This window comes from Hordeum vulgare, chromosome 2H (genome assembly GCF_904849725.1).
Source record: "Hordeum vulgare subsp. vulgare chromosome 2H, MorexV3_pseudomolecules_assembly, whole genome shotgun sequence".
NCBI lineage: Eukaryota > Viridiplantae > Streptophyta > Magnoliopsida > Poales > Poaceae > Hordeum > Hordeum vulgare.
In genome coordinates this window covers 478673888-478818066 of record NC_058519.1, presented here as the reverse complement: position 1 = coordinate 478818066, position 144179 = coordinate 478673888, and the positions used below count along the sequence as shown (strand labels likewise).

General features: G+C 44.5%; 2 protein-coding genes across 6 annotated transcripts; both read left to right on the top strand.

Moving 5' to 3' along the window:
* Nucleotides 1-68659: 68659 nt before the first annotated feature.
* Nucleotides 68660-110750, top strand: LOC123426744 (DExH-box ATP-dependent RNA helicase DExH7, chloroplastic-like). 5 transcript variants are annotated; one of them, XM_045110623.1, is made up of 36 exons: nucleotides 68664-69103; nucleotides 69183-69288; nucleotides 69868-70064; nucleotides 71009-71108; nucleotides 71248-71621; nucleotides 75841-76059; nucleotides 76396-76507; nucleotides 76598-76813; nucleotides 79721-79797; nucleotides 79888-80010; nucleotides 81852-81992; nucleotides 82839-82925; nucleotides 83231-83331; nucleotides 83445-83502; nucleotides 83756-83821; nucleotides 83924-84006; nucleotides 84117-84300; nucleotides 84937-85095; nucleotides 85182-85283; nucleotides 85385-85537; nucleotides 85606-85710; nucleotides 86403-86543; nucleotides 93361-93450; nucleotides 93578-93634; nucleotides 93762-93845; nucleotides 94751-94849; nucleotides 94951-95088; nucleotides 95267-95337; nucleotides 105875-105944; nucleotides 107037-107135; nucleotides 107332-107544; nucleotides 107882-107974; nucleotides 108228-108350; nucleotides 109476-109562; nucleotides 109814-109913; nucleotides 110415-110750. In XM_045110623.1, exons 1-34 carry the CDS (start codon nucleotides 68801-68803, stop codon nucleotides 109554-109556), a joined length of 4425 nt encoding a protein of 1474 aa, XP_044966558.1. In that variant the 5' UTR covers nucleotides 68664-68800; the 3' UTR covers nucleotides 109557-109562; nucleotides 109814-109913; nucleotides 110415-110750. The 5 variants fall into 5 exon arrangements, with proteins under 5 accessions (XP_044966560.1, XP_044966558.1, XP_044966557.1 ...); XM_045110622.1 differs by having other exon boundaries at nucleotides 69862-70064; nucleotides 109814-109884; XM_045110621.1 differs by having other exon boundaries at nucleotides 69862-70064.
* A 1102-nt stretch (nucleotides 110751-111852) lies between these two features.
* On the top strand, nucleotides 111853-113671 carry LOC123426746 (scarecrow-like protein 23). Its single transcript, XM_045110626.1, has one exon. It carries the CDS (start codon nucleotides 112034-112036, stop codon nucleotides 113471-113473), a length of 1440 nt encoding a protein of 479 aa, XP_044966561.1. The 5' UTR covers nucleotides 111853-112033; the 3' UTR covers nucleotides 113474-113671.
* The last annotated feature ends 30508 nt before the right edge of the window (nucleotides 113672-144179 follow it).

The window sequence follows — 144179 nt, the reverse complement described above, 5'->3', positions numbered from 1 at the left end:
CATATCAATGAGCTGTGGAGATGCTCATCAATAGATATCAATGTGAATGAGTAGGGATTGCCATAAAAATGATGCACTAGAGCTAAGAGTATGTGAAATCTCTTAAAGAAAACTAGTGGGTGTGCATCCAACTTGCTTGCTCACGAAGACCTAAGGCAATTTTGAGGAAGCCTATCATTGGAATATACAAGCCAAGTTATATAATGAAAATTTCCCACTAGCTATATGGTGGTGACAAAACGAGAGACTCTCAATCATGAAGATCATGGTGCTTAATAAGCACAAGTGTGGAAGGATAGTAGCATTGTCCCTTCTCTCTTTTTCTCTCATTTTTTTGGTGGGCTCTTTGGCCTCTTTTTTTTGGTGGGCATCTTTGGCCTCAATTTGTATATGGGTTTCGCTGGCCTCTTTTATTTCCTCACATGGGACAATGCTCCATCAATGATGATCATCACACTTACAACTCAAAACTTAGAGCAATGATGACTCTATATGGAATGCCTTCGGTAGTGTACCGTGACAATGATCTAGCATGGCATAGACATCAATGAAAACATCATGCTAGCTATCTTACGATCATGCAATGGAAATGTAGACGTGGTGGCACATGTCATGGTGGTAGTTGCATGGCAATATATCTCGGAATAGCTTTGAAAAAAGCCATAGTAGGTAGGTATGGTGGCTGTTTTGAGGGAGGCTATTAGTGGGTTTTGTGCACCGACGAAAGTTGCACGGCACTAAAGAAGATAATGATGGTGGAAGGTGAAAGTGCATCTAAACCATGGACTCAACATTAGTCATGAAGAACTCATATACTTGTTACAAAAGTTTTAGTAGTAATCGAAACAAAGCATTCAACGCATACTCCTAGGGGAAGGGTTGGTAGGTATAAACCATCGCGCGATCCCGACCGCCACACAAAGGATGACAATCAATAGACTAATCATGCTCAGAATTCATCACATAGCGGTTCACCATACGTGCATGCTACGGGAATCACTAACTTCAACACAAGTATTTCTAGATCCACAACACCTTACTAACATAACTTCAATATTACCACAACCACAACTCAAAACTAATTGAGATGAATCAAACTTCTCTAACTATTCAATGCACATGAAGGTGGAAGTTTTTCATATCCCTTTGGATAACTACCCTTTTTGAGACTACTATCAAAGCATAGACCAACTACCAAGCCACGCACTGCTGTGCTCTAAAAGATATAAGTGAAGCACATAGAGAAAAATCAACTAGCTCAAAAGATATAAGTGAAGCACATATGAGCTGAATTGTCTAACCAAAAGATATAAGTGAAGCTCGACAAAATCACGGTGAGTGCATGTCTCTCTCTGTAGGTGTGCAGCAAGGAAGATTGTGACACAACAAAAATAAAAGACTCCTACGATACAAGACGCTCCAAGCAAAACACATAACATGTGGTGAATAAAAATATAGCCCCGAGTAACGTTACCGATGGATTGAAGACGAAAGAGGGGATGCCTTCCCGGGGCATCCCCAAGCTTAGGCTTTTACAGCATCCTTGAATCACTTGGGGTGCCTTGGGCATCCCCAAGCTTGAGCTCTTGCCACTCTTTATCTCTTTGTCCATAAGAACTTCCCCAAAACTTGAAAACTTCACAACACGAAACTTAAACAGAAACTCGTGATAACATTAGTATAAGAAAGCAAACCACCACTTCCTTAGGTACTGTAGCAAACTTAAATTCTACTTATGCTGATGTTGGGTTACTATATTTTCAATCTTCCATGGCTAATACCCTCCGATACTATCCATAGTTTCATCAAAATAAGCAACCAACTCAACAAAAACAGAATCTGGTAACAGTAGACCAGTCTGTAGCAATCTGTATACTTTGTATACTTCTGGTACTTCAAAAATTCTGAAAAATTACGATAGTCTGAAGAATTTGCGTAGCAATCAGCAGCAAAAAGAATCAACTCAAAAGCTCTTACATAAAAAATGAAAATTCTTTTCGTGAGCAGAAAGTTTCTGTCTTTTCCAGCATGACCAAACGATCATCCCCAAGACTAATCATAACGGTTTTGCTTGGTACAAGCGCAAAAGAAACACAAAAAACACAATCATAACAGAATTATGAAAGTGTGGAAATCAAAAAACAGAAAGAAAAAGGAAAGATTTGTTGGGTTGCCTCCCAACAAGCGCTATTGTTTAACGCCCTTAGCTAGGCAAAAGGTGATGGAATCACGTATAGTCATCTTTGGTGCTCAAACCATAAGTAGCCCTCATCATAGATTCATAAGGCAATCTTATTTTCTTTCTAGGAAAATGCTCCATGCCCTTATTTAAGGGAAATTGAAATCTAATATTCCCTTCCTTCATATCGATGATAGCACCAATAATCCTTAGGAAAGGTCTACCAAGAATAATGGGACATGAAGGATTGCAATCTATGTCAAGTACAATGAAATCCACGGGTACATAGTTCTTATTTGCAACAATAAGAACATCATCGATCATTTCCATGGGTTTCTTGATAGTAGAATCCGCAAGATGCAAATTAAGAGAACACTCTTCAATCTCATGAATACCAAGAATATCACATAAAGACTTTGGAATCGCGAAAACACTAGCACCCGAATCACACAAAGCATTGCATTCATAGGTTTTTATTTTGATTTTGATAGTAGGTTCCCACTGATCATGAAGTTTTCTAGGTATAGAGACTTCTAATTCGAGCTTCTCTTCAAGAGATGTCATCATAGCATCTACGATATGTGCGGTAAAGGCTTTGCTTTGGCTATAAGCATGTGGAGAGTTTGCAATGGATTGCATCAAGGAAATGCATTCAAACAAGGAGCAACTATCAAAATTGAATTCCTTGAAATCCAAAGTGGGAGTTTCATTACTACCCAATATTTTGATTTCTTCTACTCCACTCTCCACACCTTTATCATCAAGATAGGTGGCCTCTGAATCATTGGGGCATTTTTCAACCAAAGTGGATTCATATCCAGCCCCTTCATCAATAGGTTTGACACGAGAAAACAAAGATTAAAGAGGAGTCACACCAAGCACTTTAAGATATTCGTGATTTGCATCACTAGAACGCACCCTTTTAAACCATTCATGCCTAGCGCGAATTTGGGCGGTTCTTTCTTTGCTCTCATTCATGGAGACACGCATAGGTTTTAAAGTTTCATCCAAGTTGACCTTGGGAGGAGCACATCTAACTTTCAAAGCATCAATATCACAAGACATCCTATCAATGCTCTTAGCCAAATCGTCTATTTTGAGTAGTTTTTCCTCTATGGACGCATTGAAAATCTTTTGAGAGTTGATGAACTCTTTGATATTACTCTCTAAATCAGAGGGTAATTTGTTGTGATTTCCATAAATTTTTTTGTAGGAATTGCCATAATTGTTAGAGGAGTTACTAAGAAAAGGCCTAGGAACATAGTATCCTCTAAAAGCATTGTTGTGGCCAAAATTGTTCCTACCAACAAAATTAACGTCCAAACTAGTGTTGCTACTCTCAATCAAAGAAGATAGTGGCATGTCATTAGGATCTAAAGGAGCATTTCTACTAGCAACCAAGTTCATCAACTCGTCCATCTTAGCGCTAAGCGAGTTAATTTCTTCTATAGTGTGTACCTTTTTGCTAGCAGGTGACCTTTCAGTGTGCCACTGAGAGTAGTTGGTCATGATATTGTCTAGGAGTTTTGTAGCGTCTCCTAACGTGATTTCCATGAACGTTCCACCTGAAGCGGAGTCCAAGATATTGCGAGAAGCAAAATTTAAACTAGCGTAAAAGATTTGTATAATCATTCACAAACTCAAGCCATGAGCGGGACAATTTCTAATCATTAACTTCATCCTCTCCCAAGATTGTGCAACGTGTTCATGATCAAGTTGCTTGAAATTCATGATATCGTTACGTAGGGAGATAATCTTAGCCGGCGGAAAATACTTGGATATGTAAGCATCTTTGCACTTATCTCAAGAATCGATACTATTTTTAGGCAAAGAAGAAAACCAAGTTTTTGCGCGATCTCGCAACGAGAAAGGAAAAAAGCTTCAACTTAATCACGTCATTATCCACATCTCTTTTCTTTTGCATATCGCAAAGTTCAATGAAGGTATTGAGATGGGATGCGGCATCTTCACTAGGAAGGCTAGAGAATTGCTCTTTCATAAAAAGATCCAGCAAGGCTGCGTTGATTTCATACGATTCCGCACTAGTGGCGGGAGCAATCGGGGTACTAATAAAATCATTATTATTGGTACTCGAGAAGTCGCAAAGTTTGGTGTTTTCAGCCATGATGACTTCAACAAGCAAGCAAGCACCCAAGCAATCAAGAAAACCGGCAAAGGAAAACGGCAAAAAGGCAAAAGAAACGGCAAAGGAGAAAGGCAAAAAGGCAAATGAAAACGGCAAATGTGAAGTGGGGGAGAGGAAAACGAGAGGCAACTGGCAAAATAGGTAACTGCAAGAGATAAGTTTGTGACACCTACTTGGATAGATCTCTCCTTCCCTGGCAATGGTGCTAGAAATACTTCTGCTACTGCAACAAAAGACCTTCCAATGGCGCCAGAAACAAGCGTGTTGACGGGAGACTATTCTTGTCGTGATACTCCTCAGCAACGACACCGGGAATCCTTGTGGTACCTCTAGGCCTTTAGGGACTTCCTTGGAAAATATTCAAAGGATTCCCCCGTGGCCTTGGAGCCTTGCATTGGTGTTCCCTCAAAGAGGAAAGGGTGATGTAGCACAGCGGCGGTAAGTATTTCCCTCAGTTTTGAGAACCAAGGTATCGAACCAGTGAAGGATTCCGCCAAGTCACAAGTATTTGCACAAACACAAAGAGCTTGCACCCAACGCTATGAAGGGGTTGTCAATCCCTTATAGATTGTTTGCAAAGTGAAAACTGAAAGCAAAAAGGAAACAAAGAAAAGTAAAACTGAAAGTCGAAACGATAGCGGTGAATAGACCCGGGGCCGTAGTGTTCACTAGTGGCTTGTCTCATGAAAGCAACTAGACGGTGGGTGAACGAATTACTGTCGAGCAATTGATAGAACTGCGCAAAGTCGTGACGTTATCTATGGCAATGATTATATATATAGGCATCACGTCCAAAACAAGTAGACCGATACTTTCTGCATCTACTACTATTACTCCACACGTCGACCACTATCCAGCGTGCATCTAGTGTATTAAGTCCAAAAGAACAGAGTAACGCCTTAAGCAAAATGACATGATGTAGATGGACAATCTCATATCTACGATAAAAGCCCATCTTGTTACCCTTGATGGCAACAACATGATGTGTGCCTTGCTGCCCCTTCTGTCACTAGGAAAGGTCACCACACGGTATGAACCCAAAACCAAGCACTTCTCCCATTGCAAGAATCATAGATCTAGTTGGCCAAACAAAACCCAAGACTCGGAGAGACTTACAAGGATATCAAATCATGCATATAAGAAATCAGCAAAGACTCAAATATAATTCATAGATAATCTGATCACAAATCCACAATTCATCGGATCTCGACAAACACACCGCCAAAGAGGATTACATTGGATAGATCTCCATGAAGATCATGGAGAACTTTGTATTGAAGATCCAAGAGAGAGAAGAAGCCATCTAGCTACTAACTACGGACCCGTAGGTCTGAAGTGAACTACTCACGAGTCATTGGAGGGGCGATGATGTTGATGAAGAAGCCCTCCAGCTCCAAAGTCCCCTCCGGCACGGCACCGGGAAGGGTCTCCAGATGAGATCTCGCGGAAACGGAAGCTTGCGGCGGTGGAAAAGTGTTTTCGTGGATGCCCTTATTTTTTTGGGATATTAGGGAATTTATAGGCCAAAGAGCTAGGGCAGGGGAGCGCCAGGGAGGCCACAAGCCTGGTAGCCGCCACCCCCTGGTGGCGGCTACAGGTCTTGTGGGCTCCCTGTGGGCCCCCTGCCTTGGCCCTCAAGCCTCACGGTCTTCTTCCGTTCTGGAAAAATTTATTTCGGGGATTTTATTCCGTTTGGACTCCGTTCCAAAATCTGATCTGAAAAGGGTCAAAAACATAGAAAAACAGGAACTGGCACTTGGCACTTAATTAATAAGTTAGTCCCAAAAAAGATATAAAAGGTATATAAAACATCCAAAGTTGACAAGATAACAGCATGAAACCATCAAAAATTATAGATACGTTTGAGACGTATCACTCCCGCACCACCAATCAATCACACTCCACGGCTAGCCGAATCCTCGGGTACCATCCAAACCAACATCAATCCTGGGGGAGTTTTGTTTGCAATTATCTTTTCGATTTGAGCATGGAACTGGGAATTCCAATTACCGGCCCCTTTCTCGTGAATGATAGTGAATAAACACATATCGAGGATAACACGCCTAGCACGGAAGATACCAATAGCCCCCTGTCACCACATGAGCGGTTCGGGCATGCAAAACAGATTATTTCTTGAAGATTTAGAGAGTGGCACATGCAAATTTACTTGGAACGGCAGGTAGATACCGCACATAGGTAGGTATGGTGGACTCATATGGCACAACTTTGGGTTTATGGAGGTGGATGCACAAGAAGCATTCCCGCTTAGTACAAGTGAAGGCTAGCAAAAGACTAGGAAGCGACCAACTAGAGAGCAACAACAGTCATCAAAATGCATTGGGAGTAACTAACATTGAGTGCAAGCATGAGTAGGACGTAAATCACCAAGAACATGAAGATCATAGAGGCTATGTTGATTTTGTTTCAACTACATGTGTGAACATGCGCCAAGTCAAGCCACTTGAAACATTCAAAGGAGGATACTATCCTATCATACTACATCATAGTCATCTCAACATTCATGTTGGCAACCAAGACAGACCATTATAAGCTCCTAGCTAAATAAGCATGGCATAAGCAACTATGATCTCTAAGTTTTCATTGCAAACATGTTTCTCTCACAACAAAGCTGAATCAGGCATGCTGAGCTAGTCATATTTACAAAAACAAAATAGATCGAGTTCATACCAGCTTTTCCAGGCTCAGTCACTTCATCATATATCGTCATTATTGCCTTTCACTTGCACGACCGAACGATGTGAACAATAATAAGCGTGCACGTGCATTGGACTAAAGTTGGAATCTACAGACAAACACAAAGGAGAAGACAAAGTAATATGGCTCTTTGAAATCTGAACAGGTATGCATGCAAGAGCCACTAAACATTGTAACCAATATCTTCTACCTTGACCCAAAGAAAAAGAGAACTATCTACACGGGAAAGCTCCCAACAAGCAAAAGAAGAAAAGATAATATTTTTGGTTTTTTCTCAAACTAGACAGACACACGAAAAGAAAACGAGAAAAAGAAAATAAAACTAGCATGGATGATACAGTGGCAAAGTGTGAACACCGGCCAACAAAGTGAAAGCATAAGCAAGAATGTAAAGTCGGTGAGAACACGTACTCCCCCAAGCTTAGGCTTTTGGCCTAACTTGGTCTACTCCCAAGGAGGGAAATAACCAGCTCCGGGGTACTCCGAAGTGGACTGAGGATGCCACTGCTGTGTGAGCTCCTCCGGCTCCCACTGATAAACTGGCGTCTGGTACTCGACTAGCGGCTTGGGCACGGGCACCTGTGGTTGGGCCAAGCCCCAATATGCGTAGATGTGCGAGGGCATAATAGTGTACCTGCCTGCATGAAGATTGAACAAAGAAGGAGCAGGCAAAGTAATAGTCTCACGAGTACCCTGACTAAATACCAGGTTATAAATCATCCTACCACATATATCTCTATCAAGAAAGTCATGGCGAACCATGCTATCGTAATCTAGATATCTCTCGGGAAGAAGCATCTCTTCTTCCTCCTCCAGTCTAATGGGTATCTCAAAGTGTGTGGCAAGACGGGTAGCATAGATACCTCCATAGACAACACCTTTAGAACGGTTAAGGTTCAACCGTTGAGCTACTATAGCGCCCAAGCTATAAGTTTTATCGTTATAAAGGGCTTCGCGCAAGACCGCAAGATCCGGGGAACTAAGTGACCCAGCTTTCCCACGACCAATCAAACATTTTCCCACAAATAGTGAGAAGTACCGAAGCACAGGAAAATGAATGCTAGTAGCTCTAGCGCAAGAGACTCCTCTCTCCTCTCCTAAAGCAATTGTACCGATAAAAGCTTCCAAGTCACGTGGACGAGGTTCATGAATATCCCCTACGTAAGGTAATTTGCAAACATTGCAAAAATCCTGGAGTGACATGCGCTGGGGGACATCATAAAGTTTAAACTCAACCATAGGAGGATTCTTCCTCGGATAGAAGTTAAAGCTTTGTATGAAGATATTAGTGAGGAAGAGGTATTGCGAACACTTATCTTCAACGAACCAAGTGATAAAAGTCCTCGTAAATTCCAGCGGCGCGTAAGAACGTGTCGCTTGGCCATTTGCATGCACGAACTTCTGCGACTCGAGGGACCGGATACTTGGCCTTCTTCTCACTCCCATCATCCTTGGGGTCACGGCTTGAAGAGCCTCTCAAGAACCTCCTCATCTTTCCCTTTTCTATCTCTGAAAAATTCTGAAATTTTTAGTGATTCTAAGGAAAAGTGAATAAGGCTCAACGAATCTCGTAGCAACTACTCCCACAAGTGCCTAGAGACCATATTACACATCAAAACTACTTGGGACCAGCTAAAATCAGCATGCAAATCTCAAGAACATGGTCACCAAGGCAACAAAAATGCGTGGAGTATAAGTCACTAGAGCAAAAACTAATTGGACCAATGAAGGAGTCACTTACCAAGGAGTAATTTCCCCAAAACAGTTCGGAGAACGGTGATTTGAGCAAAGAGATCGAAAATCCCAGCAAGAGGAGCAAGAACACTAGTTTGAGCTGCGAAACGATTTTTTCTGGAGGTAGGAGAACCAGATGAGAGCAAGAAAGAGTGGAGGGGGTGCTTGTGGGCCCCACAAGCCTGAGTGGCGCGGCCAGGAGGTGCCCGCGCCCCTTGGGCTTGTGGCCCACTGGTGTGGCCCCCAGACACACTCTTTGTCCCAATATTTTTCAAATATTCCAGAAAAAATCATACTTGATTTTCACAGCATTCGGAGAACTTTGATTTTCTGGGTACTTTCTACCGGACGCTAAAACAGAAAACAGGGAAAACTAAACTAAATCTATCATTTTTCTTCTAAGCAACCTAAATTGAAATCTTGGAACAGAGGTTTGTGACTCCTTGATTCATCCATCTCATGGTCATCAAAAGAAATCCGTCAATGGGGTTGATCAAATACCCTCGACAAAACTTCTCGAATCGCAAAAGAAGACGGAGAATTTTTTAATAGTCACTAGGTCACCTCAATGGGGATATGTATCTCCCCAACAAGCAAATCACACTTCATCTTGACACGAGGAATAGGCATTCAAAGCTCCCAATAAGAATCGTTGAAGTATTTTCGATAACATTGATACAATGTACTCGATATTGTTTCTTCGGAAAGTGCACCGTATGCTCATTACCGTTGACATGGAAAGTGACATTGCATTTGTTGCAATCTATAACAGCCCTGCGGTGTTTGGAAAGGGTCTTCCGAGGATGACAGCCATGGCATCATCCTCGGGAATATCCAAGATAACAAAGTCTGTTAAGATAGTGGTGTTACCAACCACGACAAGCACATCCTCGCAAATGCCGATAGGGAAAGCAGATGATTTGTTGGCCATTTGCACAGAGATTTTAGTGGGTGTCAACTTATCCAGCTCAAGTCTACGATAAAGAGAGAGAGGCATAACACTAACACCGGCTCCAAGGTCGCATAATGCAGTTCTCACGTAGTTGCCTTTAATGGAGCAAGGTATACTGGGCACACCGGGATCACCTAGTTTCTTCGGAGTTCCACCCTTGAAAGTGTAATTAGCGAGCATGGCGGAAATCTCAAGATCAGGTATCCTCCTCTCATTAGTCACAATATCTTTCATGTACTTAGCATACGGAGATATCTTGAGCATATGTGTCAAACGCATCTGTAGAAAGACAAGTGTGATCATTTCAACGAAGCGCTCAAAATCCTCATCATCCTTTTTCTTGGATGGTTTGGGAGGAAAGGGCATAGGTTTCTGAACCCATGGTTCCCTTTCTTTATCGTGCTTCCTAGCATCGAAGTCATTCTTATCGTATATCTTATTCTTAGGCTGTGGGTTATCAAGATCAACACTAGGTTCAATATCCACATCATGTTCATTGCTAGTATGAGCATCTTCATGAACATCACTATTGACATTATCATTAGGCTCATGTTCATCATCAGATTGTGTTTCAGCATCAGAGACAGAGGCATCATTTGTACTCTCAGGGGTAGCAGCAACAGGGTTGCTAGTGCTAACTCCTTGAGACTCTTGTTCAACTCTCTTCTGATGACCCTCAGGATACAAAGGTTCCTGGGTCATTCTACCGCCTCTAGTAACGACTCTGACGGCATTGTCAGTCAACTCATTGAGCAAGTCATTCTAAGCTTTAAGTACTTGTTCTACCTGAGTAGTAACCATGGAAGCATGTTTACTCAGAAGCTTAAGATCATTGACATTTCTGTCCACACAAGCACTTAAATGAATAAGCATACGAGCATTCTTTTCCAATTGTGTGCTAACATAATCATTGAAACTTTGTTGTTTGACAACGAAGTTATCACATTCATCCATGCATAAGCTAGCAGGTTTATCAAAAGGAATATCACTCTCATCAAATCTACACAGAGAATTTACTTCTACTACCTGTATCGGGTTATCGAGACCATGGATCTCTTCGATAGGTGGTAGATTTTTGACATCTTCATATTTAATGCCTTTCTCTCGCATAGATTTCTTGGCTTCTTGCATATCTTCAGGACTGAGGAATAGAATACCTCTTTTCTTTGAAGTTGGCTTAGGAGGTGGTTCGGGAATAGTCCAAGCATTCTCATTGCACAAGATGTTATTCAGTAGAATCTCGGCTTGTTCTACGGTTCGTTCCCTAAAAACACTACCAGCACAACTATCTAAGTGGTCTTTAAGTCCATTATAGAAGATATCAAGTATCTCATTCTTCTCAAGAGGGTGATCAGGCAAAGCATTCAGTAGCTGGATGAGCCTCCCCCGAGCTTGTGGGAGACTCTCTTCTTCAGCTTGAGCAAAGTTGTATATTTCCTGCAAGGCAGCTTGCTTCTTATGGGCAAGGAAATATTTTTCAGAGAAGTAGTAGACCATATCCTGGGGGCTACGCACACAACCAGGAGCAAGAGAAGTGAACCAGGTCTTAGCATCATCCTTTAGCGAGAAAGGAAACAGCTTGACCATGTAGTAGTGGCGGATCTTTTCCTCACTAGTGAATAGGGTGGCTATATCGTGCAGTTTGGTAAGATGGGCTACAACCGTTTCAGACTCATAACCGTGAAAGGGATCAGATTCGACCTGAGTGATTAACTTATGGTCGATAGAGAATTCATAATCCTTATCGGTCACAAAGATAGGCGAAGTGGCAAACTTTGGGTCGTATTTCATCCTAGCGTTCAGAGATTTTTCTTTCCACTTGCGCAGAAGTTTCTCAACATCATAGCTATCCTTACACGCAAGAAAATCCTCAGCTATCTCTCCCTCCATAACATACCGCGTATCAGGCATAGTAGCAGGTTCTACTTCAACAGTATCAGCAGTTTCAGAAGTATCATCACATCTAGCGGCAACTCTAGCAATTTGTGCATCAAGGGCACCAAGTGGCAAAGCAGTATGAGGAATAGCAGGCATAGTATCTAGCATAGCATCATCAGGCATAGTATCAAGCATAGCATCATCAGGCATAGTATCTAGCATAGCATCATCAAGCACAGGCGACATATCAAGATTTCTAGCAGGACGCGAAGTCGCAAACTTACTCAAAACTGGAGTAGAATCAAGTGCAGAGCTAGATGGCAGTTCCTTACCTCTCCTCGTAGTGGAAGGTAGGATTTTAGTTCTTGGATCTTTCGGATTCCTCATAGTGATCAGTAGACGTCAATCCCAAGTGACTCAGAGAATATAGCTGTGCCTCCCTGATGTTTGCTGTGTATCCTTTGCAACGGCGCCAGAAATAGTTGTGTCGACGGCACCAGGAATCCTTCAGCTACGGCTACGCCTTAAGGGACTTCCTAGGCAAGTATGCAAAGGATTTCCCCCATGGCCTTGGAGCCTTGCATTGGTGTTCCCTCGAAGCGGAAAGGGTGATGTAGCACAGCAACGGTAAGTATTTCCCTCAGTTTGAGAACCAAGGTATCAATCCGGCGGAAGAGTATCTCAAGATCCTGCACAAACACAAAAGCTTGCACCCAACGCTATGAAGGGGTTGTCAATCCCTTATAGATTGTTTGCCAAGTGAGAACTGAAAGCAACAAAGTAACAAAGCAAAGTAAAAGCGGAGATGTAAACGATGGAAGTGAATAGACCCGGGGCCGTAGTGTTTACTAATGGCTTCTCTCATGAAAGCAAGTAGACGGTGGGTGAACAAATTACTGTCGAGCAATTGATAGAACTGTGTAGAGTCGTGACGATATCAATGCAATGATTATTTCTATAGGCATCACGTCCGAAACAAGTAGACTGATACTTTTTGCATCTACTACTATTACTCCACAGGTCGACCGCTATCCAGCATGCATCTAGTGTATTAAGTCCATAAGAACAGAGTAACGCCTTAAGCAAGATGACATGATGTAGAGGGATAATCTCAAACCAATGATAAAAAACCCATCTTTTTACCCTTGATGGCAACTGCTTGATGTGTGCCTTGCTGCCCCTACTGTCACTGGGAAAGGTCACCACATGGCAGAACCCAAAACCAAGCACTTCTCCCATTGCAAGAATCATAGATCTAGTTGGCCAAACAAAACCCAAAACTCGGAGAGACTTACAAGGATATCAAATCATGCATATAAGAAATCAGCAAAGACTCAAATATATATCATAGATAATCTGATCACAAGTCCACAATTCATCGGATCTCGACAAACACACCGCCAAAGAAGATTACATCGGATAGATCTCCATGAAGATCATGGAGAACTTTGTTTTGAAGATCCAAGAGAGAGAAGAAGCCATCTAGCTACTAACTACGGACCCTAGGTCTGAAGTGAACTACTCACGAGTCATTGGAGGGGCGATGATGATGATGATGAAGCCCTCCAACGCCAAAGTCCCCTCCGGCAGGGTGCCGGGAAGGGTCTCCAGATGAGATCTCGCGGAAACGGAAGCTTGCGGCGGCGGAAAAGTATTTTCGAGGCTCCCCTGATTTTTTGCGGAATATTTGGGAATTTATAGGCCAAAGACCTAGGTGAGGGGCGGCCAGGGAGGCCACAAGCCTGCCCACCGCCGCCTCCCCCCTGGTGCCGGAGTGGGGGCTTGTGGGCTCCCTCGAGCCCACCTGGGCTGGCCCAAAAGCCCCCTGGACTTCCTCCGTTCGGGAAAAAACCATTTCGGGGTTTTTCTTCCGTTTGGACTCCGTTCCAAAATGAGATCTAAAAAGAGTCAAAAACACGGAAAAAACAGGAACTGGCACTTGGCACTGAATTAATAAGTTAGTCCCAAAAAGATATAAAAAGGTACATAAAACATACAAAGAAGGCAAGATAACAGCGTGAAAACATCAAAAATTATAGATACTTTTGAGAAGTATCACTCCCCGGCAACGGCGCCAAAAAAAAGCCTTGATGTCCCACAAGCGTATGGGATCGCAGCAGTTTTCGAGGGTAGAGTATTCAACCCAAATTTATTGATTTGCTCACAAGGGGAAGCTAAAGGATATTCTCAAGTATTAGCAGCTGAGTCGTCAATTCAACCACACCTGAAAGATTAGTGTCTGCAAGCAAAGTATTAGTAGCAAGGTAGTACGATAGCAACGGCACCAGAAAAAGCTTTGGCAATTCCCAGCAATGGCGCCAGAAAAGGCACGTTGACGGGAGATTAGTTCCAACAAAGTCTTGCAACAAGTAACAGCGGAGTAGCAAGGAACAGTAGTAGCAGCAGCAGCAAAGTAACAAGTAACAGCAGTAGCGACAGCAGCAGCAAAATAACAGCAGTAGTGATAGCAGCAAAGTGGCCCAATCCCTCTTGTAGCAAGGGAGAAGCCTAGGCAAAGTAACGTAGCGAGGACCAGTAGTAAAAGACTCGTAGGCAGTGGATCGGTGATGGATGAGTGTGACAGATGTGATTCATCATGTAAGAGCTATAACACGGAGAGATATGTGACTAGCTCCCGTTCATCAATCTAATGTAGGCATGTATTCCGTATGTAGTCATACGTGCTTAGGAAAGAACTTGCATGACATCTATTGTCCATCCCTCCCATGGCAGCGGGGTCCTAATGGAAACTACGGGATATTAAGGTTCTCCTTTTAATAAAGAACCGGACCAACGGATTAATACGTGGTGAATACATGAACTCCTCATACTATGGTCATCTCCAGGAGTGGTTCCGGCTATTGTCACTCCGGGGTTGCCGGGTCATAACACATAGTAGGTGACTACAACTTGCAAGATAGGATCTAAAACACACATATATTGGCGACAACATAATAGGTTCAGATCTGAAATCATGGCACTTAGGCCCTAGTGAAAAGCATTAAGCATAGCCAAGTAGTAGCAACATCAATCTAGAACATAGTGGATACTAGGGATCAATCCCCGTCAAGAACTAACTCAATTACATGATAGATCTCATCCAACTCATCACCGTCCAGCAAGCCTACGATGAGATTACTCACAAATGGTTAAGAGCATCATGGAATTGTCAATGGAGAAAGGTTGATGATGACAATGGCGACGATTTCCCCTCTCTAGAGCCCAAAACGGACTCCAGATCTGCCCTCCAAATAAAGAACAGGATGTGGCGGCGCCTCCGTATCGCAAAACGCGATGAAACCTTCTCTCTAATTTTTTTCCAGGAAAAACGGAAGATATAGGACTGAGATTGGGGCGGTGGTGCCACGTGGGCCCCACAAGCCTGCATGGCGTGACCTAGGGGGGTGGTCGCGTCGTGTGGGCTTGTGGCCCACTGGCACACCCCCCTCACGTGGATCTTTGCGTAGGTATTTTTCTTTTATTCCAGAAAAAATCTCCGTAAATTTTCAGGATGTTCCGAGAACTTTCATTTCTGCACAAAAACAACACCATGGCAATTCTGCTGAAAACAGCGTCAGTCCAGGTTAGTTCCATTCAAATCATGCAAATTTGAGTCCAACACAAGGGCAAAAGAGTTCAGAAAAGTAGATCACAGAGACGTATCATAGCCCCCAAGGGTCGGGTCATCTTTTGAAAGATGAGCCGGGTCTTGGAATATAAAATTTCTTCGACCTATAACCCCAAGGGCCGGGTCATCCTTTGAAAGATGAGTCGGGTCTTGAATATAAAATTCTTCAACCTGTAGCCCCCAAGGGCCGGGTCATCTTTTGAAAGATGAACCGGGTCTTGAATATAGAATTTCTTCAACCTGTAGCCCCCAAGGGCCGGGTCATCTTTTGAAAGATGAGTCGGGTCTTGAATATAGAATTTCTTCAACATGTAGCCCCCAAGGGCCGGATCATCTTTTAAAAGATGAGTCGGGTCTTGAATATAGAATTTATTCAACCTGTAGCCCCCAAGGGCCGGGTCATCCTTTGAAAAATGAGCCGGGTCTTGAATGAAGGTATGACTTGAAAAGAATCATACATTAGCCCCCAAGTGTCACGGATGTTGCTTGCAATAGTTCTGAAACTTGCTTCCCCAAATTTTGTTTGCAGGAATCCTTGACTCGAGCCGACTCAACCTTGGCCGGTTTACAAGAAAACTTAGCTGAACTGCAGGATGCTCGAGCTAAATCTGAAGAGAAATATCGCGTGGCCCTTGCTGACATGGAGAAGATGAAAGCTGAACGCCAGAAATTTGAAAAGAAAGCTCACGCTCAGCAAGCCGCCATCTTGAAGCGGGCGGAACAAGCCGAAGAGAAGCTAGAAGCCGCTCTTCAAGAACTCTCCGGCTTAAAACATCATATCTCCAACATGACCCAAGCTATCTTCGATAAGGACCAATTCCCTTCATCTGAAAAAGGCAGCAAAGCATATTGCAAATGCTAATTATCTCATTCTGTCCTTCGTAGGTCCGCGAGCCGCCACCCTGCAGAACGACTGCATTCTGAAGCTGAAGGCGATTTATACGTTCACAGAGCAGTTGTACACGGGCGACATGATGACCATGAAGGTTGTGATGGGCAACAAAGAGCCCATAAAATCCATCAAGCATATGCTCGGTTGCTTTTCCACACTGTCGCCGCAAGTGGAAGAATTAAAAAGGTCATACGCCCGGAAAGGAGACTGACCACTTTAAGCCGGTGTCTTGCATACACTCCCAAACTTAAGCCGGAGGAGGTAGCTGCTCGCTTTCCAGAATTGAAATATGATGAGTCGGAATTCACCGAAGAGGACTACCACCATTGTGTGAAAGAGTCTCGCTCCGCGGCGACCCAGCTAGCAGCCACCCTGGACTTAGGTAAATACCAGGCGGCTTATGATGAGAGCAACAAAAAGGTGACTCCTCCTTCATATGAAGTCACCAGCCTGACTCCACGACGCCATAAGAATCCCTTTGACTTTGATGTCGATCTGTCTGCCATCTTGAGCGATGAAGACGAGTTTGTTGCCTTGACCAATTGCAATTGGAAACTGGGCGACTTACGGATCGAAGATGGCGAAAGCTCAAAGCAGGGTGACCCGGAGGTGGCTTGAACTGACTTAGCATGAAGTCGATTCTTCAAGAATATTTTGATCTCTTTCTGACCGGGAGATGATTCCCGGGTGGCCTAGTGAGCCATGTAATAGTCTTAGGTATGAGGAAAACAGTATCACAACCGTACCTTATGTTGGATGTTTTGGAAGTTTCAACCTTCATCAATATGAATCGCCTTTTCCAAACCTGTGTCATATTTTGACAAAAAATTCTTCAACCTGTTTATCAGGGAAAACATAATAAGCTGACCCAATGAGTCGCAGCAAGTAATAAGCCGGCCCAGTGGGTCGCGGCGAGTTATAAAGAAGGAGCCGGCTCAGTGAGTAGCGACGGGTTAGAAAACTTTTTATGAAACCTGGTGGCAATGCCACAAAGATAGTCATAAAATTTGTCGCCTCGATGAGTTGCGACGGGATAGGACGAGTTTGCAAAACTCTAGTGCTACCCCAAGAAGGCTTTTACAACAACCCAGATTATTTAGACCGGTTGATCAGGCGTGAGTCAGGCTTCAGTGAAGCAGGTTCAGTGAACCAATGGTTTGTGTATTTTCCATGTGTTGGCTCTTGCCAGTACCTTTCATGTTTTAACCAAGGCAAGTTCAGGGTCCAAAGGCGGATTGACTTGCCAAGAGTACATGGGACCATAGGGCGATTTGTCCAACACACACTCTAGTATAACCATTTGTAATGCGTTAATTTTTCGCTAGCCAAGAGGGTATTCATGCTGAACTCAGTGAGAGGAAGCCCCCAAGTGACCTATGATTAGGGAAAAACCAGGCATAGGATTGCAGAAGCATATACTCTCTTACCACAAAACGACTTGGGAGCTAGTAGCCCCCAAGTAAGCCGGCTTAATTCTCAAAATCATATAAGGCGCCCATGTTTAAACCGTGCAACATGGAAACTTTGGTCCTCTTTGGCTTACCAGTATACAGTTTTGAAATAAGCGCAGCATGGCGACTTATGCTCTTTGATACTGATAGCGTCCATGCTTGGACAGCTTACAGAACAATAAAGACTCATGCTTTCAAGAAGCTGAAACGGCAAAGGACCCCGAAGTTCGTGGGCGCCGGCTTTATTGCTTTATAAATAAAAGCTTACAAATTCAAAATTGTAAACATAAATAAGGAGCATGTGGCTCTAAGTGTAATATGGCCACAAGTGGGCGATGTTCCATGGGCGAGTTGTCTCAACCTCTGTCGTTGGCTGATACGTCTCCAACGTATCTATAATTTTTTATGGTTCCATGCTATTATCTTGTCAAACTTTGGATGTTTTGTATGCCTTTTATATCTTTTTTGGGACTAACTTATTAACTCCGTGCCAAGTGCCAGTTCCTATTTTTTCCGTGTTTTTGACCATTTTCAGAGGAGGATTTTAAACGGTGTCCAAACGGAATAAAACTTCCAAAAATATTTTTCCGCAACAGAAGATACGCACGAGACGTGACAACCAAGGCAGGGGCCACCAGGGGACACCACAAGCCCCCTAGGCGCGGCCAGGGGGCCGTGCCTAGCAGGCTTGTGGGTCCCCTGTGGCTCGTCTGCCCTACCTCTTCCGCCTATAAATTCCTGAAAAATCCAAAACTGCGCGAGAGATCCACGAAAATACTTTTCCGCCGCCGCAAGCTTCTGTCTCCGCAAGATGCCATCTGGGGCACGTTCTGGTAGCCTGTCGGAGGGGGGATTCGGATATGGAGGGCTTCTTCATCAACACCATGACCTCTCCGATGATGCGTGAGTAGTTCACCATAGACCTTCGGGTCCATAGCTAGTAGCTAGATGGCTTCTTCTCTCTCTTGGATCTTCAATACAAAGTTCTCCGTGATCTTCATGGAGATCTATCCGATGTAATCTTGTTTTGCAGTGTGTTTGTCGAGATCCGATGAATTGTGGATTTATGATCAGATTATGTATGAATCTTATTTGAGTTTCTTCTGATCTCTTATATGCATGATTTCATATCCTTGTAATTCTCTTCGAGTTGTGGGTTTTGTTTGGCCAACTAGATCTATGATTCTTGCAATGGGAGAAGTGCTTGGTTTTGGGTTCATACCGTGCGGTGACCTCTCCCAGTGACAGAAGGGGCAGCGAGGCAGCATCGTGTTGTTGCCATCAAGGGTAAAAAGATGGGGTTTACATCATTGGTTTGAGTTTATCCCTCTACATCATGTCATCTTGCTTAAGGCGTTACTTTGTTCGTCATGAACTCAATACACTAGATGCATGTTGGATAGCGGTCGATGTGTGGAGTAATAGTAGTAGATGCAGAAAGTATCGGTCTACTTGTCTCGGACGTGATGCATATACGTATGATCATTGCCTTAGATATCGTCATGACTTTGCGCAGTTCTATCAATTGCTCGACAGTAATTTGTTCATCCATCGTAATATTTGTTATTTTGAGAGAAGCCTCTAGTGAACACTATGGCCCCTGGGTCTACTTCACATCATATTTTCAGCCTTACACTTTTAATTCGTTGCACTTTCCACCTTCAGATCTCACTTTGCAATCAATCTTGAAGGGATTGACAACCCCTTTATAGCATTGGGTGCAAGCTCGTTTGTGTTTGCGCAGGTACTCTGGACACTTGGCTTGATTCTCCTACTGGATTGATACCTTGGTTCTCAAACTGAGGGAAATACTTACTGTTCCTGTGTTGCATCACCCTTTCCTCTTCAAGGGAAAACCAACGCAAGCTCAAGAGGCAGCAGAAGGATTTTTGGTGCCGTTGCCGGGGAGGATCAAGTACTAGGTGAAGCTCATCCAAGTAAGTTTTGCGAACTAATCTCTTGCATTTACTTTTTTGCCTCTCGTTTTCCTCTCCTCCACTTCTGAAAAAAAAATTACAAAAATATTTGCCTTTTTCGTTCGCCCTTTCTTTCGCTTGCCTTTCCTTTGCTTGTGTGCTATGTGCCTTCAATATGCTTGCATCTTCGCTTGCTGAAAATCTATTGATATGGATCCTCATCCACTTGCTAATCTCTTTAAGAGATCCAATTATGTTGAACCAATTGCTAGTGAGTTGAGTGCACTTGACTTTCTCTATGGAGTTTTGCTTGAGATGCGTGAATCTAAAAATCGTGATGAAGAAATTCATGAAGTGATTCACGAGGGCTCCTTGAATGAAAAGCATGATTGCAATGGTTTCACTATAAATCCTATTAGTGTGAATCATGCTAAAAATATGCAAAACCCTAAGCTTGGGGATGCTAGTTTTGCTATGTCCACTACTTGTTGCAATGATCATGATTGGGGTAATGATTTTTCTTATGATCCTGAAAATTTGTTTAAGCCTCATGATGAATATGATATTTGCAATAATATTGAAAGTGGGTTTGGAGAAGTCATGACTTTAGTTGATGATAATCCCACTATTTTTGAAGAGCGTCAACTTTGCATGCATGTGGATCATGAAAAGAATATCCTTTGTGATAGCTATATTGTTGAATTTGATTATGATCCCACATGTAATTTCTATGAGAGAGAAAAAATATTGTGGTAGAAACTTTCATGTTACCAATTTACCTCTCGTTATGTTGAGATTGCTATTGTCTCTTTCTTCTTCCTTGCATTTGGTAACTATTGGTTGTCTTCCAATTTGTTTTCCTATAAAATACCTATGCATAGGAACTATGTTAGACTTAGATATGTTTGTCACATGTTTCATGATGCTCTCTTCGTGTCCGATTGCTAACTTTTATGTGAGCATCATTGAATTATCAATGCCTAGCTAAAAGGTGTTAAACAATAGCGCTTGTTGGGAGGCAACCCAATGAATTTATCTTTTTCTTTCTGTTTTTTTGCGTCCACACCATCATAATTCTGTTATGATTGTGTTTTTTGTGTTTCTTTTTGTGTTTGAGCCAAGCAAAACCTTTATGACTAGTTTTGGTAATGGTTGTTTGATCCTGCTGGAAAAAGACATAAACTTTTCGCTCACAAAATTATTTTTCATTTTTATTCCAAAAGAGCTTTTGAGTTGATTCTTTTTGCTGCTTGTTGATATGCCTTTTTCCCAGGCTGTCGTAATATTTCAGAAGTTTTGAGGTACCAGAAGTATACGAAGTATACAGATTGCTACAGACTGGTCTGTTTTTGACAGATTCTGTTTTTGTTGTGTTGGTTGCTTGTTTTGATGAAACTATGGATAGTATCGGGGGGTACTAGACATGGAAAAGTGAGAATACAGTAATCTAACACCAATATAAATAGAAATCAAGATTGCTACAGTATCTAAAGAGGTGGTAGTTTGTTTTCTTGTGCTAATGATATCACGAGTTTCTGTTTAAGTTTTGTGTTGTGAAGTTTTCAAGTTTTGGGTGCTGTTCTCATGGACAAAGGGATAAAGAGTGGAAAGAACTCAAGATTGGGGATGCCCGAGGCATCCCAAGCCAAATTCAAGGACACCAAAAAGCCTAAGCTTGGGGATGCCTCGGGAAGGCATCCCCTCTTTCGTCTTCAATCCATCGGTAACATTACTTGGAGCTATATTTTTATTCACCGCATGATATGTGTTTTGCTTGGAGCATCTTGTATCGTATGAGTCTTTTCTTTTTGTTGTATCATAATCATCCTTGCTGCACACCTTTTGAGAGAGACATGCACTCATCGTGAATTTGCTAGAATACTCTTTGTTCTTCACTTATATCTTTTGAGCTAGACAATTTTGCTCTATGTGCTTCACTTAGATCTTTTAGAGCACGGCGGTGCGTAACTTGGTAGTTGGCTTATGCTATGAAAGTAGTCCCAAAGGTGATAGGTACCCAAAGAGGATACAATAAAACTTCCACCTTCATGTGCATTGAGTAGAAATAGAAGTTTGATTCCTCTCAATTAGTTTTGAGACGTGGATTTGGTAATATTAAGAATTATGTTAGTAGGGTGTTGTGAATCTAGAAATACTTGTGTTGAAGTTAGTGATTCCCGTAACATGCACGTATGGTGAACCGCTATGTTAGGAAGTCGGAGCATAATTGATATATTGATTGTCATCCTTTGTGTTGCGGTCGGGATCGCGCGATGGTTAATACCTACCAACCCTTCCCCTAGGAGTATGCGTTTAGCACTTTGTTTCGATTACTAATAAAAACTTTCGCAACAAGTATGTGAGTTCTTCATGACTAATGTGAGTCCATGGTATTGATGCACTTTCACCTTCCACCATTGCTAGCATCTCTAGTACCGCGCAATTTTCGCCGGTGCACAAACCCACCATATGCCTTCCTCAAAACAGCCACCATACCTACCTATTATGGCATTTTCATAGCCATTCCGAGATATATTGCCATGCAACTCCCACCTTCCGTCTCATGACTTGTGTCATCACTCTCATATTGCCTTTGCATCATCGTAAGATAGCTAGCGAGATGTTTCAACGTCATACGCCAAGCTAGAATGTTGCACATCTCGGTACACTGTCGGAGGCATTTCCTATAGAGTCATCATCGTTCTAAGCTTTGAGTTGTGAGTAAATAAAAGTGTGATGATCATAATTATTAGAGCATTGTCCCATGTGAGGAAATAAAAAAAAGAGGCCAAAGTTGCCCACACAAAAAAAGAGATATGGAAAGAGGCCAAAGAGCCCAAACAAAAAAAGAGAGATAAGGAGAGAAGGGACAATGCTACTATCTCTTTCCACGCTTGTGCTTCATATTAGCACCATGTTCTTCATGATTAGAGCCTCTTGTTTTGTCAACACCATATACTAGTGGGAATCTTTATTATATAACTTGGCTTGTATATTCCAATGATGGGCTTCCTCAAAATTGCCCTAGGTCTTCGTTAGCAAGCAAGTTGGATGCACACCCACTAGTTCTCCTTTTGAGCTTTGAGATACTTATAGCTCTAGTGCATCCTTTGTATGGCAATCCCTACTCATTCACATTGATATCTATTAATGGGCATCTCCATAGTCCTTTGATACGCCGATTCAATGTGACCATCTCCTCCTTTTTGTCTCGCAACCACCACCACACTCTATTCCACCATAGTGTTATATCCATGGCTCACGCTCATGTATTGCGTGAGAATTGAAAAAGGTTTGAGAAAGAAAGAGTGTGAAAACAATTACTTGGCCAATACCGGGGTTGTGCATGATTTAAATTAGTTGTGTGAGGATGATGGAGCATAGCCAGACTATATGATTCTGTAGGGATAACTTTCTTTGGCCTTGTTATTTCGAAAGTTCATGATTACCTTGCTACTTTGCTTGTAGTATTATTGTTTTCATGTCAATAGCAAACTATTGTTTTGAATCTTACGGATCTGAACATTCATGTCATATGAAAGAAGTTACAAAGGACAACTATGCTAGGTAGCATTCCACATCAAAAATTCTGTCTTTATCACTTCCCTACTCGAGGACGAGCAGGAGTTAAGCTTGGGAATGCTTGATACGTCTCCAACGTATCTATAATTTTGTATGGTTCCATGCTATTATCTTGTCAAACTTTGGATGTTTTGTATGCCTTTTATATCTTTTTTGGGACTAACTTATTAACTCAGTGCCAAGTGCCAGTTCCTGTTTTTTCCGTGTTTTTACCCTTTTCACGAGAGGATTTTAAACGGTGTCCAAACAGAATAAAACTTCCAAAAAGATTTTTTTTCCGGAACACAAGATACGCACGAGACGTGAGAACCAAGGCAGGGGCCACCAGTGGACCCCCACAAGCCCCCTAGGCGCGGCCAGGGGGGCCCGCGCCTGGCAGGCTTGTGGGCCCCCTGTGGCTCGTCTGCCCTACCTCTTCCACCTATAAATTCCTGAAAAATACAAAACTGTGTGAGAGATCCACTGAAAGAATTTTCCGCCGCCGCAAGCTTCTGTATCCGCAAGATCCCATGTGGGGCACGTTCTAGTGCCCTACCGAAGGGTGGATTCAGATACGGAGGGCTTCTTCATCAACACCATGACCTCTCCGATGATGCGTGAGTAGTTCACCATAGACCTTCGGGTCCATAGCTAGTAGCTAGATGGCTTATTCTCTCTCTTGGATCTTCAATACAGAGTTCTCCATGATCTTCATGGAGATCTATCCAATGTAATCTTCCTTTGCGGTGTTTGTCGAGATCCGATGAATTGTGCATTTATGATCAGATTATCTATGCATATTATTTGAGTTTCTTCTGATCTCTTATATGCATGATTTCATATCCTTGTAATTCTCTACGAGTTGGGGGTTTTGTTTGGCCAACTTGATCTATGATTCTTGCAATGGGAGAAGTGCTTGGTTTTGGATTCATACCGTGCGGTGACCTCTCCCAGTGATAGAAGGGGCAGCGAGGCACGCATCGTGTTGTTGCCATCAAGGGTAAAAAGATGGGGTTTACATCATTGGTTTGAGTTTATCCCTCTACATCATGTTATCTTGCTTAAGGCGTTACTCTGTTCGTCATGAACTCAATACACTAGATGCATGCTGGATAGCAGTCGATGTGTGGAGTAATAGTAGTAGATGCAGAAAGTATCGTCTACTTGTCTCGGACGTGATGCCTATATGTATGATCATTGCCTTAGATATCGTCATGACTTTGCGCGGTTCTATCAATTGATCGACAGTAATTTGTTCACCGACCGTGATATTTGCTATTTTGAGAGAAGCCTCTAGTGAACACTATGGCCCCCGGGTCTACTTCACATCATATTTTCAGCCTTACACTTTTACTTCTTTGCACTTTCCGCCTTCAGATCTCACTTTGCAATCAATCTTGAAGGGATTGACAACCCCTTTATAGTGTTGGGTGCAAGCTCGTTTGTGTTTGCGCAGGTACTCTGGACACTTGGCTTGATTCTCCTACTGGATTGATACCTTGGTTCTCAAACTGAGGGAAATACTTACTGCTCCTGTGCTGCATCACCCTGTCCTTTTCAAGGGAAAACCAACGCAAGCTCAAGAGGCAGCATTGGCCTATCCAGCGAAGATCCACAAAGTAATATGAACCGTTACGGAGATTCTTGCTCATGACGAATGGTCCTTCCCATGGCGGGGATAACTTATGCATACCAGTATGGTCTTGAATCAACCGGAGCACTAAGTCGCCCTCTTGAAAAGCTCGGCTCTTGACTCGGCGGCTGTGATAGCATCCCAAGTCTTGCTGATAAATCGCCGAGAGCGACGCGGCCAAATCACGCTCCTCCTCCAAAGCGTCCAATGAATCTTGACGTGCTAACTCGTTGTCCTGTTCCACATAAGCAGCGACTCGTGGTGAATCGTGTTTGATGTCACCTCGCAATACTGCCTCTGCCCCGTAGACCAGAAAAAGGGAGTAAAACCCGTAGATAGATTTGGGTTGGTTCTGATGCTCCATAAAACTAAGGGCAGTTCTTCAACCCAACATCCCGGGGTACGTTCCAGAGGTACCATATGCCGGGGCTTGATTCCTCACAATATTTCTTGATTCGCCCTCTCTGTCTGTCCATTGGACTGAGGGTGTGCGACCGCAAAAACGTCAAGCCGGATGTGCTCCCTTCCGCAAAACTCCTGCATTGCGCCTTTTGATAAATTAGTACCATTATCAGTAATGATACTATGAGGATACCCGAAGCGGAAAATCAACTTTTTCACGAGCTTGACAGCCGTGTCTGCATCACAGCTACTAACTGTCTCTGCTTCAACCCACTTGGTAAACTTGTCAACCGCCACCAATAGGTGAGTCTTTTTGTTTGCCGACATTTTGAAAGGACCAACCATGTCCAGCCCCCAGACCGCAAACGGCCATGTGATTCGGATCATCCATAATTCCTGAGCCGGCACATGCATCTGATGCCCAAATTTTTGGCAACCATCACATCGGCAAACAATATCCTCGGCATCTGCATGAGTTGTCAAACAATAAAACCCATGCCTAAAGGCTTTGGATGCCAGGGAGCGTGACCCGGCATGATGACCACAGTCGCTTGCATGAATCTCGTTAAGAATCGCACATCCTTCCTCGGAAGAGACACACCTTTGAAATACTCCAGAAGTGCTTCGCTTATGTAACTCGCCATTATGTATGACCATGGACTTGCATCGACGGACGATTTGGCGGGCCAACAACTCATCGGTAGGTAACTCGCCTCGTGCCAGATACGCTATGTAGGGAATTGCCCAATCCGGGGTAGCACGGAGAGCCGCCACAAGTTGAGACTCAAGATCTGGAACCGCCAAGTCTTTCTCTGAAGGCAGCCTTACTGATGGGTTATGCAATACATCCAAAAAGACATTAGGGGGAACCGACTTACATTGTGAACCGGATCGTGAAAGAGCATCTACCGTTTCATTAAGTCGACGATCAATGTGATCCACCTGATACCCATGAAAATGACCCGCCACGTCCGACACGGCTCACCTATAAGCCGCCATCAAGGGATCTCTGGAATCCCGCGTGCCACAAACCTGCTGTGCCACTAGACCTGAGTCGCCCAAACATCTGACTCGGTTGAGATTCATGTCTTTCGCGAGTCGCAACCCGTGGAGCAGAGCTTCATATTCTGCCGCATTGTTGGTACATGGGAACATGAGTCGGAGGACATAGCAAAACTTGTCACCCTGAGGCGAAGTCAACACCACGCCAGCCCCCGAGCCTTCCAGTTGCCTAGACCCGTCAAAATGGATAGTCCAATATGTGTGATCAGGTCTGTCTTCTCGAATCTGCAACTCGATCCAATCGTTGATGAAATCCACTAGTGCTTGATACTTAATGGTTGTGCGAGGGGCATACCGCACGTGGTGAGGTCCTATCTCAATGGCCCACTTAGCAATCCGTCCAGTTGCCTCTCGATTTTGTAGAATATCACCAAGGGGGGCAGAACTAACCACCATGATAGGATGCTCTTGAAAGTAGTGTTTCAACTTCTGACTCGCCATAAACACCCCAAAAACCAGCTTCTGCCAATGTGGATAGTGATGTTTGGAGAGGGTTAGGACTTCGCTGATAAAGTAGACTCGTCATTGAACCGGGTATTCCTTCCCTTCTTCTTTGCGCTCGATGACTACTGCCACGCTTACCGCTTTAGAATTAGTCGTGATGTACAAGAGCATAGGCTCCTTGTCAGTTGGAGCAGCCAATACGGGCGGCTTAGCTAATTGTTGCTTCACGGCTTCAAAGGCTTCGTTGGCTTCATCCGTCCAAACAAAACGATCAATTTTCTTAAACAGCTGATAAAGAGGGAGGGCTTTCTCCCCAAGGCGACTTATGAAGCGACTTAGAGCCGCAATGCGACCCGCCATGCACTGAACTTGATTGATATTGGCCGGCTTGCCTAGCGAAGTGATCGCTTCAATTTTATCCAGGTTAGCTTCAATGCCTCGTTCTGACACCGGGAAGCCTAATAACTTCCTGCGGGAACACCAAAAACACACTTGGTGTCAAAAGTCTCCCTGAGATCCTCCAAAAGTGATTCCTTTTTCTGGGATCTGACCACGATATCATCAACGTAGGCATGAACATTGCGTCCGATCTGGTTGTGCAAGCAATTCTGGATGCAACGTTGATAAGTCGCCCCCTCCCCCGCTCTTGAGCCCGAACAGTATGGACACGTAACAAAAGGCTCCAAAGGGGGTTATGAAGGACGTTTTCTCCTGGTCCGCCACAGCCATCTTGATCTGGTGGTATCCTGAGTAAGCATCCGAAAAACACAACCGCTCGCAACCCGCCGTAGAGTCAATGATTTGATCAATGCGGGGAAGGGCGAAAGGGTCCTTCGGACAGGCCCTGCTGAGGTCGGTGTAGTCGATGCACATGCAGAAAGTGCCATTCTTCTTTAGCACCAAGACCGGGTTAGCCAACCATTCAGGATGGAAGACCTCAATGATGAATCCAACAGCCAAAAGTCGGGCGACTTCCTCCCCAATTGCCTTACGCCGTTCCTCATTAAATCGGCGAAGATACTGCTGAACCGGCTTTATTTTAGGGTCAATATTAAGATGGTGCTCAGCGAATTCTCTCGGCACACCCGACATGTCTGAAGGTTTCCATGCGAAGATGTCCCGATTCTCACGGATGAATTCGATGAGCGTGCTTTCCTATTTGGGATCCAGACCCGTCCCAATGGTGAACTGCTTGGTTGAGTCGCCAGGTGTGAAGTCTACACCTTTGTGTCAGCCGTCGGTTTAAACTTGAGGGGCGGCTCTGAGTCGATTGTGGGTCTCTTGAGCGGTGTCATATCTGCCGGGTCAACATTGGCCTCGTGAAATTTGAGTTCCTCGGCCGCGCAAGCCGACTCGGGGTAAGCCGCGTCTCCTTCCTCGCATTCTTGGGCTATCTTTCTGTCCCCATTGATCGTAATAGTCCCTTTAAGGCCAGGCATTTTGAGCTTGAGGTAAACGTAACATGGGCGGGCCATGAACCGAGCGTAAGCCGGTCTTCCGAACAGCGCGTGGTAAGGGCTCTTGATCTTGACCACCTCAAACATGAGGGACTCGCTCCTGTAGTTATAGTCCGTGCCAAAAGCTATGTTAAGTTTGATTCGCCCAACACGTTATGCCGACTTACCCGGAACAATACCGTGGAATATCGTCGAAGATGGCATCAAGTCTTTTTCTGAGAAATTCATCCGCCGAAAGGTATCGAAATATAGGATGTTAATGATGTTGCCGCCATCCATAAGGACTTTGGAAAGGGTGTAACCTCCGACCTGGGGAGCCACGACCAAAGACAAGTCACTAGGATTATCAACCCGGGGCAGGTGATCTTCCCTACTCCAGATAATGGGATTTTCAGACCAATTAAGGTACCTAGGGAGCGCCGGCTCAACCACGATGAAAGCCCTGTGCTTCACCTTTTGGTCCCGTTTGCAATTGCTGGTGGTGAACACGTGGTATTGCCCACTGTTCAACTGCTTAGGATTATTCTGAAAGCCGTCATTGTCATCCTGTCGTTGGGGATCACCTTGCGGGGGCGGTTGCTGAAACACGCCCTATGTGTTGTACCGCTGATGATTGTGAACCTGGTACTAGCCGACGTTAGGTTGTGACCCGCCGTGCGGGCCCGGGTTAGGGAACCCACCGAATGGGCTTCGTTGTGACCTTGGCATGCCGAACTGTTCCTGACGTCCACCTTGGTCACCTCCTTGACCTTTCTTGAGCGCGTCATCTCGGAATTCCTGCATCACATAGCAATCCTCCCAAGAGTGGGTAGACGACCCTTCGGCAGTGGCGTGTTGTGGGCAGGGGCCTTTGAGCATCTCGTGATAGTTGCGTTGTTTCTTCCCGCTGAAGCCCCTTTTCTTCTCGCGCTGGTTTCCGTTGCCGGCGTGAGTGTTAGTGACGAAGTCTGTGACGCCTTCGTGATGTCTCCTTTTACTTTGTCCCCGTGGTTGTGGTTGTTCTGCCCTTGGAATTGGGAGTGGCCTTTTGACGACTCGCCTCTCCTGGCGGTGTTAACCTTGTCGTCGTATTCCCCTGGGTCTTTAGTGTCGTCTGACTCGGCGTACCTGGTCAGGGTGTCCATCAACTCACCCATGTCCTGCACCTTACGCTTGAGCCGCCCGAGCTTCAGCACCAAAAGCTCGTAATGACAATTCTTCTCCAGAATTAGCACTGCCTGATCCGCCGAGATGCCATCTGATGAATGAGTGACCTCTGCAACCCGCCGCGTCCAATCATGGACCGACTCATCCGGGCGTTGGATGCAGTGTTGCAGGTCAACGATGGTCATCGGGCGTTTACAGGTTCCTCCGATTTTTTTATGAAACGTTTGTTCAACTCGGCCCAGGTGTTGATGGAATTGGGTGGCAGGTTTTTCAACCATGTGCGCGTCGTTCCCTCGAGCATCATGGTGAAATACTTGGCGCAAACCGCCTCGTTCACATCGAGCATATCCATTGCAAGCTCGTAACTCTCGATCCACGACCCTGGCTCGATATCGGGTGTGTAATTGGGTACCTTTCTCGGTCCTTTGAAATCCTTCGGCATACGCTCATTGCGGAGGGCGGGCATTAGACAGGGTACTCCAACATGCCTGTCGCCTATATCGGCCAACGCAGGAGGAGGCTGGGTGTAAGCCGGATAGCCTTGACCCGCTGCAGCAGCTGTTTCCATCAAGCGGGCGGCTCGCGCCGCATCCACAAGATCTTGAGCTCGTGTATCGGGCATCTCGGGCGGGTTGGTCTGCGGTAGACGCCGTTGCTCGCTGGTCACCGCAGGCAGGTCATCATGGCGACTCCTGGTGTGACTCGCCTGGGGCGTGGAGTTTAACCGGTCACGACTATGTGAATATTACGCATGTTGGACCACCGTCGTTTTCAGCATCTCGATGGCGTTTCTCACCTCCACTTCAGCCGGGGAGTTTCCGTAAATTGGGAGAGACTCCAGGTGGCGGGTTGCCACGAGCACGTTATCCATGGGATTTGAGAAGTGACCCCATGGTGTGTGGAAACGGGGCGCACGGGCCTCCGTTGGCTGAGGTGGCTGCGGGTTAGGCGGCGGGCGAGCCGGATCATCCCCTGGAGTGGCCTGCCAAGGTCGATCGGGTCCCATCCCGGGGGTATGTGGGTTGTCGAAGAGGCGAGTCAGGTTTAAATCGGCCGGGAGGCGGCCATGATGTCTCCTCTAGTGGATCACATCGGAGGCACATTGTTGTCGCTCAAGCCGCCAACCTTCAGTGTTCAAACGCTCTGTCTCTGCGGTGATATGGGTCTGCTGTGTTGCCATCCTGGCGGCTTTCACTTTCACGTCCCGCTGAGTCTTGGCCATCTCCACCCGCAGCTTCGCCAGTTCGGCGTTGACTGTTTCCTAGTTCTCTGTTGTCATGGCGATCACCATGAGTTAGGTTGTCTCTGCTGGCAAGTCTGTCATGACCTGAGCCGGAGCTTTCGACGACCCGCCAGTCTCGTTGTTGCCCGCCGGGTTTGTCTGAGGCGGTGCCGCCCCCACCATGTAGATGGCGACTTCTCGATGCGGTCCCGCGAAGTCCTCCGAGTTTGTCGCCTGTGGTAACCCTCCAAGCTGTCCCTTGTAGAGAGGGTAGATTGAATCTGTGTCGCCCATGGATGACTCGTCATCCAATTGACGGGGGTGATCTCCTGGATTATCGGCCCGTCCGATAGGTCGGTTCCCTGCGTAAAACCAACGAAAGTGTGGCGTCCCCTGAACTGATGTTTCATGGGGTGGGCGTACCGGGCCGGCTCGACGATGTCGGTGAAGGTGTCCGGCTCAGGTACGGGCGCCCCAAACTTGCCGATGAAGACGTGGATCTTGTCGAAGGGGACCCTGTATCCATATTCGATTGAATCGGCTTCAGGCCACCACTACGAGTTGTCGATGTAGTATTTTCTGCGGCGGCTTTTCGTCATGATGCCAACCCCTTAGCCTCCTGACCCTGGAAGGGCTCCCTTTGAGAACTCAACTCCACCATGCGCTGGCCCCTTGGTGGGTGCCAACTATCATGGCTTTGTAACGGCAGATGTCCTCGTGAAAGGACTTAGTGAAGGAGCCATCGCACCTTGGTGGTGACTCAAAGGGGGTGAGCGGAAGCGAGACTCGGATTTACCCAGGTTCGGCCCCACGTGTAGAGGTAAAAGCCTACGTCCTGCTTGTGTATATTGATGGTGGATTCGATTACAAGGAGGGCGTAACTCGTCTGACCTAGCTCTCGATGATTTCTAACTTAATCTATCTGCCCCAGAGACTCGCCTTTATATAAAGGTCGAGGCCCTAGGGTTTTTACAAAAGTCCTCGCCACGTTACAAATCGTGGCCTTCCATATCTCTAAGTCATTGTGTTTGCCAAGTCAGGAAACCTCCTTGGTGACTTATCTTCTTCATCAATCTTGAACCGCCATCTGGCTCATGGGCCCTGGCAGCCTTCTGACGAAGATCTCTCAAAACGCCTCACGCCTGGGCCAAGGCTTACACTAGCCATGTATGTATGAATTGCCGCTTTCCTGACCCGGCCCAATAGGGCGGGTCATACCGCAGGTAATATCCCCAACAAAAACATAACAAGCTTCTCTTTTTACTCATATAAAACATATTTGTTAGCAAGGTTGATCAAGTCTTACTACCAAACAGGTATTATATTGAGCAAAAAGTTTCACTTCTTATAAAGCAATCATGGTATCTTTATTTCAATGGATATTGTCCCCACCATAATGGTTTTGTATTTGTGGTGCACATGTAGAGGACAATCACACTCTCCAACCTTCACGGTCTCAATATTCTCAACAGAATTAAGGCCATGCTTTTTATCAATCTTCTTCGGAAAATATACCGTGTGCACCTTCTCATTAACATTGAAGGTCACCTTTCCTTTATTGCAATCAATAATAGCACCTATGGTGTTAAGAAAAGGTCTACCAAGAATAATAGACATGCTCCTATCCTCGGGCATGTCAAGCACAACAAAGTCAGTAAGCATCAAGCAATTAGCAACTTCAACGGGAACATCCTCACAAATACCTACAGGAACGGTTGTTGACTTATCAACCATTTAAAGAGACATATATGTAGGGATCAGTTTATCTAGACAAAGCCTTTTGTAAAGAGAGAAAGGCATAACACTCGCTCCTGCACCAAGATCACATAAAGCAGTTCTGACATAACTATTTTTTATGGAGCAAGGAATGGTGGGTATACCTGGATCACCAAGCTTCTCAAGAATCTTGCCACTTAAAGAGTAATTAGCAAGCATAGTAGATATTGCCTCATTAGGAACTTTTCTTTTATTAGTGACAATATCTTTCATATACCTTGAGTACATATGCAACTTAATAGCATCGGTCAAAGGAATTTGAAGAAAAAGAGGTTTTGTCCATTCACAAAATTTGTTGTAATGCTCTTCTTCTTTGGTTTTGAAAGACTTACCTGGGAACGACATTGATTTCTGTACCCATGGCTCTCTTTCCTTACCATGTTTTCTTGCAACAAAATCTTCTCTAGTATATCTCTTGCGCTTGTCGGGTGCTTCTTCTTGTCGTATCTCAGGAGGATCAAACTTCTCCTTATCTTTATCAGGTTCAGCACCATCTTCAGTTTCAGCATCAAAATAGATATACTATTAGGACCAACAATAGGTTCTTCATCAATCATGGGATCACTTGAGTTGTCAGCCTCCTTGTGTTTCTTCTTCTTCTTCTTCGGGGAGCTGACAATGTCTTCTTCCTGCAATTGAGAATCTTGCTCGATCCTCTTTGGATGCCCCTCCGGATAAAAGGGGTCCTGCGTGTGTGTACCACCTTGGGTCTTTATACCATACGCCTGCATATCAACTTGTTTGGTATTGTTAGCAAGCAAATCTTTTTGCACATTCGAAATTTGTTCAAGCTGAGTTTGAACCATATGAAAATGCTTAACAAGACCTTTAACATCATTAATAGTTCTACTTAAAACATCAAGCAAACTTTTGATAGCAAGGGAATTATCATGCAATTGGTTTCGAATCCGCTCATTAAAGTGAGTTTGCTTGACAATGAAATTATCAAGCTCGTCTAAACATTGATCAGGAGGCTTACCATGAGGGACGTCACTTGCATTGAATTCTAAAAGAGAGTGTACCTCTACCTTAGGTGGGTGAGTGGTAGGCTCACATAATTCCTCAATAGGAGGTAGATTCTTCACATCTTCAGTTTTAATACCTCTCTCTTTCATAGACTTCTTGGCCTCTTGCATAACTTCTGGGCTCAAGAAAAGCATACCTCTCTTCTTGGGTGATGGAGGTGGTTCAGGAACGGACCAATCATCATGATTCTTAGCTATCTTGCCCATTAATTCTTCAGCATCGCCCGGTGTTCTTTCCCTGAAAACACAACTAGCACAACTATCGAGATAGGTTCTAGATTCATCGGTTAGACCAACATAAAATATATCAAGCAATTCATTCTTAGAGATTCCATGTACCGGTCTAGCCTTAAGCAAAGTGCAATACCTCCCCAAGCTTTAGGGAGGTGCTCATCCTGCAACTGTTTAAAGTTATAAATTCTTTGTAAAGCAGCATGTTGCTTATGAGCCGGAAAATATTTAGCAACAAAAGATTGAGCTAAATCTTGAGGACTCTTAATGGAACCACATGGTAGTGCATCATACCATGCTTTAGCATCTTCCTTCAAAGAGAAAGGAAGTAGCTTAGTAACATAATAATTTCTCTTCTTGTCCTCTGTAGTGAATAAGCCACCCAACTCAGTGAGTTTGGTAAGGCATGCAATAGCATCGTCATCTTCTCTGCCATAAAGGGGTCAGCTTCAACTGTGGATATAAGTGAAAGATCGATAGAGAAATCAAAATCAACATCCTCAATACAAATAGGAGATGAAGCAAACTTAGGATCAGGAGTAAACTTGTTCTTCATAGAATGCTTTTCAAGCACCTTCTTAACAGAAGCATGGTCAGAGTCAGCACACTCTGTAAGTTCCCAGCATAAATCATCATCAAGTTCAATATAATCACCATCAAGAATTCTTTCCTTGAGACCACTCAAGTCTGGGTAACCAAAAGATCTACCAATGGGGTAGCGTGTAACAGGAAGTTCGATTCCAGACTGTTTAGCAGCCTTAGCAATCTGAGACTCAATAAAATAACCAAGTAAACTAGGCTCATCAATAGTAGTGGAAGCATCATCAAAAGTATCAGGCATAGTAACAGACTCGGTAGAAGCAGCATGTGATGGTGGTGAAGCGAACTTACTCATAACGGAAGGTGAATCAAGCGTAGCGCTGGTGCTAAGAACTGTACCTTTTCTCATAGTGGATGGTAAAATTGGAACCTTGGGGTCTCCTTTCTTACCCATAGTGAATAAACCGCAGAAAGCAAAATAACTCCAGGTGGACTTGTAAATAAAGCTATGCTCCCCGGCAACGGCGCTAGAAAATGGTCTTGATAACCCACAAGTGTAGGGGATCGCAACAATTTTTGTTGGTAAGATAACCCAATTTATTGATTCGACACAAGGGGAGCCAAAGTATATTTATAGGCTTTAACAGTTGAGTTTTCAATTCAACCGCACCTAAAAGATACTTGCTTGGCAACGAAATATTAGTAGCAACGGTGATATGGAAGTTATGATGGCAACGAAAGTAATAGTGACAAAGCAGCGAAAGTAAAATAGCGAAAGTAAAGCAACTTGTGACCAATAGGATTAAAACACTGTAGGCTAAGGAGATGGATGGTTAGTCATGGATGAGAGATATCATGTATTTAACTTGGGGCAAGGCACATAGAAAAGTAATGATCATCTAGGCATATATCAAACATTAGGCATGCATCCCGAGGTAGTCGTGCGTGCTTGCAATAAGAACTTGCACAACATCTTTTGTCCTACCATCCCGGTATCAACGGGGCCAAAAGGAACTTATGGAAATTAAGGTACTCCTGTCAAAGAGCACCGGAACAAAGCATTAACAATCAATGGATACATGGAATCCTCAAACTATAGTCTATCCCCTTTGGTGTCCCAAGCTGTCATCATTCGGATCGTCGGTTCCGGACTATAATAGGTGCATACTACTCATAGATAGGATCTAGAACACAAATATATTCATGAAAACATAAGGTATTCAGATCTGAAATCATGTCACTCGGGGCCAAAGTGACAAGCATTAAGAGGAACAAGTAGTAGCAAAGATGATAAACACCATAGTAGATGATAGGCAACATGCCCCCAGCAATCCCACGAACTATTACATGATCTAACTCATCCAATCTCTCCCATCCCCTTCACCTACGGTAGGGAATTACTCACACATGATGGGAGAAGCCATGGAAGGATGATGGAGTGGTGATGGTGATGACGATGGCGACGATTTCCCCTCTCCGGAGGCGAAAACATCCTCCAGATTAGCTCTCCCGAAGAAGAACTGAGGGTGGCGGCGGCTCCGCGTCGAGAACTTGCAAAACGACTTCTGTTCTGGGATTTCTGCATCACGGGTAAAAATAGGAGCCAAAATAGGGCATAAGAGGGGGTGGGCCCCACCAAGCGGCCTCCCTGTGCGGCCAGGGGGCAGGCCGCGCCAACAGGTCGCGTGGGGGCCTTGTGGCTCCCGTGTGGCCCATCTTCTGGCCCATGGTTCCTCCTGGTGCGTGGATTTTCTCTATTTTTATGGGAATTTTCCGGGACGTCTAAATATCCATTTTCCTCGGCACAAGAAAACCATACAAGCAGCTTTGCTGAAAACAACGTTAGTCCGAGTTAGTTTCATTCAAGTCATGCAAGAATGAGGCCAAAACATTAGCAAAAGTGTTTGGAAAAGTCGATACGTTTGAGACGTATCAACTCCCCTAAGCTTAGCATATTGTTTGTTACTGCGGCAACAAAAGTCCTTCCCTGGCGCTTAGGAATTCTTCTTGTTACTTCTCTGGTTTGCGTCGATTTTTCCCTTGAAGAGGAAAGGGTGATGCAGCACAGGAGCAGTAAGTATTTCCCTTAGTTTGAGAACCAAGGTATCGATCCACAAGGAGGGCCTCATCAAGTCCAGAGTACCTGCGCAAACACAAACAAGCTTGCACCCAACGCTTCAAAGGGGTTGTCAATCCCTTCAAGATTGTTTGCGAAGTGAGATCTGAAGGCGGAAAGTGCAACGAAGTAAAAAGTATAAGGCTGAAAATATGGTGTGGAGTAGACCCTCGGGCCATAGTGTTCACTAGAGGCTTCTCTCATAATAGAAAATATCACGGTGGGTGAACAAATTACTGTCGAGCAATTGATAGAACCGCGCAAAGTCATGACGATATCTAAGGCAATGATTTATACATATAGGCATCACGTCCGAGACAAGTAGACCGATACTTTCTGCATCTACTACTATTACTCCACACATCGACCGCTATCCAACATGCATCTAGTGTATTGAGTTCATGACGAACAGAGTAACGCCTTAAGCAAGATGACATGATGTAGAGGGATAATCTCAAACCAATGATGAAAATCCCATCTTTTTACCCTTGATGGCAACAACATGATGCATGCCTCGCTACCCCTTCTGTCACTGGGTGAGGTCACCGCACGGTATGAACCCAAAACCAAGCACTTCTCCCATTGCAAGAATCATAGATCTAGTTGGCCAGACAAAACCCACAACTCGAAGAGAATTACAAGGATATGAAATCATGCATAAGAGAGATCAGAAGAAACTCAAATAAGATTCATAGATAATCTGATCATAAATCCACAATTCATCGGATCTCGACAAACACACCGCAAAAGAAGATTACATCGGATAGATCTTCATGAAGATCATGGAGAACTTTGTATTGAAGATCCAAGAGAGAGAAGAAGCCATCTAGTTACTAGCTATGGACCCGTAGGTCTATGGTGAACTACTCACGCATCATCGGAGAGGTCATGGGGTTGATGAACAATCCCTTCGTGTCCGAATCTCCCCTCTGGCAGGGCACCAGAACGTGCCCCACATGGGATCTTGCGGAGACAGAAGCTTGCGACAGCGGAAAAGTACTTTCGATGATCTCCTGATTATTTTGGGATTTTTAGGGAATTCATAGGCGCAACCCCTCGGTCAGGGTGCGCTCAGGGGGCCCACAAGCCTGGATGGCGCGGCCTACCCCCCTCGCCGCGGGGTGGGGGCTTATGGGGCCCCTGGGGCTCTCCTGCCTTGGCTCCCAAGCTCCCCGATCTTCTTCCGTTCCATAAAAAATCTTTTCGGGGATTTTCTTCCGTTTGGACTCAGTTTCAAAATCTCCTCTGAAAGGGGTCAAAAACATGGAAAACAGGAACTGGCACTTGGCACTGAGTTAAAAAGTTAGTCCCAAAAAATATATAAAAAGCATGCAAAACATACAAAGTTTGACAAGATAATAGCATGAAACCATCAAAAATTATAGATACGTTGGAGATGTATCAAGCATCCCCAAGCTTAACTCCTACTCGTCCTCGAGTAGGGAAGTGATAAAGAACGAATTTTTGATGTGGAATGCTACCTAGCACAGTTGTCCTTTGCAACTTCTTTCACGTGACATGAATGTTCAGATTCGTAAGATTCAAAACAATAGTTTGCTATTGACATGAAAACAGTAATACTTCAAGCAAACTAGCAAAGTAATCATGAACTTTCAAAATAACAAGGCCAAAGAAAGTTATCCCTACAAAATCATATAGTCTGGCTATGCTCCATCATCCTCACACAACTAATGTAAATCATGCACAACCCGGTATTGGCCAAGTAATTGTTTCCGCACTCTTACTTTCTCAAACTTTTTATAACTATCACGCAATACATGAGCGTGAGCCATGGATATAACACTATAGGTGGAATAGAGTGTGGTGGTGGTTGTGAGACAAAAAGGGAGGAGATAGTCACATTGACTCGGCGTATCAATAGGCCATGGATATGCCCATTAATAGATATCAATGTGAATGAGTAGGGATTGTCATACAAGAGATGCACTAGAGCTATAAGTATGTGAAAGCTCAAAAGGAGAACTAGTGGTGTGCATCCACTTGCTTGCTCACGAAGACCTAGGGCAATTTGAGGAAGCCCATCATTGGAATATACAAGCCAAGTTATATAATGAAGATTCCCACTAGCATATGGTAGTGACAAAGCAAGAAGCTTTCAATCATGAAGAACATGGTGCTATCATGAAGCACAAGTGTGGAAAAGGATAGTAGCATTGTCCCTTCTCCCTTTTTCTCTCTCTCTTTTTCAATTGGGCTCTTAGGCCTCTCTTTTTTTGTTTTTGTGCTCTTTGGCCTCTTTTTTTATTTTTTATTTATTTCCTCACATGGGACAATGATCTAATAATGATGACCATCACACTTTTATTTACTCACATCTCAAAGATCACAATGATGATGATTCCATAGGAAATGCCTTTGGCAGTGTACCGGGATGTGCAACGATCTAGCATGGCGTATGACGTTGAAACATCTCGCTAGCTATCTTACGATCATGCAATGGCAATATGAGAGCGAAGGCACGAGTCATGAGACGGAACGGTGGGAGTTGCATGGCAATATATCTCGGAATGGCTATGAAAATGCCATAGTAGGTAGATATGGTGGCTGTTTTGAGGAAGGAATTTGGTGGGTTTGTGTACCGACGAGAATTGCGCGGCACTAGAGAGGCTAGCAATGATGGAAGGTGAAAGTGCATCTATACCATGGGCTCACATTAGTCATGAAGAACTCACATACTTGTTGCGAAAGTTTTTATTAGTAATCGAAACAAAGTGCTAAACGCATACTCCGAGGGGAAGGGTTGGTAGGTGTAAACCATCGCGCGATCCCGACCTCAACACAAAGGATGACAATCAATAGATCAATTATGCTCCAACTTCCTAACATAGTGGTTCACCACACGTGCATGCTATGGTAATCACTAACTTCAACACAAGTATTTCTAGATTCACAACACCCTACTAACATAACTCTTGATATTACCAAATCCATGTCTCAAAACTATTTGAGAGGAATCAAAACTTCTCTTTCTATTCAATGCACATGAAAATGGAGGTTTTTGCATCCTCTTTGAGTACCTATCACATTTGGAACTACTTTCATAGCATAAGCCAACTACCAAATCACGCATCGTCGTGCTCTAAAAGATACAAGTGAAGCACAAGAGCAAAAGTATCTAGCTCAAAAGATATAAGTGAAGCATTATGAGCATTCTAGCAAAATCACGATGAGTGCATGTCTCTCTCTCTCAAAAAGGTGTGCAGCAAGGATGATTGTGACACAACAAAAATAAAAGACTCCTATGATACAAGACGCTCCAAGCAAAAACACATATCATGTGGTGAATAAAAATATAGCTCCAAGTAATGTTACCGATGGATTGAAGACGAAAGAGGGGATGCCTTCCCGGGGCATCCCCAAGCTTAGGATTTTTGGTGTACTTGAATTTGGCTTGGGATGCCTTGGGCATCCCCAAGCTTGATCTCTTTCCACTCCTTATCTCTTTGTCCATGAGAACATCACCCAAAACTTGAAAACTTCACAACACAAAACTTAAACAGAAACTCGGGATAACATTAGCACAAGAAAACAAACTACCACCTCTTTTGGCACTGTAGCAAACTTGAATTCTATCTATATTGGTGTTGGGCTACTGTATTCTCACTTTTCCATGGATAGTACCCCCCTATACTAACCATAATTTCATAAAAACAAGCAACCAAGTCAAGAAAAACAGAATCTGTCAAAAACAGACTAGTTTGTAGCAATCTGTATACTTCGTATACTTCTGTTACCTCAAAAATTCTGAAAACTTACGACTGCCTGGGCAAAAGGCATATCAACCAGCAGCAAAAAGAAACAACTCAAAAGCTCTTTCTGAATAAAAATGAAAAATCATCTCGTGAGCGAAAAGTTTTTGTCTTTTTCCAGCAGGATCAAACAACCATCACCAAGACTAGTCATAAAGGTTTTGCTTGGCTCAGACACAAAAAACACAATCACAACAGGATTATGAAAGTGTGGACGCAACAAAACAGAAAGAAAAAGATAAATTCATTGGGTTGCCTCCCAACAAGCGCTATTGTTTAACGCCCTTAGCTAGGCATTGATAAATCGATGATGCTCACACAAAAGACAAGAATTGAAGCACAACGAGAGCATCATAAAGCATGTGAAAATCACATCTCAGTCTAACATACTTCCTATGCATAGGCATTTTATAGGAAAACAGATTGTCAAGACAACCAATAGTTGCCATATGCAAGGAAGAAGAAAGAGACAATAGCAATCTCCACATAACGAGATGTAATTTGGTAACATGAAAGTTTCTACCACAATATTTTCTCTCTCATAGCAATTACATGTGGGATCATAAACAAATTCAACAAAATAGCTATCACAAAAGGATATTCTTTTCATGATCCACATGCATGCAAAGTTGACGCTCTTAAAAAATAGTGGGATTATCATCAACTAAAGTCATGACTTCTCCAAACCCACTTTCTGTTGGGGAACGTCGCATGGGAAACAAAAAATTTCCTACGCGCACGAAGACCTATCATGGTGATGTCCATCTACGAGAGGGGATGTGTGATCTACGTACCCTTGTAGACCATACAGCAAAAGTGTTAGTGAACGTGGTTGATGTAGTGGAACGTCCTCACGTCCCTCGATCCGCCCCACGAACCGTCCCACGATCAGTCCCACGATCTAGTGTCGAACGGACGGCACCTCCGCGTTCAGCACACGTACAGCTCGACGATGATCTGAGCCTTCTTGATCCAGCAAGAGAGACGGAGAGGTAGAAGAGTTCTCCGGCAGCGTGACGGTGCTCCGGAGGTTGGTGATGATCTTGTCTCGGCAGGGCTCCGCCCGAGCTCCGCAGAAACGCGATATAGAGGAAAAACCGTGGAGGTATGTGGTCGGGCTGCCGTTGGAAAGTCATCTCAAATCAGCCCTAAAACCTCCGTATATATAGGGGGAAGAGGGGGAGCCTTGCCTTGGGGTCCAAGGACCCTCAAGGGCTTCGGCCGAGCCAAGGGGGGAAGGTCTCCCCATCCAAACCGAATCCAACTTGGTTTGGAAGGTGGAGTCCTTCTTCCCTTTCCCACCTCCTCCTTTTTTTATTTTCTCTTTGATTTTCTTCCTATGGCGCATAGGGCCTTCTTGGGCTGTCCCACCAGCCCACTAAGGGCTGGTGCGCCACCCCCAAGGCCAATGGGCTTCCCCGAGGTGGGTTGCCCCCCCCCCCCCGGTGAACTCCCGGAACCCATTTGTCATTCCCGGTAACTCCGAAAACCTTCCGGTAATCAAATGAGGTCATCCTATATATCAATCTTCGTTTCCGGACCATTACGGAAACCCTCGTGACGTCCTTCATCTCATCTGGGACTCCGAACAATATTCGGTAACCAACCATATAACTCAAATACACATAAAACAACGTCGAACCTTAAGTGTGCAGACCCTGCGGGTTCGAGAACTATGTAGACATGACCCGAGAGACTCCTCGGTCAATATCCAATAACGGGACCTGGATGCCCATATTGGATCCTACATATTCTACGAAGATCTTATCATTTGAACCTCAGTGCCAAGGATTCATATAATCCCGTATGTCATTCCCTTTGTCCTTCGGTATGTTACTTGCCCGAGATTCGATCGTCAGTATCCGCATACCTATTTCAATCTCGTTTACCGGCAAGTCTCTTTACTCGTTCCGTAATACAAGATCCCGCAACTTACACTAAGTCACATTGCTTGCAAGGCTTGTGTGTTATGTTGTATTACCGAGTGGGCCCCGAGATACCTCTCCGTCACACGGAGTGACAAATCCCAGTCTCGATCCATACTAACTCAACGAACACCTTCGGAGATACGTGTAGAGCATCTTTATAGTCACCCAGTTACGTTGCGACGTTTGATACACACAAAGCATTCCTCCGGTGTCAGTGAGTTATATGATCTCATGGTCATAGGAACAAATACTTGACACGCAGAAAACAGTAGCAACAAAATGACACGATCAACATGCTACGTCTATTAGTTTGGGTCTAGTCCATCACATGATTCTCCTAATGATGTGATCCCGTTATCAAGTGACAACACTTGCCTATGGTCAGGAAACCTTGACCATCTTTGATCAACGAGCTAGTCAACTAGAGGCTTACTAGGGACAGTGTTTTGTCTATGTATCCACACATGCACTGTGTTTCCAATCAATACAATTATAGCATGGATAATAAACGATTATCATGAACTAAGAAATATAATAATAACTAATTTATTATTGCCTCTAGGGCATATTTCCAACAGTCTCCCACTTGCACTAGAGTCAATAATCTAGTTCACATCACCATGTGATTCCAACGAATTCAACACCCATATAGTTATGGAGTCTGATCACGTTTTGCTCGTGAGAGAGGTTTTAGTCAACGGTTCTGAAACTTTCAGATCCGTGTGTTCTTTACAAATCTTTATGTCATCTTATAGATGCTGCTACTATGTGCTATTTGGAAATACTCCAAATATCTACTCTACTATACGAATCCGTTTCACTACTCATAGTTATTCGGATTAGTGTCAAAGCTTGCATCGACGTAACCCTTTACGACGAACTCTTTAACCACCTCCATAATCGAGAAAAATTCCTTAGTCCATCAGTTACTACGGATAAATTTTGACCGCTGCTAGTGATTCAATCATGGATCACTCTCTGTACCTCTCAATAGACTTTGAGTCAAGGCACACATCAGGTGCGGTACCCAGCATGGCATACTTCAGATTCTACGGCCAAGGCATAGAAGATGACCTTCGTCTATTCTCTTTATTCTGCCGGGGTCGGGTTTTGAGTCTTACTCAAATTCACACCTTACAACTCAACCAAGAACTCCTTCTTTGCTGATCTATTTTGAACTCCTTCAAAATCTTGTCAAGGCATGCATCTTGTTGAAACTTCCATTAAGCGCTTTTGATCTATCTCCATAGATCTTTGATGCTCAACGTTCAAGTAGCGCAATCCAGGTATTCCTTTGAAAAACTCTTTTCAAACAACCTTGTATGCTTTACAGAAATTCTACAATACTTCTGGTCCACAATATGTCAACCACATATACTTATCAGAAATTCTATAGTGCTACCACTCACTTCTTTGGAAATACAAGTTTCTCATAAACCTTGTACAAACCCAAAATCCTTGATCATCTCATCAAAGTGTATATTCCAACTCCGAGATGCTTGGACCAGTCCATTTAAGGATAGCTGGAGCTTGCATACTTGCTAGTATCTTTAGGATCGACAAAACCTCATGGTTGTACCTCATACAATGTTTGCTCAAGGAAACCGTCGAGGAAACAATATTTTGACATCCTACATGCAATATTTCATAAATAATGCAACAACTACTAACATAATTCTAACAGACTTTTAGCATCGCCACGAGTGAGAAAGTCTCATCATAGTCAACTGTTTGATCTTGTCAGAAACATCTTTGCGACAAGTCGAGCTTTTCTTAACAGTGACTTATCACCATCATCGTCTGTCTTCCTTTTAAAGATCCATATTTACTCAATAGGTCTACGACCATCAAGTAGTTCTTCCAAAGTCTACACTTTGTTTTCATACATGGATCCTCTCTCGGATTTCATGGCCTCGAGCCATTTGTCGAAATCCGGGCCCACCATTGCTTTCTTCATAACTCGTAGGTTCACTGTTGCTCAACAACATGAATTCCAAGACAGGGTTACCGTACCACTCTGCATTAGTACGTGACCTTGTCAACCTACGAGGCTTGTAGTAACTTGATCCGATGCTCAATGATCACCATCATCAGCTTCCACTTCAATTGGTGTAGGCGCCACAGGAACAACTTCCTGCGCCCTGCTACACACTGGTTGAAGTGATGGTTCAATAACCTCATCAAGTTCTACCACCCTCCCACTCAATTCTTTCGAGAGAAACCTTTCCTCGAGAAAGGATCCGTTTCTAGAAACAAACACTTTGCTTTCGGATCTGAGATAGGAGATGTACCCAACTATTTTGGATATCATATGAAGATGCATTTATCCGCTTTGGGTTCGAGCTTATCAGACTGAAATTTTTTCACATAAGTGTCGAAGCCCCAAACTTTCAAGAAACGACAGTTTAGATTTCTCTAAACCTCAGTCTATACTGTGTCATCTCAACGGAAATACGCGGTGCCCTATTTAAAGTGAATGCGGTTGTCTCTAATGCATAACCCATAAACGATAGTGGTAATTCGATAAGAGACATCATAGCATGCACCATACCAAATAGTGCGTGGCTATGACGTTCAGACACATCATCACACTATGATGTTCCAGGTGGCATGAACTGCGAAACAATTTCCACATTGTCTTAACTGCGTACCAAAACTCGTAACTCAGATATTCATTTCTATGATCATATCGTAGACAGTTTATCCTCTTGTTACGACGAACTTCACTCCGAAACAGAATTGAACTTTTCAATATTTCAGACTTGTGATTCATTAAGTAAATACTCTTGTATCTACTCAAATCGTCATTGAAGTAAGAACATAATGACATCCACTGCGTGCCTCAGCACCCATTGGACTGCATACATCAAAATGTATCACTTCCAACAAGTTACTATCTTGTTTCATCTCAATGAAAACAAGGCTTTGTTCATGTGGTATGATTTGCATGTCACTAGTGATTCAAAATTAAGTGAGTATAAAGATCCATCAGCATGGAGCCTCTTCATGCAATTTATACCAACATGACTCAAGCAGCAGTGCCACAAGTAAGTGGTACTATCATCATTACCTCGTATCTTTTGGCACTAATATCATGAACATGTGTAACACTACAATCGAGATTCAATAAACCATTGAAGGTGATTATTCAAGCAAATAGAGTAACCATTATTCTCTTTAAATGAATAATCGTATTGCAATAAACATGATCCAATCATGTTCATGCTTAACGCAAGCACCAAATAACAATTATTTAGGTTTAACACCAATCCCGATGGTAGAGGGAGCGTGCGACGTTTGATCATATCAACCTTGGAAACACTTCCAACACGTATCGTCACCTCGCCTTTAGCTAGTCTCCGTTTATGCCGTAGCTTTCATTTCGTGTTACTAATCACTTAGCAACCGAACCGGTATCCAATACCCTCGTGCTACTGGGAGTACTAGTAAAGTACACATCAACATCATGTATATCAAATATACTTCTTTCGACTTTTGCCAGCCTTCTTATCTACCAAGTATCTAGAGTTGCTCTGCCTTAGTGATTGTTCCCCTCATTACAGAAGCACTTAGTCTCGGGTTTGGGTTTAATCTTGGGTCTCTTCATTAGTGCAACAACTGTTTTGCCGTTTCACGAAGTATCCCTTCTAGCCCTTGCCTTTCTTGAAACTTAGTGGTTTTACTAACCATCAACTATTGATGCTTCTTCTTGATTTCTACTTTCGCAGTGTCAAACATCGCGAATCGCTCAAGGATCATTGTATCTATCCTTGATATGTTATAGTTCATAACGAAGCTCTCACAGCTTGGTGGCAGTGATTTTGGAGAACCATCACTATCTCATCTGGAAGATTAACTCCCACTTGATTCAAGCGATTGTCGTACTCAGACAATCTGAGCACACGCTCAATGATTGAGCTTTTCTCCTTTACTTTGTGGACAAAGAATCTTGTCGGAGGTCTCGTACCTCTTAACAAGGGCACAAGCATGAAATCACAATTTCATCTCTTTAGAACATCACTTATGTTCCGTGACGTCTCAAAACGTCTTCGGCGCCTTGCTTCTAAGCCATTAAGTATTTTGCACTGAACTATCGTGTAGTCATCAGAAACGTGTATGTCGGATGTTCACAGCATCCACAGACGACGCTCGAGGTGCAGCACACCGAGTGGTGCATTAAGGACATAAGCCTTCTGCGCAGCAACGAGGACAATCCTCTGCAAAGTTTGCTACTATCAACTTTCAACTAAATTTTCTCTAGGAACATATAAAAACAGTAGAGCTATAGCGCAAGCTACATCGTAATTCGCAAAGACCATTAGACTATGTTCATGACAATTAGTTTAATTAATCATATTACTTAAGAACTCCCACTCAAAAAGTACATCTCTCTAGTCATTTGAGTGGTACATGATCCAAATCCACTATCTCAAGTCCGATCATCACGTGAGTCGAGAATAGTTTCAGTGGTAAGCATCTCTATGCTAATCATATCAACTATACGATTCATGCTCGACCTTTCGGTCTCATGTGTTCCGAGGCCATGTCTGCACATGCTAGGCTCGTCAAGCTTAACCCGATTGTTCTGCGTGTGCAACTGTTTTGCACCCGTTGTATGCGAACGTTGAGTCTATCACACCCGATCATCACGTGGTGTCTCGAAACGAAGAACTGTCGCAACGGTGCACAGTCGGGGAGAACACAATTTCGTCTTGAAATTTTAGTGAGAGATCACCTCATAATGCTACCGTCGTTCTAAGAAAGATAAGGTGCAAAAAGGATTAACATCACATGCAATTCATAAGTGACATGATATGGCCATCATCATGCGCTTCTTGATCTCCATCACCAAAGCATCGGCACGATCTTCTTGTCACCGGGGTCACACCATGATCTCCATCAACGTGTCGCCATCGGGGTTATCGTGCTACTCATGCTATTACTACTAAAGCTACGTCCTAGCAATATAGTAAACGCATCTGCAAGCACAAACGTTAGTTTAAAGACAACCCTATGGCTCCTGCCGGTTGCCGTACCATAGACGTGCAAGTTGATATTAACTATTACAACATGATCATCTCATACATCCAATATATCACATCACATCGTTGGCCATATCACATCACAGGCATACCCTGCAAAAACAAGTTAGACGTCCTCTAATTTGTTGTTGCATGTTTTACGTGGTGACCATGGGTATCTAGTAGGATCGCATCTTACTTACGCAAACACCACAACGGAGATATATGAATTGCTATTTAACCTTATACAAGGACCTCCTCGGTCAAATCCGATTCAACTAAAGTTGGAGAAACTGACACTTGCCGGTCATCTTTGAGCAACGGGGTTACTCGTAGCGATGAAACCAGTCTCTCGTAAGCGTACGAGTAATGTCGGTCCAAGCCGCTTCAATCCAACAATACCGCGGAATCAAGGAAAGACTAAGGAGGGCAGCAAAACGCACATCACAGCCCACAAAAACTTTTTTGTTCTACTCGAGAATACATCTACGCATGAACCTAGCTCATGATGCCACTGTTGGGGAACGTCGCATGGGAAACAAAAAATTTCCTACGCGCACGAAGACCTATCATGGTGATGTCCATCTACGAGAGGGGATGTGTGATCTACATACCCTTGTAGACCGTATAGCATAAGCGTTAGTGAACGCGGTTGATGTAGTGGAACGTCCTCACGTCCCTCGATCCGCCCCGCGAACCGTCCCGCGATCAGTCCCACGATCTAGTGCCGAACGGACGGCACCTCCGCTTTCAGCACACATACAGCTCGACGATGATCTTGGCCTTCTTGATCCAGCAAGAGAGATGGAGAGGTAGAAGAGTTCTCCGGCAGCGTGACGGCGCTCCGGAGGTTGGTGATGATCTTGTCTCGGCAGGGCTCCGCCCGAGCTCCGCAGAAACGCGATCTAGAGGAAAAACCGTGGAGGTATGTGGTCGGGCTGCCGTGGAAAAGTCATCTCAAATCAGCCCTAAAACCTCCGTATATATAGGGGGAAGAGGGGGAGCCTTGCCTTGGGGTACAAGGACCCTCAAGGGCTTCGGCCGAGCCAAGGGGGGAAGGTCTCCCCTTCCAAACCGAATCCAACTTGGTTTGGAAGGTGGAGTCCTTCCTCCCTTTCCCACATCCTCCTTTTTTCTTTTCTCTTTGATTTTCTTCCTATGGCGCATAGGGCCTTCTTGGGCTGTCCCACCAGCCCACTAAGGGCTGGTGCGCCACCCCCAAGGCCTATGGGCTTCCCCGAGGTGGGTTGCCCCCCCCCCCCCGGTGAACTCCCGGAACCCATTCGTCATTCCCGGTACATTCCCGGTAACTCCGAAAACCTTCCGGTAATCAAATGAGGTCATCCTATATATCAACCTTCGTTTCCGGACCATTCCGGAAACCCTCGTGACGTCCGTGATCTCATCCGGGACTCCGAACAACATTCGGTAACCAACCATATAACTCAAATACGCATAAAACAACGTCGAACCTTAAGTGTGCAGACCCTGCGGGTTCGAGAACTATGTAGACATGACCCGAGAGACTCCTCGGTCAATATCCAATAGCGGGACCTGGATGCCCATATTGGATCCTACATATTATACAAAGATCTTATCGTTTGAACCTCGGTGCCAAGGATTCATATAATCCCGTATGTCATTCCCTTTGTCCTTCGGTATGTTACTTGCCCGAGATTCGATCGTCAGTATCCGCATACCTATTTCAATCTCGTTTACCGGCAAGTCTCTTTACTCGTTCCGTAATACAAGATCCCGCAACTTACACTAAGTCACATTGCTTGCAAGGCTTGTGTGTGATGTTGTATTACCGAGTGGGCCCCGAGATACCTCTCCGTCACACGGAGTGACAAATCCCAGTCTCGATCCATACTAACTCAACGAACACCTTCGGAGATACCTATAGAGCATCTTTATAGTCACCCAGTTACGTTGCGACGTTTGATACACACAAAGCATTCCTCCGGTGTCAGTGAGTTATATGATCTCATGGTCATAGGAACAAATACTTGACACGCAGAAAACAGTAGCAACAAAATGACACGATCAACATGCTACGTCTATTAGTTTGTGTCTAGTCCATCACATGATTCTCCTAATGATGTGATCCCATTATCAAGTGACAACACTTGCCTATGGTCAGGAAACCTTGACCATCTTTGATCAACGAGCTAGTCAACTAGAGGCTTACTAGGGACAGTGTTTTGTCTATGTATCCACACATGCACTGTGTTTCCAATCAATACAATTATAGCATGGATAATAAACGATTATCATGAACTAAGAAATATAATAATAACTAATTTATTATTGCCTCTAGGGCATATTTCCAACACTTTCAATATTATTGCAAATATCATTGCAAAAAGTAGTGGACATAGCAAAACTAGCATCCCCAAGCGTAGGGTTTTGCATATTTTTAGCATGATTGTCATTAATAGAATTTATAATGAAATCATTGCCATCATGCTTTTCATTCAAGGAGCCCTCGTGAATCGTTTCATAAATTTCTTCATCACGATTTTCAGATTCACGCATCTCAAGCAAAACTCCATAGAGAAAGTCAAATGCACTCAACTCACTAGCGATTGATTCCACATAAGTGGATCTCTTAAAGAGATTAGCAAGTGGGTGAGGATCCATATCACTAGATTTTCAGCAAGCGAAGATGCAATCATATTGAAGGCACATAGCGCACAAGCGAACGTAAAGCAAGCGAGAGAAAATGGCCAACGAAAAAGGAAAACGAAAAAGGCAAATTGTAAAGTGGGGGAGAGGAAAACGAGAGGCAACTGGCAAACAAAGTAAATGCAAGAGATGAGTTTGCGACACCTACTTGGATGAGTCCTTGACTTGATCTTCCTCCCCGGCAACGGCGCCAGAAATTCTTCTGCTGCGGCAACAACAGTCCTTCCCTGGCCCTTAGGAATTATTCTTGTTACTTCTCTGGTTTGCATCGGTTTTTCCCTTGAAGAGGAAAGGGTGATGCAGCACAGGAGCAGTAAGTATTTCCCTCAGTTTGAGAACCAAGGTATCGATCCAAAAGGAGGGCCTCGTCAAGTCCAGAGTACCTGCGCAAACACAAACAAGCTTGCACCCAACGCTTCAAAGGGGTTGTCAATCCCTTCAAGATTGTTTGCAAAGTGATATGTGAAGGTGGAAAGTGCAACGAAGTAAAAAGTATAAGGCTGAAAATATGGTGTGGAGTAGACCCTCGGGGCCATAGTGTTCACTAGAGGCTTCTCTCATAATAGCAAATATCACGGTGGGTGAACAAATTACTGTCGAGCAATTGATAGAATTGCGCAAAGTCATGACGATATCTAAGGCAATGATTTATACATATAGGCATCACGTCCGAGACAAGTAGACCGATACTTTCTGCATCTACTACTATTACTCCACACATCGACCGTTGTCCAGCATGCATCTAGTGTATTGAGTTCATGACGAACAGAGTAACGTCTTAAGCAAGATGACATGATGTAGAGGGATAATCTCAAACCAATGATGAAAACCCCATCTTTTTACCCTTGATGGCAACAACACGATGCGTGCCTCCCTACCCCTTCTGTCAATCGGTGAGGTCACCGCAAAGTATGAACCCAAAACCAAGCACTTCTCCCATTGCAAGAATCATAGATCTAGTTGGCGAGACAAAACCCACAACTCGAAGAGAATTACAAGGATATGAAATCATGCATAAGAGATGTCAGAAGAAACTCAAATAAGATTCATAGATAATCTGATCATAAATCCAGAATTCATCGGATCTCGACAAACACACCGCAAAAGAAGGTTACATCGGATAGATCTCCATGAAGATCATGGAGAACTTTGTATTGAAGATCCAAGAGAGAGAAGAAGACATCTAGTTACTAGCTATGGACCTGTAGGTCTATCGTGAACTACTCACACATCATCGGAGAGGTCTTGGTGTTGATTGATGACCCACAAGTATAGGGGATCAATCGTAGTCCTTTCAATAAGTAAGAGTGTCGAACCCAACGAGGAGCAGAAGGATGTGACAAGTGGTTTTCAGCAAGGAAATATCTGCAAGCACTGAAATTGTCGGTAACAAGTGATTGTGTGGTGAGATGATTCGTAGCAAGCAACAAGTAACAAAAGTAGCAACGGTGCAGCAAAGTGGCCCGGTCCCTTTTGTAGCAAGGGACAAGTCTGGACAAGGTCTTATAGGAGGAAAATTGCTCCCGAGGACACACAGGAATTTCTGTCATGCTAGTTTCATCATGTTCATATTATTCGCGTTCGTTACTTTGATAGTTTGATATGTGGGTGGACCGGCGCTTGGGTATTGCCCTTACTTGGACAAGCATCCCACTTATGATTAACCCCTCTCGCAAGCATCCGCAACTATGAAAGAAGAATTAAGACAAAGTCTAACCATAGCATTAAACTAGTGGATCCAAATCAGCCCCTTGCGAAGCAACACATAAACTAGGGTTTAAGGTTGTGTCACTCTAGCAACTCATCATCTACTTACTACTTCCCAATGCCTTCCTCTAGGCCCAAATAATGGTGAAGTGTTATGTAGTCGACGTTCACATAACACCACTATAGGAAACATATCATACAACATATCAAATTACCGAACGAATACCAAATTCACATGACTACTATTAGCATGACTTATCCCATGTCCTCAGGAACAAAAGTAACTACTCACAAAGCATAATCATATTCATGACCAGAGAGGTAATGAGTAGCATCAAGGATCTGAACATAAACTCTTCCACCAAGTAATCCAACTAGCATCAACTACAAGGAGTAATCAACACTACTAGCAACCTTACAAGTACCAATCGGAGTCGCGAGACGGAGATTGGTTACAAGTGATGAACTAGGGTTTGGAGATGAGATGGTGATGATGAACATGTTGATGGTGACGAGTCCCCTCCAATAAGAGGAGTGTTGGTGATGACGATGGCGACGATTTCCCCCTCTGGGAGGGAAGTTTCCCCGGCAGGATCGTCCTGCCGGAGCTCTAGATTGGTTCTGCTCAAGTTTCGCCTCGTGGCGGCGGCAAAACCACGAAAAAGCTCCTCTCTTATTTTTTCCAGACAAAACCCTTCATATAGTAGAAGAGGGGGCAAGTGGGCCTGCAGGGTGCCCACAAGCCCTCATGGCGCGGCCTGGGGGGTGGCCACGCCGTGCAGGCTTGTGGCCACCTGCACGCCCCCCTTTGGCACTTCTTCGGCCCAATATTTTTGATAAATCGGGAAAAAATTCCCCGTTGATTTTTACGGCGTTTGGAGTTGCGCAGAATAGGTATCTAAACTTTGCTCCACTTTCAGGCCAGAATTCCAGTTGTCGACATTCTCCCTCTTCATGTAAACCTTGCAAAATAAGAGAGAAAAGACATAAGAATTGTACCGTGAAGTGAAATAACAGTCAAAGAAGCGATAAATATCAACATGAAAACATGATGCAAAATGGACGTAGAAACTCCCCCAAGCTTAGAGCTCGCTTGTCCTGAAGCGAAAGCCTAGCTCAATAAATATGTCCACATGTTTAGGGAGAGAGGTGTCGACAAAACAAGATACGAACATGCATGCATCATGATCAAGATCAGAACAGCAATACCAACATATAATCTCTGATGCTAAAGTGGTAATTCCTTCACAAAGTAAAGCATGGATCAAGAACCTTACCGAGAAGTAACAACCGATAGCCTTTAGTCATTAAAGAAATTGCAATTTATCACAACATCAGAAAGAGTCAAATAAGTGCTTGTAAAGCAAATCCACATACTCAATCATCCTTTCGTTCTCTGCAATTGCTACAACTCACGTGGTACTCATGAGATCAAAGTTTCAGCTCAACACAGAGAAAGACAGGGGCTTACAATTTTGCCTCCCAAGTGCTTACCTCAAGGGTAATGTCAACAATAATAATTCATGAATGCTTACCTCCAAGTTGACATATGAATATAGATCTTTCCCAAGCATATGACGGTAGCCAAGATAAAGGTGAAATGAGGAATTGGTGAAGATCACCATGACTCTTTCAAGGGCAAAAAGTAAAGGTACAAGATAGGCCCTTCGCAAAGGGAAGCAGAGGTTGTCATGCACTTTTGAGGTTTGGATGCGTGTCCTCTTAGTGCGGAGGAACGCCACTTTATATTGCCTCCTGTGATAAAGAACTTTATTATGCAGTCTATCGCTTTTATGTCTTCCTCATCACAGGTTCGTACAAAGCTTATTTTCCACACACTAATAGATCATACATATTAGAGAGCAATTTTTATTGCTTGCACCGATGACAACTTACTTGAGGGATCTTATTCAATCCATAGGTAGGTATGGTGGACACTCATGGCAAAACTGGTTTGAAGGTTTATGGATGCACAAGTAGTATCTCTACTTAGTGCAGGAGGTTTTGGCTAATATGAGGTGGAAGCAATCATCACATGCTAAGGGATCTCTAATCATATAACATTGTTCGGAGCCAAGCAAACACAATTCATTATGTTGTCTTCCTTGTCCAACATCTACTTCTAGGCATGCAATAGTTTAGTGAGTGTTCACAATCATAGATGGTGTCAGAGATGGTATATGTGAACCTCTCCTTCTTTATCACTTCCTATTAATTGCAACCATGACCAAGGTCTATGTTTGCCTACCCTCAACAAGTTTCAATCCTCATTCTTTTTATATGTGAAGCCATCACTTCCCATAAGATCACTACATGATCTTTCATGCTTTTGTTCTATTCTCACTCTTTTGATCATGGCAAGAGGCAAAACCCTTCAACTAAGACACTCTTTATTATATGGCTCACGAGCAAGAATACATCGGGGGTGACACAAAGCAAAACTCAAGACTTAAAACACTAAGACTTTTAAACTACTAGAGAAAAAGAAAACTGAAAAGGAAAACTAAGACAAAGGTAAAGGCAAAAGATGTGATGGTGATACGATACCGGGGCAACTCCCCCAAGCTTGGCAAAAGCCAAGGGGATTGCCCATACCAATGCTCAGTTGTCTTCCTTTGGTGGTGAAGGTGGAGGAGTTGTTGCAGAGGTCTTGAGCTTGTTTAATTTCCACTTGAGCATAAAATTATGCTCCCTCAGATCATCATTTTCCTCTTCAAGCTTCAACACCCTTTGGCATAATTCCTGCTTACTCTATTGCAAGAAACGAGAAGGGATAAACAAGGTCTTAGGCTTCTCCCTTGAGTCAGGGAGGCTCGACTTCTTGAACTCTACATGAGTGTGTCCAGGTTGAGGTAGAGGAGCCTCCTCTTCATCGGAACTTGTTTGTTCCTTCCCCTTCGGATCATAATCTTCTTACTCATTAGTGGTCCAGCCATAAGGATCCAAGTCCCCATAGACCTTGGGGTTAGCAAGGTAATCAGCCACATAGCTCTACCCCTCTGAATCCTGAGAGGACATCTTGACCTAGATCTGCAGCAGAAAACAGGCTCGAAACTAAAAACAGAGGAAATCTGCGTGATGCAGGGGTCAGATCAAACGGGAGTATATATAATGATTTTTTTCACACCAGAAGGAGTGCCCCGCACGAAAATGGAGTCCGGGAGACGCACGAGGTGGCCACAAGCCCTCACGGCGCGGCCAGGGGTGGGCCCACGCCGTGCAGGCTTGTCGCCTCCTCGCGCACTTTCTGGACTACTTCCAATTTTTGTATTTTTTCAAATATTCCAAAACGGAGAAAAATTCCTACTGGAAAAGTTTTGGACTCTGTTTTCTTACCGAATCACATACCTCTTCGTTTTCGGAGTCTGAAACAGGCTGATAAATATCCCTTAGGTATTCTTCCGGAGTTATGGTATTGATGATATTGCTTTCAACATTTATGGGAGTACCTGAGATATAATGCTTGATTCTCTGCCCATTTACAACTCTCAGACAATTACCTACCATGTTTTTGATCTTGATAGCACCGGAACGATATACTTCCTCAACAACATAGGGACCTTCCCATTTAGAGAGAAGCTTGCCTGCAAAGAATCTTAAACGAGAGTTATATAGCAAGACATAATCACCTACATTGAACTCACGCTTTTGTATCCTCTTATCATGCCACCTCATAACCTTCTCTTTGAATAACTTGGAATTCTCATATGCCTGAGTTCTCCACTCATCAAGCGAGCTAATATCAAATAGCCTCTTCTCACCAGCAAGTTTGAAATCAAAGTTGAGCTCTTTGATTGCCCAATAAGCTTTATGCTCTAGCTCAAGAGGTAAGTGACGTGCTTTACCGTACACCATTTTTTTACGGAGACATGCCTATGGGATTCTTATAGGCAGTTCTATAAGCCCACAGTGCATCATCGAGCTTCTTAGACCAATTCTTTCTAGACCTGTTGACAGTCTTTTGCAGAATTAGTTTAATCTCTCTATTACTTAGCTCTACTTGACCACTGGACTGAGGGTGGTAGGGAGACGCAATTCTATGGTTGACATCGTACTTAGCGAGCGTTTTACGGAAAGCACCATGAATGAAGTGTGAACCATTGTCGGTCATTAGATATCTAGGGACTTCAAATCTAGGGAAGATAACTTCTTTCAGCATCTTGATAGAGGTGTTGTGATCAACACTACTAGTGGGGATAGCTTCTACCCACTTAGTGACCTAATCAACAGCAACTAAGATGTGAGTATACCCATTGGATTTTGGAGAAGGTCCAATATAATCAAAGCCCCAAACATCAAATGGTTCAATGACAAGTGAATAGTTCATAGGCATTTCCTGACGTTTGCTAATATTACCTATTCTTTGACATTCGTCACAAGACAAGACAAACTTACGGGCATCCTTGAAGAGAGTGGGACAATAGAAACCTGATTGCAATACCTTGTGTGCAGTTCTATCTCCCGCATAGTGTCCTCCGTAGGCCTCGGAGTGACACTTCTGCAGGATCTGTCTATGTTCATGTTCAGGTACACAACATCTAATAACACCATCTACTCCTTCCTTTATAAAGGTGAGGATCATCCCAAAAGTAATGTCTCAAGTCAAACAAGAATTTCTTCTTTTGCTGGTACGTGAAACTAGGTGGTATATATTTGGCAACGATATAGTTTGCATAATCAGCATACCACGGTGCACTACGTGAAGCATTGATGACATTCAATTGCTCATCCGGAAAGCTATCATCAATAGGTTGTGGGTCATCAAGAACGTTCTCTAACCTACACAAGTTATCTGCTACTGGGTTATCAGCACCCTTTCTGTCGACAACGTGCAAATCAAATTCTTGTAGCAAGAGAATCCATCTGATAAGTCTAGGTTTAGCGTCCTTCTTCTCCATGAGGTACTTAATAGCAGCGTGATCAGTGTGAATAATGACTTTGGAATCAACTATGTAAGACCTGAACTTTTCACATGCAAATACGACTGCTAAAAATTCCTTCTCCGTAGTGGCATAGTTTCTTTGGGCACTGTCTAGAGTTTTACTAGCATAGTGAATAACATTCAACTTCTTATCGACTCTTTGCCCTAGAACAGCACCAACAGCATAATCGCTAGCATCACACATAATCTCGAAAGGTAAGTTCCAATCAGGTGGTTGAACAATAGGTGCAGTTATCAAAGCCCTCTTAAGTATTTCGAAGGCTTCCTCACAATCATCGTCAAAGACAAAAGGAATATCCTTTTGCAAGAGATTGGTAAGAGGCCTAGAAATATTAGAGAAGTCTTTAATGAACCTTCTATAGAAACCAGCACGACCAAGGAAACTTCTTATCCCTTTGATATTTGTGGGATATGGCATTTTCTCGATTGCATCAACCTTAGCCTTATCGACTTCAATACCTCTTTCAGAAATTTTATGTCCTAAGACGATGCCTTCATTAACCATAAAGTGGCACTTCTCCCAATTCAAGACAAGATTGGTGTCTTTACATCTCTATAAGACTCGATCAAGGTTGCTGAGGCAATCATCAAAGGAAGACCCATAAACGGAGAAGTCATCCATGAAAACCTCGACAATCTTTTCACAAAAGTCAGAGAATATAGCCATCATACATCTTTGGAAGGTGGCATGTGCATTACATAAGCCAAAAGGCATACGTCTATAAGCAAAGGTACCGAAAGGGCAGGTGAGAGTGGTTTTCTCCTGATCAGATTGTGCAACTGGTATTTGGGAGAAACCAGAATAACCATCTAGAAAGCAGAAGTGTGTGTGTTTGGACAACCTTTCTAGCATTTGGTTGATAAAAGGCAGAGGGTAATGATCTTTCCTAGTGGCTTTATTCAATTTCCTAAAATCGATCATCATCCTATAGCCAGTAATAATCCTCTGTGGGATCAATTCATCCTTATCATTAGGGACAACGGTAATGTCTCCCTTCTTAGGGACGCAATGCACCGGACTCACCCAATCGCTATGAGCAACAAGATAGATAATACCCGCTTCCAGGAGCTTTAGTATTTATTTTCTCACTACTTCCTTCATCTTAGGATTTAATCTCCTTTGATGATCATCAACTGGTTTGAAGTCAGGATCAGTTTAAATCTTGTGCTGGCATAGGGTAGGACTAATGCCCTTAAGATCATCAAGAGTATATCCAATAGCAGCATGATGCTTCCTCAGAGTTTTTAGTAACTTCTTTTCTTCATGCTCTCAGAGGCTAGCACTAATTATAACATGATATATCTCTTTTTCATCAAGATAGGCATACTTAAGAGTATCAGGCAACTGTTTAAGCTCGAACACAGGATCACCCTTTGGCGGGGGTGGATCCCCAAGCAGTTCAACATGCAAGTTATTCTTAAGGATAGGATATTGTTCTAAGACAACTCTATCTATTTTTTCCCTTTCATCCATATGCATATCATTTTCATGCTCAAGCAAGTATTGCTCTAAGGGATCAGTAGGAGGCACGACAATATAAGCTAAGGCAATAGTTTCATCCTTACTAGGCAACTCCTTTTCATGAGGTTGTCTACCAAACTTGGAGAAATTGAACTCGTGTGACACACCTTCAAAGCCAACAGTGACAGTTTGCTTCTCACAATCAATATGAGCATTGACGGTATTGGGGAAGGGTCTGCCAAATATGATGGGACAGAAGCTATCTTGTGCGGTAGCAAGAACGAGAAAATCAACAGGATACTTTATTTTACCACACAAAACTTCAACATCCCTAACAATTCCCACAGGGCAGATATTATCTCTATTGGCAAGCTGAATAGGGACATCAATAGGCTCTATCTCAGCAGGTGCAATCTCATATTTGATTTCATCATATAAGGATTGAGGTATTGCACTAACACTAGCACCCACGTCACATAAACCATGATAACAATGATCTCATATCTTAACAGAAACCACAGGCATGCCAACAACATGCCTATGTTTGTCTCTAACGTGAGGTTTAGTAATTCTAGCAGCATCTTCACAGAAGTGAATATTATGTCCCTCAACATCGTCGGACAGAAGATCTTTGATAATATCAATGCTAGGTTCAACTCTAATTTGCTCAGGGGGTGTAGGTGTTCTAATATAGGCTCTACGTATCACAGTTGAAGCTTTAGAATGATCCTTTATCCTAACAGGGAAAGGTGGTTTCTCAATGTAAGCACTGGGAACAACAGGATCATTATAGGCAATGACTTTCTATTCAACTGGATTGGGTTTAACTACATCGACTTCTAAAGGAGGATGATATTTAAACCACTTCTCTTTGGGGAGATCAATATGAGCATCAAAAGATTCACACAATGAAGCTACTATCTCAGAGTGAAGTCCATACTTAGCGCTAAAATCACTAAAGGTATCTGTCTCAACAAAGGATTTAACGCAATCAAACGTGAAATTCATACCCGACTCCTTACCTTCTTCAAGCTCCCAATCTTCAGAGTTGTGTTTAATTCTCTCCAATAAATTCCATTTGAAGTCAATATCTCTCTTCATAAAAGAACCGATACAAGAAGTGTCAAGCATGGTGCGATCATCATGAGAAAGCCGAGCATAGAAGTTCTGAATGATGATTTCTCTCGAGAGCTCATGATTGGGGCATGAATATAGCATTGATTTAAGCCTCCCCCAAGCTTGAGCGATGCTTTCTCTGTCACGAGGCCAAAAATTATAAATATAATTCCGATCACGATGTACTAAATGCATAGGATAAAACTTTTGATGAAATTCCAATTTCAACCGATTGTAGTTCCATGATCCAGTATCATCACATAGCCTATACCAGGTCAACGCCTTATCCTTCAAAGATAAAGGAAAGACCTTCTTCTTGACCTCATCCTCGGGCACACCTGCAAGCTAAAATAAACCACAAACTTCATCTACATAGATTAGATGCAAGTCTGGATGTGATGTTCCATCTCGTGTAAAAGGATTAGCCAGCAGTTTCTCAAGCATACCCGAAGGAAATTCAAAGCAAATATTTTCAGTAGGTGCAGCAGGTTGAGGAGCAACTATTTGTGCTTCCGTTTGAGGTGAATATACCCCGAACAAGCCCCTCAAAGTATTAGTATCCATAGTGACAAGTGACAATAAATTCCAGCACACTATATGAATGTTTCCTTACCAAGTTCCACTTACCAAAGGCGCTTCACTCCCCGGCAATGGCGCCAGAAAAGAGTCTTGATGACCCACAAGTATAGGGGATCAATCGTAGTTCTTTTGATAAGTAAGAGTGTCGAACCCAACGCGGAGCAAAAGGCTTTGATAAACGGTTTTCAGCAAGGTAATAACTTCAAGCACTGAAAGTAGCGGTAACAAGTGATGGTGTAGTGAGGTGAAACGTAGCAAGCGAAAAGTAACAAGTAACAAGTAGTAGCAACGGTGCAGCAAGTGGCCCAATCCCTTCTGTAGCAAGGGACAAGCCTGAACAAAGTCTTATAGGAGGAAAAACGCTCCCAAGGACACACGGGAATTTCTATCATGCTAGTTTCATCATGTTCATGTGATTCACGTTCGTTACTTTGATAATTTGATATGTGGGTGGACCCGCGCTTGGGTACTGCCCTTACTTGGACAAGCATCCCACTTATGATTAACCCCTCTCGCAAGCATCCGCAACTACGAAAGAAGAATTAAGACAATGTCTAACCATGGCATTAAACTAGTGGATCCAAATGAGCCCCTTACGAAGCAACACATAGACTGGGGTTTAAGCTTCTGTCACTCCAGCAACCCATCATCTACTTACTACTCCCCAGTGCCTTCCTCTAGGCCCAAATATGGTGAAGTGTTATGTAGTCGACGTTCACATAACACCACTAGAGGAAAATACAACATACAACATATCAAAATACCGAACAAATATCAAATTCACATGACTATTATCAGCATGACTTATCCCATGTCCTCAGGAACAAAAGTAACTACTCACAAAGCATAATCATAATCATGATCAGAGGTGTAATGAATAGCATTAAGGATCTGAACATAAACTCTTCCACCAAGTAATCCAACTAGCATCAACTACAAAGAGTAATCAACACTACTAGCAACCTTACAAGTACCAATCGGAGTCGCGAGACGGAGATTGGTTACAAGAGATGAGCTAGGGATTGGAGAGGAGATGGTGCTGATGAAGATGTTGATGAAGATGCCTCCCCTCCGACGAGAGGAGTGTTGGTGATGACGATGGCGATGATTTCCCCATCCGGGAGGGAAGTTTCCCCGACAGGATCGTCCTACCGGAGCTCTAGATTGGATCTGCTCAAGTTCCACCTCGTGGCGGCGGTGAAACCACGAAAAAGCTCCCGATTGATTTTTTCTAGAACGAAACCCTTCATATAGCAAAAGAGGGGGGCCAGTGGGCCGTCAGGGAGCCCACAAGCCCCGTAGCCGCCACCAGGGGGTGGCGGCTACCAGGCTTGTGGCGCCCTGGTAGCTCCCCTCTGGTACTTCTTTCGCCCAGTATTTTTTACATAATCCCAAAAAATTCCACGTAAATTTTCAGGGCATTTGGAGTTGTGTAGAATAGTGGACTAAGATTTGCTCCTTTTCCAGTCCAGAATTCCAGCTGCCCGAATTCTCCCTCTTCAAATAAACCTTGCAAACTAAGAGAGAAAAGGCATAAATATGGTACCACAAAGTAATATAACAGCCCATAAAGCGATAAATATCAACATGAAAGCATGATGCAAAATGGACGTATCAATGACCCACAAGCATAGGGGATCAATCGTAGTCCTTTGGATAAGTAAGAGTGTCGAACCCAACGAGGAGCAGAAGGATCTCACAAGTGGTTTTCAGCAAGGAAATGTCTGCAAGCACTGAAATTGTCGGTAACAAGTGATTGTGTGGTGAGATGATTCGTAGCAAGCAACAAGTAACAAAAGTAGCAACGGTGAAGCAAAGTGGCCCAATCCCTTTTGTAGCAAGGGACAAGCCTGGACAAGGTCTTATAGGAGGAAAAACGCTCCCGAGGACACACGGGAATTTCTGTCATGCTAGTTTCATCATGTTCATATGATTCGCGTTCGTTACTTTGATAGTTTCATATGTGGGTGGACCGGCGCTTGGGTACTGCCCTTACTTGGACAAGCATACCACTTATGGTTAACCCCTCTCGCAAGCATCCGCAACTACGAAAGAAGAATTAAGACAAAGTCTAACCATAGCATTAAACTAGTGGATCCAAATCAGCCCCTTGCGAAGCAACGCATAAACTAGGGTTTAAGCTTCTGTCACTCTAGCAACCCATCATCTACTTACTACTTCCCAATGCCTTCCTCTAGGCCCAAATAATGGTGAAGTGTTATGTAGTCGACATTCACATAACACCACTAGAGGAAAAACAACATACAACATATCAAATTACCGAACGAATACCAAATTCACATGACTACTATTAGCATGACTTATCGTGTCCTCGGGAACAAAAGTAACTACTCACAAAGCATAATCATATTCATGACCAGAGAGGTAATGAGTAGCATCAAGGATCTGAACATAAACTCTTCCACCAAGTAATCCAACTAGCATCAACTACAAGGAGTAATCAACACTACTAGCAACCTTAAAGTACCAATCGGAGTCGCGAGACAGAGATTGGTTACAAGTGATGAACTAGGGTTTGGAGATGAGATGATGCTGATGAAGATGTTGATGGTGACGAGCCCCCTCCGATGAGAGGAGTGTTGGTGACGATGATGGCGACGATTTCCCCCTCCGGGAGGGAAGTTTCCCTCGTAGGATCGTCCTGCCGGAGCTCTAGATTGGTTCTGCTCAAGTTCCGCCTCGTGGCGGCGGCGGAACCACGAAAAAGCTCCTCTCTGATTTTTTTTCCAGACGAAACCCTTCATATAGCAGAAGAGGGGGGCAAGTGGGCCTGTAGGGTTCCCACAAGCCCTCATGGCGCGGCCTGGGGGGTGGTCGCGTCGTGCAGGCTTGTGGCCACCTGCACGCCCCCCTCTGGCACTTCTTTAGCCCAATATTTTTGATAAATCGAGAAAAAAATTCCTCGTTGATTTTTACGGCGTTTGGAGTTGCCCAGGATAGGTATCTCAACTTTGCTCCACTTTCAGGCCAGAATTCCAGTTGCCGGCATTCTCCCTCTTCATGTAAACCTTGCAAAATAAGAGAGAAAAGGCATAAGAATTGTACCGTGAAGTGAAACAACAGCCAAAGAAGCGATAAATATCAACATGAAAACATGATGCAAAATGGACGTATCATTGATGAAGAAGCCCTCGTGTCCGAATCTCCCCTCCGGCGGGGCACCAGAACATTCCCCATATGGGATCTTGCGGAGACAGAAGCTTGCGGCGACGGAAAAGTACTTTCGATGATCTGCTGATTTTTTTGGGATTTTTAGGGAATTTATAGGCGCAACCCCTAGGTCAGGGGGCGCTCAGGGGGGGCACAAGCCTGGATGGCGCGGCCTACCCCCTTGGCCGCGGGGTGGGGGCTTGTGGGCCCCCTGGGGCTCCCTGCCTTGGCTCCCAAGCTCCCCGATCTTCTTCCGTTCCAAAAAAAATCTTTTCGGGGATTTTCTTCCGTTTGGACTCCGTTTCAAAATCTCCTCTGAAAGGGGTCAAAAACATGGAAAAAACACGAACTGGCACTTGGCACTGAGTTAATAAGTTAGTCCCAAAAAATATATAAAAAGCATGCAAAACATCCAAAGTTTGACAAGATAATAGCATGAAACCATAAAAAATTATAGATACGTTGGAGACGTATCACTTGTCCTCAAGCAATTCAGTTTAACAAACTGAACGCGACAAAGAGAACTTTGACAAACTCTTTTCTTCCATCAGATGTATATAAGCATGCACTACAAACAAGTCCAACAAGTATTGAAGTAATGCTACAAGGACAACGCGCGAAGCAATCCTTCGATCATGTGAAGAGTTTCAAACAACTAAGAATGAATAATATGTAACTGAAAATCATAATGAGATCACAATGCACATGACTTGGATATACTAGAGTGGTATCTCACTAGCCCCCAAGAGTGAAGCAAAACATAAATGCAGACGCTCCTTCGGAGTATTAAAGGAGACTAGAAATAAATAATTCAGAATAAGCAATATCACAATCATGCAGAAGACAATGTGGTGCTTTGGGACAATGCACATTACACTCGGAATGACAATTATGCTCTCTATAGTTGGTGCTTTTTATAAGAAGAGGGCAACTCAACAGAAAAGTAAAATAAATAGGCCCTTCGTAGAGGGAAGCATTGATTTGCAGGGGTGCGAGAGCTTGAGCTTTAAAAACATAGATAAATCAAATTTTTTGGTGGTTTGCTTTCATTGTCAACGTAACAACTAAGAGATCTCAATATCTTCCATGCTAATTACATTGTAGGCGGTTCCCAAGCAGAAAAGTAAAGTTTTAACTCCCCCTCCACCAATCGATCACACTCCACAGCGGGCCGAATCCACGGGTACCGTCCATACAAACATCAATCCTGGGGGAGTTTTGTTTCATTAAATTTGATTTGACTCTGAGCATGGAACTGGGCATCCCGGTTACCAGCCACTTTCTCGTGAATGATAGTGAATCAACACATATAGTGGAAAAGTCGATACGTTTGAGACGTATCAATATGTAATTAAGCTAATTGATAACTAAAGAAAGAGCAGAATATATGAAACTTCAAGAATTACTCCAGCATCATGCCCAAGTATTACCGTAACCAAGTCAAAGCCACAATGTTCCGGTATATGTAGTCATCAACATGAAATTTGTTGGTCTAATCCTTGGCTAGTAACAATATTTTTTCACAGAAAATAAACTGAAACAGAGGTTTGTATCATATCAGCGAAACTGAAATTGTGAGCAATCAGAAGTAGCACCAGTTTTCAAGAAAAAAAATAAACTGAAACATGGGTAGATCCAAGGTGGGGGGATCAGTTACATTCATTATACAACAGGACAAACAAAGGAAAATTGATTGAATCCATGCAGCAACGACGTGCATGACCTTTGGTAACATCTAAATTTATCAAATCAATCATGTATTTTTGTGTAACATCTTCTTTTGTAATAAAAAACTATGACCCATTAAATATGATAATTCGAACTTATTCTTACCAACCCACATTTTTTTTTTGAAGTTTGCATTGATGATTGTAATAACAACACAAAAGAATTCAGTCGACACAATAAAGTCAGTCACACATCAAATCTTGGGGCATGCATATCCTGTTGCATTTGGGATACGGGCTTTAGGGAGCCCTTTGTTTCAGCGATATGTTCCAGATCCTTTAAGTGGCATGTTGGTAAGTTATTCAGTACATGGATTTTGTCACAATCATCATTTATTTTAGTGTCTACCTGAATATACTGCACGTGTGTTTGGCTGCATGCTCTGTTTCTAGAGCGGAGCAGTAGCTACTCCACTACACTTTTCTTTGTGTAGCAGCAGAAGCATATTTACATATTCCACTTGTGTACAAAGCGCGGCAGCATCAGATTAACATTACAATCTATGCTTCTTTGATGTGTCAACAGATTAACATTATAATCCTAACTACACCCATCCACGTTGTATCAATTATAGAATATGGCCAACATGCCCCCTCTCTCTTTAACACGACCCAGTCACTTAACTCTGAATCACTTAGTAGTATACATTATTATTTCCCTGTTCTTAATGCAATCACTTTAAGAAAGCAACATGCTTCACAACTATATAAATGCATGTGTGTGGTCTGACTAATCTAATACGTACACAGATGATCAATCCAGCTAAGCACATTCAGATTCCACCCATGCAAGGTATGAATTCATTGATTCTAAGCATCATGTAATTCCATCAGTTAACCACAAAATACTAACAAATGGGAACCCATGGAATTGAGAAAGAAGATTAAACCTCGGGAAATATTGAGTGGTCCTTCTTGCATCGTGGCATTGGGCTGGAGTACCACTGCCATGGCAAGCTTGGGGGGGACTTCCATATCTTGAGCATCTCAGCATTCTTGTTTGAGAATTGGGTATCCTGATCTGCCAACATTCCCTCCAAAAAACATGGCAAATCAAACTACCTCTCAAAGATCCGAAGAACAGGAAAATTAATATATACTCTGAAATCAAATGGCACATGTGGTTAGCAATTTAGAAATCAAAGAACAAATTATATATGGAGCCTTTGGCCAAATATTAGATCATACTTTGAATATGAGGATAGAATATGGCAATCCCACCTGATAGGGTTGTGGTGGTCATATTCGTTCACTTTCACTTGAGCCGGTCGGGCTTTGTCCTTCATCATCCCTGTTGCGCCCCAATCCAAATCTACAAGCATCCAAATCCATGGCACAGAAGGGGATCTCGGAGGTTGGCACTATCCTTGAACAAATTGATATCCATTGTTTGCCCAAAAATAATGTTGTAGTTAAATTTCAGCAAACACTTTGTTTGCGCGAAATCAAAATATTATGGAGGTAGGGGGAGTGGGATCCAAGGGGGCGACGAGTTGGGGATACATACCGAGCGACAAGTAGGAGGCGTGCGCTGTCAAGAGGGCTGGGCGCCGTCTTCAACACATCTGTGGGATGGACGCCGACGAGCAGCTCGTGTGTGTTCCCCACATGCCCGACGAGAAGCTCGTACGTGCTCCGCGCATAGCCGACGAGCAGCTGCAGCCGGGTGTCGCGCGAGATGCGATGGATCCTGTTGATCTTGTCCAGATTCGGCGACGGCGGAGCAAGCACGGGCACCGCGGAGCGGAGGGACGGGGGAGCAAATGTTGGAGGTATGGGGGCGCGGCGGCAGAGGAGCCTCCATGGACGGTCACTGCGTTGGTGTTGACAACAGGAGAGCGTGCGCGTCCGATGACCCCGCCTCCATGCCTCCCCTCTTCTCATCGCCATGGACGGTCACTTCATCGGCGTTGACTGCTCGTGAGAGCGGGCGTCCGACGGCCCCGCCTCCGTGCCTCCCCTCTGCTCCTCCTCTCGCCCGGGCAGCGTGCTCGCCGCATCCTTCATGTGCTCGCCACCGTCGTCCTACTCTCGATCGGATGAGGAGCGCCGCTGCTCGATCTGCAGCCCCAAAAAAATCTTGAACCGTTTTTTCATAACTCACCGAGGATTGCGGGTTGAATATCCAAAACATCAAGGACTTTTTTGCAAAACTGCCATGACGGGTTTTCCGACAGAAGCAATAGCCGCTTTAGTATTAGGTAAAGATTGGCTTCCCTATGGACTCAAAATCGATTTCTCATAAATATAAAATGAATAGTCTTCTAGCTTGATGCTTGAGCCAATCTTATTCCTTTCTTGCATCAAGGGGCATCTCCATATAAGCCTTTAGCCAAAACATATTTTGAACTTTTATGAAAGATACTTGAAAAAACATATTAGTCCAATGATGCATATGTTGTGATAAATTATCAAAACCACCCTAGGGAGCAATCATGCTTTCAGTAGGGCAAATGGAGCGTGGAGGGCCCCACACAACATGAGGGCGCGCGCGCCCCCGGGGCGCGCCCTGGTGTTGTGTGGGGCCCTGTGGCAAGATCTTCCTTGGCCTCCAAGTTCCAGGTGATCCTTATCTTCAATAAAAAATCCTTAAAAAGTTTTGAGATGATTTGATCTTATCTTATATTGATTTCTCACGAAATAAAAATAGGGCAGAAAACAGGAACTAACACTTGGCACTAAGTTAATAGGTTAGTCCCCAAAAATGATATAAAAATATATAAAACGATAATAAAAACATCCAAGACCAATAATATCATAGCATGAACCAAGCAAAAATAATAGATACGTTGGAGAGTATCATTCCTCCACAACACCAATAGCATCCACAACGGCATTGTCAATGAGATAGTGTTTGTCAACGAGGTACTCAACGTACTCCAATTCCCAGAGCCAGAAATAACAGGTCACATATCCCAAAAAGCACGCCAAGGTCAAAAACTTCAACCTTTGGGTCCAAAACCGAAGAGAAACCAAGGAAAGGAAATAAATCGAAGAGAACCACTAACCCCATGCTTCTCGCATTTGTAGAAGACCCATCTGTCATGCTTCTTAATCGTGGAGACGTACATGCACACCTTCTCCTTCCAGCTTGGGCAACAGATTAGCCACAACGCCAATGTTATGCGACAGACATGAGAGACGGAGGATATTGCGACATACATGACCTACGTCGAGATTGGAGGGGGAAAGGAAGGAACTACCGGCGAGTTTGGATCCCCCGGGCTCACGCGGATGAGATCTCTAGACGGATTCCATGAGAACGACGACCTAGGTGGTGGCGGAGCAGAAGGATAGAATAGGGGCCTGCCGCGGGTTAGGGATTTAAGCATTGTGGATTTTGATTTTTTTTTACAGAAAACACTTCCATGCAAAATTGGCCAAATGAGAGGGGAGAACATGACGGTCAACGGTTGGTTAAACTAATGCTATACCCACCACATACGTGCTAAATTGATCATATTTTTATGTCAAATCATAGTCAAAGACCGTAACAAGTGTAATCGAGAGTTCAATAACAGTATCTTGCTTTCACCGCAACTACAATGACCAGTGTGTAAGCATTTTTAAGAAAAATGTTAACTTCCACACGTGTGACACGAAGTAACATGGTCCAAACACCTCCATTATCATTCATTTTGCCACGTCAAAACCGATGACATCAACGGAAACCTGTTTGGTTTTCGGCTTAAAAATGTTTTATCTCCTAATTAAAAAATATAATTAAAAATTCGTTTTCACCATTAAATCCGTCTCGACGAGATCTTCAAACTAGATCCCATGTTGATATGTTTCGATGATTTTTTTGACAAAAGTTGCCATGATGTTTACACCGTAGTTATCATAGTGTTTACACTAAAGTTTGTCATAACATGTTTTATCTATTTTTTCTTCTAGATTTGAAGCTGCTATTATATTTTTAACTACTTTCTACGACAATTTTTATTAATTGACCATGACAATTTTTTCATCATGGTAATTCACCATGGCAATTTTAGTTTATGGTTTATGGCAAGTCTAGTTTCTTAATTCCCTTTTTATAATATGTCAAAAATTACTTTTAAAGGTAGAAGAGAAAATAGCTGAAATATATCATGACAACTTCGGTGTAAACATCATGACAATTCATGTGCAATAAACATGATAACTTTTAACTCAAAAAAGTCGTAGAAACATACTAATATAAATCTAGTTTTAAAGATCTCGTCGCGATGGATTTGATGGTGAAAACGGATCTTCAATTGAAATTTTCATTTAAAAGATAAATCATTTTAAAAACTCAAAAATTAATTTTTGTTATATGCATGTGATGATGTGAAATAATGTGTGTGTTATAGGCATATGGACGGATGTTGCTTCCACCAAACAAGTGTTTTTTTTAAAGAATCTCAAACATTTCGGGCTTTCGGGCCCATTTGCTCGAAGGGCTGCACAGTCGGAAGCCTTCCCATCTTCCACGAGAAGCAACTCACCCCCTAGCCGATTTTCCCCACTAGCCCCCGTCACGTGTCCCGCTGTCCCGGAACTCGATACCCCAGCGCGCCGTCGCCGGAGACGATCAGACGACACAGGCGCCAGGCCAAATGGCGCCCAAGAAGAAGCAGCCGGTCTCGAAGCAGAAGCACAAGCCCAAGCCCTCCGCACCCTCCTCCTCCTCCTCCGCTGCGCCGCGCCTCGAGATCTCGTCGGAGAACGAACGCCGCCTCCGACAACTCCTCCTCAACTCCTCCACAGCCAGCGCCCCATCCCCCGCGCCCCTAGATGCTCCAGCAGGGCGTTCCGAATCGAGGGAACAGAAGGGGCGTCGTCTGCGCGGGGTCTACGACAAGTTGGCCCTCGAGGGCTTCTCTTCCTCGCAAATCGAGCAGGCTCTCTCCGCTATACCAGTTCGTACCCCCAAACGCATACATAATCCTGCCGTGCTATCGAGTTGGCTGTTCATTGATGAATTTTTTCATTGGGCAGGATACGGCGACGTTTGAGTCGGCGCTGGATTGGCTGTGCTTTAATCTGCCCGGCGACGAGCTCCCCCTCAAGTTCGCCAGCGCCGCCGCCTCCACTTCTCGCACAGGTATCGGGTTGGAGGGTTTAGGGTTTTGTGCTCTCAAGCGGCCGGTAGTGCATAATCAGGCCCATTTGTGTGTAAGCTGCCTGCCGTGCGCGCGTCCGCAGCTTTATATGCGCGTGCAGAAGGCTCACTCATGTATCATAGTCGCGATTTATGTACGAGTTTTAGTGCATTTCAGCAATTGCAGTTATGCACATCACCCTTTGCGTGCATTCTGTGCTCATTGGTTTAAGTGTGGATACTGTATTTTGTACTTCCTCCATTCCTAAATATAAGTCTTTTTACCTGTTTCACTAAAAGACTACATACGGATGCATATAGACATATTTTAGAATGCAGATTCACTCATTTTGTTTCGTCTGTAGTCTCCTAGTAAAATCTCTAAAAAGACTTATATTTAGGAACGGAGGGAGTATTCTGCATGCCAGGGCAATGCGCACACACTCTGCACGCCATCGTCAGGGGTGTTGCATTTTTTTGTTTGTGTTTCCTTGGGGACATGAATTTGACTGAATGGTTGGGTGTTAGTTTGCCATGCTTAAATCATGCGTTGATTACCTTTGTGTGCCTTTGTAGGAACAGAGGGTTCAGTTAAGGTAGTATCAGCAGCGAAGGATAATTGGGTGCCACAGAGTCGTGGGCCTGTGGAGGAGGCAAAGGTTAGCACTGAGGGGTTGGAAATTAAAATTGGGAGACGGCAAGAAGAGGATGTCACATTGGACGATGGCCGGTCATCGCAAGCTGCATGGATCCGGCAGTACATGGAACAGCAAGAGGAGGTATAGATACCTGAACTAGTGATTTATCATTGGGATTGCTGCATCAAATCTTAACACTGGAGTTCATTAGTCATACATTGTTTCGTTTATCTGTTAACAGTTACGTGCTCAGACCACTCTGTTTTATATTCTGAAATAAGTTAGCTTATTTAGTGCCTCTACATCACACCTGTCGAACATACAAAGTTATGCACTATTACCTCCATTCCAAATTCGCATCTAGACAAATCTAAGACAATTAATTCGGGATGGAGGGAGTAGATTTTTAGGAGATCAATTTCAATGTTTTGACAGTAGTGTGCTAATTTGAGTCGCTTCCTGAAAATGTTTTTTGTTGTTTGAACATCAAATTAATTATACAATATAGTAACTCATCATGTAGGGCCCTATTCACACCATTTGAAGTCCTATTTATCTGTTATTAAGCCCATGATTATATATGTTGTCAGAGTCTTTTAACTACTATCTTCGTTATGGAGTGTAAGATGTTATTTTGGAAATGCACATCTTTGACTGTTTATTTTCACATTATATGTTATTACTCCCTCCGAGTTGTACTAAATCAGTGACAACTAATATGGATCGGAGGGGGTAGTAAGTATAATGTAAAGAATCATATTGCAGAGTATACTAATACTATTATTTTTATGTGATCAATTTGCATACGAGCCATTAAAAATTGAAAAGTTTGACATCTTCATTCTAAATGATACCAGTTCAGTAATAAGGAAGTAAACATTGTAGACAACGATGCTGATTGACAAAGGGACACAACTATGCATATTGATACACTACGGATTGAACCATATTATGTCTATTCACCCATTCGCCAGCCTAAGTTTGTTAACATTTTGCCATTATTCCTCTCTCATGTTGTTTCTTTATTCCCTTTTTTTATGTCCTATTTCATCGTATATTTGTTCCATTCCTGCCAATGATGTTAGGAGGAGGATGCAAATTCTAATGATTCCTCCACATGGGAAGATCGTTTAGCGGCAAGTTTTGAAGTTGCTGAAACAAAGCCAAGTAGGCGAAAGAAAAAGGGTAAGTTTAACAATTGTATTATTGATATGAAAACTATATCAATCATTTTCATATTCTCGAGCAGTTTTTACATGTCTCTTATAAGTTTTCAAAGTATTTGTGGTTGCTGGAGTTCTATCTAATGAATGTTTCTTTCCAGGTAAAAAGGAGAACTCCAAAAATGGAAACTCAAAAGAACATATAAGCCAATCTGCATCTCCTGTGTTCCCTAATTCAGAAATTGCAAGTGTCGAGGATGGTCAGATTGACCTGGGTGCAAGTGGGAACAAATCTCCCAGTCTTGTCCATATTGATGAAGGATCCAATTTACAAAAGGAAGTTCCTAAAAATGTTGGTGAAACTTGCACGAAGGAGGCTGAAGAAGAGGAAGTAGAGCTTGATAACTTGTTTTTTGAAGACTCATCCGCTTGGGAGGTTGTGGCCCCTGAAATCTTGAAGCAGCAACAAATAGAGAAATTAGCACATGATGGTTATGGCCATCTTCTTGGGAACATAGATGATGTATGGAAAAAGGTCAGGTGCTCTTACACAATCTTTATATGAAGGAGTCATGTACCCTTCCACTTTACTGTGGTTACTTAATGCTCCTTTTTCTTATTTGTATTTTTAGGCTGTTTCATAGCTTGGCTCTAGACTTCTAGGCTCAAGTCAAATACAGTTGGCTTCACCTTCTTGCTTCTTAAGGTTGCTTGGCTCTTCCAATTTTGAGTAGGAAAATCGAAGAACCCTTTTGCGCTCTGTGGGCCCATGTTCTATGTGTAAACATTTTGCTCCCGAATGCTCTAGTAAGCTGCAACAACTTACTAAAGATCTAAATTAGGTTATTTTAGTTATAGCGGCAAGAGAACGTATCCCACCATATTAATATTTCCTTTCTCCATAGTATCGTCTCTTGGATATTACCGAAAAAGGCTTTCGCCCTGCTTTATAGATAAAGCAAACCACCACAGCCACAAGGTTCACACGAGGTTCCAACCAAACACACACAACACAACACAAGTACGGTAGGGTTCTGTTGAGGGCACAACTCAACAAGCCCTAAAAATAAAACAAAGGCGGACATGCCGTAGAGCGAAGGAGCTAATCCGGCTCAGGTGGTGGAGGAGGGAGCGGCGGCACCAAGCGGAGGGCCATCGTCCGGAGGTCAGCAGTGAATGCGTTGATGGCGTCCTGGTCCTGGGTGCGGCTAAGCGGCCGCCAGAGCTGCAAGTAACCACACATTTTGAACACGACGTCAGTCACACGGCGGAGAGGAACCCGCCGAATCACAAGCTTATTGCGAACCGTCCACAATGTCCAAGCGAGGACCCCAATAACCATCCAACTAATGTGGCGTCCTGTAGGGGGGGATGCCTGGATCTCGGTGTAAAGATCAGGGAAGTTGGTGTTACACCAACGACCCCCAATGGCCTCGCGGAGGCAGGACCAGAGGAACTGGGTGGACACGCACAAGAAGAATATATGGTTGGAGTCCTCAATTGTCCCACATAGGGGGCAAATCCCATCACCCGGTCCATGACGCTTAAGCACCTCCATGCCGGAGGGTACCCGCCCGCGGATCCATTGCCACATGAATATACTGATCTTCAGCGGAAGCCTGATCGACCATATCAACTCAAAGGGCTCCGGGGCGATATTAACCCTAAGGTTCATGTGGAGGCGGCAGCGAGAGACTGACATCTCTCATGCAACTTTGCACAAGATCTCCTATGAGCCGTCAAGTTTACCTCCATTCCTCCTCCTGGTCCCCCATTCCGCGAAAACAAATTTGTGGACCAAATACATAGTGCAGTAGAGTGAAAACATATACCTGTTCCAGCATATGCCCCTGTAAAGTCTGGTTTTAGTTTTCTCTCCTTTTGTTCTGTTTTGTTTGCTTTTTGTGCTTTGCGCCTTGTTCTCGTTTCGCTAAGTTTTCAGCCCTTTGTACTCTCGCGTCATTTTGACGTGTCATGTGGGGCTGAACTTACAGGCACAAGGGCCGTGCTGCGCCAGGACCGCCCTAGTTCGTGTAAGAGTCTAGTGATTGCTGAGTCCATCTAGAGTTAGAGTAGGAGTCCGGTTCCTAAGTCGGAAATGTTTAGTCCCGAAGATGGGTACCCTGCCGACTGGATCCACGTCAAATTAGAGTCCAAGTCTGCTTCTTCAATTGTAATTGGCTATTTTATAGACACCCTCACGTGAGCAATAAAACAAGCAGAATAGTTAATCTACCTTCTCACCTCTTGCTCCTGCGCCGTGTGCCTCTCTCACCCTTGCTGCAGCCACGGGTCGCTGGGACTGCCGTCCCCGGCCACCGGTATCTCATGACTACCCCTTAAGCTCTATGTCCCAGCATGCTGACCAGATGCAATCTGTTTCCCAAGCACGTGACATGATGTTTCTTTCTAATACACAATGACGCACATTTGGGTGTGTGTGCAAGAAAAACATATATCATTCACATTATTGCAGTTATGTAGATTGCCAGTTTGCTACATTTGTATGGCCGTATGGATGGGCTGTCTCTGAGTCAGGACTGTTGCAGTTAATGATATGATCCTGTGTTATAAACGAGGCCTTAGTTTTTTGGGAAATACCTTAATGGAGTACCGTAACAGGATTGCTGGAAAACTTAAGAGGATGTATGGGAGGGAAATTACATTGAGTAGGACAGCTAAGTGCATAAGTTAAATTGTGCTGATATAAATCGTAATGACTGAAGCTGAACAGAATGTCTGTTAATGGCCACTATGTTCCAATGGTTCCATGAGGCCTAAGAACCAATTATAACATACTAGCAAAAGAGCCCGTGCGTTGCAACGGAAGAGAAAATAACACACGCTCTGAACGCAATATATTTTCACATGGCATCATATTTGTGTTGCCGACGATGGCCTTAGTGCTCACACAACGAAAACGCGTTTGAATGTACAGTCACTCAGAATAAGATGAGAAATATGTTGTTTCTCCCCACGAGGTTTTCCAAAGGTGTGCATGTGTGGTTAACGATGTTTTCTTTCCTCTCAATTTAGTTTTAATTTAATGGATGTTTATTGCAATTCGTATCGTCGTCGGAAATAGAGAAAAAAAGGACCGTGCACTACAGATTAAGTTTGCACCAAAAATAATATTTAAGAAGTATTCAACAGCTAAAAATAACATCCTATTTAGATTCTACACATTTTTTAATCAAATTTCATATATAACATGTTAAAATCGGAGTTACGGTTTAAAAGATATGGATAATTTTGTTTTAGATAAAATGTGGATTGATTAACTGAAAAGTCAGGTTTTTTTTTGTTAAAACGAAAAAAAAAACGTTTCGGCTGACTTAAATCCGGACTGCGGGTTGATTACCTGAAACATCAGGGTTTTTTCTGAAAAATAAAAAAACGATTCGTTTTCTGACTTAAATCCGGACTGCGGGTTGATTACCTGAAACATCAGGGGTTTTTCTGTAAAATGCAAAAAAAAGATTCGTTTTCTGACTTAAATCCGGACTGCGGGTTGATTTCAGGAAACGCAGGGGCTTTTTTGTAAAAGTGACACGACGGACGACAGAAGCGGACGGCGCTTTATTATTACTAGCAAAAAAGCCCGTGCGTTGCAACGGAAGAGAAAATAACACACGCTTTGAACGTAATATATTTTCACATGGCATCACATTTGTGTTGTCGACGATGGCCTCAGTGCTCACACAACGAAAACGCGTTTGAATTTGCAATCACTCGGAATAAGATGAGAAATATGTTGTTTCTCCCCACGAGATTTTCTAAAGGTGTGCATGTGTGGTTAACGATGTTTTCTTTCCTCTCAATTTGGTTTTAATTTAATGGATATTTATTGCAATTCGTATGGTCGTCGGAAAGAGAGAAAAAAAGACCGTGCACTACAGATTAAGTTTGCACCAAAAATAATATTTAAGAAGTATTCAACAGCTAAAAATAACATCTTATTTAGATTCTACACATTTTTTCAATCAAATTTCATATATAACATGTTAAAATCGGAGTTACGGTTTAAAAGATATGGATAATTTTGTTTTAGATAAAATATGGATTGATTAACTGAAAAGTCAGGTTTTTTTTTTGTTAAAACAAAAAAACGTTTCGGCTGACTTAAATAGGGACGGCGGGTTGATTACCTGAAACATCAGGGAGTTTTCTGTAAAATGCAAAAAAAAAACGGTTCGGCTCTGACTAAAAGATGGACCGCGGGTTGATTATCTAAAACTGTGAGGACTTTTCTGCAAAACGACAGAAAACGGTTCGTTTTGACTTAAAGTTGGACTGCGGGTTAATTAACTGAAACTGCGAGGGCTTTTCTGCAAAATGACCGACGACGGACGGCAGAAGCGCTGCACGCTTTATTATTAGGGGAGATAGGGAGAGATATGGAAGTTTCACAAGTTGAGGTTTCTAGAGATTCATTATTTGGGCAATGAACACATCTGTACAATCTGAAACAGTAAGGGCCTTTTCAAAGGATTTTTGGAAGACTGTAATCCTTTAGGATTCTTTCCTGTGTGTTGTGTTTGATTTGTAGGGTTGCAATACATAGGTCTTTGTCCTAAATATTCTTTGCACTATATTCCATAGGAAAATTTCCATTTACTCAAACATACTCCAATGATTCCCATGTTTATTCCTATGGTGTGATCCAACATGTATTGACTGCCAAAGCTATTTAGTTGTTGTATTGTCCTGTTATGAATTGTCTCTGACTGTTTCATTATTGTGGTGCTCTATAGGGAGATTGTGGTAAAATGCCAAAAGCTATTCTACAGAAGTTCTGTCAAAAACTTGGTTGGGAAGCACCGAAGTATAGTAAAACATCAGAAAAAGCTGGTAAATTTATATATGCTGTTAATGTATTGCGTGGTTCTACTGGCCGTGGTAAAAGTCGGAAGGCTGGAGGTTTGACAAAAATTGAGTTACCTGAAAAAGATGAAGAATATGTATCTGTTCAGGTTAGCGTTTACTAACCATATATATGTGTATCTTATAATGTTTATTAAAAAACAACCCGTTTCAAAGTCAATTAATTATTCTGATAACTTTCTTGAGATATACCCCCTGTTCATTAATATAAGATGTTTTTTTAGACTTATGAGTCTAAAAGACGTTTTATATTAATGAGCAGAGGTACTACTTGTCCTGCTATTTCCATGATTTTAGTTAATGGCGCACTAGCAAGCTACAGGGAGATGTCGTTTGCTAACATCTGAGAAATGAATAACCTTATTGAGTTATTGTTCCTTGCCTTGAATGGTACAGTAATAAACATCTGCTGAATTTGTCAACAGGAAGCACAAAGTAGAGTGGCGACATTTGCTCTATATCAACTGTTTGCTGATCTTCCACTACGTCAATTGCTTATTGAACCATATGCATCACTTGTTTTAAGATGGCAAGAAGGTTAGTGTAATTGGATCATGCATTCGTACCTGATGAATTATAGTTTGTTTGTGCCTTTCCGCTAAATGTTGCACGGTCCTGAAAAAATAGGTGAATTAGAAGCTTCATCAACATCAAGGGTGCTGGATACCGAGGATAGTCGAAGAGCTGGGTTTGTGGATATGTTATTGGATATGGACGGAATTACTACTCTTCCATATCAAATCAGAGGTGCTCCTGAGGGCGGCACATCCATTGACTCTCTGAATGATAAGGAGACCAATTCTGTCTATGAGAAGAAAGAGGCAACTTTGCTGAATCATGCAGGTATTTTGCTGAACAGATCATTACTCAAGTTTTCATCTCGTTTTTTTGTCTGAATAACATGAGTACACCACAAGCAATTATGAATGTGGCTGGTTATCGTTTTCCTCCTTCCAAGACCTTCCTAGTATGTTATTGACAGCAGGCTTCTCTCTGATGCATAGTGTATTTAACAATGCCACCTGCCTTCTCTCCTTGAATTTTCTGGCACCAATATGGTTGCATCTTTTTTACATCACTAGCAAAAGGGCCCGTGCCTTGCAACGGGAGAAAAAAAGACCACACGCTTTTAATCTTTTTATAATCATTTTGATTTATTAAAATAATAAGCTAACTAACTAATGTAGTCAGTCCTATCCTATTTTGTTGAGAAATCAACCCGTCCATTGTTAATTCCACCATGATGAGAAATTGAGCGGGACAAGCAAAGCAAAACAAAGAAGCTACGTGAATTGATCAATGGACTGTTATCTTATTTCACTCATGGGGTAGAGAATGTGGAATCAGATGACAAACTGAAGGTGGTGTTCCATTCTCTGTCTCTACAACAATACAATCTTACGTTCAATACATTCATTCATCAGCAAACAAATCCCCACAAAACAAAATTTCTTGCCGGTGCTTGGCACACGGTTGAAGGCATGGGGAGGGGATCTCACCAGATGATGAGTTCCTGCCGGAGGAGGGGATACGATGAGGGGAGCAAGGGTTAGGCGCCTCTATCTGGCCATAAGGAGTCGCCGTTGCCGCGCCATAACCTTGGAGTTCCCCGTATGAGCCATGGAGGCCCGCCTCCACCTGCAAGTACTTCGATCCGCCGCGCCGCCGCCGTTCTGCATCGAGCAGACGCATCATCCCCAGTCACTGTAGCTGTCGCGTTGATTTGATCCATAAGCTGTGCTCCAGTGCCGAAACGGGGGCAACAAGCGGACAGAGGTACGGCCGCGGAGGCGGGTGGGTTGAGATCGACAACAGTGGTGGTTGAGGTCGGCCGCGGCGGCGAGTGGTGTGGCAGCGGCCTGGGCACAGGCCAGGGTGGACCAGGGTCGACGCGATGCGCTCGAGCGCCGCAACGGGGGCAGTGAGCGGGGAGAGGTACGACCGCGGAGGCGGGTGGGTTGAGATCGACAGAGGTGGCGGTTAAGGTCGGCCGCGGAGGCGGGTGGGTTGAGATCGGCAGCGGTGGCGGTTAAGGTCGGCCGCGGAGGCGGGTGGGTTGAGATCGGCAGCGGTGGCGGTTAAGGTCGGCCGCGGCGGTGAGTGGTGTGGCGGCGGCCTGGGCACAGGCCAGGGAGGCTCAGGGTCGACGGGAGGAAGCGATGCGTATGGGTATAATTTTTGCAGTGAATCGTTTTTTCCTTTTGCGTTGCAGATAAATGATGGAGCGTGGGTTTTTCCGACGGAAGCAATAACCTCTTTATTATTATGTATAGATTTTTTATTTTTTATAAAAATGCCGCGGTGGGTTTTGCGACGGAAGCAATAGCCTCTTTATTATTATTATTATAGCAAAAGGGCCCGTGCGTTGCAACGGGAGAAAAAAATACCACACGCTTTTAATCTTTTTATAATCATTTTGATTTATTAAAATAATAAGCTAACTAACTAATGTAGTCAGTCCTATCCTATTTTGTTGAGAAATCAATCCATCCATTGTTAATTCCACCATGATGAGAAATTGAGCGGGACAAGCAAAGCAAAATAAAGAGGCTACGTGAATTGATCAATGGACTGTTATCTTATTTCACTCATGGGGTAGAGAATGTGGGATCAGATGACAAACTGAAGGTGGTGTTCCATTCTCTGTCTCTACAACAATACAATCTTACATTCAATACATTCATTCATCAGCAAACAAACCCCACAAAACAAAATTTCTTGCCGGTGCTTGACACACGGTTGGAGGCATGGGGAGGGGATCTCACCAGATATTGAGTTCCTGCCGGAGGAGGGGATACGATGAGGGGAGCAAGGGTTAGGCGCCTCTATCTGGCCATAAGGAGTCGCCGTTGCCGCGCCATAACCTCGGAGTTCCCCGTGTGAGCCATGAAGGCCCGCCTCCACCTGCAAGTACTTCGCTCCGCCGCGCCGCCGCCATTCTGCATCGAGCAGACGCATCATCCCCAGTCATTGTAGTTGTCGCGTTGATTTGATCCAGAAGCTGTGCTCGAGCGCCAAAACGAGGGCAGCAAGCGGGCAGAGGTACGGCCGCGGAGGCGGGTGGGTTGAGATTGACAACAGTGGTGGTTGAGGTCGGCCGCGGCGGCGAGTGGTGTGGCAGCGGCCTGGGCACACGCCAGGGTGGACCAGGGTCGACGCGATGCGCTCGAGCGTCGCAACGGGGGCAGTGAGCGGGGAGAGGTACGGCCGCGGAGGCGGGTGGGTTGAGATCGGCAGCGGTGGCGGTTGAGGTCGGCCGCGGCGGCGAGTGGTGTGGCGGCGGCCTGGGCACATGCCAGGGTGGCCCAGGGTCGACGGGAGGAGGCGATGCGTACGGGTATAATTTTTGCAGCGAATCGTTTTTAACTTTTGCGTTGCAGATAAATGATGAAGCGCGGGTTGAATAACAAAAATTACAGGGGCTTTTTTATAAAAATGCCGCGGCGGGTTTTCCGATGGAAGCAATAGCCTCTTTATTATTAGGTATAGATATCTGTTTCGGTAGTACTTCTCAGCTTGAGACATATTATATCCTGGATTGTTTATCTTGCCTTGTGTATTGTTAACATTGTTTCTCTATTGTGATATTGCTACTATATCTCACTCTCTAAAACTATCTTGTATTATTGTAATTTTCCTTCATATATTTGTTAATAAACCAAGTGTAATTGTAATTCCACTTATTTAATTATCTTCATATGTGTCTTAATAAACCAAGTGTAACTATTAATGTGGCCTTTTTGTAATTAGGATCAAGACGAGAGCAAGCAGAGAGCACAGCCTTGAGAAAGCAGTTGGAACACAAAAGGAAGTTGCCCAAGTATCTGGTATGCAGTGAATGTGCATTGCACTACAAGTATTCTCCTAATTATTTTTTGATATTTGTTCTAAAGATTATCTGTTCACCTTGAATTCAGAAAATGCTGGGAGCAAGAGCTTCTTTACCAATTGCTAGACTGAAAAACCATTTCCTACAGTTACTGAAAGAGAATGATGTAATTGTTGTCAGTGGAGAAACTGGATGCGGGAAAACAACTCAGGTACCTGCACTAGCTTTTTAACCAAGTTCCTTAGTTTTTAATGTTATTTCCTATTTTACTCCCTCCGATCCATATTAATTGTTGCTGATTTAGTACAACTTTGTACTTAAGTTGTACTAAATCAGCGACAATTAATATGAATTCGAGGGAGTAGTATTTTCTTTCTTTGGTGCCAATGGTTATTGCAAGATAACCATTTCACATGACAGGCAACATGCCTTTCCTTCAGATCACACAACCATATCCTCTCCTTTTCTGTGAGTTCACATAGATGATTCATCGCAGTTTTTTATTTGATTCCCTAGAGATAAGTATATCTTAATTATGGGTGAAGCAAGGGCAGTGTCCAAATTTGTACCGCACACGCATTCTGGCTATGACAAGTTCTGCCAGTAGTTGTGGTTTGCAATGCCTTGGCCATAAAACTACTTGACTCTGAAATTCTCACTTGCTCGCCACATTTGAGAAAGCCTCTATAGCCGACTTTCTGCTAGAAATTTGTTAATTTCGACCTGGCTTTGTTGGACGTACTTGACTACTTCAGTGGAACAAGCAATATGTATTATGGACCTTTGCCCACAACGGTGCAAATTGGTAGGGTAATGGTACGAAGACCGGGGATATAGGGCACTTGTGCTCTATAATCAGGCGACACGGCTGGTAATTGTGGGTTGCAATACGTGGAAAAGAGGCTCTGATGCTTATTGGAACTTTTGTTTATTGATTGCTTCATCAAAAGAAATTACACTCTAGTCCTTTATATAGGACGACTGACTTGATCCATAAGTTGGATCTTAATTCGTTCTCAAGACGTACCAAATGTAATTAAGGTAATTCCTTTCCTAATGTATATGTCCATACATGGCACACACATCTATCCTGCTGCAACTACTACTAATCGTGTCCTTAAGGGATACTAGCCAATCGTATCAAGTACCAAGCTAATTCTTATTATATGCCTTAATGAAACGAAAGTTGCTGCATTGGACATGCCGGCTAGTTGTTGAATCCATGTCCATGACCATAACATATGGGGCTCATGCTTGACAGATTCAGCATAGTGCCATCCTCATAATATGGGTGCAGTTAAGATCTTAATCTTTCCATGATTCAATTTCACCATTCAATATGTTAACAGAATAATCTTGTGATATATATGGGTGTCCTGTCCAATACAATTGTTATATGTCTTAACATGTTTTTTCTAGAGCACGTGGAAATCCTATCCTATATACCTAAATAGTTGATCCCCACTATCTCAATTCTCTCAACATGCACACATGCCACCTCACCAAACATGCCACATCATCATCCCACTAATTATTTCTCTTAACATGCATGGGAAATGCTATTTATATTCTCTCTCAACATGCACACATCTCAACTCTCCACACATGCCACCTCATCAATCACACTAATTATATTTCTCTCAACATGCATGGGAAATACTACTTTATTCGTCACAACTATATAATAATCAAATACAATGTATAATACCTATTTTAAATTTCATCAAAAAAATATTGCAAGATATCTCTGCAGCAACCAAGCTATGTTATGTAAGTTCATGGCTAAGGTACTGCAACACTCTGATTCCCTGCTTCGAGTGGTTTGCCTCACAATACTGTCATAATCATATACCACAAGGGTACAGCACCAGAGACACACCCACATGGAAGTGCTTCAAGAGTTTTATCCCCATGGTGCTTGCTGCTTCTCGATGCTCTCTGGGCTTTGGGAGGTCATTATCTTTCTGGCATGATTCCTGGCTGGATGTGGGCGCTTGCGGTTTGAACTTGTTCTCCTATGCCAAGGACTCTCACTGTTTGGTTGCCTCACAGTTCTCCAACGGCGTTTGGGACTTTCAGCTGCATCCCAGTCTCTCACAATCGGCTAACCGGGAATTGCATTCCTTATTGTTGGGTGTTCAGCCATTAACAATGAATCAGGATCATCGGTTCTCTTCCACAAACAACAAGGAAGTAAGTACTGCTTATATGTATCTGCTACTAACGTTCAGAGGTGTGTCTTGTGAGTTTGAGAAGTTGGTCTGGGACCCCATTATTCCTCACAAACATAGGATCTTCCTGTGGCTGTCCTTCTGGGGACGTCTGAATACTCGGGACAACATGGTTAAGAAGCAATGGTCGTCTATTGCTACACATGCCGGTTGTGATGTTTGCCCAGCTCTTGAGTCCATCAGCCATCTGGTTCTGCGCTGCACCCATGCTTCTGTTCTCTGGGACAAACTGAACTTTATTGATTCCGCTTGGAGGTCCTCTAGCCTGATGGATTTTGTGAGTCGTGTTAATCCGGCTTGGCCTGCTGCCAGTAAATGGCACATCCTTTTTGCCGCGTGCGCAGTCACGCTATGGCATGCCAGGAATGACAGGGTGTTTAATCACAAGAATTGGGCGCTTTTATACTAGACTTTACACGACCCAGCTGCTTACACTTTGGAGTAACACGGCTAGGCGGCAAGAGGATTAATCGGGGTTGTTATCTTGGGTGCATAAGCTGAGTGGATAATCTTCTGTGTAGCTACCCCTGTGTGTTTTTCTCTTCTTTGTATTTCTTTCTTCCCTCTCCAGGCAGCTTATGGCCTCCGCACCACGGTGCGTAATATAAGCTCATGTAGTTGACCTATGGTCTTCAGGCTCCGGCCTGTTTTGAAATATATAAGGTAGAAAATGATCTACCTTTCATTCCAAAAAAAAATCTAGTATATTTAGTACTGAACACTGCAGCACAAGTACCAGCTTGGGTAGTTAATTCCGATCTTTCCAGAAGCATGGAATTTCTCATGATTATTTGTCATCCACTTGCAGGTGCCACAGTTTATTTTGGATGATATGATTGAGTCTGAGCTTGGTGGTAATTGCAGCATTGTTTGCACACAACCTAGGAGGATAGCGGTATAATTATGGTTTAGAACTTATATTTTGTCTTTTCTTTTCAATGCAGCATCATGTACTATATTATAGTTGTATAATATACAAAGACTTGCATGTGATATTCATGTAAAACCGCTTCAACCATATAGTGAGTGTACATCATAATAATGTATTATGAGATCATTTGATAGGGTAACTGCCTATTCCTGTCTGTTATATTTGAAGTACTGATCTTGCAGTCACCAGAGATGATCGTCCCTATCTTCTATTTGATTTAACAGGCCTAAATTGTTAAATGTAACTTGGATTAGTCTACTTATTTATAGGCCATTTCAGTAGCAGAAAGAGTGTCTGATGAAAGGTGTGAATCTTCACCTGGCTCTAAAGATTCCTTGGTTGGATATCAAGTTCGTCTCGACAGTGCTCGGTGCTTGTTCTTTCTTGCTCATATGCATATAATATACATTCAGAGTTATTACAAGTCTTGGCGATGTGTTGTAGATATGTTAGTAAATTTTTTGATTCTTTCTACTGCTTTAGGAATGAGAGAACAAAGCTTCTGTTCTGTACAACTGGTATCCTTCTGAGAAAGTTATCTGTAAGTACTTCTCTCGTATCTATCATTGTTGTGTCTTCATGAAATGTTTCGATTGTGTGCCAAAGTAACATGATAACATGGTCTACTTATATAGTTCTGTCTTTCATTTGGGCCGTGTGGATCCTATATTTGAGACTTTAAGTTTCAGCTACTAAAAAATAATACTGTCTTTTCTTTATATTTGTTCTTTTGCCTTGCTGTCATTTCTTGGTAGCCGCTAAGAATTTGTTCTTACAAACTTACCATATTTCAGGGAAACAAAGACTTAAGTGATGTTACTCATGTTGTAGTAGACGAAGTACATGAACGCACTATTTTGGTATGTACTTGCTCGTGTTTTCTTTTTTTATGTGCTACAAAATGTCTTGTTTCTTCCTATGATAGATGAAGCACATGCTTAATCCTAATTTGCCCCTTTCAGAGCGACTTCCTGCTGATTGTTCTTAAGACTCTTGTTGAAAAACGCTCTAATCAACCAGGAAGAAAGCTGAAAGTGATTCTTATGTAATGTCCGTTCCCTTGTATATTTTTCTTATTTCTTTTTACATTTGCAGTTTTTTGTTGCACCAATTGTTATGAGATCTGTGATTTATATGTTTGTGCTTTATCTTCAGGTCTGCAACTGTTGATTCAAGCCTATTTGCACGATACTTTGGAGATTGCCCTGTGATTAGTGTTGAAGGAAGAACACACCCAGTTTCAACTCACTTCCTTGAAGATGTTTATGAGAAAATGGAGTACTGTCTTGCTTTGGATTCTCCTGCATCAGGAGCATACTTCGCACAGCATGGAGAAAAGGTTTCCCTTTGCTCAATTCTTATTCTCAGTGGAGTACACATCTATCAACAGTTGGAGCCCCTTTTTAGAACCTTACTGTTGGAGCCTTTGACCACTGCTGTGCTGTCTCAATTACTATATCTTGTAAATATCCCCTGTTTTCAAACTGTATACTGTATCTTGTAAATATCCCCTGTTTACAAATTATATACTGATCTTGTAAATATTCCCAGTTTTCCATCATATGAGATTATTAGCACAGAACGCATCTTAGGGTTTTGTGAGTGCCAGATATCTTTTCCTTGATCTTCTGTGTTTGATCACAGTTGTTTCTAAGAATCAAGGATGGCATGCAACTTATTTTCCATGTATTACCAACCCAACATGATGTAAGGATACAATGATGCTCGTACGGTCGTACCTGCATAAGCTAGAATTCCCTGTTAGAAACTTGGAAATTTGAATTGTTATAGAGAAAGTGATATGCTTAATCTTATGGTATACAGTGATAGGCATTTGTGCATGTATCTGCACCTTCAAATCCTCGAAGCTAGCCGGTGGGCAAGTTTATATGCATGATACTCGTGTTTCACTGTTTCTCGTCAATTGTGTGCTACATATCAATGCGTAAATCCTTCTTTTTTTTTCTCTCTCCAGTGGAAGCATGCTAGTAGCTCAGTGAATAACCGGAGAGGAATGAAGAACCTTGTCATGTCCTCGTGGGGGGACGAGTCAATGCTTTCTGAAAATTATGTTAATCCTCACTATAGCTCTGATTGCTATCAGTCATACAGTGAAAGGACCAACCAGAATCTGGTGAGTTTGTTCTCTGAACCATATGTCTTGCACCTTCTTTTTATTACATTTCAGTTCTGACTGAAAATCTCCAATTGTCAACTCAGAGACGCTTAAACGAAGATGTCATTGATTTTGATCTGCTGGAAGACTTAATATGCTATATTGACGAGAACTGCCCCTCAGGCGCTGTTCTAGTATTTCTTCCTGTAAGTTTATTGCATTATGTCAGCTTAATGTTTTTTCCAAATACATATATTTCTTATTTCTTATCATGTGGAGCATCCATTTGTCATTGATGGTACTACAGGGAGTTGCAGAGATCGAAATGCTGATTGATAGATTATCTGCTTCAGTTAGATTTAAAGGTGCATTATCTGATTGGATCCTTCCTTTGCATTCAATGCTTTCACCCACTGATCAAAGGAAGGTGTTCCTGTCTCCACCAGAAAACATTCGCAAGGTGAGTACTCTGTCTCCCTAAATCTAGCAAGTACTCAGTTACTTAGTACTTACGACATGGTATTGCAGGTTATTCTTGCCACGGACATAGCAGAGACTAGCATTACAATTGATGATGTTGTATATGTAGTTGATACTGGAAAGCACAAAGAGAATCGTTATAACCCACAGAAGGTTACATCTCTCTTGTTAGTAGCCGTCTTTGTGCTTTTTCAATAATAAGAACTTTTCTAACAAGGATCAGTACACTATGCAAACCACAAGCACAAGTTCACCAAGTAAACTGCTGGGTGAAATACCATTGCATTCTCGTTATTAGCCTATGATTTTTGTCTCAACATTCTAGTTACTCTGATGATTTTTGGGCATGCAGACATTGATTGTTAAGTTATTTATCTGAAGTAGTGGCCATGGATTTCTGAGTGAAATACCTTTCAGAAGTAGTTAGTATAACCCCATTATAGAAAATTATAGAAAATTAAACAAATGAAGTGGTGCACTCATGAAATCATACTTGATGGTGTAGTGGTCATATGTGCATCATGTGTAGGTTTCTGGCCACATTGTATCAAGCCTGTGATTTAGACTTGTAGCCTATGATTCCCGCAGTAGCAAGCACACGTGAATGTGTTCTAAAAAACATGCACGTGCGGAACACATCAATGACTTAGCAGCTTCATTCTTTTTGCAGTTGCTCTCGTGACCATGATAATAACCTTCGAATGTATTCGTTGACATAATAAAATCTTAATAAAATGGTATCCTATAAGGATGCCATATGTAATATGTTTATGACGATGATTAAGTTGAGACATGATATCTCAAGTAAATGACACTTCTAACTATTCTGTCGTATAATTCTGCAGAAAATGTCAAGCATAGTAGAAGATTGGATTTCTCGTGCAAATGCAAAACAGAGACGGGGACGAGCTGGTCGTGTGAGGCCTGGGTTGTGTTTCTGCCTTTATACTCACCATCGTTTTGAAAAACTGATGCGGCCATTTCAGGTTATTGCATGTCATACTCACTTTATTTTTGTAAGATCTTTTGCGTCCAAGATACATCAGTAAGATTCTCTAGAGTATAAGGACCTTTCTGCTATTCCTTGTTTGTCGATCATGCTTCATAAAAACCTACCAGTTTCCCCCCACTTGCTATCTCAGTCCTGGCATGCCATCTGCATTTGATTTTAAAAGTTGGAAATCTGAATTCTGCACAAGAGATTTTGCGTCCAATATTTTTTCGAGAAAGCGCAAAGGACCTTTGCGTTTCATTATATTGAAAAGATAGAGTTTGTTACAATCCTCCTAGGAGGCAGGATACAAGCATTCTAATGCTACTTAGTGTACATCCCATGTCTGCGGTAGGATAACCCGAAGCCCTTTGGCTCCAGCCCGTGCCCATAAGGTAGCCTCCTCCTTGATTTTTGACATTAGTGCAGCAATGGAGGGTTGTGCCCTGTCAAACACGCAATCGTTGCGGTGCTTCCATACCATCCAGGGTAGGAGCAGGGTGATGGATACCATCCCTTTCCGCTGTGGGTGGGGGGTGTTGTGTCGCGCGCGGTTCCACCAGTCCAGCAGCGAGTCCTCTTGGTTGGGGCATCCTACTGGCAATCGAAACCACGCGAGGACCTCGTGCCAAATCTGTTGGGTGAATGGGCATGCAATGATGATGTGGTGGATAGTCTCAAAGGCCTGGTCGCATAGAAGGCATCGTGGATGGTGCTGTAGGCCGCGACGGGCGAGGCGGTCTGCAGTCCAGCATCTGTCCTGCTGCGCAAGCCAGAGGAAGAACCTAACCTTTGGCGGCGTCCATGCCTTCCATATCATCTTCCAAGCAGGGCAGGTTACCGATCCATGGAACGTGGCGAGGTAGGCAGACCGTGCTGAGTACGCGCCCGTGGCAGTCCATTTCCATATCAGGCGGTCAGGTTCGTCGGTGAGGATGGTGTCCGCGGTCGTCTGCCAGAGCTGGAGAAACTGCCCCATCTCGTGTATGGCAAATATGCCCTGGATGTCGCGGGTCCAGCTATTTCCTTGTTGACCTTGTGCCACCGTCCTCTGCTTCCGCCGTCGCTTGGGGCAGCAGGCGTATACCAGTGGCGCGATCTTGCTGATTGATCGCCCCTGGATCCAGCGATCCTCCCAGAACAGGGCAATCTGCCCGTTTCCCAGCTCCATGGTCGTGGAGGCAAAGAACAGCGCACGCTCGGCGGCTGAGAACTGAAGGTCGAGCCCAGCCCATGCGCGATCTATGTCTGTTTGTGAAAACCATAGCCATCTCAGCCTTAATGCAAGCCCAGCATGCTCAAGGTCGCGTACGCCTAAGCCTCCAAGGGAGATAGGCCGGCATACGCGTCGCCAATTGACATGGCAGTGCCCTCCCTTAGCTTCGGCTCTTCCAACCCATAGGAATCCTCTCTGTATCTTCTCGAGCTGCTTGATGACTCGCTTGGGCGGGGCGAGCACGAGGAGCTGGTGGATGGGGATCGCGGCGAGGACTGACTTTACCAACGCGAGGCGGCCGACGCGGTTTGTGAGGTGCGCCTTCCATGCCGGCAGTGCATCGGCAGTCTGGCTCACGACCGGTTGCAGCTGCGCCGCAGTGGGTCGTCGTACCGTGAGCGGGATGTTGAGATATGTGATGGGCAGTTCTACGATTGGGCATCCCAGGTGAAGAACGATCGGTCCAGCCTCTTCTTGGTTGCAGCGTAAGAGTGTTGCGGAGCTCTTACCAAAGTTGACGTGCAGTCCTGACACTCGCCCAAACAGTAGCAGCATCTCCTTGACTGCAGTAATGTCGCATCGCACGGGGTGGCAGAATAGCATTACGTCGTCCGCGTAGAGGGACATCGCGCGACGTGGATGTAGCTGTTGTAGGATACCCAGCTCGACAGCGCGCTTGACCAGCCTTCCCAGCACGTCGACGGCGAGGACGAACAGCTGCGGCGATAACGGGTCACCTTGGCGAAGCCCGCGCCGGTGCCATATGGGAGGGCTAGGCTCCCCGTTGACGAGCACCCTAGTGCTTGACGTGGATAACAAGATTGCTAGCCACTCCAGGAATCTATCTCCGAACCCGAACCGGCGCAACACCTCGAACAAGAATGGCCAAACTATGGAGTCGAAGGCGCGCGCTAGGTCGAGTTTGAGCAGCACTCGTGGCGCTCCCAGCTGGTGCAGCATCCGGGCTGATTGCCTCACAAGGACAAAGTTGTCGTGGAGGCTGCGGCCGGGGATGAACGCGTTCTGGTTGCGGCTCACTAGGTCATTCAGCTTTGGCGCGAGTCGCAAGGACAGAACCTTGGCGAAGGTTTTCGCCACGAGGTGTATCAAGCTTATTGGGCGATAGTCGCCCAGGCTGCTCGCGTCGGGTCGCTTCGGAATCAGCGTGAGGAGGGCCTGGTTGAGCCGGCCAAACCCTCGCCCTCGCATCTCGTAGAGCTGCTGGAACACGGCGACGTAGTCGTGCTGGATAATATCCCAGCAGGCACGGATGAACTCAGCAGTGAATCCATCCGGGCCAGGCGCCTTCCGGGCCAGCAGTCGCTTTACGGCGCTCCAGATCTTGTCGGCCCCAAAGGGCGCGTCGAGGTCGAGCAAGGCGCGAGGCTCGATGAGCTGCTCCAGGTCTAGCGCGCAGTCGCGCTCCACCGGCGTGCCCAACAGCGCGTCAAAGTGCTCGAAGGCCGCCTCCACCATATCCCTCTGGTCCGTAAGAATCCGATCATGAACGTTTAGGGTATGGATTCTGTTCTTCTGCCTGCGGTAGGTGCATTGTCGATGGAAGAACGAGGTGTTGGCGTCCCCGTCCTGGAGCATGGTGATGCGCGATCGTTGGCGTGCGATGGAGCGCTCCAGGGAGGCCAGGCCGAGGTGGACCAGCCTCAACTGTTTGTGCAGCCATTGCTCGCTGGGGGTGAGGATCCGGGTCTCTTGCGCACCATCGAAGCACAGGCACAACTCCCTGGCTATCGCAAGCTTGTGTTTCACATTCCCGACGGAGCGCGCACTCCAGCTAGTCAGGTTGCGCGCAGTGGCTTGGAGGCGAAGCGCAAGGCGCCGGAATGGGTCGTCGTCGTGGACAGAGTGCCATGCAGCTTGCACCGTTTCCTGGAAGCCGTCGAGGCGTAGCCAGAAATCTTCAAAATGGAACCGTGGGCGTCCTTTTGGCAGTGGCGAGCAATCCAGGAGCAGCGGGCTGTGGTCCGATATAACGGACGCAAGGCAGCATAGGTGTCATTCTCCATGCATATCCTCCCAGTCGGATGTGCACAGCACACGGTCCAAGTGGACCAGGGTGGGCGGTGACTGCCCGCTGGACCAGGTATACCGCCGTCCGTTTAGGTAGATCTCCTTGAGCGCCAGGTCGTTTATGAGGCGTCGGAAGCGGCCCATCATTCGCCTGTCAAGATTCCCATTGTTCTTGTCCTCGTCTTTGTATATGAGGTTAAAATCCCCACATACCATCCATGGGCCGTTGCAGCCTGCACGCACATCACTGAGCTCTTGCATGAACGCTATTTTTGCCGCGTCGTCCTGTGGACCGTATACCACGGTGATCCACCATGGCGTCCCTGTCGCGGTAGAGAGCTTGGCGGAGACAGCGTTTGTGGTGAACAAAGGGTCTGTGATGGACACCACTTTGCTTTTCCACGCTAGGAGGATGCCTCCTCTCGACCCATCGGGGGGTAAGTACGTGTAATCATCGAACTCTAATCCCAACGCCTCGAGGACGGTCGACGAGCAGATCAATGCCATCTTCGTTTCTTGCAGACATACAACCGATGCATTCGTTGTGCCAAGGAGCGACCTAATGCTCGACCTGCGCGCGCGGGCGTTTATGCCTCGCACATTTGCCACAACTATCTGAAGGCCGTGATCCATAGACACGAGATCGACGGGCCTTGCGGTGCGACATGGCTAAGTCGCGACAGTGGCGACGATGGGGTCGGAGGGACTCGACGCTTCCTCGAAGGTAGATGGAATCTCCCGGTCCACCAAGGCAGCGATGGCTGCGAGCACAGTCAAGGGGATGGGCGTGGCGAAGACCCCATCATAGGCGCGCATCTCGGCCTGCGTGATCTTCTGGTCTAGCCCGATGATGCCGAGTGTGCGCAGGACTTGGACTTGCGCCCTTCTCTCCGCGGTCGGAGGAGCGGCTGACTGTGCAGCTTTGGTGGCTGATCTGCCGCGGCGCTGGGTGGGGGAGAAGTTCAATGGGCGATGTCGTGGTCGTCTGTCGGGCGTGGGGAGAGCAGCGTTGAGGTGTTTGGTGGCGGCCGTGAGGAATTCCCCCAGCGTGAGCGCGCGAGGCTTCGTCTTCCGCACTCCTGTGCGACGCATCGTGACCGGAGGCGAAGCGAACTTGCCAGGCGTTGGGGTAGACGACACGGGTGCAGGCTCGTCGTCGATCAGCTGCGGCGTGCATGGTGTCTCGGCCACAAAGCTGGGCTCCTAGCTCAGTAGCGCAAGGGGCCCGAGCGGAGGTGGGCCTGCACCCGGGGTTGCTGCGTCTGGGCCTTCGCATGGGCCGTCCTCTTTGGGGTCAATACCGGCCGGTGTGGCGGTGGAGGCACCGTTAGTCTCGTCCTCCCGCGGCAGGCTGCGTGTGGGCCAGTCTGCAGAAGACTCCAAACCAGTAGCAGGGCGTGACCCAAGCGAATCGCCACTTTGTCCCGACACAGGATCAATGCCAGGGGCGCAGATGGGCCCCGCTGGCTGGGTGTCCGGTACGTCGCTGCAGGGAGGGGGGTCCTCCTGATCCCGAGGTGCGCCCTGGTTGGTCGCAGCGTTGCTGGGTCCAATGTGTCCGCACGACCCCGCGCTAGGCGACATGCGGTTTGAATCGTCGTTGGTCCGGGCCGCAGTCGTGGGTGGGTTCTGGGCCAATGAGTGCTCGCCAGCTGGCGGTGCTTCTGATCCTGTCGGGCAGGGCGCTGTTGGCACGGCAGCTTTCGCAGGAGCGGCCACAGGGGGTGGCCCCTTTGGCTGCCAAACCCGCTTTCCCCTTTTGGCAAAGCGACGAGGGTGCTGGGCCCCGCCACGCTGACTGGGCCAGCCGTCCATCTTGTTCCCCGCGTAGCGTACGGGTGGTGGCGCTGCCGAGCGAGTAGATGGCCAGTTAGAGACGGCCACCACGTCGGCTCGAAGCGCACGGCCTGCCGTGTGCCAGCCGAGGGTGTCGATTGCCATGCCATCTGGACGGCCGGCCGGCGGCGCATCGTTGCGGCAGCGCTTGCGGCCGCGGCGGCAGGCGCGGCCAGGTCCTGGGCCAGTGGCCGGGTCGTTGCCCGTTCCAGCCCCTCCGTTGCCGTCGCCAGGGTCTGCGCTATCCCCCGCGCTACGGGCGACCGCTCTGTCCACCTCGGAGCGAGAGAGCGCGACCGTGAAGGGGTAGATGAGCGTGCGGAAGGAGGGCGCGACGGATGTGGAGCCGGAAGGGATGAGCTCAACGATCTCGAGTTCGCCGGAGCGGCGGATGAGGCTGGGGTCGTGGGCGCGGCCAGAGAGGCGGAACACGCCTAGGTCTGCGCGAGAACGCGTGTGTGGGTGGAGGCGCTCGATCCACACGCTGGGTCCGAGGATGTGCTCTGCCGTTGCGAGGTGCCAGGCATGGGCGGTAATACCGCGGAGCTCGAGCTCAACGCGATACTCGAACGCGCCGCAGCCGGCATGAGCGAGCTTGCTCCAGGGACGAAGCGTGAGGGTGAAGTGCAGTCCTCGCACGAAGTGTTCGCCGCGGAGTCGGTCCATGGAGTGCTGGGAGCCGAAGATGATGAGGAAATCCTCGGGGTGGTGGGAGTGGACCGTGAAGTCCCCCTCCTCGAGCTGGAACTAGCGGTACATCTCGCCGGCGACGTCCTCCGGGGTCACACGCGGCCTGGTTCCAGCGATGGTGGCCACCAGGGCGCGGGACAGCACCATCTCGACGGAGCGAGCCATGATGATGCGCGCTGGCACAGGGCCAGCGGCCATCGGCGCTGCCGGAGTTGGGGCCGGAGGGGGTGGGGCTGCAGCTTGGCGTGCAGGTGCAGCACGCGGCGCGGCGGCGGGCAGAGGCGCAGGCTTGGCGCGCAGGTGGGTCTCGCAGTCGCGGGAAACATGGCCGGAGATGAGGCACCGCCGGCACCTGACATCATTGGTGCAGTCCCTCACCCTGTGGTAGCGGTCTAGGCAACGGAAGCACAGGCCGACAACCTCCTCCGGGGAAGGGCTGCGCGGGCGTGGCGGCTCGGCGCAGGCGTACGACGAGGCCGGCGGTGGTGTTTGCGCCGGGGATGCTGGAACCCGTCCGCGTCCAGAGTGACCTCGCGTCCGACGCGGTGCACCTCGGAGCGGGGTCCCAGGCGGTCCTTGGCGGGGAGCTTGCCCGCAGCCGTCGCCGTGGCCGCCGCGGGGCCTGCCGCCCCCGGCGTGGCGGCAGCAAGTCGCAGCGGGGCCGCCGGTGTGCGCGCGGCCTCACAGTACGAGCGCGCCGAGGAGGACTCCCCATCGGACTCGGCCCAGCGGCGCTCGCCGAAGGAGACGCGGTCGCCGGAGCGGGAAGGGGAGGCACAGGGAGACGCCATGGAGGTGGGGTGGGGCTTGGAGGAGCGCTGCCGGCGGGAATCGACGGCGGCGTGGTGGGGGTGGGCTAACCTAGGCTAGGGAGGGGTGGGAGTGGAGCGGGGGTGGGAGAACATATGCAAATATGTATTGCCTCGACGCAAGTGGGCTACACTTGCATTAGTACTATTCATATGCTAAAGATAATCTCACTCATCCTAGATGACACATGTAACCATTTTGCATTGATATTTCTCTCAACTTTGTTTATAAGGTGCCTGAGATGCTGCGGATGCCATTGACTGAGCTGTGTTTGCAAATAAAATCACTTCATCTGGGTGACATAAAATCCTTCCTACTAAAGGTACCTCAAGTTTTCTGTAACGGCATGAGTTTCATTAGTTATATATATTTTGATTGCTATTTTGTGTCAACTGTGTGACATTGTGTTGCAGAGTGCTCACATTACGTTGTCTATCATAATTTTGCAGGCTGTAGAGCCCCCAAAAGAAGAAGCTATCTCCTCTGCAATTGACTTGTTATTTAAGGTTCTATTCTGCTTTCTATCATGTAAACCTGTAGTGCGCTGATCATACGTAGATCAATATTCATCTTCCTTTTTTGGCTCGTCATCAAACTTTATCCTGTCTATTTGTTGTCTTGATTTTTGAGTAGGTTGGAGCCTTTGAAGGACATGAGGAGTTATCACCTCTTGGCTATCATTTAGCAAAACTGCCTGTTGATGTTTTGATTGGCAAGGTGTGGCTAACATATATTTTATTGGTTCATTTATCATATCTTATGTAGTACTCCCCCATTCATTGAAAATAGACGACTTCCTAGAAAGTGTACAGTCCAACTTTAACTATTGGTATATAGTAAGATTACTGAGGTTAGTCAAATGAAAATTATATCATTAGATTTGTCACTAAATTCTTTTATAAGCTTGCAATTCCTATAATTTTGTACTAATGTATTCACATACAAAATAGCGGCGGAGGTTGCATCATAGGGACTCTGCACATATCTGAAATGTCATATTGTCATGTACTCCTATTTTGGATGAAGGGAGTAGTTATTTGATACTGTAACTTGGTAGATTGCTGGGATACCTTGCCTAATTAGCATATCATCTATGATGGTTACCATTAAGACTATCTCACCATGTCAGTTGTAACATTCATTATTTTTGTTACTACTGCATGAGAGGAAGGACTAAGATGGATCTTATTCGTAATCTTAAAGTTACCATGCAAATTTGGAAACTCTTTTACTTCCCCTTTGTCAGGTAGTCTTTAGTCTTCACTACACTGTCCTATTCACGAAATCTGGAGGCGTATTATATTTTCAATGCAAGATGGAAATACAAATTTCAGTGATAAGACCCTATTGTGTTCCTCATGTACCTTTGAATTGTTGCATACTGCACCCCTTTCATCCATTTCTGTACCAGTTGACTAGTGTAGAAGAATTTACATTGATTTGTATGTGTAGTGCTCCTTTTCGTACCTTGTGATTATTTGAGTTTTGCCACATATCCTTTTTGTATCTGTCCAAGGGTTCACTAAAATTAATGTATCTGTCCAAAATAATTTTCGTAGTTGATACCAACTCTTTTCTTCCTGTTTTGATGTTCTGATTAATTAAGCATATGAGAACTGCAGATGATGCTCTATGGGGCTATCTTTGGCTGCTTATCACCAGTTCTTTCTGTTGCTGCTTTTCTGAGTTATAAATCCCCTTTCATCTCTCCAAAAGATGAGGTATTATTTATATATAATGATAAATATTTTATGTATTTTATTCTAGAAAATATATTTTCTGTATTTTAAGTATGTCCTGACATTGTTTTTTTGTAACACAGAAGCAAAATGTAGAGAAAGCAAAGGCTGCATTGTTGAATGAAAATCTTGATGGGTCTACTTCTATAGTAGATAACAAACAATCAGATCATTTGTTAATGGTTATTGCATACAACAAGTGGTCCCGGATACTGCAAGAGGTAACTGCTTTCTTTTGTTATGGAATTCAGTTTTTGTCATTTTGATAGACTCGTATGTATGGGTTAGCACCATGCTTTATCTTAGAATTTACAATTGGCATGGTTTGTGCTGTACATACCAGACACTAAAATGAGTTGCAGATATAAGGATTTCTAAAAAGATGATTCTGAATTGCAGCATGGAACTAGATCTGCTCATCAGTTTTGCCGTTCATTCTACTTGAACAGTACAGTGATGTATATGATCAGGTTGGGTTCCTAACAGTTATTTAATCTTCAGATGCTAGATTGAGATTCTTGTTAGTAATACTGTGATAGAAGGAACTAGTCACTTTTTTGCAATGTTCAGGATATCGGTAACTTGTAGGTTGTAGCTGCTCGATCGAGTGAGGAGTAGGGATTAATCTGCGAATCGGCCTATTAACTGAATTTATTGGTAACCCATTTATCGGTAGGTTAATTAGGGCCATTTCTATATATCTTAGCTACATATAGCAATAATAATGCAGTAGCAGCAATAAAGGAGAGGCAATAAGCAGCAGCAGCAGCAATAAAGGAGAGGCAATAAGCAGCAGCAGCATATAGCACAGAGCAGGAGCAACATATAGCATAGCACAAAGCAGATTAGCATATAGCAGTCTGATCTGCAGGTGCTGGTCTCGAGGAGGGGGAGGGGGGAGGGGGTGGCGAGCTCGAGCAGGAGGAAGAGGCTCGATGCCTTGGATCCTTGAGGAGTGCAGGCGCCGCTGGCGCCGGCAGCTGCTCGGTGAGGGGGGCGGCGGCGGCTGCTCCTAGCCTCCTTCAATGAGGGTTACTACAGGAGGGGAGGAGAGAGTGAGAAGGGAGGGAAAGGGCTGACCTAAAACACCCAGTTTTGGGGTAAAGGAGGGAATGGGCCATAATTCTGGAGCCCAAATTTCTCTCTACCTCTATTCAGTTAATCGGCCCAGTGGGATAAATCAACCTTGCAGCCGATGGCCGATGAATCTGCTGGACCAGTTAACGCGATGGATAAGGTGTCATCGCATCCATGACCTACGGATTCAGGATTAACTGGCCGATTGTCAGGAACTGACTACTGACGAGCAGCCGAACATGCATCAGCAAGCGAAATCACAAGCAAATCGTAGGCCAAAGGGTGGATGTATTGCTTGGGTTTCGGGAAAAATGGGTTCAGCACGCCACCGGCGGCTAGGGTTCGAAGATAGTCATCTATTACATGCCTCTTAGGGCTGGGAATCAGGACTTAAATAAGCTATCGAAGCTAAAAGTGAGTAAAGTAAAAGAACTGGCGTAGTGGAGTTGTCGGAAAGGCAACAACGACGCGGGCAGCTCGCGTTGGCGTTGGATTCCAGATCGACGGCTCGCCAGTCTTCATAACCCGAAGCGGTATCCTCTCTTCTCCACCGTTAGATGCTCCATCGGCCACCAACGGTACATCCGGCACAGGGAAACAGGGGAGCTCGACCCTGACAATTCCCCCCTGTTGAGCTGCAGCTTGTCCTCAAGCTGTAAAAGAAGGAAGAATCTTTTGGATAAATGCCGAGTCCTCCCATGTTGCTTGTTCTACCGGCATGTTGACCCACTTGATAAGTCATCTCACTACAGGAATACTTATGTCACCCTGAACCCTGGGCACTAACTTCCTCTCCAAAACAGCTTCTGGTTCCATCTTAATGACTCCATCTGGACCAACTAAGGGCAAGTCTTTAGAGGGAACAACAGCAGGCCCAATGTGTTTCTTCAACTGGCTCACATGAAAGGTAGGATGCAATTTGCATCCCTGAGGCAATAACAACTTGTAAGCATGAGCACCAATCTTCTGCAGAATTCTGAAAGGCCCATAAAATTTGGAATGGAGTTTGAGATGTCTGTGGAGGCTCAATGATGTGTGTCTGTATGGCTGTAGCTTTAAGTACACCATGTCTCCTTCAGCAAACTCTCTTTCTTTTCTCTTTTTGTCAGCAAACCACTTCATTCTAGCTTGTGCCTTAAGTAAGTTCTGCTTGATCACTTCCAAGGCCAACTCTCTGTTCTGCACCAAGTCATTTGAATCCACAGAAATGGAATCAGGTAGGGCTGATTCAGCTACCAGAGGGGGAGGAAACCCATACAATGCTTGGAAGGGAGTCATCTGTAATGCAGTGTGGAAACTGGTATTATACCACCATTCAGCTAAGGCCAACCAGCCATGCCATTTCTTGGGTTGCTGAAAGCACATGCATCTTAAATAATTCTCTAAGCACTGATTGACCCTCTCAGTTTGGCCATCAGACTGAGGATGGTAGCTAGTGCTCATATGTAACTTGATCTTCAAGGTCTTAAAGAGCTGCTGCCACAGATTGCTAGTAAAGATCCTGTCTCTATCAGTCACAATCACCACTGGCATTCCATGTAGTTTGAACACATTCTCAGAAAAAGCTCTAGCCACAGATTCCACTGTAATAGGGTGCTTCATCCCAATGAAATGAGAATACTTAGTGAACCTGTCCACAACTACCAAGATGAGGTCTCTATTCTCTGACACAGGCAACCCTTCCACAAAATTCATGCTCACATGAGGCCAAGCAAAGTCTGGAACAGGGAGGGGCTCCAACAGACCAGGATAAGGACAATGCTCAGCCTTGTTAATTTGGCAAACTGGGCAAGCTTTGACAAATGCAATTACATCCTGCTTCAGCCCTGGCCAATGAAACACCAGCTTTATTCTCTGGTATGTAGCTCTTTCTCCAGAATGACCACCAAGTTCAGAGCTATGAAATGTTTGTAATAATTCCTGTCTCAGCACAGTTGCTTTGCCCACCACTACTTTGTTTTTAAACCTGAGAATTCCATTTTTAAAAGAATAAGAACTTGCTGAATCTCTAGTCACAGTGCACTGGGTAATTAGTTCCTTCATCTTGTCATCCTGACTGTAACTCTTTATCACTTCTGCTACCCAAGTAGGAGTAGTACTGCTGGCCACTAGCATAGATACCAAATGTTTAACCCTGGACAGTGCATCAGCTGCTCTGTTTTCTTTTCCCTTGTATTCTATAGTGAAATTGTACCCCAGCAGCTTAAGAAGTAGCTTGTGTTGCACTCCCTCAGTGAGTTTCTGCTCTTGGATGTACTTCAAACTCTCTTGATCAGTTCTGATAACAAGAGCAGTAGCCAAGAAATAATGCTTCCATTTTTTAACAGCTTCAATAATTGCCATGGCCTCCTTGTCATATGTAGATAGTGCAGCTGCTCTAGGACCAATGGTTTTGCTAAAATAAGAGATGGGCCTGCCCTCTTGCATCAGGACAGCTCCCAATCCATACCCAGAAGCATCAGCTTCCAGAATAAATGGTTTGGAAAAGTCAGGCAATATTAGGACTGGGGAGTGAGTAAGCTTGTCCTTGACCACAGCAAAAGCTTCATCTTGAGCAGGACCCCACTGAAAAGCATCTTTCTTCAAGCAGTCAAACAATGGTCTACAAATAATCCCATAACCTTGGATGAATCTTCTGTAGTATCCACTCAGGCCTAGAAAGCTTCTTAATTCAGTGATGTTGTTGGAGCTGGCCAATCCCTTATGGCCTTGATTTTAGCTGGGTCAGTAGCTACTCCTTCCTGGTTAATGATGTGGCCCAAGTACTCCACTTCAGTTTGTCCAAAAGAACACTTCTCCAGTCTAGCATATAACTTATTTTCTTGCAAAATGTTGAACACTTGCCTGAGATGCTCTCTGTGCTCTTTCAATGAGGAGCTAAATGTTAGGAAAGCAACTTATGTTTATTGAAGGCCCAAGGGGCATATATATATTACACAAGACTTGAGGTGCAAGGAAAGTCTGGCACGAGGCTCTTTCCTGGCTGCGCTTACCAGCCCCCACACCGGAGCAGGATATCTCCATTCAGGACTGGTGGATTAGGGCGAGAGATGCAACACCACCATCACTCCGCAAGGCGCTGAGGTCCACCACACTGCTAGTTCCATGGATGATCTGGAAACATAGGAATGCGTGTGTATTTGATCATGCCACTCCGTCGCTCTCCGAGCTCGCGGATGGGATCAAAGATGAGATGAGATGTTGGGCTAGAGCTGGGGACAAGGGGCTTAGGGTAGTCTTGCCCCAATCTTGGGATGTCTATTGAACTACTTGTAATCTGTTGTAACCGTCTCCTCTGAGACTGACTTTCCCTCTTTTCAATACAAAGAAACGCACATCTCTGCGTTTTCTCGAAAAAAAAAGGTGCAAGGAAAGTAAACATAGACTAATAAGGACTCCTAGACTAATACTAATAGACTAATAAGGACTCCTAGACTAATACTAATACTTCCTAACACCCCCCCTCAAATGCAAAGCGTATGCAATAGCATTGCATTTGAAGAAGTGTAATACTAAAAAAAATGATAATCCAAATCCGCGTCTTGAGAGTGTCGTCGTAGCATGAAGAGTCTTCAAAACTTGTCGAGTCGCCGAAGGAGAGAATGAAGAGATGGCACATCAGAGGTAGACACCACATCACTTGAAGATACAAGATAAGTATCAAGAGAAGATGAGTTGTCAAAAGAAGATTGCACATCAAGAGGAAGACACCGAAGAGATGGCACATCAGAGGAAGACACCGCATCACTTGAAGATACAACATAAGTATCAAGAGAAGATGGGTTGTCAAAAGAAGATGGCACATCAAGAGAATAAAGCACTGTGTAGAAAATCATAGTCCACGACAACCGTCGGCGAAAGAAGCTCGGCGGATAAGGCACGATGGACGTAGATCGACAATGCAAAAGAAGTCCAGAAAATCCTATAGAAAACAACAAGGGCAAATAGGCCACAAAAGTTGCATAGAAAGGATCAGGACCGGAGAAAAGGCCGACGGACAAAGGTATGGTGGACTCGCATGGCATGAGAAAACACAAAATATCAACCGATTTGGTGGATGCAGCGGAAAACAAAGAAAACTAGAAAAGACACACTAGATTAGGGATGATGGCAGCGGAAGGAAAAAAATAAAAATATCATGGCGACGAAGGCCAATTCCAACCAGAGTGTGCGTGAGACGGTCTTGACCGTGTAGAAGGTGGTTGCTCAGTGCGGGAAGCCTGAGTCAGAATACCAGCAGTACCCGTCCAGGAAGAACCTGAAGCAGCGAGCAGACGCTTAAGTTGCAGAATATCCTGCTCAGTCAAAGCGATGGCTGAAGCTGTCAAGGTAGATGACGAAGTATCTGTAGATGATGATTGCGCCTGGCGCAAGTGTTTCTTCTTCGTGTAGCAGTGGGACTCGATATGACCATCATTGTTGCAGTAGCCACAATATGGACGGGGGCGACCTGAGCCTCCAGAAGGAGTGGGCAAGAGCGGCGGAGCACTCGAGTGAGAAGGGGTCGGTGCAGCAGGGGGCGTAGAAGTAGCCCGAGCAGCGAGCACCGAGGGAACCTCCAGCAAACCAGCACCACGTAAGCGAGTCTCTTCAGCACGAAACTCAGTAAGCGCCTCCATGAGAGAAATACGGCCACGAGCAAACAACTGAGCACGCCGGGGCTCAAACTCCTTACGGAGCCGAGACAGGAACTCGTAGACGCGATGAAACTCCAAGTTGGTCTGGACAGCCTGGCAACAGGGGCAAGTACGACAACCAGCAGTGTGGAGAGAATCGAGCTGGCGCCAGATAGCAGAACTCTGTGCATAGAAGTCATCAACAATAGAGTCACCCTGCTAAAGAGCATGCTCCTGACGAACCACGGAGAGGTATAAGGCATCACCAGAGGGCGCATAGCGCTGACGAAGGCGAGTCCACATCTCAAAGGCAGTAGGAAGGCCCAAAAACTCAGAGGCAAACTAAGCCAGAACACTAGCAGTGAGAACAGCTGCAGCACGAGCATCATCATCAAGCCACTGGGTGTAAGCGGACAGAGCACCGTGATACACCTGAAGAGCCTCCTCATAAGCCAAGACCTTCTCATCATAAGCACTCACAGCGGCCTCATCATCAAGCTTAGCCGCATCCTTTGTGGCCTGAGGAGCATCCGCAGGAAGAGCCGGTGGGGTCGGCGGAGTACGAGCCATGGGAGGAACCGGACGTGGCGGACAACAGACCTCGCCAGAGAGAACTCCCCAGAGACGGATGCCACGCATGTGAATGAGCATGAAGCCAGTGAACTCGGTGTAGTTAGTACCATCGAAGATCACCGAACAGCGAGGGACAGCAACATAGGCAGATGCAGTAGACATTTTTTTTTCTTCTTCTTTTTTTTTAGCCGAGAATCAGCAGTAGCAAGCCGAGCCGGATCCAAATCGGGGGATTGGAGCAGCGGTTGGGGACTTAGAGGAGCGCTGGCGGGCACTGCAACGAGAGCAGCGCTGGCTGTAGCAGGAGAAAACGTGGATTTGCCTGTAGGCTTCCTGCCGAGTACCAGCTCGATCTGGAGCGCAGTCACCAATCACGGTACCTATCGCGAGTTCTGGAGCCGCCTTGACCTGCTCGATCTGGATCAGGAGCCAGCCACCGATCATGGGACCAGAGCAGACCTTGGTTTCTTGGATCGGAAGCAGCCGCCAATCACGGGACCAACCGCCAATCCTCACCACGACCCTGCCTGGATCGGAACCAGCCGCCAATCACGGGACCAACCGCCAATCCTCACCACAACCCTGCCTGGATCGGAACCAGCCGCCGCCGCCAGTCGCCCTCGATTCGGCCGCTGCACCCCGCTGCCACTTCAGGATCCCCGTCCTGATCTGTTGATCTCGCGAGGGATCCAGCGACCGGCTCAGCTTCCAGAACTCGCGGCGGCGGAAGCGGCGGGACCAGTGCAGCGGATCGAGGATGAGTGCGGCGACGGAAGCGGCGGGACCACGGCGGCCGACGTCGGAATCTGACTGAAGATCACGTCCACGAGAAGAAGATAAGCTAGGAGACAAGCTAGCAGCAGCAAGACGCGAGGAGAACACGTCTGCGAGAAGAGAGGATCGAAGAAAAATACAAGAACGATACGAAATCGATCTGTACGAGCACGAGTTGCAACGTACGAGAAAAAAATAACCTAAGCTCTAATACCATGTTAGGAAAGCAACTTATGTTTATTGAAGGCCCAAGGGGCATATATATATATATTACACAAGACTTGAGGTGCAAGGAAAGTAAACATAGACTAATAAGGACTCCTAGACTAATACTAATAGACTAATAAGGACTCCTAGACTAATACTAATACTTCCTAACACTAAACACCAAAATGTCATCAAAGAATGTCACCACAAACTTCAACATTCCAAACAGTAAATTCATCAATGCTTGAAAACTGGGAGGTCCATTAGTTAAGCCAAATGACATCACTAGATATTCAAATAAGCCCATGTGAGTAACAAAAGCAGTTTTGTGGATGTCCTCCTCTGCCATTCTTATCTGGTGATATCCATTTCTGAGATCTATTTTGGAAAAGAACTTAGCTCCTTTTAACTGATCCAACAAATCCTCAATTATTGGAATGGGGTACTTGTTCTTAATAGTGATTGCATTCAATTTTCTGTAGTCAGTACATAACCTCCATGAGCCATCTTTCTTTTTCACTAGTAACACAGGGGATGAAAATGGGCTAGTGCTAGGCCTGATCACCCCAGACTTTAACAATTCCTTAATGATTTTCTCCAATATATCCTTCTGGTGATAGGGCATTCTGTAAGGCCTCTGGTTTACTACCTTAGCTCCATCCACAAGTGGGATCCTATGATCACAAGGTCTACTAGGAGGCAGATCAGTAGGTTCTTGAAACAGTAGTTCATAGTCTTGCAGCAAATCTTGTAATTCCACTGGTAACTCCTTAGCAACAGCTGCTGTGTCCACAGCACAAGCAGTAAACAAAACAAATCCACACACTGCTTGTTCCATCAATGTGTTAGCTGTATCCTTAGTTTCTTCAGGCTGAGCCCTTGGAACTGTTTCATCTTGAAAGGTGATTATTTGATCTTGTCCCACTGACACCTTCATTTCCATTTTGACGAAATCCATGTGTATAGGGCTGTATTTCTTGAGCGAGTCCACCCCTAGTATCATGTCATAACCCTTGAGCTGTAGAACTCTGAAACTGTCACTGAATTTCTGGTTCTGTATCTCATAAGGACAGTTTGGTACTATGAACTCACTCCACAGCACTTCTCCACTTGCTACAGCCACTCTTACTCTGGTAGTGGGTCTGAGCTGAACTTTCATTTTGGCTGCCATCTCAGGGGACACAAAGGTAGAGGTACTACCACTATCCACCAAAGCTGTAGCAGAAATGTTGCCCACCTTCACTGTCAAGATAAAGGTGTTCTTCACTGCTCCAATTCCCATAGCAGCATGCATAGAAACTTGTAGGATTGCATCCTCAGGGAGCTGTTCAATGTTGTCTAGATCAGGGTCAGCAAAATCAGTAACAAAAATGGTTTCAGGCATTCCTTCTTCCACTGCTTGTAAGGCCTGGATCTGAGCTTTTTGACTCATTTTACAAACCTGTCTATGACCAGGAACCCAAGGCTCTCTGCATTTATAGCAAACTTGGTTTTGCTTGGCTTGCTGGATTATAGTATTCCTGTTCTGCACTGAACTGTTGCCCTCCAGCTTAGGCTGATCAAAAGTCACCTGTCTCCTAGGCTGTGGCACATAATTCTTAAGAGTGTCCAACCACTACTGGTGGTTGTGCTTTCTCCATTCTTCTTGCATACCAAATTGCAGTTTGCATATCTTTAGGTTTAAAGCACTCCACATGGCTCTTGATATAAGTGTTGAGTCCAGCCACAAAACTAGTTACATAGTAACTGTCAGGAATACCAGGGTTTTCTCTCCTCATAACATTCATTAACTGCTCAAAGTGTTCCACATAAGCTGATAATGTAGTAGTCTGATGGACAGCATGAAAGGAACTTACAATATCACAAGAAGAATCCACAGCAAATCTTTCTGATAGATAAGAACAGAATTTATGCCAAGGCACATTAGCAGGAGCATACCCAGTACCCCTCCACCATTGAACAGCTGGTCCATGCAAATAAGATACTGCCAATTCAGTTCTGTGCTCAATAGAGTTCTAGCAGCTGCAAAATACTGATCCAGGTTTTGAATCCAAGCCTCAGGATCCTGTCCATCAAATTCAGAAATATTTAACTTAGCAGGCTTTACTGTAAGCACATGCCTTCTGCCCTCCATAGGAGAATAAAGTCTCTGCCTTTGACCATCAGGCCACTCTTCCATGGTTCCCATCTCCACTGCAGGAATGTTCACTTGTTGCTGATGACCCATTGGATTAATCCCTTCCTGCCTGTTACTAGTGAAATTGGGGTGTCTGTAAGGCAGCTTGCTTGTACCATCTAAATTGACCTCTTTTCCAGTGTGATCTCTTAACACAGCTGAGCCAACAACCACAGGTGCCTCTTTGTCCTGTCCCTGCACAGATGGTGGAGTACTATGAACCAACTGCTTGGGCCTACCTGGTGGAATTACAGGAGATAGTGCCTCATGACCCTTCATCTGAGCACTGCCCTGCTCAGAGCGCTCCACTTGCCCCTCATCAGATCCAGGTTCTACCAACAGCCTTCTGAAGTTTTCCTGTATCTTGTCAAAATCACTTTGCATAGTAGCAAAGTTCTTGTTCACCATGGTGCGGAAATCCTGAAACTCCTTCCTATCTTCCTCTCTATTGATCTGGATGGCCTTAATATCCAGCTCCAAGGATGCTAGCTGCAGATCAGCCGTTGCCAGAGAAGCAGCTTGCTCTGCCATGGCGCTACAGAAACAGGGGAGGGTGGTGGGTGTCGATTTCCGTACCTTCAACCTTGGATCCAAGCTTTTCCCGATCTGGATCTCGTCTCTTTCTCCTCCTCTTCTTCTTCCCTCAACCACACCAGCCGAGAATCGACTGGTCTCTGATACCAATTGTCAGGAACTGACTAGTGACGAACAGCCGAACATGCATCAGCAAGCGAAATCACAAGCAAATCGTAGGCCGAAGGGTGGATGTATTGCTTGGGTTTCGGGAAAAATGGGTTCAGCATGCCACCGGCGGCTAGGGTTCGAAGATAGTCATCTATTACATGCCTCTTAGGGCTGGGAATCGGGACTTAAATAAGCTATCGAAGCTAAAAGTGAGTAAAGTAAAAGAACTGGCGTAGTGGAGTTGTCGGAAAGGCAACAGCGACGCGGGCAGCTCGCGTTGGCATTGGATTCCAGATCGACGGCTCGCCAGTCTTCATAACCCGAAGCGGTATCCTCTCTTCTCCACCGTTAGATGCTCCATCGGCCACCAACGGTACATCCGGCACAGGGAAACAGGGGAGCTCGACCCTGACACCGATCACCTTAAATACCGGCCGATATTTTTAGCAAGTGCTTTTTTGAGTGATAAAAAGCCCAGATAAGTCAATTTTCTCATTTTGTCGCTATCACATCAGCAACCAGCCAACCATCTAAATATCACATGGTAACCTGTAGTGATACCTACCAGGGTTTAAGTGAACCTAGCAAAGCTCAAGTATTGGTTGGTAACTTGCAGCTCTCCTCTATACCCGCGTCGGTGCAAGAACATATCTTCTGTAGTCACTACTAATTGTAAAAGCGTGTAGTCACTACTAATTGTAAAAGCGTGTAGTCACTACTAATTGTAAAAGCGATCGTTAACCTGTTTTTGTTCAAACCTACTTCCAAATTTGTTATACTTTAATATAGAGTCAACTGAGCAATTACTGCTGACAAATATCAGTTTTTCAATTTTATTTTACATTAAAATTGTAAAGTAACTGTCAACTACAAATCATCTAATTTGATTTTTATCCCCAGGGACATGCGTCTACAGTATGGCACATTGTTAGCAGACATTGGACTTGTGGATCTTCCTAAAGATAATCTGGTATGTCTTAAAGAAATGCATCAGTAGTCCGTAAGTAACTGAAAAATTAACCTAATAATTATTTATTCTAAATTTGTATAATGTGTCATATAACTTTGTCCTATAAGTTGATTGAAAAATTAACCTGATAATTATTTAATCTAAATTTGTATAATGTGTCATATAACTTTGTCCTGTTAGTTGATTACAAACTGTGTACTGAAATCAAAATGCTGATGTGGACCACTTGGGTGATCCTGGCAGTTTGTGTCACATGATGGTCCAAGTTAACTCTGCCTCCAGTGTACTTCTCTTCAGGGCCTACATATAGTTAAATAGGCATAAACACCTATATCATTATATTTGAATTTGCTGGCGCTGGTGATGGCTCTTGCGAGGAGGCGGTGATGCATCTGTGGTTGTGGAAGACACGGGACATCTCACGGGTCCTTGCTGGCGCTGTTCCGGCCCGGCGGCCTCGGGTCCGCGTCTCTCTCTGATGTCCTTTGCTGCCGGCGTCCCCTACTGGGCAGCTCCGGACAGGGACGGAGACAGGAATTTGGTATAGGGGGGGGGGGGGGGGGGGCGAGTTCCGCACGTGAGGTCTTATGGACTAATGAGTGTCGACCCAAGCCATAAAACATTTGGACCGTGAGAAAGGCCTAAACTGAAATCATGTTTTCGTTGATCTAAACATGAAAAGAAGACTACCAAATTGTCCATCTTTGACAAGACATATTAATTTTTTATTTATATAGCAAAATTTCGTAAACTGTAACCTGCTAATTTGATTTATGATTCCAAATCTGCTAATTTGATTTATGAAGTTTAGGGACTTTTGTTGCAATTGAGATATTTTGCACTTAGTTTTCTTAATCTGTTGTATGACTACAAAGTTGTAAAGTGATGTTTAAAATTCATGTCTAAGACCTTGAAAATTTAGTAACATCAGATAGAGAAGAGAGGAAGTAGCTTCCTTTCTGTTGGGGTACTGCAGATGGTACAATGCACTTTACTTTTACTCATTGTTACCCGAATTCTCCTTTTCTAATTTAAGTGGAGACAGATATAAAAATCAATCTTCTAATGCCAATATATTTTACCATTTTCCAGAATCAAATGAATGGGAATAGAAAAAGCAATCTTGAGAGTTGGTTTGCCAATATATCTCTTCCGTTCAACTTATACGCTGGCTACACCTCAGTTATCAAGGTAATGACGTGATTTTTCTACACCTTTTTAGCAGTTAATTGATGTGCACGACAGTCTAAAATAAATATGCCCATGTTTATGAAATGATCTCATACTGTTGCTTGTTCAGAAGCATAATATCTTATCATATTGTTTATCTTTCAAAATTTCAATATTATGCTAACATTTTTATAAAATGCTTATGGGGCATTTGTAGTCGGTCATAAGTGCAGGTCTATACCCTAATGTTGCAGCAACTCTGGAGGGTGTTGATCCAGGAGCTTTGGGTGGCAGAAAGCCATCTGATGTTCTGTTTGGTAAGGATCGTCCTCGATGGTATGATGGAAGGCGAGAAGTTCATATACACCCATCATCTGTGAATCACAGCTTGAAGTCGGTGCAATACCCATTTCTGGTGTTCCTTGAAAAGGTTTGTTTTACGCTTGTATGACTGGAAGAGTATCTCTTAATCCCTGCCATCTTGTTTTCTTCTCGAGGTGGATGTTGTCTATTTAGTTTGTTTTTTTTATAATATGTTTTTGGTGTCAGATAGTATATGTACCACTACCTTGGCTTCTAAACAATTTGCCATCCTCGCGCCAATATAAATTGCCATGAATAACGTTCGATTTTCCATGCCTAAAATCTGATGTCGGATTTTTAGCATTTCCGTATAATAATGCATCTGTGATTGTGGTATGAGCCCCAGCACACCAATTCAACAAATGCAAGCTGTCAAGCTCTAAATATCTGTCCCCCATTTTCAGGTTGAGACTAGTAAGGTGTTTCTACGTGATACCAGTGTCATTTCCCCCTACTCACTCCTTCTGTTTGGTGGTTCAATGGTAATCCAACACCAGGTAAGCCCCCCACACCTTTTTGAAGAATTGTAGTATATGAGTGTAGGCTTGGCCATGTGTTCATTAACTCCCTTGTATTTTTCGTAGAACTCTGTTACTGGAGTACGATTCACAATTGTTGGGTTGCACTTAAGCTAACATGATACTAAATTTGTGATTCTTCACCTAAGATTTCGTTCTCTGCCTTTCATGATATGCTGTAATGAACCTATTGATGCTCAGAAACAAAAACTTGTATTGGCCTTGTTTCCAGGCTGGAGTGGTTATTATAGACGGATGGCTGAGGTTAACTGCTGCTGCACAGACTGCTGTTTTATTCAAGCAACTTCGCATTACACTTGATGCTGTTCTGAAAGAATTGACAAGAAAGCCGGAGGTATGCTGTTTCCTTTTTGTTTTGATATATATAAAGGTGAAACCACTGATAACGTGAATACGCCATGCAGTTGTAGCGTCTCCTGCACATTTGTGCATACATTTGCTTTATACTACTTCGTATCACTTTACCATTCGTAAAAAGATGTATAACCTACTTTGAACAGAAGGCTGCTTCACTTATATGCAAAATATCTATAACTTGCTGTGAACAAAAGACTGCTTGAAATCTTTGCATACATTTGCTTCGTATCTTTTAATCGTTTGTAGAAATATATAACCTACTTTGTACAAAAGTTTGCTTCATTATGTGCAAAAACGTACTCCCTCCGTCCGGGTGTGTTTGGTTGGAGGGATATCCTCTTAGGGACAGGGATAGCCTTTTTTTCGGTGGCTGCCACCCGTTTGGTTCTGGGGCAAAGAAGGATAGAGGCAACCAGATACCCCGAATATTCCTTAAAAACTGGGATGGGGAGACCCACGAAAAACGAGCGGGTGGTGGCAACCACCCCGCGCGCGCTTCGTTCTCTCCTCTGCTTCGTCTGGATCCCAGGCCAGGCCGGCGCGGCAGGAGGCCAGGGAGGCCGGCGCGGCGGCAGGAGGTCGGGGCGGCGGCAGGAGGTCGGGGCGGCGGCAGGAGGCCCGGCTGGCGCGGCAGGAGGCCAGGGCGGCGCAGGGCTGGATCCCAGGCCTGCGCGGCTGGATCCCACCCTCCCAACCAAACAAAAAATGGGATAACCCCACCCTCCCAACCAAACAAAAAAAAGGGCTATCCCCAGCCACCTGGTTGGGGATACCCACAACCACCCTAGACTATCCCTCCAACAAACACAAAATACTTCTAGATACATCCATTTCTTCGACAAGTAATTTCGGACGGAGGGAGTATAACTTACTATAAACAAAAGGCTGCTTCAAGATAGTATTCATATACCATCTTTGCATACATTTACTTTGTCACTTCACCATTTGTAAATATTTAGAACCTCCTTTCAACAAAAGGCTGCTTCAGTACATGCAAAAATGTATAACGTGCTATGCACAGAAGGCTGCTTGAAGATGGTATTCATACTATATGTTGTAACTTGCAATTTTATAATTAGCTGGTCTGAATGTATGATTTCAGATGGCAACTTTTGTTGACAACGAAGTGGTCAGATCCATCATTCATTTGCTGTTGGAAGAAGAAAAGGCCCAACAAGCATGAATTGTGGTAATCTCTTCATATTGAGTTTTTCTTGTACACGATCTTACTTGGAGAATGAGCAAACAGCGCGGCAAGTATTGATCTTGCAGATTTAATATGTTAATTGTGGAGCACTAGAGCTTCTTCAGTGGAAATTATTGTCCTCGATTTTTGAAATTTTACGTCAAAAACATGTTAAAACAAGCCTTGGGATGTCATCTGTTAAGTTTTGAGGTTAAGTGTTTGATTTCTGAACTAACTTCTGTTACTTCGAATAGGTCAATGAATTACTGTACAGATAATGGTGGAACTGTGGTGGAATTAACTTGAGAACTTATCCTCAGATCAGGTGCCCGGATCTAAATTGCAAATGACATGGTACATTCTACTATTCTAGCATGTTTGTATTGGTAACTAAGTAGTCTTTGTCCTGATACCTGTATGCTCAAATCATGCTAGTGAGTTTTTTATACTAGTAAAAAAGTTGTTCCATCTAGTGATTTGGGGCATTTTAGTTTGTTAACTTCGTTTGTGTCTAACAGACACCACGTAACTGGTCAATGAGTGCCAATTTTCGTATACCTTTATGTGGCCCTCCATGTCACCAACTCACCATGTGGTCTTATGATTTCGTCTCACAAACACACGAAATTATGGATGTCCCACCTTGTCCATTCTAGTTGTCATATTGGACAGCAGAAGTGACGTGAACGTCTTAGTAGCGTCACTAGTACCCACCTATTTATTTGAACATCAAATGCATGGAAACTCTTCAGCAATGCTAAAGGAGCATGAATTTTGAAATTATCATGCCTATCACGTTTAGCTAGAATTTACTTTTTGACGCAGTGTGATAATGCATATAATTATATTCTGCAGCTGCTGGCCTTTTTGGAGCACATGAGCCTTCATGCTACATGATGAATGCTATCAAGTAGCGAAGGTTGATTCTCAGGGCTCGGTCGTATTTGACATTTCTATGGGTTTCTGCAACCTTGCACGCCGGCCTTTTACTGTGCTGGTGACTGACGATGGAGAAGAAGCTTCAGAGTGACCACATTGCATTGGCTTGACATCTTTACAGAACAAAAGTGTATGCTTTATTACTCATATCACAATGCTTACATGCTACAGTGAAGATGATAAGTGCATTGGAAATGAAATACTCTCTAGCAACTTCCAACTTGTTTAATTTAATATTGGGGTGTTCATGTACGCAGAAGAAGTGGAATGGAATGATACAACTGTGGCGTTTCTGTTAGGGGGGCATATTGTTTTTAGAAAGCAGGGCAGCGCGACAGGAGGCAGCTTCAGGGGTGTATGGTAGGGCCATGGCTTCGTCAGCAGGGACAGTCGTTGATGCCCTCCCTTTTCTCCGGCCCATTTTCCTGGCCAAATCTTGTGTCTGGTCGCTTTACTCCTCCTTGGGTAAGGGTCCACTCCTGACTGCTCTTCCTCGCATCTTCGTCACACTCGTAGCCCCCTTTTTTCACCTTTGCCCCCAACCAGGCAACCCCTTTCCACAAATTTTACATTTTCTCGAGGGAATGAGATTCTACGACTTTTACTGATTCCATGTCCAAACAAGTCAAGTCCACACAACGTATGCCCCAAACCGTCTTGACGTATACGATGATGCTCGATCGAGTCCATGTTAGCCCCACATGCACCTTCCAAGAGAATCACGAGTTTGAACGCTGCTTATTATAAATAAACTATAGACCTCATCGACTTGGGCATCAATCTTTGTTTCACCTAACCATATTAAAATGGCGTCGATCGAGGCTTGTCATAGCCATATGCTACTATAGTACTCCATTTGGTTAGCCATACATGCATTGCAGTGTAAAATCGGATCTTGTAGTGTGGACTGCTGGGCGAGATACCATTGAAACCGCCATTGTATATTCATCACAAGCTACTAGTCCACTCACTCTGTTCTCTTGTGTCAAACACACATTGTTAACTAACACCTACACCGTGTTTGAACAATGCTTATTTCAGCGAGAGATGTATGGGGTCTTGCTCTCCTCTTAGCGGTGGAGCTTGGTAGCACTAGCAGCCGGTAGATGATTGATAGGTTGGCGCTTGGCAGATAGATCCTTGCGCATAAAACAAGGGGGGTGTGAGGCGAGCACTCCACGGGCATATCCTATCCTTGGGATCCAAGGGCAGCGCGCCCGGGAACCAGCCAAAACGGGAGGAGCATATTGGCGGCCATTTCATTTCTTGCAAACAAAGCTAGTAGTACACGCGGAACATCTAGATTCCCTTTGGTCGCTTACATAATATATATATATGTATATATGTATATATATATATACCCCTCCCCGTCGCCGTGACCCATTCCCCGCCTCCCTCCCTCCCGGCCGCTACGTACGTCTCGCGCCTCGCCGATCTCCATTAATCGCCGCGCGCGCGCGCTAGCTTCTGAGCTTCTTGGACAGACAATCGATCGATCGAGAGTCTGGAGAGATCAATTGGGTGCTTGGGTGTACATGAACCTGACGTTGAGTCTAGGCGTCAATGGTGGCGGCGCCGCGGCCAAGAAGCGCAAGGTGATGGACGGCGTCGGCGACGTGGGCGTCCTCGGCGCCGCTGACGGCTGTGATCGCGCCACTGTCATGAGGCTCCTCCAGGCCAGAGATCGCATGGTGAAGGTTGAGCTTGACCACGACGTCGACGGGGATGTGAGTGGCTGCGGAGCCTCGCCGCTGATGCGCTTGCTCCTCTCGTCGGCGGTCGCCGGGGAGGTCGGCGACACGCACGCCGCGGCCGTCGCCCTGCAGGAGGTCTACCGGCACGCGTCCTTCCGCGGCGGCGACCCTGTCCAGCGGGTCGCCGCCTACTTCGCGGACGCGCTGGCGTCGAGGCTCCTGCTGTCGCCGCAGCCGGCGCAAGCGACGACTCGCCAAGAGCAGTTCCTGGCCTTCACCATGTTCTACCAGGCGTCCCCGCTGTACCAGTTCGCGCACTTCACGGCGAACCAGGCCATCATGGAGGCGTTCGAGGCCGGCGGCACGCGGCGCCTCCACGTCGTGGACTTCGACGTCTCCTTCGGCTTCCAGTGGCCGTCCCTGATCCAGTCCCTTTCCGACGCCGCCGCCACCAGCTCCTCCCTGTCCTCCCACGACGACAGCGGCGACTCCTGCGACGAGCCGGTGTCCCTCCGCATCACCGGGTTCGGCGCCAGCGCCGACGAGCTGCGGGACACGGAGGCCCGTCTCGCCCGGTTCGCGGACGGCTGCCCCAACCTACGGTTCGAGTTCGAGGGCGTCCTCAACAGCGGGCCGGAGGACGACGGCCGCCATGACCGCATCAAGACCGACCCCGCCGCGACGGTGGTCGTCAACCTGGTGTTCCCGGCCGCACAGAACGCGAGGGCGGGCTCATGGGACCCGCGCAGCGCATTGGCTCACATCTGGTCTCTGAGCCCGTCCCTGGTGTTCCTGATCGACAAGGTTGACGAAGGCGCCGGAAGATGCGGCGGAAGCGCGAGCCTGCTCCCGCGGTTCGCGGCCAACCTCCGGTACTACGCGGCGGTGTTCGAGTCGCTGCACGAGTGCCTCCCGGCCGACAGCGCTGAGAGGATCGCCATCGAGAAGGACCACCTCGGCGTGGAGATCAGCGACGCAATGGCCACTCTGGACCGTCGGCGCCACGACGGCGATCGGGCGGCGGACCAGAACCAGACCAGCCGCGGTTGGAAGGAGAGGCTGGAGAGCGCGGGGTTCGAGGACGCGAGGCTGAGCTCGAGGACGGTGAGCCAGGCGAAGCTGCTGCTCAAGATGAAGAGCGGCGGGTGCGGCGGCGGCGGGTTCCGCGTCATGGAGGCCGGCGACGGCAAGGCCATGGCGCTGGGGTGGCGGGACAGGGCTCTCGTCACGGCCAGTGCGTGGCGACCGTGCCGGCGATCGGTCGGCAAGAACGAGCCGTGAAACATGCGTCCATTCATTCATTCAGTACATAGATCGTGATAGACTCTTTGTTTTCATGCGATTATTCTTGGTTCCTTGTTGGGAAAGAGAGAGAAGTTTGATTCTTAGTTTCTTTTCTCTAGATGTCTTGAGTGATATATATACATGTATACTTATACAAGTTAAAAGAGGTTATATACAGTTGATGTATCACATTCATACGTATACGTTCATATACACATGAATCATTTTATCCTGGCGTACGCATGAATATTACTCCCTTCGTTTCATAATATAAGTCTTTTTAGAGATTCCATTAGAGGACTACAAACAGATGTATATAGACATACTTTAGAGTGTAGATTCATTCATTTTGCTCTGTATGTAGTCCTTTAATAAAATCGCTTAAAAGACTTATATTTAGGACCAGAGGGAGTAATTAACTGCATCACGAGCTTTGCTCACTAATTTGCCATACTCCGTTTTTTAGATGATGAATTAACCATGGTTGGTACAGTAGTGATGAGATTTAATATGGTGAGTTGACTAATCAACCATAACAAAATCGTGCAAGCATTTTCCGATGGGCGTCTCACGTCGAGTCTAGGGCCGACTGTCCAACTGACATTTTGCTTCGACTCCAACACGTTGGAAAGCATATCCCTTCCTATATAAAACAATGAAGGGATTTGCAGTGGAAAGGCCGGATATGTATGCACACGACAATCAGAGGCATGCGGGAGTGGTTCACCAAACTGTCAAGTGGTCAGTCTACACCTAATAAAGATCTGCAGCTGGGCAGATGGCATTGTTGACATGCATGCTGCCATTTGTGCCTTCCGGTACTCAAGCACAAGGTTCATTAACTAGTCAGATATAATCGTCATCTACAGTGAAGATGGATCGACAGAGATCATCACAGACATAAGATGGAGAGGCCAGATGGCCCACGGCATGCATGTGGTTTGACTTTCTAATCATCTTTCATGCATTCCCAGTGGGTCGTTTGATCCTGTGGCCGCGAGACATAGTACTCCTTAGCACCAACTGAAGAACACATAGGATAAAGATCCGTAGTGACAAAACTACTGTAATTCAGCCTCAGACCGATGGACACCATAATTCAGCCTCAGAACATCCTTGAGCTTGCCCGAAAATAATCTGCCGAATGGCACTAGGCGCAATTTACAAAATTCCGGGAAAGATCGAATCAGAACGTTCTTAACAAGTACAGCAAACCTAAGCTAATGTTCTTCATCACGAAAGAAAAAAAAAACCATCGTTTGAGGATCAGCTAAGCTCCAGCTCCAGCTCCTGAGCTGAGCTTGATATATATGGCACAAAGACCGTACGTGGTAGGATGGCAGGACTGATTCCTGTTGATGAACGGGTGGTGGCGGCACTTGAGAAACAAAAGAAGGTGTGAAAGCGCACGCGAATATCTTTTCCTGACGCGTTCAAGATGTTCCAAATCCATATCTTGTCCGGAAGAATACTCTACTTTACATGGATAGATACCACTTTACATTTCCATCCATCCGAACAAAGAAGAAGATGCTCTAGAGTTCGGTCGGACGGAGCAGCGAAGAAGAGTTTCCTCCCTCTAGGCTGGCTGCCTGATGGGACTTGTTTACTTTACCCCTCCCTGGCGGCTGTGCAAATATTCGCTAGTTCGCTCTCCCTCTTGTGCCAATCCAGCATTGCATCCCGTTCCGGCCCGTTCGTTGTAGTATTCCATTGCCGTCGCCACCCAACCCCGCTTACTTTCCGCAGCGTTTACAGGTCAACATCTCCTCTCCGTTGGATCCAACGGAGGGAGGGACAAAACCCGGGTCACGTCGCGGCCAGCCTGTAGAGTCCACCCCTCGTCTCGCCGGGGGTGAGATTCCGTTTTGGCGGGTGGATGGAGCGGCTGTCATGTCAACGAGCCAATGGGCAGCGATTGTCCACCCGGCATCGCCTCGCCGGCTAAACAACAAGTCTTGTTTAGGTTTGGGGTGTCACGCGAGATCTCTCCAAATCCGGATCCGTCCCCGTCGGGCCGCGTGTTGGCGTATGTTTGTCGCGCGCGGCGCTCCTCCTCTTCATTGGCTTGTCGCTTGCAGCGCGGGGGCGGCGGAAGGTTAAACAAGGGAGCGCATGTTTGATTTGTTTGGGCTGGCGTCTCCGGGGGATTGCGGGGAATATCCCAGTGAGTAGGGAGAAACGACTACCCGCGACAGCAACAGCTGCCTGCGTGCGTGCTCTGGATATTCGGGCAGAAATGCACGCTGCTTCTGGACGGGTTCTGGTCTCTGCTCGTCTCCAAGCGGGTGCGCGAGACGGCATCATGCGTGTTTTGTCCGTGGGATCGATTAGGTTGTGTCGTTTCCCCGGTTATGATTCCCTTGAAAGCGCATCCTTTGTAATTTGCTCGTTAAATCTTGGAAGACATCGTAAACGCCGGTACAGAAACAATTTGATGATATTTGAGCATCTACAATCGTACCACGGATCTTGGGGTGCTAAACACGGTGAAATTTGCCGGGACATTTTGTTTGTGTTGGCTTTGGTTCGAATGAAAGGAGCCCATCAATTTATGGGTTGGGTTCGGCAACCTGTGCGATGAGATGAGCAAAAATATTTTCTATGTTTTCACGACTATTGTCGTTGGCAACGGTGCACACATATTTTTTAGGACTTCCTTTGAATGCGGGACCGCAAATCAAGAGACATCGCTTCACTTATTTATGATGCCTCCTCGCGGAAGAGTTGGATGCTTCGCCAAGCCCTCAAGGATGAGTATTGGGTTGGCAAGATCAAGGTCACTTTGAGATTCACCTTTAAACATCTTCGTTAATTAATCGAGCTTTGGTCCATCATCCGCGACTTCCCTCTTGAGGTGGACGCTGAAAGCACACACAGAGCGGGATATATACTGCCATGTTCGTCTATCTTGCCTAATTCTTCGGCACCTTCCGCTCTCCTATGGAGCTTGCGGTGTGGAAGGCTTGGGCTTCGCCTAAGGTCTTTTTTTTTTGCTTGGCTGGCTATGCAAGCAAAATGGAGTTTGGACTGCTGACCACTTGGCCAAGCGGGGATGACCTGATTGTAGGCTCTGCCCATTTTGTAAGCGCGTGCAAGAATCCATCGACCACCTCCTCTTTTAATGTCGTACACTACTAGACTTTGGGGAATGATCAAAGATTGGCTCCAACTCGAAAACATCAACGCTTTTACTTGGTACTTGTCATGTTCGACCATGGAGTGGTGGATGGGGCTTTCCGCCTCTATGGTTCTGAATAGGAAGGCCATGGCGACGCTCTCCATGCTCATTTCTTGGACAATTTGAAATGAAAGGAACCCTCACATCTTCCATCTCAAGAGTGCCCCACTCACGGGTCTACTTGCTAACATCAAGATTGACGCCCAAACCTGGGTCACCGCGGGTGCAAAGAAATTGGGATCCATCAAGCCAAGAGAGTAGACCTTTTGTATTGGTGTTGTAACACGATAAGCGATTGCAACACAAACTTTATACTCCTTTTCCTCTTAATTAAAGAATGAGGCAAATCTTTTGCCTCCTTTCTTTAAAAAAAAACAATCATACCCCAGATAGGCCTCCGACAGGAAAAAAAACACTTCCAAACGAACCCTTTATATACATCTCAAACATCTCACACACTAGTTCTTCCCGGCTACAATTATTTAGGTACAAAGAAAATATTTAGAAATGAAGGGAGTAGTATATATTAATTTTTTTTACCAAATATAAAAAAAGATCAGTGTGCATTTAAACATTTTTATCATACAAACAAAAAACTCATTGTGTATCAGAAAATGTTCAATGTATATACCAAAAAACCGTCATATAATAAAATAGTATTCACTATGTATTTTAAAAATCTTCACCGTATACTATAAAATGTAGTGCATATTGCAAATAAAATGTTCGCCATATATTAGAAAAACATTCACCGCATATTGCGAAAATTTACAAAAATAAAATATTGTAGAAAAGAGGAAATTTAAAAATCTGCAAAGGAAAAAAGAAAAGGAGAGAGAAAACATGAACAAAGCAACTGTTACATGGGCCAGCCCATCTAGAGGTCACTTGAGCGAAGGGCCAACTATATAACGCACGCTACGTCATATAGGATTGGCGGCATCACTTTTAGTGATGCCTTTTTTCAAGAATCTCCTGTAGTGACCGCGACGACTATATCTTGTATTAAGGCAAAAGGTCTCTCCCCACAGTAACGGGTCAACCCAATAGCAACGACTATATTTCACATTAAACAAGGTGAAAGGATCTCTCGCGTCGAACGATACAGTAATGGATCAGCCAATAGTAGCCACTTAAAGAAAAAGGAAGAGAAAAAGACGCGCCCGGGGGGAATTCAAACCTTGGTCTCTTGGTGATTGCAATGGTTCTTATCCACTGGGCTAGAATAGCGTTCGTGAAGAACTACTAGGTAGGGCCTACTTAAGTCGAAACGAGTCGGGTTTTCGCTGTTTCTTTTCCGTTTTTTCCTGTGTTCTTTCAACGATTTTTCTCTATTTGCATTACCTTTTCTTCTTTTTTTTTTGTTGTATTCTTCGGTTATTTTACTACATTCTTGGTTTTCACTAGTTTTCGCTTTTTTCTTGGGGTTTGTTTCTTACTTTCTCCTTTTTCGGCGGGTTTTTCTTTTTTGTCTTCATTATATTTTGTTTGGTTTTCTTATTTATTCTCTGTTTTTTCCTTTTCCTTTTTATTTTTTTTTCTTTATTTCTTTTGGTTTCATTCTACGTTTATCACATATGTCCATATCATTTTTCAAACACACGTCTAACATTTTTTCAAGACAAAATCGATATTTTCTTAATACATGGTCAAACATTTTTCTATACACATTTTTAACATTTTTGAAATGCTTGATTAATAGTTTCAGAATATAATTTTAACATTTATTGGATACATGCTCAATTTTTCCTATACACACTAATAAACCTTTTCAAATGCTGGATTAACATTTTAACAGACTAACATTTTCTAGTACATGGTCAACATATTTTTAACGCACATCTAACATTTTTCATATGCTTGATTAACATTTATTAAATGCATTATTAGTATTTTCTAAATGTAATAATAACATTTTAAAATTCAATATTTCCACTTTGTGAACACATGCTCACCATTTTGATAACCACATTTAACATTTTTGATATTCTTGGTTAGAATTTTTATATACATAATCAAAATTTTCCATCATTTTCTAAAAACATGATCAATTTTTTCTATACACATTTAGCATTTTTAATATGCTTGATTAGCCTTTTTGAAATACTTAATATTTTGTTTTTCAAATGTTTAATTAACATTTTTATATACATGATCAAAAGTTTCCGTTATTTTTTAATACATGGTCAACATGGTTACTTTACATATTTAACATTATTAAAATGGTTGATTGACATTTTTCAAATACTTGTTCAACTGGTTTTCAAAATTTTGATTAACATTTTTATATACATGATCAATTTTTTTCATTATTTTTAACACATTTTCCACACTTTCCCTATACACATTAACCTTTTTCAAATGCTTGATTAACATTTTTTTTATCATTTGTTCAATATTTTTTCAAATGCTTGATTAACATTTTTTAAATACATGATCAAATTATTTCATACACATTTCTTTATAATATCTACATGATATATATCTTCTCTATACACTTTAATATTTTTGAAATGCTTGGTCAATATTTTTCAAATGTTTTACGTAGAGTGTTTTATTTATTTATTTTGGATATTTTAAAGTGTAACATAAAATAAAAAAGGAACGAAAAACGAAAACATATAACAAATAAATGAGTTTGTTGTTCCTGCGTGCCTTGGGCGGCCGAACTGACGTCACCGTACATAGGGGCGCCATGTAGTGATGTCTACTCACTGTCCCTCAGGTCTAGCTACTGTTGGGCCGGCCATGATCTTTGCTCGCACTCATTAGGCTAATTCGAGAAAAACTGGTCCATTGTGAAAGTCATTCTTCTCTCTGCGAGTTCAAACGAGCTCGTGATGAACAGTAAAATTTATAATAATAAAAATTATTTCGTAATTTTCTGGACCTTTTTTAACAAACTTTGACAAAAATATCGAGAGCGCACAAAATTTCATGATGGAATGACCTTCATGAAAATAAAATAGAATCAAGACTCGAGAGTACTTCCGAAAGTTGCGCTTTTGGAGCATGAATTTTGTCCTTTTGCCAAGATTTCCAAAAATATCATTCCATGATGAAATTTGGCGAGGTCTCAAAAAACATTTCTCAAAGTTTGGCAAAATAAAAATTCAGAATTTGTGATTATTTATTTGGATTCAGAAAATATATAAGTTACATTAGAAAAATCTTCACAGGTATCAAAAAAATGCTCGTGATATTTTTTCAAAAAGATTGTACAATGTAAAAAATATTTTCGTAAATTTTAAAAAGTTACTTTTATCATTTTTACCAACGTTTATATACAAAATATTTTTTGAAAAAATGTTAAAGGTATATTTAATTTTTCAAAGCAATTTATAAATATATTTTTGACATATATGAGAAATGTACAAAGTGTATGGATAAAAAAACTACACATCAAAACATATATTTGTAAAATGATAATCATGTACTCCTTCCGTTCCTATATATAAGTCTTTTTAAAGATTTCAATATGAACTATATACGGAGCAAAATGAGTAAATCTACACTCTAAAATACGTTAATATATATCTGCATGTAGACCTTATTGAAATATCTAAAAACATATATTTTATAATGGAGGGAGTATTTGCAGAATGCGAAATGTGTATAAAATACGTACATAATGGATATGATAAATATATAATGCGTATGGAAAATATAAAGACGTGTTGAGGAAAATAAAAGAAAAAAAATGAAGAAACCCAAAGAAAGAAATACAGAAAACCAAGGAAAATGGAAAATAAAAAAGAGAAAATTGAAAATGGAAGAAAAAAAATTGAAAATGAAAATGAAATACAAATACAAAAACAAAAATCCATGGAAAACCATAGAATTTTGTTGCTACACAATGACAAAAAACGAAAGAAAAACCGTGAGTCGTATAGATAGGCTAGCTTTGAGTGAGAGAGTGTTTCTTTTGGTGAATTACATCAATTGCAACTTTATCCGATTCTTATGTTATGTAAACTCATTTATTTGTGTGTGACGATCCCAACTTATGTTCTACTACACTTATGCTACTCGTTTATGCTCTAGTACATCTTTAGTGGTCATTGACATGTGTTTTGGTGTTTTGCACTCACTTTCAATTGGATTTTTTATATCTGTGCCTCTCGTTCCTTAGTCTTACTCAGTGAACCCCACGTTCTAACATTTAGCTCAGTTTTCCCCACTCGCTTGTCCGAAACCATCACAAAAGCCTAAATTGGGCGTTTGCCGTTGAGTCAAGCTTTGACCGTTAACTCTGACGAGTGGGGTCATGTTGGCAATGGACTGTTTTTAGCCGTTGAACCTGACACGTGGGGTCCTGGCGCTCGTTGGACCGTTGGGCTTTTGATGACTGTTGGGCCGCTCTTAATTGCATGCAACCTGTGGTATGTCGTCGATGCTGCCTGGCGTGTTATGCATGCGTGCGATCGTGAAGCCTCTGGTATGCCGCCAATGCAGCCTCGGCCTGATATGCATGCGTGCGACCGTGCAGCCTGTGGTATGTCGCCGATGCAGCCTGTGTTGGAAATATTGCCCTAGAGGCAATAATAAATTGGTTATTATTATATTTATTTATTCATGATAATCGTTTATTATCCATGCTAGAATTGTATTGATTGAAAACTCAAATACACGTGTGGATGCATAGACAATACACTATTCCTAGTGAGCCTCTAGTTGATTAGCTCATTGATCAAAGACGGTCAAGGTTTCTTGACCATAAACAAGTGTTGTCACTTGATAACGGGATCATATCATTGGGAGAATGATGTGATGGACAAGACCCAAAACTATAAACGTAGCATGTGATCATGTTAGTTTATTGCTACTGTTTTCTGCATGTCAATGTATATGTTCCTATGACCATGAGATCATGCAACTCCCGGACATTGGAGGATTACCTTATGTGTATCAAACGTCGCAACATTACTGGGTGACTATAAAAGGTGCTCTACAGGTATCTCCAAAGGTGTCTGTTGGGTTGGCATGGATCAAGACTGGGATTTGTCACTCCGTGTGACGGAGAGGTATCTCGAGGCCCACTCGGTAATACAACATCACAACAAACCTTGCAAGCAATGTGACTAAGGAGTTAGTTACCGGATCTTGTATTACGGAACGAGTAAAGAGACTTGCCGGTAACGAGATTGAACTAGGTATGGAGATACCGATGATCGTATCTCAGACAAGTAACATACCGAAAGATGAAGGGAACGACATACGAGATTAACTGAATCCTTGACATAGAGGTTCTACCGATAGAGATCTTCGTAGAATATGTGGGAGCCAATATGGACATCCAGGTCCCGCTATTGATTATTGACTGGAGATTGTCTCAGGTCATGTCTGCAAAGTTCTCGAACCCGCAGGGTCTACCCACTTAAGGTTCGGTGACGTTTTGATATAGTTGGGTTATAGGTGTTGGTGAATGAAGGTTATTAGGAGTCCCAGATGAGATCCCGGAGGTCACGAGGAGCTCCGGAATGGTCCGGAGGTAAAGATTGATATATAGGAAGTCCTGTTTTGGTCACCGGAAAAGTTTCGGGCTCATCGATAGTGTACCAGGAGTGCCGGGAGGGGTGCGGGGGACCATCGGGAGGGGTGTCACGTCCCAAGGGGCCTCATGGGCTGTGGGAAGAGATAAATCAGCCCCTAGTGGGTTGTAATAAGTTCCCACTAAGGCCCATAAGGTTTGAGAAGGAAAAAACACAAGGTGAAAAGAGTTTCCAAGTGAGGAGGAATCTTACTCCAAATAGGATTGGAGTAGGACTCGTCCTCTCTCCCTTGCGCAAGACAGAAAAAAAGGCTGCCCTAGGGCGCAACCCTATCCCTCCTCTCCTCCTATATATACTAAGGGTTTTGAGGGTTTTTGACACAACAGAAAACAACCATGTGCTGCCCTCTCTCTCTCTCTCTAGACCCGTTTCTCCTCTAGTTTCAGCGGTGCTTAGGTGAAGCCCTGCTGGAATAGCATCACCACCATCACCACCACGCTGTCATGCTGGAGAACTCATCTACCTCTCTGCCCCCTCTTGCTGGATCAAGAAGGTGAAGATCGTCATCGAGCTGTATGTGTGTGGAACGCGGAGGTGCCGTCCGACCGACACTTGATCGGGACGGATCGTGAGACGGTTCGTGGGACGCATCATGAATACGTACCACTACATCAACCACGTTTATTAAAGCTTCCGCTTAGCGATCTAGAAGGGTATGTGGATCCGATCTCCCTCTCGTAGATGATCATCACCATGATTGGTCTTCGTGTGCGTATGATTTTTTTTGTTTCCCATGCAACATTCCCCAACAGTGGCATCATGATCTAGGTTCATGTGTAGATGATATCTCGAGGAGAACACAAAAGAGTTTGTGGGCGTTGATGTTCATTTTGCTGCCCTCCCTAGTCTTTTCTTGATTCAGCCATAGGGTTGTGTTTAAACTAATGTTTGTGCTTGCACATGCGCTTACCATATTTCTAGGTAGTAGCTTTAGTAGTAATAGCATAGAAAGCACGACAACATCGATGGCGGCACAATGACGGAGATCATGATGATGGAGATCATGGTGTGGCGCCGGTGACGATGAAGATCATGCCGATGCTTTGATGATGGAGATCAAGAAGCACAAGATCATGGCCATATCATGTCACTTATGATTTGCATGTGATGTTAATCCTTTTATGCACCTTATTTTGCTTAGAACGACGATAGCATTATAAGATGACCCCTCACTAAAATTTCAAGATAAAATTGTGTTCTCCCCGACTATGCACCGTTGCGATAGTTCGTCGTTTCGAGACACCACGTGATGATCGGGTGTGATAGACTCAACCTTCACATACAACGGGTGCAAAACAGTTGCACACGCGGAACACTCGGGTTAAACTTGACGAGCCTAGCATGTACATACATGGACTCAAAACACAAGAGGCCGAAAGGTCGAGCATGAATCATATAGTTGATATGATCAACATGGAGATGTTCACCACTGAAACTATACTCAACTCACGTGATGATCGGACTTGAGTTAGTGGATTTGGATTATGCGCCACTCGAATGACTAGAGGGATGTCTATTTTGAGTGGGAGTTATTAGTAATATGATTAGCTAAACTCAATTATCATGAACATAGTCAAAAGGTCTTTGCAAATAATGTTGTAGCTTGCGCTGTAGCTCTACTGTTTTTTGATATGTTCCTAGAGAAAATTTAGTTGAAAGTTGATAGTAGCAATTATGTGGACTCGGTCCGTAAACTGAGGATTGTCCTCATTACTGCGCAGAAGGCTTATGTCCTTAATGCACCACTCGGTGTGTTGAACCTCGAGCGTCGTCTATGGATGTTGCGAACATCTGACATACACGTTTTTTATGACTACGTGATAGTTTAGTGCGTAATGCTTAACAACTTAGAATTGAGGCGCCAAAGACGTTTTGAACATCACGGGACATATAATATGTTCCAAGAGATGAAATTGGGATTTCATGCTCGTGCATGTTGACGTGCAACTATTCGTGACTTGATGCCTCCTCGGCAACGGAGCCAGAAAAGAGTTGCTCCCAGTTGCTCAACAATTAGCAATTGTCTTGCAATGGCCCACCAGCGTGTGGGATCGCGGCAATTTTCGAGGGTAGAGTATTCAACCCAAATTTGTTGGTTCGACACGATGGGAGTGAAAGAATATTCTCCAGTATTAGCAGTTGAGTCGTCAGCTCAACCACACCTGAAAGATTAGTATCTGCAAGTAGGATATAAGCAGCAAAAGTAGTGTGATAGAAACGGTGCCAGAAACGATCTGTTGACAAGGCAGACTATTCCTAACTGAAGTATCAATGGCGCCAGAAAAGTATTGTAGCAGGTAGCAGCAGCGTAACGAGTAACAGCAGTGGCAAGGAACAACAGTAGTGATAGCAGTAGCAAGTAGCAGCAGCAGCAAGTAACAGTAGTAGCAACAGTAGTGGCAGCAGTAGCAGGACAAAGCAAGTAACAGTAGCAGCAACAGTAGTAACAACAGCAGAGCAAAGCAAGTAACAATAGCAACAACAGTAGTAACAGCAGCACAGCAAAGTAAGTAACAACAGCAGTGGGACAAACTCGTAGGCAATGGATCGGTGATTTTTTGGATGACATTCATCATGCAACAGTTATAACACGGAGAGATATGTGACTAGCTCCCGTTCGTCAATGTGATGTAGGCATGCATTCCGTGTGTAGTCATACGTGCTTAGGGAAAAGAACTTGCATGATATCTATTGTCCATCCCTCCCGTGGCAGCGGGGTCCAAAAGGATACTAGGGATATTAAGGTTCTCCTTTTAATAAAGAACCGGACCAACGCATTAGCACTTGGTGAACACATGAACTCCTCAAGCTATGGTCATCACCGGGAGTGGTTCCGGTTATTGTCACTCCAGGGTTGCCGGATCATAACACATAGTAGGTAACTACAACTTGCAAGATAGGATCTAAAACACACATATATTGGTGACAACATAATAATTTCAAATCTGAATTCATGGCACTCGGGCCCTAGTGACAAGCATTAAGCATGGCAAAGTAGTAGCAACATCAATCTCAGAACATAGTGGATACTAGGGATCAATCCCCATCAAGACTAACTCGATTACATGATAGATCTCATCCTACTCATCACCGCCCAGCGAGCCTGTGAATAGATTACTCACGAACGATGAAGAGCTTCATGGAATTGGAGAGGGAAGAAGGTTGATGATGACGATGGCGACGATCTCCTTGATCCGGAGCCCAAAACGGACTCCAGATCTGCCCTCCAGGGCAAGAACGGGATGTGGCGGCGCCTCTGGATCGTAAAATGCGATGAATGTTGGAATTATGCCCTAGAGGCAATAATAAATGTATAGTTATTATTATAATTCCTGTATCAAGATAATAGTTTATTATCCATGCTATAATTGTATTGAATGAAGACTCATTTACATGTGTGGATACATAGACAAAACACCGTCCCTAGCATGCCTCTAGTTGGCTAGCCAGTTGATCGATGATAGTCAGTGTCTTCTGATTATGAACAAGGTGTTGTTGCTTGATAACTGGATCACGTCATTGGGAGAATCACGTGGTGGACTAGACCCAAACTAATAGACGTAGCATGATTGATCGTGTCATTTTGTTGCTACTGTTTTCTGCGTGTCAAGTATTTATTCCTATGACCATGAGATCATATAACTCACTGACACCGGAGGAATGCTTTGTGTGTATCAAACGTCGCAACGTAACTGGGTGACTATAAAGATGCTCTACAGGTATCTCCGAAGGTGTTAGTTGAGTTAGTATGGATCAAGACTGGGATTTGTCACTCCGTGTGACGGAGAGGTATCTCGGGGCCCACTCGGTAATACAACATCACACACAAGCCTTGCAAGCAATGTAACTTAGTGTAAGTTGCGGGATCTTGTATTACGGAACGAGTAAAGAGACTTGCCGGTAAACGAGATTGAAATAGGTATGCGGATACTGACGATCGAATCTCGGGCAAGTAACATACCGAAGGACAAAGGGAATGACATACGGGATTATACGAATCCTTGGCACTGAGGTTCAAACGATAAGATCTTCGTAGAATATGTAGGATCCAATATGGGCATCCAGGTCCCGCTATTGGATATTGACCGAGGAGTCTCTCGAGTCATGTCTACATAGTTCTCGAACCCGCAGGGTCTGCACACTTAAGGTTCGACGTTGTTTTATGCGTATTTGAGTTATATGGTTGGTTACCGAATGTTGTTCGGAGTCCCGGATGAGATCACGGACGTCACGAGGGTTTCCGGAATGGTCCGTAAACGAAGATTGATATATAGGATGACCTCATTTGATTACCGGAAGGTTTTCGGAGTTACCGGGAATGTACCGGGAATGACGAATGGGTTCCGGGAGTTCACCGGGGGGGGGGGCAACCCACCCCGGGGAAGCCCATAGGCTTTGGGGAGACACACCAGCCCTTAGTGGGCTGGTGGGACAGCCCCAAGGGGGCCTATGCGCCAAGAAAAAGAAATCAAAGGAAAAGAAAAAAAAGAGGGAGGAAGTGGGAAGGGAGGGGGACTCCTCCCACCAAACCAAGTCCAACTCGGTTTGGGGGGGGGGGGGAGTCCTCCCCCCCTTGGCTCGGCCGACCCCTTGAGGGTCCCTTGGACCCCAAGGCAAGGTCCCCCTCCCTCCTCCTATATATATGGAGCAATTAGGGCTGATTTGGGACGACTTTCTCACGGCTGCCCGACCACATACCTCCATAGTTTTTCCTCTAGATCGCGTTTCTGCGGAGCTCGGGCGGAGCCCTGCTGAGACAAGATCATCACCAACCTCCGGAGCGCCATCACGCTGCCGGAGAACTCTTCTACCTCTCCGTCTCTCTTGCTGGATCAAGAAGGCCGAGATCATCGTCGAGCTGTACGTGTGCTGAACGCGGAGGTGCCGTCCGTTCGGTACTAGATCGTGGGACTGATCGCGGGATTGTTCGCGGGGCGGATCGAGGGACGTGAGGACGTTCCACTACATCAACCGCGTTCTCTAACGCTTCTGCTGTATGATCTACAAGGGTACGTAGATCACTCATCCCCTCTCGTAGATGGACATCACCATGATAGGTCTTCGTGCGCGTAGGAAAATTTTTGTTTCCCATGCGACGTTCTCCAACAGTGGCATCATGAGCTAGGTTCATGCGTAGATGTCTTCTCGAGTAGAACACAAAAGTTTTTGTGGGCGGTGATGTGCATTTTGCTGCCCTCCTTAGTCTTTTCTTGATTCCGCGGTATTGTTGGATTGAAGCGGTTTGGACCGACATTACTCGTACGCTTACGAGAGACTGGTTTCATCGTTACGAGTAACCCCCTTTGCTCAAAGATGACTGGCAAGTGACGGTTTCTCCAACTTTAGTTGAATCGGATTTGACCGAGGAGGTCCTTGGATGAGGTTAAATAGCAACTCATATATCTCCGTTGTGGTGTTTGCGTAAGTAAGATGCGATCCTACTAGATACCCTTGGTCACCACGTAAAACATGCAACAACAAAATTAGAGGACGTCTAACTTGTTTTTGCAGGGTATGATTGTGATGTGATATGGCCAACGATGTGATGTGATATATTGGATGTATGAGATGATCATGTTGTAATAGAAATATCGACTTGCACGTCGATGGTACGGCAACCGGCAGGAGCCATAGGGTTGTCTTTATACTAACATATGTGCTTGCAGATGCGTTTACTATTTTGCTAGGATGTAGCTTTAGTAGTAATAGCATAAGTAGCACGACAACCCCGATGGCAAACACGTTGATGGATGATCATGGTGTGGCGCCGGTGACAAGAAGATCGTGCCGGTGCTTTGGTGATGGAGATCAAGAAGCACGTGATGATGGCCATATCATGTCACTTATGAATTGCATGTGATGTTAATCCTTTTATGCACCTTATTTTGCTTAGAACGACGGTAGCATTATGAGGTGATCTCTCACTGAAATTTCAAGACGAAATTGTGTTCTCCCCGACTGTGCACCGTTGCTACAGTTCGTCGTTTCGAGACACCACGTGATGATCGGGTGTGATAGACTCAACGTTCACATACAACGGGTGCAAAACAGTTGCGCACGCGGAACACTCGGGTTAAGCTTGACGAGCCTAGCATGTGCAGACATGGCCTCGGAACACATGATACCGAAAGGTCGATCATGAATCATATAGTTGATATGATTAGCATAGGGATGCTTACCACTGAAACTATACTCAACTCACGTGATGATCGGACTTGGGATAGTGTAAGTGGATCATGAACCACTCAAATGACTAGAGAGATGTACTTTTTGAGTGGGAGTTTAGCATATAATTTGATCAAGTTAAACTCTAATCATCTTGAACATAGTCTAAGTCCACTTTGAATATATTTGTGTTGTAGATCATGGCTCACGCGAGTGTCATCCTGAATTTTAATACGTTCCTAGAGAAAGCTAAGTTGAAAGATGATGGAAGCAACTTTGTAGACTGGGCTCGTAATATTAAGCTAATCTTACAAGCTGGGAAGAAGGATTATGTCCTTAATGCTGCGCTAGGAGATGAACCACCCGCTACGGCTGATCAGGATGTTGAGAACGCTTGGTTAGCGCGTAAGGAGGACTACTCAATAGTTCAATGTGCAGTCTTGTATGGCTTAGAACCGGGACTTCAACGTCGCTTTGAGCGTCATGGAGCATTTGAGATGTTCCAGGAGTTGAAGTTTATCTTTCAGAAGAACGCCCGGATCGAGAGGTATGAGACCTCCGATAAATTCTATGCTTGCAAGATGGAGGAAAACTCATCTGTCAGTGAACATGTGCTCAAAATGTCTGGGTACTCAAACCGTCTAGCTGAGCTGGGGATTGAACTCCCGCAAGAGGCTATCACTGACAGAATCCTTCAATCACTGCCACCAAGCTATAAAGGCTTTGTGTTGAACTACAACATGCAAGGGATGAACAAGTCTCCCGGCGAGTTGTTTGCGATGCTGAAAGTCGCAGAGTCTGAACTCCGCAAAGAACATCAAGTGTTGATGGTGAGCAAGACCACTAGTTTCAAGAGAAACGGCAAAGGCAAGAAGGGCAATTCGAAGAAGAGCGGCAAGCCTGTTGCCAATCCGCCGAAGAAACCCAAGGCTGGACCTAAGCCTGAAACAAAGTGCTTCTATTGCAAGGGTATGGGTCACTGGAAGCGCAATTGCCCCAAATATCTGGCAGATAAGAAGGCGGGCAAAGAAAAAATCAGGTATATTTGATATACATGTTATTGATGTGTACTTAACCGGCTCTCGTAGTAGTGTCTGGGTATTCGATACCGGTTCTGTTGCTCACATTTGCAACTCGAAACAGGAACTGCGGAATAGACGAAGGCTGGCGAAAGACGAAGTGACGATGCGCGTAGGAAATGGTTCCAAGGTTGATGCAATCGCCGTCGGCACAGTGTCACTTCAGCTACCATCGGGATTAGTGATGAACTTAAATCATTGTTATTTAGTGCCTGCATTGAGCATGAACATTATATCTGGATCTTGTTTATTGCGAGACGGTTACTCTTTTAAGTCTGAGAATAATGGTTGTTCTATTTCTATGAGTAACATCTTTTATGGTCATGCACCGAATGTGAGAGGATTGTTCATATTGAATCTTGATAGCGATACACATATACATAACACTGAGACCAAAAGAGTTAGAGTAAACAATGATAGCGCCATATTTTTGTGGCACTGCCGCTTGGGTCATATTGGTGTAAAGCGCATGAAGAAACTCCATGCTGATGGACTTTTGGAGTCACTTGACTTTGATTCACTTGACACGTGCGAACCATGCCTCATGGGCAAGATGACTAAGACTCTGTTCTCCGGAACAATGGAGCGTGCAAGTGACTTGTTGGAAATCATACATACCGATGTGTGTGGTCCAATGAGCGTGGAGGCACGCGGCGGATATCGTTATTTCCTCACCTTCAGTGACGATTTAAGTAGATATGGTTATGTCTACTTGATGAAGCACAAGTCTGAAACATTTGAAAAGTTCAAGCAATTTCAGAGTGAAGTGGAAAATCATCGTAACAAGAAGATCAAGTTCCTACGATCTGATCGTGGGGGTGAATATCTGAGTTTCGAGTTTGGTACTCACATAAGTCAATGTGGAATTGTTTCGCAGTTAACATCGCCTGGAACACCACAGCGTAATGGTGTGTCCGAACGTCGTAATCGTACTTTGTTAGAGATGGTGCGATCTATGATGTCTCTTACTGATTTGCCGTTATCATTTTGGGGTTATGCATTAGAAACAGCTGCATTCACTTTAAATAGGGCACCATCAAAATCCGTTGAGACGACACCATACGAACTGTGGTATGGCAAAAGGCCAAAGTTGTCGTTTCTTAAAGTTTGGGGATGTGATGCTTATGTCAAAAAGCTTCAACCTGAAAAGCTGGAACCCAAAGCGGAAAAATGCGTCTTCATAGGTTACCCAAAAGAGACAGTTGGGTACACCTTCTATCTCAAATCCGAGGGCAAAGTGTTTGTTGCTAAGAACGGAACTTTTCTCGAGAAGGAGTTTCTCTCGAGAGAATTGAGTGGGAGGAAGATAGAACTTGACGAGGTTGTCGAACCTCTCATCCCTCTGGATGGTGGCGCAGGGCGAGGGGAAACCTCTGTCGTTGCGACGCCGGTTGAGGAGGAAGTTAATGATGATGATCATGAAACTCCAGTTCAAGTTTCTGTTGAACCCCGCAGGTCGACGAGATCACGCGCTGCTCCAGAGTGGTACGGTAATCCCGTGTTATCAATCATGTTGTTAGACAACAATGAACCTGCAAATTATGAAGAAGCAATGGTGGGCCCAGATTCCAACAAATGGCTAGAAGCCATGAAATCCAAGATAGGATCCATGTATGAGAACAAAGTGTGGACTTTGGAGATACTACCTGAGGGCCGCAAGGCTATTCAGAACAAATGGATCTTTAAGAAGAAGACGGACGCTGACGGTAATGTGACCGTTTATAAAGCTCGACTTGTGGCAAAGGGTTTTTCACAAGTTCCAGGAGTTGACTACGATGAGACCTTCTCACCCGTAGCGATGCTTAAGTCCGTCAGAATCATGTTAGCAATAGCTGCATTTTTCGATTATGAAATCTGGCAGATGGATGTCAAAACGGCGTTCCTTAACGGTTTCCTTAAGGAAGAGTTGTATATGATGCAACCCGAAGGTTTTGTCGATCCTAAAAATGCTGACAAGGTGTGCAAGCTCCAGCGATCCATTTATGGACTGGTGCAAGCATCTCGGAGTTGGAACAAACGCTTTGATGAGGTGATCAAAGCATTTGGGTTTGTACAAGTGGTTGGAGAATCTTGTATTTACAAGAAAGTGAGTGGGAGCTCTGTGGCGTTTCTAATATTATATGTGGATGACATATTACTGATTGGAAACAACGTAGAGCTTTTGGAGAGCATAAAAGGTTACTTGAATAAAAGTTTCTCTATGAAGGACCTAGGAGAAGCTGCTTACATTCTAGGCATTAAGATCTATAGGGATAGATCAAAACGCCTGATAGGACTTTCACAAAGCACATACCTTGATAAAGTTTTGAAGATGTTCAAAATGGAACAGTCCAAGAAAGGGTTCTTGCCAGTTTTACAAGGTACGAGATTGAGTAAGACTCAGTGCCCAGCAACTGATGAAGATAGAGAGCATATGCGCTCCGTCCCCTATGCTTCAGCCATAGGTTCTATCATGTATGCGATGCTGTGCACTAGACCGGATGTTAGCCTGGCCATAAGTATGGTAGGTAGGTTCCAGAGTAATCCAGGAGTGGATCACTGGACAGCGGTCAAGAATATCCTGAATTACCTGAAAAGGACTAAGGAGATGTTTCTCGTGTATGGAGGTGACGAAGAGCTCGCCGTAAAAGGTTACGTCGATGCAAGCTTTGACACAGATCCGGACGACTCTAAGTCGCAAACCGGATACGTATTTATTCTTAATGGGGGTGCAGTAAGCTGGTGCAGTTCCAAGCAAAGCGTCGTAGCAGATTCTACATGTGAAGCAGAGTACATGGCTGCCTCGGAGGCGGCTAAGGAGGGTGTCTGGATGAAGCAGTTCATGACGGATCTTGGAGTGGTGCCAAGTGCACTGGATCCAATAACCTTGTTCTGTGACAACACTGGTGCCATTGCCCTGGCAAAGGAACCAAGGTTTCACAAGAAGACCAGACACATCAAACGACGCTTCAACCTCATCCGCGACTACGTCGAGGAGGAGGACGTAAATATATGCAAGGTGCACACGGATCTGAATGTAGCAGACCCGCTGACTAAACCTCTTCCACGGCCAAAACATGATCGACACCAGAACTGTATGGGTGTTAGATTTATTACAATGTAAATTCACATGGTGATGTGAAGGCTAGATTATTGACTCTAGTGCAAGTGGGAGACTGTTGGAATTATGCCCTAGAGGCAATAATAAATGTATAGTTATTATTATAATTCCTGTATCAAGATAATAGTTTATTATCCATGCTATAATTGTATTGAATGAAGACTCATTTACATGTGTGGATACATAGACAAAACACCGTCCCTAGCATGCCTCTAGTTGGCTAGCCAGTTGATCGATGATAGTCAGTGTCTTTTGATTATGAACAAGGTGTTGTTGCTTGATAACTGGATCACGTCATTGGGAGAATCACGTGGTGGACTAGACCCAAACTAATAGACGTAGCATGATTGATCGTGTCATTTTGTTGCTACTGTTTTCTGCGTGTCAAGTATTTATTCCTATGACCATGAGATCATATAACTCACTGACACCGGAGGAATGCTTTGTGTGTATCAAACGTCGCAACGTAACTGGGTGACTATAAAGATGCTCTACAGGTATCTCCGAAGGTGTTAGTTGAGTTAGTATGGATCAAGACTGGGATTTGTCACTCCGTGTGACGGAGAGGTATCTCGGGGCCCACTCGGTAATACAACATCACACACAAGCCTTGCAAGCAATGTAACTTAGTGTAAGTTGCGGGATCTTGTATTACGGAACGAGTAAAGAGACTTGCCGGTAAACGAGATTGAAATAGGTATGCGGATACTGACGATCGAATCTCGGGCAAGTAACATACCGAAGGACAAAGGGAATGACATACGGGATTATACGAATCCTTGGCACTGAGGTTCAAACGATAAGATCTTCGTAGAATATGTAGGATCCAATATGGGCATCCAGGTCCCGCTATTGGATATTGACCGAGGAGTCTCTCGAGTCATGTCTACATAGTTGTCGAACCCGCAGGGTCTGCACACTTAAGGTTCGACGTTGTTTTATGCGTATTTGAGTTATATGGTTGGTTACCGAATGTTGTTCGGAGTCCCGGATGAGATCACGGACGTCACGAGGGTTTCCGGAATGGTCCGGAAACGAAGATTGATATATAGGATGACCTCATTTGATTACCGAAAGGTTTTCGGAGTTACCGGGAATGTACCGGGAATGACGAATGGGTTCCGGGAGTTCACCGGGGGGGGGGGGCAACCCACCCCGGGGAAGCCCATAGGCTTTGGGGAGACACACCAGACCTTAGTGGGCTGGTGGGACAGCCCCAAGGGGGCCTATGCGCCAAGAAAAAGAAATCAAAGGAAAAGAAAAAAAAAGAGGGAGGAAGTGGGAAGGGAGGGGGACTCCTCCCACCAAACCAAGTCCAACTCGGTTTGGGGGGGGAGTCCTCCCCCCCTTGGCTCGGCCGACCCCTTGAGGGTCCCTTGGACCCCAAGGCAAGGTCCCCCTCCCTCCTATATATATGGAGCAATTAGAGCTGATTTGGGACGACTTTCTCACGGCTGCCCGACCACATACCTCCATAGTTTTTCCTCTAGATCGCGTTTCTGCGGAGCTCGGGCGGAGCCCTGCTGAGACAAGATCATCACCAACCTCCGGAGCGCCGTCACGCTGCCGGAGAACTCTTCTACCTCTCCGTCTCTCTTGCTGGATCAAGAAGGCCGAGATCATCGTCGAGTTGTACGTGTGCTGAACGCGGAGGTGCCGTCCGTTCGGTACTAGATCGTGGGACTGATCGCGGGATTGTTCGCGGGGTGGATCGAGGGACGTGAGGACGTTCCACTACATCAACCGCGTTCTCTAACACTTCTGCTGTACGATCTACAAGGGTACGTAGATCACTCATCCCCTCTCGTAGATGGACATCACCATGATAGGTCTTCGTGCGCGTAGGAAATTTTTTGTTTCCCATGCGACGTTCTCCAACAATGAAATCTTCTCTCTTGATTTTTTTCGGGACGAAAGGGAAGAAATAGCGCTGGAATTGGGGGCGGCAGAGCCACGTGGGCCCCACAAGCCCTGATTGCGCGGCCTGGGGGGTGGCCGCGGCCACAGGGCTTGTGGCCCACTGGCTCACCCCCTCCGGTGGATCTTTGCGCAGGTATTTTTCATATTTTCCGGAAATATTCTCCGTAAATTTTCAAGACGTTCCGAGAACTTTCATTTCTGCACAAAAACAACACCATGGCAATTCTGCTGAAAACAACGTCAGTCCGGGTTAGTTCCAATCAAATCATGCAAATTAGAGTCCAAAACAAGGGCAAAAGAGTTTGGAAAAGTAGATACGATGGAGACGTATCAACTCCCCCAAGCTTAAAACCTTGCTTGTCCTCTAGAAACTCAGTCGACAAACTGAAAGAGAAAGAAAAACTTTGACAAACTGTTTGATCTTGTTGTTGCAACAATGTCTAACTCATAACCAGAATTTCAGCAAGATCACAAGTTAATCACATAAGCAAGTGACACAAAGGTCTCACGGTAAACTAATATCAATGGCATAATCAGTTAGCGAGCAAATAATAATGTTTTCAGATACCAACAATTCAATCAAAACAAGCATGAAGCAATATGAATAGGTGGTATCTCGCTAGCTCTTTGTGAGACCGCAAAGCATAAATGCAGAGCACTTTCAAAGATCAAGGGCTGACTAAACATTGTAATTCATAGCAACGAAGATCCAGTCATAGTCATACTCAATATCAATCAAAAGCAAAGCGTAAAAATGACAGAGGTGCTCTCTAATTGGTGCTTATATAAGAAGAGGATGACTCAACAGGAAAATAAATAGACAGGCCCTTCGCAGAGGGAAGCATTGATTTGCAGAGGTGCCAGAGCTCAAGCTTTGAAAATAGAGATAATAATTTTGGGTGGCATGCTTTCATTGTCAATGCAATGACCAAGAGTTTTCAATATCTTCCATGCTACTCATGCTATAGGCGGTTCCCAAACAGAAAAGTAAAGTTTTAACTCCCCCACCACCAATCAATCACACTCCACGGCTAGCCGAATCCTCGGGTACCGTCCATACTAACATCAACCCGGGGGAGTCTTGTTTTATAGTTATGTTTTCGATTTAAGTGTGGAACTGGGCATTCCAATTGTTAGAGCATATATCTCCATATGTGGTTTTGGTAATTGATGACAATTCCTATGGACTAATGGTTGCCTTAAGTTACATTTGTAGGATTTGTCCATAGGCACTTCTTGAAGTCCATCTGTTTGGTTCAAGGAGTTTATATGATGACCAAGATGGTATTCAAGGTATTATCCAAAGAATGGTCATAGAGACACATGGTTGATCACGATCTCATACAACCCATGAGCAAATCAAGATGGTCAACACACAAAGCGTACAAGATGTACCGAGAGGGATCAAGTGATCCCATGGTATGGTAAGCATTGTCCATTACGTATTTGTGTACTAACCCATGGTCTTCATGAGAGTTCTTTGTGGGGGTTAGGTGTGTTTCCATGGGCTTGCGTCAAAGGGAAGATCTCATACAACCCATGAGCAAATCAAGATGATCAACACACAAAGCGTACAAGATGTACCGAGAGGGATCAAGTGATCCCATGGTATGGTAAGCATTGTCCATTACGTATTTGTGTACTAACCCATGGTCTTCGTGAGAGTTCTTTGTGGGGGTTAGGTGTGTTTCCATGGGCTTGCGTCAAAGGGAAGATCTCATACAACCCATGAGCAAATCAAGATGATCAACACACAAAGCGTACAAGATGTACCGAGAGGGATCAAGTGATCCCATGGTATGGTAAGCATTGTCCATTACGTATTTGTGTACTAACCCATGGTCTTTGTGAGAGTTCTATGTGGGGGTTAGGTGTGTTTCCATGGGCTTGCGTCAAAGGGAAGATCTCATACAACCCATGAAGTATGACGTCAAGTTGTGATCGTCATCAAGATTGCGATGTGCAAGTTCAAGTGGATCAGCACAAAGATATCATGCTTGAAGCTTGCCGTCCATTGTGGTGGCAATGGACTTGTGAAGATATGCTGAAGAGTGGCTCACCCATAGTGAGTATGGGGGAGCAATCAACTAGTCTTCATCAAGCCAACACAATCAAGAAAGGTGGTCCATCTTGAGGAAGCCAAGATCATCATCATCTAGCTCAAGAGGACGAGGTGCAAGGTATAGGTTTGCCCTTGATAGGTTTTCTGTTTAGGATAGATTGCTGTACTATCAAGGGGGCTCTCAAGTGAGTAGCTTGATCGTATCATTCATTGAGAGCTCAAACCATTTGCATCCTTGCATCATACTTCTTGGTTCTTGTTTGGTGTTTCTCTTTGTGAGTTTTAGAGCTTATGGTCATCTTCGTGACAAGCTCGAGTTCATCGAAAATGGAGTCCATATGCATCTACTATGATGTTTTCGATGTTGGAGTTTTTGCCGGTTCTTCATTCATAGAGGACTCGCATCTCTATATCTTAGCATTTTCATAACCGCATGGTCGCTGTTTGGATAGCCCTTGTCGTCCTGAATCCAACAAGCTTGGGTTTGCTCGATTCGGAGCTCGTATGTGAAAGTTATGGCTGTTTCACTGGCGAGCGGTAGTACCGCTGGACCTAGCGGTAGTACCGCTAGAGTTGGCGGTAGTACCGCTGGCCCTAGCGGTAGTACCGCTGGCTGCGGTAGTACCCCCCTGGTCAGCGGTAGTACCGCTCCAGGAGCTTAGTACCGCCTGCCTAGCGGTTGTTCATGGACGGACCTTTTTGCGAAGACTTTCTTGGCGGTGGTAGTGCCGTTGCACTACCAGGGGCCCAAAGGTAGTACCGCTGGAGCCAGCGGTAGTACCGCTGGAGTGCCAGCGGTGGTACCGCTGCAGCCAGCGGTAGTACCGCTAGTTGGCGGTAGTACCGCTGGAGTGCCAGCGGTGGTACCGCTGCAACCAGCGGTAGTACCGCTGGAGCTTGGGCAGAAAGTGGGGGTAACGGTCTGATTCCTTCCCCCACTATATAAAGGGGGTCTTCTTCCCCCTTGGTCTTATCCATCCGTTGAGCTCTTGTTCTACCTCCATTGTTGACATTCTTAGAGCTTGCTTACTCTCAATCCCTCCAATGATTCTTGCTTGTTCTTGAGGGAAAAGAGAGAGGAGATCTAGATCCACATCTCCACCAATCACTTTCTCCTCTATGTGAGGGGAACCCCTTGGATCTTGATCTTGGAGTTCTTTGTGAGCTCCTTGTTCTTCCTCTCATATTTCTCCATAGCTTTTGTTGTTGTGGAGGGATTTGAGTGTGAGGGACTTGACCACTTCGTGTGTTCTTGCCATTGCATTAGTTGCATCGGTTTGAGTTCTCCACGGTGATACGTGGAAGTGAGAAGTTGAGAAGCTTACTACCTTTGGTACTTAGTACCCTTGATATTGTTCCTCGTGGATGCTTTGGCGTCCTAGAAGCTTGGTGGTGTCTCGGAGCTCAATCATTGTGGTGTGAAGCTCCGGGAAGCGTTGGGGTCTCCAATTAGGTTGTGGAGATTGCCCCGAGCAATTTGTACGGGTACCGGTAACCGCCCCCAAGGGTTGCCACGTGTACGGGTTCGGTGACCGCCCCGAAGGGTTGCCATTTGTACGGGTTCGGTGACCGCCCTCAAGGGTCCCTTAGTGGCATCACGGCATCTTGCATTGTGCGAGGGCGTGAGGAGATTACGGTGGCCTTAGTGGCATCTTGGGGAGCATTGTGCCTCCACACCGCTCTAACGGAGATTAGCATCCGCAAGGGTGTGAACTTCGGAATACATCATCGTCTCCCCGTGCCTCGGTTATCTCTTACCCGAACCCTTTACTTATGCACGTTACTTTGTGATAGACATATTGTTTATTGTAATATATCTTGCTATCACTTAGTTGTTTATCTTGCTTAGCATAAGTTGTTGGTGCACATAGGTGAGCCTAGTTGTTTGTAGGTTTTGTGCTTGACATATTAAACGTTAGTTTTATTCCGCATTTGTTCAAGCCTAAACCTTAACTATTTTAAAGCGCCTATTCACCCCCCTCTAGGCGACATCCACGTCCTTTTCACCAATTACCGGCCCCTTTCTCGTGAATGATAGTGAATAAACACATGTCGAGGATAACACACCTAACATGGAAGATACCAATAGCCCCGTGTCACCACATGAGCGGTTCGGGCATGCAAAACAGATTATTTCTTGAAGGTTTAGAGAATGGCACATGCAAATTTACTTGGAACGGCAGGTAGATACCACAAATAGGTAGGTATGGTGGACTCATAAGGCACAACTTTGGGTTTATGGAAGTGGATGCACAAGCAATATTCCGCTTAGTACAAGTGAAGGCTAGCAAAAGACTGGGAAGCGCCCAACTAGAGAGCGACAACAGTCATCAAGATGCAATGAGTTTGACTAACATTGAGTGCAAGCATGAGCAGGATATAAATCACCATGAACACGAACATCATAGAGGCTATGTTGATTTTGTTTCAACTACATGCATGAATATGCGCCAAGTCAAGCCACTTGAATCATTCAAAGGAGAATACCATCCTATCATACTACATCATAGTCATGTCAAAATCTATGTTGGCATTCAAGGCAAACCATTATAAGCTCCTAGGTAATTAAGGATGGCATCAGAAACTATGATCTCTAAGTTGTCATTGTAAACATGGTTCTCTCTCAACAAAGCTGAATCAGGCATGACAAGCTAGTCATATTTACAAAAACAAAATAGATCGAGTTCATACCAGCTTTTCTAGGCTCAGTCACTTCATCATATATCGTCATTATTGCCTTTCACTTGCACGACCGAACGTTGTGAACAATAATAAGAGTGCTCGTGCATTGTATCAAAGCTGGAATCTGCAGGCAAACACAAAGGAGAAGACAAAGTAATATGGCTCTTTGAAAGCTAAACAGGTATGCATGCAAGAGCCACTAAACATTGTAACCAATATCTTCTACCTTGACCCAAAGAAAAAGAAAACTATCTACACGGGAAAGCTCCCAATAAGAAAAAGAAGAAAGGAAAATATTTTTGGGTTTTCTCAAAAGCACACAAAACAAGAAAACAATAAAACGAAAATAAACTAGCATGGATAATACAGTGGCAAAGTGTAAACACCGACTAACAAAGTGAAAGCATAAGTAAGAATGTAAAGTCGGTGAGAACACATACTCCCCCAAGCTTAGGCTTTTGGCCTAGCTTGGTCTACTCCCAAGGAGGGAGATAACCAGCTCCGGGATACTCCGGAGCGGACTGTGGATGCCACTGCCGTGTGAGCTCCTCGGGCTCCCACTAATAAACTGGTGTCTGGTACTCGACTGGCGGCTCGGGCATGGGCACTTGTGGTTGGGCCAAGCCCCAATACGCGTAGATGTTCGAGGGCATAATAATGTACCTGCCTGCATAAAGGTTGAACAAAGAAGGAGCAGGCAAAGTAATCGTCTCTCGAGTACCCTGACTAAATACCAGGTTATAAATCATCCGTCTACTAGCATCTCTATCCAGAAAATCATGGCGAACCATGTTGTCATAATCCAGATATTTCTCAGGAAGAAGCATTTCTTCTTCCTCCCCCAGTCTAATTGGGTATCTCAAAGTGTCCGACAAGACAGGTAGCATAGATACCTCCATAGACGACACCTTTGGAACGGTTTGTGTTCAACCGCTAAGCTACTATAGCACCTAGGCTATAAGTCTTATTGTTATAAAGGCCTTCGCGCAAAACCGCAAGGTCTGGAGAGCTAAGTGATCCAGCCTCCCCACGGCCAATCAAACATTTTCCCACAAATAATGAGAAGTACCGAAGCACAGGAAAATGTATGCTAGCAATTCTAGCGCGAGACACTCCTCTCTCCTCTCCAACAGCAATAGTACCTATGAAAGCCTCCAAGTCCCATGGACGAGGATCATGAATATCCCCAACATAAGGTAATTTGCACACATTGCAAAAATCCTGTAGTGTCATGCGCTGGGGGATATCGTATAACATGAACTCAACCATAGGAGGATTCTTCCCCGGATAAAAGTTGAAACTTTGAACGAAAATATTGGTGAGAAGGAGGTATTGTGGGCACTTATCTTCAACGAACGCAGTAAGACCTGCGTTCTCCACCAAGTAATAAAAGTCTTCATAAAGCCCAGCGGCGCGCAAAAATTCATGACTTGGCCACTCGCACGCTCGAACTTCTGTGACTCGAGGAACCACATACTTGGGGTGGTTCTTCTCATCCTCCTTGGGGTTACGACTTGAAGAGCCTCTCAAGAACCTCCTCATCTTTTCCTTTTTCTAACTCTGAAAAATTCTGAAATTTTTAGAGACTTTGAAAGAAAAGTGAGTAAGGATTAACCCAACTCGTGGCAACTACTCCTACTAGTTCCTAGAGACCGTATCATGTGCTAAAACTACTTGGGACCAGCTAAAATCAACATTTCAAGCTCAAGAACAGGGTCACCAAGGTAGCAAGAATACGCGAAGGATAAAGCACTAGAGTAGAAACTAATTGGACCAATGGAGGAGTCACTTACCAAGGAGTAATTTCCCCAAAACGGTTCAGAGAATGGTGCTTTGAGCAAAGAGATCGAAAATCACAGCCAAATGAGCAAGAACACAGGTTTGAGCTGCGAAACGATTTTTTCTGGAGGTAGAAGAAGAGGATGGGAGCTGGAATGAGTGGAGGGGGTTCCTATGGGCCCCACAAGCTTGGTGGCCGTGGCCAGGGGGGAGGCCGCGGCGACAGGGCTTGTGGCCCACTGGTGTGGGCCCCAGGCCAGCTCTCAGTCCCAGTATTTTTCAAAAAATCCAGAAAAAATCATATTTGATTTTCAGGACCATCGCGGAACTTTTATTTTCGGGGTACGCTAAAACAGGAAACAGGGAAAACTAAACTAAATCTATCATTTTTCTTCTAAGCAACAGAAAATGAAAGCTTAAAACAGAGGTATGTGACTCCTTGATTCATCCCTTTCATGGTCATCGAAAGAAATCCGTCAATGGGGTTGATCAAATCCTCATAACAAAACCTTTTCAAATCGCAAAAGGAAACGGAGAATTGTTGAATAGCCACTAAGTCACCTCAATGGGGATATGAATCTCCCCAACAAGCAAATCATACTTCATCTTGACACGACGAATAGGGCATTCAAAGCTCCCAATAAGAATGGATGAAGTTTTTTCGATAGCATTGATGCAATGTACTTGATATCGTTTCTTTGGAAAGTGCACTGTATGCTCATTACCGTTGACATGGAAGGTGACATTGCCTTTGTTGCAATCTATAACAGCCCATGCAGTATTTCAAAAGGGTCTTCCGAGGATGACAGCCATGGCATCGTCCTCGGGAATATCCAAGATAACAAAGTCTGTTAAGATAGTGGTGTTAGCAATCACAACAGGCACATCCTCGCAAATGCCAACAGGGAAAGCAGTTGATTTGTCGGCCATTTGCAGAGAAATTTCAGTGGGTGTCAACTTATCCAGTTCAAGTCTACGATAAAGAGAGAGAGGCATAACACTAACACCGGCTCCAAGGTCACATAAGGCAGTTCTTACGTAGTTTCCTTTAATGGAGCAAGGTATAGTGGGCACTCTGGGATCACCAAGTTTCTTAGGAGTTCCACCTTTGAAAGTGTAATTGGCGAGCATGGTGGAGATCTCAAGATCTGGTATCTTCCATTTATTGGTCACGATATCTTTCATGTACTTGGCATACGGAGGCATTTTGAGCATATCAATTAACCGCATCTACAGAAAGACGGGTCTCAACATTTCAATAAAGCACTCAAAATCCTCATCATCCCTTTTCTTGGATGGCTTAGGAGGAAAGGGCATAGGTCTCTGAACCCATGGCTCCCTTTCTTTACCATGCTTCCTAGCAGTGAAGTCATTCTTATCGTATCTCTTAGGTTGTGGGTTATCAGGATTAACCGTAGCTTCAATCTCCACATCCTTATCATTGCTAGGTTGAGCATTATTATGAACATCGCTGTCCATATTTTCACCAGGTTCATGTTCATCACCAGATTGTGTTTCTGCATCAAACGCAGAAATATCATTTGGTTCTTCAGGTGTGACGGTATTTGGTGAATTGACATGTAGGTTTCTATCATCCTTCTTCTTCTTCTTAGGATGACTCGGTGTATCAGCATTAATTCCTTGAGAATCTTGATCAATTCTCTTAGGATGGCCTTCAGGATACAAAGGTTCCTGAGTCATTTTGCCTCCTCTAGTAATGACTCTGACATAGTTGTCATTTAATTCATTGAGCAAGTCATTCTGAGCTTTAAGTACTTGTTCTACCTGAGTAGTAATCATAGAGGCATGTTTACTCAGAAGCTTCAGATCATTGACATTTCTGTCTACACAAGCACTTAAATGACTAAGCATACGAGTACTTTGCTCCAATTGTCTGCTAACATAATCATTGAAACTCTGTTGTTTGGCAACAAAGTTGTCAAATTCATCAAGGCATAGGCTAGCAGGTTCGTCAAAAGGAATATCACTCTCATTGAATCTAAGCAGAGAATTCACCTCTACTACTTGTATCGGGTTATCGAGACCATGGATCTCTTCGATGGGCGGTAGATCTTTGACATCTTCAGATTTAATGCCTTTCTCTCGCATAGATTTCTTGGCTTCTTGCATATCTTCGGGACTGAGGAATAGAATACCTCTTTTCTTAGGAGTTGTCTTAGGAGGTGGTTCGGGAATAGTCCAAGCATTATCGTTGATCAAGATGTTATTCAGTAGAATCTCAACTTGTTCTACAGTTTGTTCCCTAAAAACACAACCGGCACAACTATCTAGGTGGTCTCTAGAAGCATCGGTAAGTCCGTTATAGAAGATATCAAGTATCTCATTCTTCTTAAGAGGGTGATCAGGCAAAGCATTCTGTAGCTGGATGAGCCTCCCCCAAGCTTGTGGGAGACTCTCTTCTTTGAGTTGAGCAAAGTCGTATATTTCCTGCAAGGCAGCTTGCTTCTTATGGGAGGGAAATATTTCTCACAGAAGTAATAGACCATATCCTGGGGACTACTCACACATCCAGGAGCAAGAGAAGTGAACCAGGCTTTAGCGTCATCCTTTAGAGAGAAAGGAAACAACTTAAGGATATAGTAGTAGCGGATCTTCTCCTCACTAGTGAAAAGGGTGGCTATATCGTGTAGTTTGGTAAGATGGGCTATGACCGTCTCAGACTCATAACCGTGGAAAGGATCAGATTCGACTAGAGAGATTATCTCAGGGTCGACAGAGAATTCATAATCCTCATCGGTGATAAAGATAGGTGAAGTGGCAAACTTCGGGTCGTATTTCATCCTAGCTTTCAGAGATTTTTCGTTCCACTTGAGAAGTAATTTCTCAGCATCGTAGGCATCCTTACACGCAAGAAAATCCTCAAATATCTCTCCCTCCATAACATAACCCTCAGGTATATGAGGCAATTCATATCTAGGAGAGCTAGATCTAGCAGGAGCAAAAGCAGGTTCTATCTCAATAGTATCGGCAGTTTCAGAAGCATCACGAGCATTGGCAGTAACTCTAGCAATATGAGCATCAAGGAATACCCCTAGTGGCATATCAGGCAAAGTAGTATCTCTAGCAGTATCAAGCATAGCATCATGGATAGCAGTATCAGGCATAGCATCTCTAGCAGTATCTGGCATAGCATCTCTAGCAGTACCAGGCATAGCATCTCTA

What these genes read in the sequence shown, in the direction of transcription:
- LOC123426744 (XM_045110622.1), top strand. Translation starts at nt 68,801, where the DNA reads ATGGCGCCCAAGAAGAAGCAGCCGGTCTCGAAGCAGAAGCACAAGCCC. An exon ending in GGAAGTTGCCCAAGTATCTG is followed by an intron (nt 79,798 to 79,887) that starts GTATGCAGTGAA and finishes CCTTGAATTCAG; the next exon opens with AAAATGCTGGGAGCAAGAGC. An exon ending in TTGATGTTTTGATTGGCAAG is followed by an intron (nt 93,846 to 94,750) that starts GTGTGGCTAACA and finishes TGAGAACTGCAG; the next exon opens with ATGATGCTCTATGGGGCTAT.
- LOC123426746 (XM_045110626.1), top strand. Translation starts at nt 112,034, where the DNA reads ATGAACCTGACGTTGAGTCTAGGCGTCAATGGTGGCGGCGCCGCGGCC.